The sequence below is a fragment of the Schistocerca nitens genome, chromosome 5 (assembly GCF_023898315.1).
Source record: "Schistocerca nitens isolate TAMUIC-IGC-003100 chromosome 5, iqSchNite1.1, whole genome shotgun sequence".
Taxonomy (NCBI): Eukaryota; Metazoa; Arthropoda; class Insecta; order Orthoptera; family Acrididae; genus Schistocerca; species Schistocerca nitens.
Genome location: NC_064618.1, coordinates 526330914 through 526475092, shown reverse-complemented (window position 1 = coordinate 526475092; position 144179 = coordinate 526330914). Strand labels below are relative to the sequence as shown.

General features: G+C 41.7%; 1 protein-coding gene across 1 annotated transcript; it reads right to left on the bottom strand.

Moving 5' to 3' along the window:
- Window positions 1-25608: 25608 nt before the first annotated feature.
- LOC126260565 (G-protein coupled receptor 52-like) lies at window positions 25609-133087 on the bottom strand. Its single transcript, XM_049957899.1, has 3 exons — window positions 133081-133087; window positions 127073-127396; window positions 25609-26687 (listed from the first exon to the last, which is right to left on the bottom strand). The coding sequence occupies exons 1-3, from the start codon at window positions 133085-133087 to the stop codon at window positions 25852-25854; spliced, it is 1167 nt and encodes a 388-aa protein (XP_049813856.1). The 3' UTR covers window positions 25609-25851.
- Window positions 133088-144179: the final 11092 nt, after the last annotated feature.

Here is a 144179-nt window from a genome sequence, read left to right as displayed (position 1 = left end):
CATTCATCTTTGGACTCTAAGCATTATCTTTGGCTGTTCTGCCATGTGCAATTCAGTTCTTTGTGATCCTTGTATGTGTTAAGGTTAATAAATGAACTACTGCTAAAGGGGTGTGATTATTGGTGCAACCAACCCAAACACACTCCTCACTGGTGACCCCGAGTTGTAACATCTTCTGTTTTCACCGTTTTACTGTGTCTGCGACCTCCACGTCGGTTATTTTTGCGTGTATTACATCAACACAGCATTTGGGCAATGACTTTGGCCCAGTGCCTAATGCCAGATTTTGTGATCGACATGCATCGTGTTGCGGGCAATGTACACCCTCCAGGACTGCAACACGATGCCTCTCACTCGATGATTCTGCCGATTTCCCTGGACGTTTTCGAGCCTGCAACAATAAGTGAGGTTAGGAGTGCGCATGACTCCGGCTATCAAACGCCTTTGTTCCTGTCACATGTGCCTTCCCTCATCGACTGTGCAGTTACCTCTTACAAATCTCCGTGCAGTGCGGGACCAAAGCCGATTTCTGCAACTGCTTCGTTGATCAACCTACTACCGGCAGGACAACGATTTGCCATGCCAAAATCCATGCAGTACCACACGGATACCTGCCACGTGGTCGGAACTGCTTCGTTCACAGGTCAACCTCCTCAGCATCCGACCACGTGTGCGCCTGCCTCGGTTCAGCATCAGCACATGCCTTCCTACTTCGATACCTCGGCCTGCAACAGGAACAATAACTTGTTATTGTGCCTGACCTCCACCTCCATCCCACTGTTATGCCTCAGTGTTTTGTGCCATGACATTCACCTTATCCGCACACTGTTTTGAGTGGAGTGACTATGAACAGTGAACATTCACACATTCCGTCCCACGTTCGACATCATTTCCCACACTGTGCTTCTGGACAGCCCACACCTCCACAGCCTCCCTGCAACACAGGTGGCCCTGGCTCTGGTCATACGTCGAGCTTTCTGCGGACTAACATGCGTTTTCAAACTTGGAACTTTTTCTCACCTGTCGCCCCCATGCCGGCTCCAGTTGAGCTTCCGCTACCATTCTTGGCACATCTCGGTGCTTCATCCACGTCAGCCTTCCGCGACAGGTCAATCCAAACACACCCTCAACGTGTTGAGCATCCGCAACCGCAATCGACACATTATGGTGTCTCACCCGCATCGGCCTTCCACATCGTAACGGATCACGCTCAACCACAACGTGTCACCTTCACGCTGCGACCTGAACCGCCGTCGTTGCCACATCCCCTGGAGGCACACTCTCTTGGAATACTAGAGCAACAACAGCTCGATTCAGGCAGTTCCCTGACGAACTCAACTCAACCTGTTCTTCCGAACATTCTACAATGCTTACTGACGCTGCCGCCGTTTAATCCCTACACAGCTACAACCTGGTTCAAAATTGTGGATGAAGTGTTCGACCATTACAAACTCGACAAGTCAACCAGGTTTCTGTGCCTCATCACCCACCTGCGCGACCAGGAGGACTTGATTACTGACCTGGTCGACGCCCTGGACTCATCTACCCGGTACACTCTAGCCAAAAAGACCGTTCTACGTCGGCTTTCACGCTCATCTGAGGCAGCAATACGGCAAGTGCTCCACGTCAAGCAACTAGGCAATGACAAACCTTCCCAGCTCTGGAGACGGCTACGTGCCCTGGTCAGCGCCGATCTACTCTCTGACACGGCTCTCCTCGCCATCTGGTCAGATAAACTATCTCCTCACATCCGCTTTGCTCTGTCTCAAAGGTCTCCCGAACCTGTTGAGCAAAGAATGACAATTGCTGACAAGCTACACGATGCATCACTGATCTATTTCGCCAGCCACTGCCTACCTGACAAGTCTCAGGTTCAGGCTCATCGTCCTGCGGCCGGACGTGGCCAGGGCCGTACTGTGCCGACCGTTCCTTTCACTCCGGTCATGCCCCCTCCTGTAACCGAACCTGCTGCGGCCACCACCACTGGCAACGAATGTTCCACAGGAAATGCAACCCCACTACCTATACTGTTACTTCCACACACAGTTTGGTGAGGCGGCACGGAACTGCAGACCACTCTGCTACTTCCCAAACGCCAATTGCAGGTAGGACCGGGTGCCGCCTCCTGCGCACAACATGACAGGCACCTCCCAGTGCTCCATTCTGATCGGGAATGGCCAGATAATTGCGGACGACTTTACATTAAAGACATTTCGTCGGGATACCTTTTCCTAGTGGACACAGGCGCTGGTGTTTCGCTGCTGCCTACGTCCTTAGCGTCGTCGAACATCCGCCCTCATCATACTTCACTGCAAGCTGTGAATTCAACTAAACGACAATGCTCGGGTTCAACTTCCCACGTCGTCTCATTCTCCGCAAACTGCAAACTCGAGTGGACTTTTTTAGTGTGCGAAATTGACGAACCTATACTAGGCATTGACTTCTTGTGACACCACAAACTTTCACTGGACTTAGTGCGAAACACCGTGTTTCATCATCCGTCCAACAAGACTCACTTCCCCTGTGCTCCATCAAGCAAACTCCCCCCCCCCCCCCCCCTCCCCGTGACACATCAGTCTGGGCTCATCTCATCCGTACATGCTCATCTCTGTCGACGATCCATGCACAAGTGCCTTGTCGAGATTGAAGACTTCGCTCGCCTACACAAGGAAAACCACGAACTCTCCCTCCGGCTCCTAGAAACACAGCTCCAGCTCTCAGATGCAACAAAGGAATTACAGACACTACAGCAAGGACAAAGCAAGGTCAGTAAGTTTGCTGAATCTGCTTGCAGTCCCAGCAGTCGAGCCTCCGTGTGTTATCTCTCGCTACCCCTCACAACTGTTCTATCAAGACTGCCATAACATTTACCGACAGTTCCGCAGGGCCTCACCCTCCTAACACGGCAGCATTTGGCAGTCGGCCGGACACAAGTGCGCATGCGCGACGAGCGTCACGTGTTCCCGAACTGACGGCTCCTACCACGCCCCTTGTGGACAGCACCTCAAACTATGCAACTTCGGCTCCTGCGCGCCGCCGTGTGACTGCCACTGACAACACAAATAGTGTACTCATGCCAATCGTTTTGCCCGCAACAGTGCTGCCACAGGCCATGCCCTTGGACAATGGACTCACTAACGGCTCAAGAGCTCTACCGAGCTCACCTGACCACGGTGCCACTGCTTCGGGCCGGCGGCCATCTTGTCGCCTTGACTCCTGGGACGCTTTGCTGCTTTGGCTCCCATCGGATCCGCCGAGTGGCTCTGAACACCACGACCACGACTAGCCTGCCCCGCCCTTCACACATTGTAAACAAACCACCTCCCGTACCACCAGCAACATTTCCGTCGTTACCAACGGCACGGTTCACAAGCTTCGCGTCACGCCAGGTCCTCCAATCTCCAGTAAACCACGTCGACTTTGTGCCGAGCACCTCTCCGACCTTAAAAATCAGATTTCTGATCCACTAAGCTCCAGCGTCATTGAACCCTCTGCTAGTAGCTGGTCTATGCCCATACATATCACACCCAAGAAAGACGGGTCCTGGTGCATGTGCGGAGACTACCGTCGACTAAATGCACGAACAATTATGGACATCTACCCCATACCCAACATTGCCGACTTTACCAGTTCCCTCGCAGGTGCAACCACGTTCAAACGGGCCTACCACCAGATCCCCATGGCACCTGAAGACATCGAGAAGACAGCAATCACCACCCCGATCAGGTTATTTCAGTTTCAATTCATGCCCTTCGGTCTGAAAAACGCAACCCAGACCTGGCAACGCTTCATCAATGAAGTGCTATTCGACCTAAAATTCTGCTTTGCATATCTTGATGACATTCTTGTGTTCAGCTCCTCCATCGAGGACAAAATTCGACATGTGCAAACTGTTATGAACACTCTCGCGGCAGCAGGCATCGAGACGAACCAGGACAAATTGCAGCTACATCAACCCGCTGTCACTTTTCTTGGTTTTCGGGTCTCTGCCGACGGCAGAGATTCAGGCTCCACTGACGGACGCCTTGGCAGGCATCAACACTTCTGGATCTTGGCCGTTCCATGGACCCCTGCTATGACTGACTCTTACACTGCCCTCAAAAATCTTCTTGCCGAGGCCTGCACCATCGCGCATCCTCATCCCAATATGCAGCTTTTCATTGCCACACACGCGAGTGATACTGCCATAGGCGCTGTCCTTAGCCAGACAATCGACGGCCAAACTTCGCCTCTGCAGTTCTTCTCACGCAAGCTCACCAATGCACAACGGAAATATTCTGCATTTGACAGAGAGTTGCTCGCGGTCTACGAAGCGATCAACCATTTTAAGACTGACATTGAGGGACGCCCTTTATATGTTTTAACGGACCACAAACCTCTGGCTGCGCCCATTACAAACCCGCCAGCTGACCCGCCTCCTCGCCACTTCAGGTACATGGACTTCATATCTCAGTTCACCACCGACGTCAGACACATAAAGAGTGCTGACAATGTAGTTGCTGATTTCGTTTCATGAGTCAACGCCATCCATTCGCTGTTAGACCTCTCTGAACTACCCAACCTCCAACCCGCCGACGAGGAAACACAAAACATGATTTAAGACTCTTCGTGCGCACCACCCTCCCTGGCATTTCTGGTGAGATCTGGTGCGCCAACAGTATGGGCACATTATGCCCCCTCATCCCAACCACGCTCCGTCGAGCTGTCTTCAACGCATTGCATAATTCAGCCCATCCCAGTATTCGTGCGTCCGCCTGCCTCGTAGCAGAGCGCTTTGTGTGGAGAAATGTCAACAAGGACTGCCAGCAATGGGCACGCTCCTGCGTCACATGCCAATGCTGCAAAGTACACAAGCACACTTCAGCCCCCCCCCCCCCCCCCCTCGGTGCCTTTTCGATCCCTCCTGGGTGTTTCCAGCATATTCATATTGACACTGTTGGCTCTCTCTCCCCCTCTAATGGCTTTCGTTATGTTCTCCCGTCTATCGACCAAACAACTCGCTGGGTCGAGGCTGTCCCCCTCCCCAATATTATGGCAGAAACTGTTGCTCAAGTTATGGGTATCGCATTTCGGATGTCCAACTATCATTACGACTGACCAGGGCAAACAATTTGAGTCGGCCCTGTTCAATGGGATTTGTAACATTTACGGCATCCGGTGCGTCCATACCACAGCATATCACTCGCAAAGTAACGGGCTAGTCGAGCACTGGCACCGCACTTTCAAGGTGGCTCTTCAATGGCACAACTCTCTATGGACGGAGGCCCTTCCCCTTGTGCTACTCGGCATTCGTGCGATCTATAAGGAAGACCTCAAAGGCACAATAGCCGAGTTCGTATACGGCCAGAACATTGTTCTTCCTGCCGAACTTGTGAACCCTTCCGCTTCTCTCCCTCAGTCTGACTTACCTTCCTTCATGGACCGCGTCAGACACCACTTCATCAACCTCCATATCCCTCCGCATGCCAGCCATTCCTGCCCTAAGGTTCATGTCCCAAATTCTCTGGACAATTGCGAGTACATCATGCTCCGAGATGACACTGTCCGTGCTCCCCTCCAACCTCCATATACCGGCCCGTACGTAATTCTCTGGCGTTCAGCCAACGACTATGATATCCAGATGAAAGATTCAGCTGTTACAATCTCTCTCAACAGACTTAAGCTTGCTCATGTCAAGCCTTCTTCTACCCCCTTCAGGCCACAACCATGCCACTCACTGTCGTGGCTCACGACACTCCAACTACTCCCTTCATGTCAGACTTACACACTCGATAAAGTGACTTCCAGCTCCAGTCATCGAGTTCTCCTCTGACCTCACCCTCTACACCGGTCTCACACACTCCATCGAGTGACTTCCAGCTCCAATCGTTGAGCTCTCCTCCGACCTCGCCCTCTACTCCAGTCTCATGCACTCCATCAAGTGACCACATGCTCCCCATGTCGAGCTTACCTAGGATCACACCCTCGCTGCCCGCCCCTTCGCTGGTCCCTTCGACCTCTCCACTGTCGCCTGCCTCGCCCTATCGAGCTCTCTCACGCCCCCATCTTGAACGTGCCCTCGCTCGAGGTGTTTGTGCCTGTCCCCCCAGACATAATCCATGACATCTCAAAAATACTGTGCGATTATACACTGTTCGTCACGTGTTTCTCTTCATCCAGTGCTCATGACACAACCTCCGCCATTCCCTGCCACCTGGTGAAATGTGTTCCCCTCCCGCCTGACGTCAACCTGGACGTGCTTCATGTGTTCGCCATGCCCTCTGGAGACATCATCGTAGTCACTCCATTCCACCCGCAAACCGCCGGCCTACCTGTCGCCGCATGACCAGCGCGCCCAGTACAGTGCCTGGCTCACTTCAATGACTTCCAGGTTCGGTGGCCGAACCTCCCTTACTACGTCTACCCACACACCTCCCCGACGACACTGTCGAGCTGACCGTGGTCCGGCTCACACGGACCACCCCTGTCGATGCCATAGTCACGCCCCCCCTCCCGGCCTCTCAAGAGTAGTCCGTACTGCGGTGGGGAGGGGCCTATGTGGCGCCGATGAAATCGACACCAACATCGATATGCATTTATCTTTGGACTCTAAGCGTTATCTTTGGCTGTTCCGCCATGTGCAGTTCAGTTCTTTGTGATCCTTGTATGTGTTAAGCTAATAAATGAACTACTGCTAAAGGGGTGTGATTATTGGTGCCACCAACCCGAACACACTCCGCAGATGTAAGCACAAAAGTCTAGCAGTCTGATAGTTGTCGGCAGTTCAGACACACAGCAAATAGGTTTTAGATTAGATGATACACCATCCAGTCCAGATATTAATAACTGTAGGAGACTCTAGAGTATTGGTGTAAAAGTCAAAGAAATACCTTTCAAAGACAGAACTATTAAAATATTACTGATCAACTGCTGAAGCATTTGCAACAAAGCATCAGAGTTTGAAGCCCTCCTCAAAATCAGAGGAGTTCAGACAAAACTGGGAACAGATAGCTGTCTATAACCCAAAATTTACAGCAGTGAGATGTTTTGGATAAATGTAAATGTGTATTGAAAGTATAAGTTAATGGGAAATGGAAGTGGCGTGGTGCACACTTAGCAGTAGACAAGATACTCAGTTCCACTGAGATAGAACATGAAGCTGCATGCAAGATTGTTTTGGTAAGACTCAGTATCAAGGCTGACCATAACTGTGAGATGGGATCTATCTACTGAACACCAGACTCTCTCCAAATGTAACTAAAACATCTGAGTAAGCCACAACTCACTACTACATGTGTTCTCCCAAACATACTGCTATTGTTGGAGGAGGCTTTAATTATCTAGCTATCTACTGGCATAATTAAAGTTTTGTATGTAGTAGATGTGGCCAGACAACCTGCAAAAGTATACTTTCTCAGAAAACTACTTCAAACAGATATTTTGGAAGCCCACTCATGATAGAAAGGTAATATTACAATGGCAACAATAATAGGTCTCATCTATTTGAGGATGACTACATAGAAACTGGTATGAGCGACTTTGGGGAATTTTTAGCAACTGTGGTTAAGTTACTAAAATACAAAAGGCATCTAAAAGAAATGGGTAGATTTATATGTTCACTGAACTAGATAAAGAGGCAGCAGTATTACTTCTCAAGGAGGATTTTGAACCACTTTGGTGTGGATGTTCAGGGACTGTGGCCCAAGTTTAGAAGAATAGTTGGCCTAGCACTGGATAGATATATATCAAGTAGAACAGTTTGTGATGTAGGGACATTTCTTAATGCGCAGTCTCTCTGCAGAAACTTCTAAAGAAACAGGGACTACTGCAATACATGAAGCCTTCAGTGACTACCATAGCAGATTATCAGAAAACCTCTCACACAAATGAAAGAAACTGAGGCCTTTGGTGAAAAAATCAACTAAGCTGATTTTGGGTAAAAGTGAGTCAAGGTATACATCATTTTTAGTAATTGATTCTGCATGTTTTGGTATAGGAATAAACCTTGTGTGAATTTATTTATAGAAGATATGACTATTTGTTAACATGTATATACTTGTCAGTAGGGCAGAACACAGACAGTCCAACAGATCTAGCAAACTGACTGGCACTGGTTGTCAAAAAAGGGTACTGTTGGCATTGACCAACTTGACTCATAGCAGTGCCTCATTGTCACCTCTGTTCTTCATTAACATTGAGGTTCCATGGCTCCATTTAATGTGAACTGTTCAGCAAACTGCAGTTATAATGTCTAGTCCTTTCTATCATTAATAACTGTCTGTAATTTTGCTTTTAATTTTGTTTCATTATGTTGTATGATAAATCAAACTTTGATATTGGTGAAAGACAGCAAAAATATAAAGCAAAGAAGAGAAATTGTGATCCAGTTCATTGGAAAAGAAATGAAGAGAAACTGAAAAGAATTTGGGGTGATTCGTATGCCACACGTCAGGTGATTTTTTATGTATGCTGTATGTGTGTCCATGTTGACTTCAGTATTACATTTGGAAGGCCAAAATGTCACACCTGTGAAAAGTGTGATTATTTGTCATTGTTTATTTTGGATTCTTATAGCAGGAAAATTATGTCAGAATTTAAATACCTTAGAGGTAAAGGGGACCACTTACTGAAAAGCAGAAGCATTGAGTCATCAACAGGCACACACACTGAAAAAAAAAAAAACACCTTTAAGCTACTTCTGTACCATTCCACTCTCGAACAGCAGAAAGAACACTTAAATCTTTCCATGTGAGTTCTGGTTTCTCTTATTTTAGAATGATAATTGTTTCTGCCTATGTAGGTGGTCACCTACAAAATATTTTCTCACACCGAGAAGAAAATTGGTGATTGAAATATCAAGAGAAGGTCCTGTCGCAAAGAAAAATTCCTTTCCTTTAATGACAGCCACCCCAGTTTGTGTATCATATTTGTAGCACTCTCACCCATATTTTGTAATAATACAAAATGAGCTGCCCTTCTTTGAACTTGTTCGATGTCCTCCATCAATCCTATAATATTATCTGATGAGGATGCCACAAGACACAGCAGCGCTCCAGAAGAGGGCAGACAAGCATAGTGTAAACATTCTCTTTAATAGGCTTGTTACATTTTCTAAGTGTTATGCCAATAAATGACAGTCTTTGGTTTGATTTCCTCACAACATTATCTATCAGACCTTTCCAATTTAAATTATTCGTAACTGTAATCCCTAGGTATTTAGGTGAGTTTACAGACTTTAACTTTGTGTGATTTATCATGTAACTGAAATTCAGTGGATTCTTTTTAGTGCTCATGTGGAAGACTCCACACTTTCGATGATTTAGTCAGTTTCCACTTTTAGCATCGTATGGACATATTATCTAAATCATTTTGCAATTTGTTTTGATCATCTGATGAATTCATATGATTGTAAATGACAGCATCATCTGTAAACAGAAGACTGCTCAGATTGTCTCCTAAATCATCCCTGTAGATAAGGAACAACAGAGGGCTAATAACACTTCCTCAAAAACCGATAATACTTCTGCTTTACTCAATGGTTTTCCATCAGTTAATATGAAGTGTGACCTTTCTTACAGAAAATCACGAATACAGTCACATGGCTGAGATGATACTCCATAGGCACGCAATTTAATTAAAAGTTGCTTAGGAAGAACAGTGTCAAAAGCCTTCTGGAAATCTAAAAATATGGAATGAATTTGAAATCCCTTGTTGATGGCATTTATTACTTCACGAGATTAAATAATTAGTAGTCTTTCATAAGAATGATATTCATATTGTCTATCTGTCAATAAATCATTTTCTTCAAGGTGATTCATAATGTTAGAGCACAGTACATGTTCCAAAATCATACTGCAAATTGATGTTAGTGATATGTGTCTGTAATTCGTCAGATTACTCCTATTTCCTTTCTTGGGTATTGGTGTGACCTGTGCAACTTTCCAATCTTTGCTTACAAATCTTTCAGTGAGTGTGGCTGATTCTTGAGGGTGGTGGGAAGATTAGGGGTGTGTGAGGATATGGTATGGTGGCTAGTGAGATCTACAGCATACTGGGCAAGTAAGTTCACATCAATGAAAATACACCTTCCCAAGATGGCCAGGCTGTATGTAAGGTATAGAAGGGGTGACAGAGCTGTGGATGGAGCCTTTACAGAGGTGGAAGTCAACATCCAAGAAGGTGACATGTTGGTTTGAGGAGTACCAGGTGAAGCAGATGGGAGAGAACTTGTTGAGGCTATGAATGAATGAGGATAGGGTATCTTGGCCTTGAGTCAAATTGTTGAAACCATTTCACTACAGCTGAACAAGACATCAGATTTAGCCCATATACCACCAGAATTTCATGGAGAATCTGTGTGTAATGTAAAAAGTTTGGCCCAGAAGACTCATATTGATCTGCATACTTAAACTTTGGAGTAAGTTCCAGCTTCTGAGCCATCTCAGTCACACAGTGAGGTGCACCTGTTATCTGTAGGGCAGCAGAACTGTCTCTCCAGAACAGAACGTTGTCTTCTGATTGCCCCACTCTTTTCTGCAATTGTTTCAGTCTGGGACGACGTGAGTGACTTACTCTCTGATGTCACTAAATGCAAATTGTGGATTTAACAAAATTGTGGGTGTATTAAATAGAGTGGTTACACAGCAACAAGTTTTAGGTAGAGCAAGTGTTAGATTTATGATCATTGGTAGCACACAGGGAAAAAGCAGTCGGTCTGTAGAGGAGATCTCTTACAAAATAATTTGACTTATCCTAGAATAGTGTTCAAGTGTATGGGATCCAATTCATACCAAATGCAGCTAACACAGGATACTGAATGTGTACAAAGAAGGACTGCAGGAATAGTCATAATGCTGTTTGACACTTGGGAAAGCTTATGGATATGCTGAAAAAATCAGAACTGACAGTTTCCTTTGAGATAGATGCTAACTACCCCTGAAATCACCAGAATTAAATGAATAATGCAGGAATATAATACAGTCCTCTATGTATCACTCCAGTAAGTGTTTTGGATACAAGATTAGACTAAATACAGTGCTTACAGAGGCATGTAAGCAGTCATTCTTCCCCTGTTTGTAAGATACCGTAATATGTGGTACCATGGGAAGTATCTTCTGCCAAACACTTTACAACATTTAGCAGAATACAGATGTAGTCATAGATGCAGATTGTAAGTCTGTCTACTTGTAACTATTGATGAACTGTGGTGGAAACATCAATAGCAGAGTGGGCATTAACTATGATGTTACATATGATATCAGTAGGCAATTAGTCTCTTGTTTTTTGAAACAGAAATGATAGATTCAACATCAAAATCATTAAAAGGATAAATAATGTTATCTGAAAACTTCATTGTTATTTCTTGATTGGCAACATGGAATTAATGGGAGGACAGCAAATTTAATAATGTAATTTCACTGGTATTTAAGTCACATCTTCTCAGGATATCATAAGAGGTGACAAATAACTGAACAGAAAATGTGATATACTACTGTACCAGCCAATGTAAAATACATTTCACTCATGCTAAATGACTGTCTCTAAGCAGCAACAGATCCGAGTTTAAAGTACATGAATCATTAAACAACAGAAAATCTGGGAGACAGTAGAGCCGATATGTGATATATATCTGTGTGTGTGTGTGTGTGTGTGTGTGTGTGTGTGTGTGTGTGTGTGTGTGCGCGTGCATGCGTGTTTCCAGTTATGATAAAAAACTTTGTCCAAAAGATTAATAATATCCAACAGTCAACTTTTAAATGTGCTTTTCTGCCCCTCAGTGGTTGCTGCCATATGTGTGTTGAGTAGCAGTCTTCCCTAATTTGTGTGTATCATTAACATTATTTACAGGAAAAAATAGTATTGAGGAAAGAATATGTACAACCAGAAAGCATTTCATACAACACACACACACACACACACACACACACACACACAGAGAGAGAGAGAGAGAGAGAGAGAGAGAGAGAGAGAGAGAGAGAGAGAAATAGCCCGTAATTGTCATAGGCAGCTAGGGACTTGGTTGAGAACCTAGGATAAAATTTATAGTGTCTGTAAATTCTAATAGTGCTGGTGGGTTTAATGAGTATATTATTAGAAAAGTAGAAGAAGCTGTAGACAGGATTGGAGATTTGGAAATTTAGCCTACAAGTATTTTAATGCACAACAACATTTTGTAATACGAATACATGGAAGAAGGTGTCTAATGAGTATGTAAAGATAAAACTGTTTAAAGCCTTCATTGCTTCTTGATACTTACAGTATGCTGTGTGGTTACATTATGCTGTGTGGAGTCTGGTAGCAAACCATTTTTTAAATTTGGATGACCAGTTACAGCATCAAGAAACAAATACTTCTCATTTTCAGCATTTCCACAGTTTTTAAAACTAGCTTGCACAGTTTACAAAAACAAGTTTTGTGGATGAAGTGTTGGGCCACATGAGAAGTGTCAGGCCACATGCTAATGACAATAATTTAACCTTTTAAATAAAAAATGAGACTACGAATTACTTCAGAATGACATCATATTTCACAATGTAATATGGATTTTAGGAAGAGAGATAGGCTTAAACAGCAGAGTTTGATCTGCTAAGGAAGATCATGCAAGCCTATGAAGAGAAGTACAACCTTAGCAACATTTATGAAATGCTACAGTATTGGTGGTGGTACTCCAGAAATTTTACAATATAACTTATAAAAGAGAATTCTGTTCGTCTAAAGATTTATATTAGATTAGAGATTAGATTAGTTTTCGTTCCATAGATCCGTACTGAGGAGATCCTCGTGGATGTGGAACATGTCAATTTCTTTCTTTTATTTTTTTTATTTTTTTTATTATTTTTTTTTAAAACTGAAATTACAATACTAATAATATGAATATGTACAATACATCATTTGTTTCTATTAAAAAATTTGTCAATGGAGTAGAAGGAGTTGGCCACTAGTAAGTCTTTCAGGCTCCTTTTAAACTGATCTTTATTTGTAACTAAATTTTTTATGTTTACTGGCAAATTATTGAAGATGAGTGTTCCTGAGTAGTGGACCCCTTTTTGAACTAAAGTAAGTGCTTTTAAGTCCTTGTGCAGATCATTTTTGTTCCTGGTATTGTATGTATGAACTGAGCTGTTTGTTGGAAAAAGAGATATATTATTTAGGACAAATTTCATTAATGAGTAAATATACTGAGATGTGATGAACAGAATGTGGAGTATGGAATGACTCAAGGATCCATACTTGGGCCTCTGCATTCCTAATACCAGTATTTTAAAGTTATGTACTGTTTGCATACGATACAAATATTTCGTTTAATATAAAGATCTTACTCCCTTATTCAGGCACCTCATGAAGCAGCTATACTATTCTGTATCATCAAGAAATAATTGACAGTAGATAAAATGAAGATCTTCCTGTTTTCTTTTCATTAACATTTCCTCATTGTAACTGTGGCTGGACTCCCTTCCTGTTGCTGCAGGTATACAAAATGAAGATAAAATACTCAGATAATATGCTGTGTTGATGACACTGCATTTTTTGACAAAGTGGGCACTGAAATGTTTCTTGATTTCATTACTGATAAAAAGATTGCCTGGAAAGGAACCATTGCACACATGTGTTTAGAAAACCTTCATGTGGGTTATATTTGTTAACAAAATTATAATACATAACACCCCAACATTTTGTAAAAATACACTGTACATATCAGTTATATATTGTAGTAATGAGCCATATCAGTTGTCTATTATAGTATTGAGGCTGCTCAACAGGTTGTAGAAATATCCTAATACACCACAAGAAAGCATTTTGAATTTTAGCATCAAAGTAAGGAACTGGACTGTTGCAGATCTCTGATCATCCAGTTATGAGAAATGCAGCTTTTGCAGTATACCTTCAACAGGATCTGTTATGGGCAAGAAAAACATTTATTAAGAGATATGAAATCCACAATTACAGAACTTGTAAGGAAGGAAACATAAACATTATGAGCTGTTATTACTCCAAAACATGGAACACATCCCTGTATTGGGAATGAACATTTTTAATGTGTGCCAGCTGAAGTGTTTGCCATTATAAATATTGATGGCAAAAATTGTAACACTTCTGCATTCAGTTTATTAATTTTTTGGTATTGATGTCCCAGAATGGATGTGTGAAACTACTAGTATGCCTAATCAAAAAAGGAACAGCTGTTAAACTAGGGTTGTTGCAAGTATTTTTTAATTGAACAGGCTACCACTTTTAATGAGATATTAAACTCTTTATGTGTCAGATATTAAACTCTTATGTGTCTCATTATTAAACCATATACTAAGCCCACAATTTTTTAATAATTTATTTTTCTTTTATTGCCTGTGTAGTCATAATTGTATGTATTCCAGATATTGTAAAATTGACGCAGTGTAGCCAGTCTTGATCGGGGAACGTTGAAGATTTGGTAATAAATGTTAATGGGAGGAATCTGTAATATGTGGTAAAATAAAATGAAATTTATCTTCTGCCATGCACTTGTAGTAACATATATCGCATAGATATATCTCCCCTCTCTGGTGCGTGAAGCCAACACATGGAGCAGTGTTGTGTAATATGAACTCAGTTCAGTAGAAGACTCAATGAGAATGGGAACCATCTCAGCATTCTTTTTGGAGTTATATGGTGTAACTAGAGTACTCTATAAATAACAAGGTGATGAGAAATTTACTTATAGCTAATGTTTTGATTAATACAAGTTTTATTTGTACGTAAGATATGAGCTTCATACATTTTAAAGAGAAAGATGTTATTAAGGTCACATGCAGCAAGCTCTTTCAGTTGTTTTGACTTAATAAAATTTAATACTGATTTTGCTGATAACACTATTTGTACAATTTATTGCAGCACAGAAGAAACATTTTTTTACAAAACATATATTTCAACCATAATCTATTTCTAAAAACAGTTAGCTCCATTATACACACACATTATTTACATAAATTCAGCCAGCAACTGCGTTGCTTCAAGCTTATTCAATTTCCATGAGTGATTGCAGCGCCATTGTGACGTCTTAATACTAACTGTATAAGGCCTTGTGTTTGTTATTTAGTTTAAATTATCAAATTTTACATCAAATTTTGTAACTAAAATACAGTTATTAAAGAAACAATATTTTAAAAATAACATCAAGAAGTAGATTTTCAGTTGCAATCTTCATAAAAAAGACTTAGTTACTAATTTTACAGTATAAAGAGTTAATGATTATACTTTTCTTCAGACTTCAATGTAAATAAGATAATCGATGTTTGCACAAACAACATAACTTACAAAGAGTTTCAGAAATTTCCCTTCTTTGGTTACCAGACAGAACCATCTCCAATGCAAAGTACTTATCTTAATATTATTGTAACCATAAATGGAACAACTACGAAAGACTCACAGGTCATCAGTTATTTGAGCCATCATTTTTAGTTTCTTTAAATATCACAGCTAAAATGTATATATCAGTTTTGATGATTGATAAACTGTCTTCCTAACAGTAACAAACAATTTGTAGAGCCATTGTATCTATCAAATGACATCACAAATCTCTTACACTGGCAGCAATGGCATAGTGCTAAAGGCATGACACTGAATAATGAGGTGTTAAAGGTATATCTGTTATTTTTGTGCTAAAAAGTGCATCATCATAATACATAAAAATAATGCACAACGAATACCTGAAGTGTGAGTGTGGTTTGAGACATGTCACTAAGTGAACATTTCTGCAACAAGAAACATTCCAGGTTGGAGAAAAGTCCCTTTGCTATCACATGTACTTACACATCACATGTCAATCTTCTGGAGGTGAGTGGATCTTTTTTTTTAAATTTCAGATGTAAATTTATATCTGGCTGCTACTCCATGCTTTAAAGGCTGCAGACAAATAAAGAGAAGTGATAAAAATCAATAAAGTATGTACTAAATTAACTTAATCAGATCAGACCCTTTTGATTCTGAAATACCCAATATGTTGTTGAATCTGAAACTCGATGTGAACTGGAGAAGTTGAAAACAGGTTGTTTTATGTGTGGAGATAATAGGCTGACTGAAGTTACAGAAGTGGAAATTGTATAGACTGTTACTAAACTGTGAACTCGGTGAAAAAACTGTAACACAGGAGACGTGTCAGGGTAACACAAACAAGGTGTGTGGATGGTGAAGAAAGAACTACAGTGATAAAAAATATTGTTTAAATACAAAAATGTTACAATAAAAACATGTGGTTATATAATAAGAGTGAAAAGAGGCTACATAAAGAAGTTGGTTAACTGAGGTAGGTGATGAAAAATTTATGAAAATTAAAGCCAATTACAAAGTTCATTGACATTTTCTTTGTAAATATTCACTTTTAAAGGAAGTTGTTCATGACTACTCCTGTGTTTGTAATCCTATTTTAGCAGTATCCATAATCTCTCTTCCCTTTTATACGCTCTGTTCACACACTTCACAGGCTGGAGTCTAGTCTACTTACACTGATGTGTTCTTTACACATTACAGATAACTTTATCGGTGTTCTCAAAAACTATTATTTCTCTTTCCATGGGAGGAAAAATTGTTAAGGGTTAATGTTCCATTAACAACGATGTCACTAGAAGTGGTCTTATTGCTTCTCATGCCAACAAGTTAGGAAGGGGAAGAAAATGCGTTTCTCGATTACTCCTTTCACCTTTTGTCAGAAAATCTGGTTATAAAACTATTAAGTACTATTCTTTCTTCTTTATCTATTTTGATTGCATCTGTAACATGAGTTTTGAATTTCTGGTTTTCTTAAATTGTATGTTTTATACTATTATTTTTCAACTTGTTGAATTTAATATGGCATTCCAAGAAAAGTAGCTGTAACAGCTACAAAAACAAGACTAAAAGCAATATGATTATAGTTCATACTTTATGGACTTTACTGATGTATTTATTAAAACCGACTGAACATGATGAATTACCTATTCCTCATAACAGCTGAATGTTGGGCATTTAAGACATACAAATTATATTCAGAGCTCCATCTATACAGATTGTCTTGTGAAATTCATAACAGTTTTAAACTCAATGTTTGTTTTCCGAACTCTCAAATCTCATTACAATAATATGTTAGTGATGTAGTATTATCACTCGGTGTGATACAGTCATAATATAGAAGTTCTTGAAAAGTTTTCATGTCCAACCTTCACATTTACATGCCATGTTTTTGAAGTTCTTGCAAGTCTAACAATAAGTTATTATACGCTCTACTCACAACTGCATGTTAAGACTTCCTAAACTTCTTTTGTTACCCAGGCTGTACAGTAAATTAGGGGCAGCTGACAGTTTTAGGCAGATTTGCAAACTTGCAACTTTTCAATGTGGTGAATTTCTATCTCCAGTAAATTGTTGATAGACATGTATTAAACCCTTTGTCAACCTCTGAGTTGCAGCACCAAAACATTAATTGTTTTACAAATGATTGGTAATATGATTCCTTCATGTAGCTGCCATAAATTAATATCAAACCACGAATATGTATATCCTTGAGTAAAAATTTACAGACATTACCAAAATTTCTGAGCTTATCTGCTATTACTAGAATGCATTTTTTTCCTGGAGGTTACTAATAACTGACTTTCAGTTGCAGGTGAATCGATTGTCATTTTAGAGTATACATATTACTACAGTCATACATATAAATTAAGTTTGAGCTACTCGTTCTGGCAGCAGAGAATCAGTTCCAGATTTCCATTGCAGTCCTGCTGATATAATGTAGAAGTTATCTTATGCCACTGACATCTGATATTACCTCTTTTCAGTCACCTGCTTGGATTACTCATGTTAGTGATTTTAGGAAGGAAATAACTGTTGTTATACTTTTATAAAATATTTTTGCAGAACAAATGTATTAAATCATTTACAGAAAAACAGGGAAATGTATCAACAGTGCAGTTGTTACCAGAATTTTGCTGACATTTGTGTGTTTTGGAAATTACCGGAAACCAAAATAAGGCGTAGGTACAAAAATTTGAATCTGAGCCTCACAAATGGAAATACAGTGCCTTAAATATTGCACACCACTTGGTGGAGGTTCAGAGTAGAATACTTATGGTGAATTTTCTTTTGTATTCACTAAATGTTCTATGTATGAATGAGTTGTAAGTAAATCCAATTTTCATGCAACGAACAGAAGTTTTGAACATTACCATAATCTTAAGGTCTTCAGATACATACTGCCAGTAGAGGTCCAGGAAGGATTCAGTTATACAAGAAAGAAATCTACTATTTTGTGGAATGTCTACTGTGTTGACATTGTGACATTTTTAAAAATGTGTGCTGGACTTCAACTTAACCCTGGATACATGATTTGGAGTGAAGCCTGTGACAGGTGTAAATTTTGTGTCTTCTCTAAGGCATTAGTGCAACAAAATAGCTCAAGATAGGTAAGTGTCTGTGTTTGTGTTATAGTCTGGGATACAGTTTCCAGTTATCACCTCCAATAGTCTGCTATATTCTCTCTTTTTTGAGATAAGAGGTGTATAAGAACAACTTGAAGGATGAAGACATATAAAAGCCTAAATATACAATTATTCAAATTTTATTGTTGTTATTAGCATATGAATTAACAGGGTTTGAGCTCAGATATGGAAGTGTATCTTTTGAATATTTAAACAGATGAACAACATGTTCTCTTGTCTTTCTACAAAAAATCTATCAAACTATTTTCAAATGCATAAAATATATCTAAACTTCTCTGTTTACTTTGATGCTACCACATGCTGATTCTAGTGAAACTAATTTCCTTTCTCTGAAAACTGCCTGTCATAAAATGGTACTGAGTGTCTTTAGAAACATGGAAGCAGACAAACTATATATATATTTTTTTGATTCTCATTAAACCTTATTTTCAGAGGTATAATTAAATCTCCCTTTTGTAAATCAGAGTAGTAGAAATTGTTGGTGCTAATTTTTTAACTAAATTGTCAGTTATGTAGGCACCTATATCATTTTCCAAGAATTCCAGGAATTTAAGAGCCTGAGCTACAGGAAAAGAGGCATTTTCTACATTATTTTAACACCTTCAATGCAACTTCTTCGCAAAAAATTGATAGTTATTTTATATATTTAATTGCAGCCGAGCACTAATACTTGTGTAAGAAATAAGGCATTTTCTGTCACACTAGTGTGAGCTAAAAGGATTTGTGAAATGTTATTTCTAGAGCCCTGCAAGTGAAACATTTTTCATATGCAATAGGTTTTCTGTAACAATATATGTGACTTCTTTTAACTATGAGATTTGGTTGTAGCAAGTAGCCAGACATTTAAATTATGTAATTTTTTGCTTCAAGGGCATGTAAGCTGACTGAGAATTTCTTGTTGTTACTTCCACAAAAATCTATGAAAATTCTTGGATTATGATCTTGATAATCAGAAATGCCTATTTTTATATAGACATAACAATATGTTTGACATCTTAAAAATTGTACACACTGTTAGTGGGAAATTGCTTTTCTTGCACAATTTACAGTATTATACCAGTTTGTCATCTCTAATATCTCTTTCAGGATGTCTTGAGATGGAAAGCCACATGTGTAAATGCCTTCTTGCTCATCTGCCTACCAATCTTACAGTAAATACAGTTGTGTTTATGAAGTTGCTGTAGGGAGGACATCCAAATATTGTAATTTAGTAGTAGAATAACTAGTAATTGTGAATGATCTAAAAAGGTCACTAGGTAAACTTCAGTATGAACCTTACATACTCAGCTTGTAACCATAGGGAAAGATAAGTAGCCAGGCAGTGTATCACCAATGTTTATGTAAATGACTTAAGATGAATGCTAGATATATTTCTGTAAATTATAATAAAGCAGACATTATTGTACCAGTTCTACCAGTCATTGTGTTGTTGATAACTACATATTTATCAGATGATTAAAAATTGATTTAAAGGAATTTGAAAAATTTGGGGCTTTATATTTTAAAATAAGAATGATAAAAGAAAATATTGCAATAGACATACTTTGGTTGGTGTGCATTGTGTTCCCTCTAGGCTTTTGACTTCTTGTCAAGACATACAAGAATTTAGTTTCCTTAATTTAACAAATTTTTTATTGAATTGTTATGTTAATTGATAAATAGCATAGATGCTTGAAAGGGATTCTAGACCTGTTGCTCCTGCACAATTATGTAGAGAACTGTAGAGAACCTTAATTTTCAGTAAGTGTAGAAAAGTTTGTAATCCCTATGTGATGGTCACTCTGTTATAAGGGACAGACTGTTTAACAGGAAGAAGGATGGATGGCAATGGAAACAGGAGAAAGGGTCAAGTATTAACATTGTGAGCCCTGTTTTGTGAACTTCTGAAAAATTTAAACCATGGAGAAAAAAAAATTATTTAGCTCAAAGCAACAAACATTCAAAGATGACAAAGTCAACATAGTTTCTGTTAGTATCCCTATTTATGTGTACCCATTTAACTTATACCCTTGAGGATTAATAATAATAATAATAATAAAATAATAATAATAATAATAATAATAATAATAATAACTTTATTCAACACCAAATGATGCAATGATTATACAGTTCTCTTCAGAGAACATGCAAAGTTCTGGACTGACTGAACTAAGACGTCAACCATGAAGGCTGTGTGTGCGATCAAAGCGTTACGAAAATGTATGTAATTGAAGAACTTAACTAAAACATTCTTATGATTTGTGAGTGTTATATTTCTGTTATCCTTATATTTATCAATTTATTATAAATAAAACCAAAACTAATTTCTAACTTTATTATGGAAGCTTTTTCAAATAAACACTCATTTGGGATCCCCATTTTAAAAACTGAATTCTGGTTGTTTGGCAGGCTAGTTTCAAAGCTGTGTGCATCAGTATTGTAGTACATGTTTTCATAACAAAAAAGTGACAAAGAAGCTTAGTTTATGAGACAGAAGAGTGTGTAGTTACCAACAGGTAAGAGTGGTGCAAATCTGAGAAATTCGAATTGTGCCTAATACTTTACAAATGACATCTTTCCTCTATTGTTTTTTGTCTCCCCCTCCTTTTCACCTAAAATTTCCTGCAAAGATATGATGTTCCTTAAGTTCAATATACTACTTTTTTTTCTCTGTTTGTGAGTATGTGAGCCCTGCTATTACAGTTCCTAGCTCAATAGTCGGTAAACAGATGTTTTGCTTCCAAATCATTTTAGTGTTAGATATTTTACAGGATAATAGAAGGGTGAATTTTCTCATTGAAACCATTCTAAAGCCAAGATTGCATAAATGTTTTGTTATTTAAGACAACCAATTTTGACAGACTTCACAGTCACCTTCAGGTCTTAAAAAATCTTTTTGTTATGAAATGTCTTCAATTTAAGTTGAATTACACATCAAGTTGTCATGTGGATAAAAACAACATTATAAAAGGTTTGTTCATAAATAAAATATGTAAAAATATAAAGTCCCTCATGTAAATGGCCAGGACTGAAGACCACAACAACAACAATCCATATATATACCATTCACAGACAATTGTTACATAAAAAAAAAAAACCACTGTACACAGTAGCCCAGCAACTTACATAAGCTTATACTCTGTTTAAGGTGAATTTTCAATGTTCAGAATATGTCTAGCTTATCTAAACAGATGTGCTATTGTGTACTGTGTTTTTGTGATTTAACAATGATCTGTGAGTGGTTTATATATAGACATGGCCATTTGTGCAAGTGCTTCATGTTTTGAAATATTTTAGTTGTGACAAACCTTTTATAATGTGCTATTTTTTGTCCAACTTAAAATGAACACATTTAACAACAAAAAAATTTTTAAGTTCTGAATATGACCATAAAGTCTGCCAAAATCAGTTGTTTTAGTAAACAAATATTTATGCTATCTTGGCTTTAGAATGGTTTTTGCAAGTAGAACAGATTGCTCCTTTTGTCTTCTCAAAATGAGAAAATTTAAGAAAATTTTACTCTTGTGAATTTGATGCCTGCCCTCACTAGTATATACCAAATGCTAGTGTCCTTTCTCTCCTTATTTTCCTAGTTGTCTTTCAACCTCACCAGAACTCTAAATGAAAGATTGGAAGTAAATTATTCATGGATTTTAAATCCATAGTAAGATTGCATTATTATGGTGTTCAGCATTTTAAGGGGTGGAGTGTAGGTGACGGCTATTGCATCTTTATACTACATATGATACTATCATAGGTAAATACCATTTTACAACTGATGTCATCTAAAGTGTGTAACATTTCATGAAGTTCTGCTATTCTTGTAAATCTTAAGACAAAATACATTACATCTCTTTGTGTCACTTTTTAGACTCCTCATCTGATGAGGAAATATGTATACCTGTAAAAGCCTGTTAATATTTTTTGTTTGCCAGGAACATTAGAAAGTAGTTTTAGTAGCCACTGTTTTTTAAGTACCAACAATGAATCTATGAAAGTTCTGTCTGGTACCACTCATCAAAAGAACATACATTGATGTGTAGAGTTTAAGCATGCACACACAGATAGTAATGTTAATATCTATCAACAACACTAACATCTTTTATACCAATCTTAATGTGGCAGTCAGCAAAAAACATTTTCCTTAATCATTTACATATCAAAAAGCTGTTCTCATATTTGAACTACGATTCAAAGTGAATAAGTTTTGATTGTGGGAAGTAACAAAGTTCACCAAATATTCCCATAAATAATTATACAATTTTTTTTAATATTTTGTAATTTAAATCTAAAGAAAAATGGTACACACAGTCTTTTTCTATAACACATAAATTATGAATCTTTATCCACAACATTGCCAAATTATCAACTGTTCATTTAGCACAGAAAAAATTTGTAGCTATTAAAAAAGTTGAGTCTTGCATAGAAACTAATGCACATAATGACAAAACAACAGTTATAAAGTGTAAGTTGATTACACACAGTGACAGGCAGTTTCATTATTCAACTAAATGACTGCAGTTCTACATAGGTACCTATATAAGCACCGACTACACCCATTACACGATTTGTTGTCCATCATCCCTGTCATTCCATACACTTTCCTATTCATGAACCACATCATTCAAGAATACAGGGTGAAGCACAAAAGAAATTGAGTTTTTACAGGGAAATTACAGTCACAGTTGTGGTTTTTTTTAAAAAAAAAAGTTGTGGTGTTTTCAGATTTAACTGTGTAGGACACTTCTGTTTCCATTCTTATATTTTAGAAATTAGTTCTTGGAACTCAGATGGCACTTCCCACTAAATAAAATAACTTCCCAATAAGCCTACTTTTTGCGTCTATTCAAATTAAGGCACATTATTTATGAAGGACATGTTGCAGACACCTACTTTTGTATTTATGTCAAAAAATCAGGTTCCAGTACATAGGTTGGAAATACATTTTAACAGGTTAACAATTTCAATATATCAACAACTTGTATGAAAATACAGCTACAAATTGAACTATTTCTAATGCATGTTTCCTATATTTCAGGTTTGTATCATCAGCAAAATAAAAGTGCAAGAATACATGTTATGCATATAAATTAAAGAGTTGGGCACATTTATATAAAATTTTCTAACATGGGTTTTACATCATGTCAGGAATCAGCCTTCACGGACTTAAGAGATATTGACATCAAGTTTGCCCACTAGAAAACTTGTTTTTTTTTTTTTTTACTACATTATTGTAAACTCAAACATATCTTACAACCATTTTTAGAACATATTTTTTGAACACTAGTACTGAATTTAATTTTATTTTAATTGTCATTTACAGAAGATATTTTACTTATCTGTGTGATGTGAGGAAAACATGTTATCATTTGTCATAATGAGAGACAAATGAAACCTGATTTGCATGTGTTAAAGGAAAACAGCAGACTATGGCTGGTGTTTTGATGGAATCTGCATTTACAGTAATATAACACAAATAATAGTTTCATGGAAATCCCCAAGAAATTGCATTTTGCTCAAAACATTATTGTCGACATTGAACTGAACACAGTGTTTCAGTTGCAATAAGGAAACCTTGTTTCAGCACAGTAGAAGTGATTAATGAATACAAACAGATAACTGATTTACTGGAAGAAGTTACTTATCTCATGCGGTAGTAATGTTTTATATACTAGGTATGTCCCAAAAATTGTTCTGCAGGAACTGCTATCGCAGGTGTGTGAAATGGTGAATTTTACTGGGGCTTCTGTTTCAGGCATTATTGATTGTATTAGGACACACATGGCAAGTCACAAGCAGAAAGTTACTTCTGTCACAAATATTTTGATTTAAATACTACTTTGATCAGAAACAGAACTGGTGGAAGGAAAAGTCAGCATTTGTGAATTAACTACCCAATGTAGTTTCTGGCGAAAACAGTTGAGCAAGAGCCTACACAAAACTAACATTTTCTTAATGATCTGAATATGTATCCCCTCATGTGAATAAACAGTTTTCATGAAAGGAATAACTAATGAAACAACCTTTTCACTTACAGTTTCAGTATCAGGGAAGTAGGTGAATCTTCCATGAGCTTTTCTGCAAAGCAATTTAAATAATAAATGTTTCAATTTTTGTGGCAGCACAAGCTTGTGTGGTGTTTAAAGCCAACAATATAGGAAGTAACAGGAATGATTTTATAAGTTTACAGGTTGTAAGAGTCTGCTTTGAGTAACTATTTCAGTCTAAAAAGTATGTAAATACCATGAGCTCCTAATAGGACTCTTTTACAGAAAAGGTTTTTGTAATAGATTTAATCATACTTTAGAGTGTGAAAACCTGACCTATTTTCTTGTTTATTTGTTGGTGTTTTACTGTATAATGGAAAGTACTTACAAGACAATTGGAAAATTAAAAATGACATGGTTTTTGAATAGCAAGATTAATTATAAACTTCTTTTATTGTAGATCTACATACATATTGTGCCTGTATGTTTCTGCTTGTTGCTACCATATGGATTTTAGGATACTAGATATTGTAAACATCTGTTACAAAACTTTGAATTGAGCAGTTAGCATAGTATTTAAAATCCCCCATTAATTAAAACTGCAGTTGGAGTTTTTCTTTGATGGAACTAGCTGGAAGCATTTTACTATCTCGTGGTGGTGTACTTTGATAATCTCATAGATGTGTCTATGTGGTTATTAGTAAGAGCATTCATCAAGTTTAATTTTCCACATGTATTCTTTAGAATACATTCACTTTAAAACAGTTGATTTTGTATCAGAAATATTATTTGTTGTTACCACAAACAGGATCAGAGTAAGAAGTTTCGGTTGCATTCATGAAAGAGAAAATCATGATTTATAGCACATGGTAAGGCCAGAGAGGCAGTTCCATTCGGCTAAGATGAGTTAGAAATAGATTTACCTTTCTGTAAATACATAGTCATCCTACAGAGGTAAACAGCATGTGTTAAATTTCGGAATGTCCGATTCCAGTTTAATAATTGTATCATGGTGAGTGAAACAGGTTCATCAGAAAATGATCTGTTTGAATGTCTTGAAATAAACCTGAGAATACCTGCTTTTCTGGACATTATTTTTGTAATTCTAGTGTTCAAAAAACAATTTTTACATGAATTATACATTATTTATTCCTCTGAACAGAAAATCACACAATTCATAAAACAATACATTTGTAGAAATACTACAACAAGGGGAATATATTAATCGCAAGACTTTTTCTGAAAAAAGAGACATTTAGAATGTTGTTGCATCAAGATGTAAGAAATGAAAGTTAGCTTCCATCTCTCAAACAGCTGTGAGCCATTTCAGAATAGAACATAGCTACAGAGATGTATATATTATAATGCATTCCCTGAGACACCTGCACAACACCTGATTCCTGTCAGACACAACTGCAGAGCAAGAAGGTAGTCATTTCACCACTAAGCAACAAATAGTCTTAATCATCATCATCCATGTCAATCAACTCGCCCTGCAGTCTGCCTTTGTAGCGACAACAGAGTCTGATACAGAAGACACGCACTGCTAATCGAAACTGTGGGCTCAGAGCGACGAGGATCACTATTTTCCAGAAAGAGTTCAGAATACCTATCCACACAATTACAAAGTGTAGATATGGCACCTGATACCTGCTGTTTGTGAAGTACTCATAGAACTTGACTGTTGCATACGGTGTCCATGAAATCCAAAATGTCAGCACAAGCACGAAAGACATTATGTGACTTGGGTTAGACAAGTTTTCAGTCAGAGCAGATGCATATTCTTTATCATGTATTGGGACACCACTTCGCACCATTCTCATCATGGAAAATATGTAGTAGTATGTGTAGACAATTGTGATGAGACTGGGGCCTAGCACCAGTATGGCAACTGTTATAGAGTAGGCAGCCATATTTCCCCAGTCCAACATGCAGACAAAAGCATCACGGTCGAAATGTGGCTTATTGACTCCCAGCAGTGGAGGGCAACACAACATTGCAGCAGAGACCCATGTGAACACCATCCAACATTGACAGTGGGTACGCTTTTGCACTGTATCATACCGAAGCGGCCTTTGCACTGCCAGATACCGATCGACACTTATCCACATGAAGGTGAAGACATTAACACTCCAGAGCGTTACTTCAAGATACCCCATCAAGCGGCACACCAAATCTCCGTACATCCAGTTTTGTAGCCAGGCTGAATACACTGAGAGTGGAACTACGAATAAGCCACAGAGAAGGTCTGCTACTGCTAGAGACAGGAGATAGATGTTGATCATCTCTGATGGACCTGAAACAAATAAAAGAAGTCTGTAAAATGGTGTTGATACTTGATTTAATACAATTTTTAGTAAAGGTAGTATGTAATGTTCAATAGATACATTTTGTTTCATGTGTTAGTATTAACAAAATTTAGTTTCTCTTGTACTTAAAATTTACGTTACTGCCAATTTCAGAAACATATCACAACCTGCATCAATTTTTAACTTTTTGATGGAAGATATATTTCTTTCTTTTTTTATGGTCACAAGATGTCTAGAAGTATTGGTCACTACGTTATATTACGAGTTACCACTGCAATATTTGTGATAGTGGTTGAGATGAGGAAAGGAGGAATCACAGTGACACATTTCGAGCAAACTAAAGAACTATCTCATCCCGTTTGGAGAATTTGAAGGGGCAGGTTTCTGTTCAGTGAATGTATTCCACCCTATAAGTAAGTTCTTTTCATTAATGTATAAAAAGGAAAATTCAGTTAAGAAAATTATGAAATTGTGAGACAGAATGGTTTGCTTGCTTTAGGGGTTAAAATTTTTAGCATTCATCTGCAAGTAACTATTTAAAAAGTCTGTTTTGTAAACACAGAAAGATTTCATATTAATGCAGCAGATAGGGTACACAAATTTCCTTGGGGAATGGGGAAGAAGGGGAAGGCGTGGTGACAGGGCATCTGGCCACTCTCTACCAGTAAAATAGCCAAATTCAAAAATAATAAAAAAAAATGGTTCAAATGGCTCTGAGCACTATGGGACTGAACATCTGAGGTCATCAGTTCCCTAGAACTTAGAACTACTTAAACCTCACTAACCTAAGGACATCACACACACCCATGCCCGTGGCAGGATTCGAACCTGCGACCATAGCCAAAAATAACATGCTGACACTGTGAAGAAATGGGATGAGGCCAGGGAGGAGGAGTGTGATGGAGGACATGAATAGAAATCATCTATACCAAGGAATAAAACAAGCCAGTGGGCTTACAAATAGTGGGGCAGGTTATGCCATCTTTTGTGACTACATAATTAAGTCTTATTGAAATGGCTCTCAAAACTGAAAAGACGATGTGGACAGCAGAGGTATTACAGGGAAATCATAAGTTGCTGTGAATTAGGTAAGAAGCTATTTCCAGACCTAAATATTTTTGCAAAGCAAAGTGTAAGATTTGAAGTTGTTGACTGAAAGCTTACATTACAAACATCACCATTAATAGCTTTTCATGGCCAAGAATAATGTATTCTATGCAAATAAACAAAACAAAACAACAGCTACTGTAACGAATATAATTGATAACAGTCACCAAAGGGCAATGGCAGATCACACTCAGAGCACAAAATTTTTGATACTAGTAGATAAATCCCCTGACAACAGTTACGTGAAAACACGTTGCCCTGTCTGTTACTTAGACAATGACAAGGGCAGAGTTGTAGGTGTGTATGACACTGGCCCTTGAGTTGTTTAAAAAGGAGAAGCAGCACAGCATCTATTTGTGAAAACAGTCAATAAGTTTATAGAAAGCTAACATTTCATTGCCTATCGTAACTGCAAGAATGTGAGTTTGCTATAACATAATGATAGCCAGCAAGAATTCTATCATTAGTCCTGAACAGTAATAATTAGACACATGTGTCACTCCCCACGCCTTTGCTTTGAAATGTGGACTTCACAGAGAATGGACAAAAATGTCCTAACAACCTTGCTGAAACCAGTTGTGGATCGATGAGGGGTGAGGGATCCTGGAGGGTATGAAGCCCTCCTCCCCCTCCCCCCCCCCCCCCAAACAAAAAAGTTTTATTAAAACTGTTTTCATTTCTACCTGTTATTTTCAGATTTCTCAGCTAGTATTTGTAGAATGAAGTAGTGTGAAACCTAAATTTCATGAAAATGGCAATGAATTCTAGAGAATTACTAGCTGTGTTTTATGAAGGATATTTTTCACTTCCTTGTCCAGAAGGATGGACTTGCTGCCTGAGTGGTTGTAGAAAACATTCCAGCTACATAAAGGTGCATGACAGCAATAAATCCAACACAGTTCATGAGCTTACATGTAGAACTGCGAAACCACAAGAAATGGAATAAAGCTAGGCGGAAAGGGAAAGTCCATCACAAAGAAAATTCTAACAAAAATACTGACTACTGGAAAAATAAGTAGAAACAACTGAAATAAAAGTCAGTTCCTCATTTACGTTCACGGAGCCACAGTCTGCAGAAATATGTTTACAACCTTGGTAATAACTGCAATACTGACAGTGGTGAGTGAAAACTTTGATTTTGTATCGTGTACAGTATAATGTTGTCAAAATTCTGAAAGTTTGTTTCTATTATAGTTATTAAATTAGTTTCATGATTCATATGCTTCTCAAATTAGAGGAACGGTTCTCAAATGATGTATTTCTCTTAACAGCACTTTCTTGGGAGTGATGTTAAAATGATGTACTAAGCACTGATGTAAGTAAATTACCATATTGTTTTTATTGGTATACCAGCTAACACAGCAATTCTTCACAACTGCTAAATTTGTATGGGGATTGGGTATACACCCTAAATTCCTCCTCCTCCCCCCCCCCCCTTTTCTCTGCCTATCTCCTCAACTTCCCTCTCTTTCTCCATCTTCTGCTCCTTCCTTTCCTCTCTCTCTGCATCATCTCTTCCCCTCTCCCTCATTCCATCTCTTCTCCCAGCCCTTCTCTCCGCCTATGCCTGTCTTCCCCCTTCTGTGTCCATTTCTCTCTCTCCCTCACCGGCCGTCATATCGTCTCCCCTCTCTGAGTTTGAGCTTTGTTTATTTTTAGTGTGAACGAAATATTGATTAGGAATGGAAGTCGCTTAAATGCATGGGCACATGAAACTATACGGGATTAAAGAGACAGGCTTCCTTCAACTGCTACATCTGTGAGGATAGTAGCGTCAATGGCAGTATTTTGCTTAGTGTTAAGTCTGAATATATAGGATTACAAAGTTTCGAACGATGAGCATTCTAATCATAAACTGATGAGCCACAAATACACATTCCCTGTTTTCTGTAAAATCGAAGGCAAGGAAGAAAACAAAACATTGTACATTGTTGCGTGTACATTTTTTTTATTGAAATATTCAATTGGAAAGAATACACCGTGGGAAGCAATTTGTCTAATGGCTTACATGCCTTCCTATCGTAGTTGGAACTGACGGGGAGAAAGAAAACAAAACCGAACATTTTCACAGGACACCACAGCATTTTCTTCCTCACAGCCATTTTCAACAGAAACTTTTGCATAACTGTCTGAAGAAAGGTATATATTTGTATGTTTAATTTTGTATTATGTCAAAATTTGAAATATTTGATAATAAAGTTTCCGCTTTATGCAGGGTGGGTCAAATAAAAGTGACCCGGACGAATCAACGAGCATTTGTGGCAGCATTAAAGGAGGAGGAAAAGACATACAGCTACCCTTTCCACACGAGAAGTTGACGATTGGCGCACTTGCTGTCAGGTACGGCCGTGTCAATGGATTATGGCATAGAGTAAATATCTCTGGAACGAGCATTGCGTTCTGCGCACTTTGTCAACATTAAACCAGGATTGTCACGTGTTTTCGGGAATTAGCTGTGTGTGTGTGTGTGTGTGTGTGTGTGTGTGTGTGTGTGTGTGCTTTCTGAAGCGTTTGAAGTTTATAATTTGAAGTTTATAATATCAAGAGTTTTTGCTGTGTTTCACCGTTTGTTGATATTGTAATAGCGATGGTGAATTACTGTTGTTGCTACGGATGCAAAGAAAAATATACGTAGGAGGGATAGTAACATTTCATGGATACATACCATGTAGCTCTAATTATAGTTATAATATTAGTAAGAGACACTGTATATGTTTAAGAATTTCGAGACGCATTATAATTAAGGCTTGATTCTGTAGACCTATTTTTCTATGATTTTATGACTATATAATAGATATTACGGCTCGTACAAAAGCTTACAAACTATCGCTTCCTCTCGTAAATTTGCTAGTGGAACAGGAAGGAAGTTGTTTCAGCAAATACTATCCTCCATGCATTTATCAGTGACTTATCGATTATGTATATAGATTACTCGGTCTACTATTTATTTAATAAACTGGGAGCAAGTACGTAAAATGCGTTAAATAAATACTTCAAGGTGTCACCAGTAAGAAAAATTGTGCTTTAGGTAGCAAAAACGAGAAAATAAATACGCAGAAATAACAGAAAAAAGGACGAATTAGCAGGGATATAATCGCTAATGTGTGGCAAATTCCGTGTTTTTCGGACATTTGCAAAAGTAATAACGTACTGTCAAGTCGTTTTGCAAGACTATCACTGCAAAAATGTACTATGTAATACTATAAAGTGCCGTATCATACCGAAAGCTACCAAAAATCGAGTGCATCTGAACTGTGACACCTATGGCAAAGAAGAAGGGTGTAATATCACTTGTCCTTAAAAGTTACGTAGCTGGTTTATTCCCGGTATCAAATGGATACTGTTAAAATGTCTGTGCAATATATATAAATAATCCACGACACTTACGAAAAGAATCCGCCTGTACTAGGGATGTAATGACATTCTAAATATACAGGGCTCTATACGGACAAACACACGACGTCCCGAAAACACGTGACCAGGCCGGCAATGTATGTTGACAACACAAAATCTGTTCTGCGCATGTGAATGCTCACTCCAGAGATATTTACTCTATGGATTATGGCTGCGGTGAGGAGAGGAGCGGTAAGGGGAAGGCAATGACGGCTGCTTGCAGCATTAATAGCACCACTACCCATGTTTTGTGCATAATATGAACTCGGAGGCAGCACTCAACGGAAATATTGCCAGCTTAAGCAACACTTTCGTCAGACAGGAAATCATGTAATTTGTTGACATATTCATGCTTGAGAGTTTTACCTATAATTTATGTACTATTTACTTATTGAAAACAATGAAAATGAAAGTAAATGAATGTAGAACTTACGACGCTATGAAATGGAAGTCAGTAACTAAATTTTGGAACCTTTTTGCACACTGCATTTATTAAATGCAGTACAGCAGTAATGTGTAAAAAGTGTAAGCCTAAGTAATTGCACCCAAAAGAACTGTCAAAATGATGTTCATTAAAGATCTATGTCATTTGTGTTTGATTCAAGATGATGGTGATGGTCATCGTCATCGCATGAGGGCGTGGTACTGAGGATAACGTCATCGACGGTCATTTCTGTTATCCAATCTCGTCTCCAGTACCCTTGGTCCAGCTACTGAAAATTCCCGCAATAAGCTCGCCAGTCCTGTGGAGTAACTAAAAGGAAAGCGGCACTAACAATATTCTGCAATCTTGCCTTCGACAACCTATGCCAATTCTATCTGATTTAGATCGCAGTTTTAGGGCGGTAAACGCACAACTTTGTGGCCTGTGCTCTCAGCGATTTCCTCCACGATGTACACTTTTACGACTGGTTTGTTTTCCTTTATTGTAGATGACAGTTCAGCCTTCCTCATTGAGTTGTTGCATTTCATCTGCCCATCTTACAACCACTCTAACATCGTAATCCTGAAATCATATTTATTAGGCATTGCGTCGAACTCCCTGTTTTGGTAGGAGCATTATCCACACTATCACAGAATTGTGTGGAGTTAACCCATTAACGACCAAGCATAAAAAAAAATATTTTTTTTTGAAAATAATGTTTATTTCATCTAATTGTGCACTAATATAGACACAAATATACAAAAAAGAAATATACAGGTCCTAATTAAAGTACAGCAAAATGTTTCGTTTACGCAACTGTGGGACTATAAGGAGTCTTATTTCGCTCTCTTATGAAATGTTTGAAAACAGTTTGAATTAAGATGCACATTACAGCTATTGCGTTTGTAAATTATTATACTTTTACATAACCTACGTTTTCTTCTTGCTTTGTTTTCCTCTATTATTATGTTGCCTACATCATCACAGGGTATTTCTTTCGGAAGAGAGAATTTAGACGGACGTCCGTAATTACATTTTTCTGTGTCCTGTGGGCTTGCAGTTTCTCTGTTTTCTTCATTCTCGACTGCAGTATCTTCTGATTTCATTAGGGTCATGCATAAGAATGATCGAAATTCAAGATGACGTATTTTATTCATTTGCAAGATTGTATATTTTCTATGAATTCACAGTTACACTGTCTATCGAGTTAGTAAAGAGAGGCCTCCACCATTTCTTGCCTCTTATTAGAATTCTGTAATTGGCAATAGCATTATCGTGTAAATTAATACCACCCACACGTTGATTGTACTGAGCTATTACCCTGGGTTGGAGCAGAGTAATACTTTTCTTTTCGACTGTACCTTTTTGCATTCGCTAAAGGCTGAATGGTGCCGCTGTTGGTAACTACTGTCACAGTGGGATTGTCATTCCACTTTACCATCATGACTTAAGCTTTGTTGTCAAACACAAAGTCAAACACACCCTTGCCTTTTTTCTTTATGTCTGAGGTGGATTCCGAAGGGCACTTTGCAGTGCGGTTCTCCCGAATAGCGCCAGTGGCAAACAATCCCTTTTGTTTTAAAAAACAAGATAAAGAATAAGAGGAAAAGAAATTATCAAAATATATACAATGACGAGACTGGTCTTCAACAACTGAAAGCAAATTCAAAACCATTTGTTCACCCATATTTTAAGAAAATTCAGATGTTTCACATCCTGCCATCTTCCCACCATAAGAAAAGAATTTGTACAAGTAGCCATTTGAACTGCATAAACACCACAATTTGAAGCCAAATCTGACATATTTTCCTGTGATGAACATCTTTCAGGAACGTCTCCCAAAATAAGGGACCACGTCCTCGTCAATAGACAAATTATATGAAAAAATTCCAAATTGAAAATATTTTTCTTTGATTATATCAAATATTGGTCTCATTTTAGAAAACTTGACATTTTTATCCAGTGTGTCATTATCACACAAGTGGATGTTTTATTTGATTGACAAGAATTTATTACGACTCATGCAACAATTGGTAATCGTTTGTCTTCATGTTTCGACCAGTACGGTTTCATTGCAGGCAATGTGTGATATCCTGAAAGAATCATTATTCCTATAAATTTCTTCAGGAATGGAACAGTTATTTGAAATGAATGGCGATTATTATCTTGTGCATATTTATTTGCGTATTCAATAATTTTTGGAAACACTTCTGAGTCAAAGTAAAGTGAAAAAATTTCATAAGGCGATAGATTCTCTACTCTATTATTTATGTCTTCTGTCTTGGTGATCTCCTCCGTTATTGGCGAAGAAGTTTAAGTTGGTTGAATTTCTTCCAGTTCGGAACATCTTCATTTCTTTTCGTTACATTCACACCAATTCGTTTTCTTTTCTTAACAGGTGCGCAGGATTCTGACACTACAGTTGAATTCACTTTGTCTTGCTCACTGTGTGCATGTATTTCAAACGCGCGAGCGTTATCAGTTGCGTCCTCTTCTTCAACAAGAAGATCTGTCCGGAACCGCGCGACTGCTACGGTCGCAGGTTCGAATCCTGCCTCGGGCATGGATGTGTGTGATGTCCTTAGGTTAGTTAGGTTTAAGTAGTTCTAAGTTCTAGGGGACTGATGACCACAGCTGTTAAGTCCCATAGTGCTCAGAGCCATTTGAACCATTTTTTTTTCAACAAGAAGATCTTTATCAATTTCTTGTTCATCTGTGATCTGATCAATATCTAGTGGAATGTACGTGCAATTGATGCTGTCTGCAACCTCAACTTCTTCATCTTCATTCAATATGGCCCTAAGTTCCGCAGTATGTAGGGGTTTCGTGTCATAATCAGACATTCCTAAACAAGCAGAAATCCCTGTATTTACTGTCGGCATTCATTCACAGCAGAACTGTGGTAAATTATGATTCAATTCGTAATACGCAAAAGTAAATAAAATGTAAAAGATCAGTAAAACTGACGTACTGGTAGCGAATATTAGATCAGAGTTATTGTTCCACCTCTAAACACACTGAAACTGCAACCAAACTGAAAGAATATTTTTTAAACAAGGGCTAACATTAATAAACTGTTCGGTCAACAATGGACTACTGATTTATTATTATGGTAGAACGAAGCAGCCGTGTTTCACAAATATACTCGGAGGTCCCAGAGTTGCGTAAACGCAACATTATTGTAAACAGCAAAAACAAAAAAAAAAAAAGATCGAATTCTAACTGACGTCTCTAAACAGTAATGTAGTATGATAACAGAAGTTTGAAAGAAGTTCACTGTATAAAATTCGTTTAAAAATCATGACGTGCTAATTAGGAAAGAAAGTGAAAACTTTCGCAATGAAATACGCAAATTTATCAGGAAGTTTGAAAATTCACGGTGGTCCACATTACGGTCAGTGATCTAATAAAATGCCTAAATTAGTTTTCTTCAGATGTTCTCTTAACCCCTTACCGCATAACGTGCCAGATATGGCACATACCACTTTTCTCTTTGTCAATCTCATATCTGAGAATATATTTCCAAACTGCACGTTGGGACAGATATGGCACACAGTCAAGAGCAGCTGTGCAAGTAGTGTATGCCATCTGTTGGGAGAGTAAGGAATTACGTGTTATGAATCTATGCTTTGTGTTGCTAGCTGTTTACATCCAAGTTTGGTCACACAAACAGTTGCAATCAGGTACAGTAAACGATTGATTTCAGTGTTTATATTATTTGCAGAGGAAAATGGACATCTGTGGACAGTTCTAAAGAGGTAAGTTTATATATTTGTTCATTAGAATACATATAATACTGAAAAATAGGTCTGTGACGGATATGGCACAACATGCAGTCCGGTCCAATCAAGTACGTGGTTGCATTTTACCTAAGGAGGCAGCAATGAAGAAGAATGGTCAAGGCAGCATGGAGGAAAAGATAGCAACAGTAGATGGTGTGCAACTGTCAGTAGTCTCCTGGTTTGATAATAAGTAGTCACCACTTTGTCAACTTACGTTGGATGCAAACCAGAAGGCGAGATCAAGAGGCTTTTCAGGGAGGAAAAAGAATACAAAATGGTACCTTGTCCACACTCTACAATGACTACATGGGGGGTGTCGACCTATTAGATTCTATGCTAGGATATTATAGAATTCAAATCAGATCAAAGAAATGGTACTTGAAGATATTCTTTCATCTAGTTGACTTGGCTTGTGTGAACAGCTGGCTGTTATGGAGAAGAAGAAATACGGACTACATGCCCCTTGTTGATTTCAAGGTTGCAGTTGCAGAGGCCCTCTGTAAAACTGGGAAATCCTTATCCAAGAATCGTGGTAGGCCAAGCAATGAAATACAAAAACAGCTTGACTGCAAGAAGAAGAGAGGCCCTACAGCAGATCTTCCACAGCGTCAGGTGCGACTGGATTGGATACATCACATGCCTATCTGGCTGGAAAACAGTGGTCGTTGCAAGTATCCAGAATGCAAGGGAAAATCCTATATAGCGTGTATGAAGTGCAGTACAACATTGTGCTTGAATAAGGAGAGAAATTGCTTCATCAAGTTTCATAATGAATAGACAAAAATGGAAACAGAATGTGTGTTATTGTCCCAAAATATGTGTATTGTAATGAATAGAAAGTGTAATTGTTTTACATAAATGCAGTTCTGCTAGTTCATGTACGTAACTTATTGTGTATTTTCCACATTGTGCATCATCAATCCCAAAACTGGTATCACATGGTATTAGTCGTTACTGCATGCTGTCCCATATATGGCACAAACCCTTAATTCTAAAATAACCGCCCGTACATAAGATTTAGAATTTTTTAAGCATTTTTTATGAAATCAGAACATCGAACATAACATGTAACATTTTTTTCAGAAAAATAAAAAAAATCATGCAGTAAGGGGTTAATGTTGTAATAAGAAAATTCGAAATTTGTGCAACTCATTTTATATAAAGAAAATTACGAATTAAATGTTGCGTTAGCGCAACTTTGGGCCTTAATGGGTTAACGAACCGCCATATCTACAGTCCACCTCCCCCCTCCTTTCAGTCAACGTCCCATAGTTTCGTCAACTTCAAGAACTTCGCAGGTTGCTTGAAACTTCATGACAGATTAAAACTTTGTGCCAGATCGAGTTCCCAGGTTCGAGTCTTGGTCCGGCACACAGTTCTAATTTGTCAGAATGTTTGAGATCAAGGCACACTCCGCTGCAGAGTTAAAATTCGTTCTAGTTTCTTGCATCTTGCTGCGAGTACCTGCTCATTTTGTCTTTTCGGAAGTTCTCCTCGTGTGTGTTTAGTACCGGTGTGAAAATATCACTGTGAAAAGGAGAACGATACAAAGACTGATGGGCCGAAACAAAAGTACCGTTGGAACCCCGAAAAACAAATAATTGCCACCATCAACCAAGGAACTGTGAAATGTGTTTACCACTCAATTTGTTTGACCAGAATGGAAAATAGAGTGGCAGTACAAGCGTCTTTAAATTTTAGCTGCTTTTGCAATGTTACCATTGAAAGCAGTAAATACTGCCTGCAAAAATCGATGAGTAATTAAAACGCAGTCTCTTGGTGAGATATCGCGAAGCATTTTTGTTTCCTGTTACCGAATATTTGATAATACAATAAACAGAGAGAGATGTTCGAAATTTGCGTACACACTCTCAAAATTTTTAAACACGTGAAGTCCTTTGATTTTAGTTAATTGAATTATGTTTTTTGTAGCATAAATATGTACTCCTTTAATATTTTTTCTATTTTTGTGTTTTGTCACGATTTTTACTCATGCAACCAAACTGAAACATCCAACAACAGTGGCGACTGCTTTGGTTTTTAAGAATAACTGCACTTTTACAACAAGTACTTGCGGCGAGTTCCTGAAATAAATTTGCCCCAGTGGCTTGAAGCAGTAAACATGGGTAAGTTTTTGTTCTACTGTAAACACATCCGTAAGTGCTTATAAAAGTTGCTTGCTAGTGGGCGCAAACCTTTTGTAATACTTCACGTCTAGTGGCAGCTTGACGTTGGCAGCGCTCGGAGACAAATGAATATCTTTCAAGCAGCGCTGATTTTTTGCGCTTCTGGCTTCGGGTTATCGTGGCCGAACAGTACTTCCAACAGGATGGAGCACACTGCCTTACGAATCTTGGAGCAAATTTATGCGACAATCTTCACAAAGTTGTTGGCAGAAGTCGTGGCCCTAGCTGGTGACGCTGGTCACCTTATCCGTCAATGTGCCATTACTCTATGTGGGTAGCCCTCAAGTATAAAGTGTATCGCAACTATCCTCATAGTTTTCAACAACTGCAGCAGAACATTTCGGATGAGACTGCAGCAGTCCAGTTTCGGTCCGCCTTCAGCAACTTGCTGCCCAAAGCCCAAAAGTGCCATCTGCTATAGTCAAGTCAGTATTGTATTTCCTTTCCTCTGCTGTGTTTCTTTGTACACTGGAACTCTGTTCTCTGGGCCACTTTTATTTGCCCCGCCCTGTATATTATATATGAATTTTTATATTATATATCATATACATTAAAATATGTAGCCTATATCATCTGAAAGTTCATTACTGCATCGTGTAAAATTTGAAGTACATCAGTCAACAGCTTTTCGAAATTTTTGCTAATAACATTGAGCCCTTCATACTATGCATACTTATATACCGTATGTATATAAAAACAATAGCCCAACTCTGTCCAAACGTTAGTGGAGTATCGTTTAAAAATTTGAAAAAAATGCTTAAGAACTTGTTGAGTTTTTTTCTAACAATGTGTCCCATGTATATATTATTTTCAAACTTATATATCATGTTTATCAAAAAGTATGTAGCCAAAGTCCATCCGAATGTTTATTAGAGTATTTGAAGTAAATCGGTGAAGAACTTGAGATTTTTTTCTTACGACGTTTCCTATATAAACATTTGTACGGAATTGGTCTACATAATTTTTGATATTATAAGGGTGTCTCACCAAACTCTGCCACCTCAAATATCTCTGGAACAACAATAGATATTCAAAAACGGTTCTCACCAGCATGAACGTACGGCAGGGGCTTAGGAAACCAAATACTATGCGAAATTTTAAAACGTAAACAAATACTATTTTCAACACAAACTTGTATATTTTTAAATGGACACTCTATTATTTCGTATGCAATCAATAGCAAGAAAAATCATAAAAAATGGCGTTGGTTGCATGTCAATAAGTCAATTACATCCCGAGAAATTGCGAAGCGAAGTTGACGCTTGAAATAAATGAAGCGCACAGCTAGCGCACGTCCTGAGACTGAAGTGTGCACCTCACGCTGCCGGTCATCGTGATGTGATTGACTTACTACGTCAGTGGAGTGTTAATGTATGGTGTGGTATTGTATGACAACACATCATTGGCCCATATTTCATTGATGGCACTCCTAAAGGGGGATAGTGCTGTGCCTTACTTGAACCGGTCCACCTCTTATAATGTGTCAAATAATGCGGTATCAGAATGATGGATGTCCTGTGCATAATGTTTATTGTTGCAAAAGGTACAATTAGTAGTAACACACTTGGTTTCACGTTTCTAAACCTCACAAGTTCTGAAATATGTGGCTTGTAAAGGATAGCAACGGCGTCACAGTTTCTGACGTAATGCATCGCATTTAATACTGTGCTCAGAGCAGGGGTTGCTAGCACTGGCGCTTGTATCCTGCCGTAAATATACCAATATCACCACGGCACGCTCCACCTTAATTGTACAACTGTCTCCTAATCTGGTCTGCTGAACTGCTCTCATACAGTAACGTAATTCACATATGGTGCCACATTATAAATTGTTTTCTTGTGGCTTGTTACATTTGCCGTCATCTAGTCGATATGTCGGCCTTCACTAACGAAGAAAAACTAGATATTATTTTTATTTATGGCGAATGTCACAGAAATGCAACCGCAGCTGTGACATTGTATGCTGAACGCTACCCAGATCGGCGGTGTCCGTCACGTTGAACCATTGGCAACATCTGCAAGACACTCACGGAAACAGGAAGCTGGGCTCCCACAAAACGTCGACGTACAACGCCAGCGACTGGCAATGAAAACGAAATTGCTGTTCTGGCTGCTGTAGCGCAAAATCCTCAGGTGGGTGTTCGAGAAATTGCACGAGGTGTAGGAATAAGCCACAATAGCGTGTGCAGAATCTTGGGTCGCCATCGGTTTCATCCGTTCCATATCTCACTGCACCAAGAATTGAACGGGAATGACTTTGGATCCCGCATTGCATTCTATCGTTTTGCACTTCAGCAGTTGCAAGGTAATCCAGTATTCCTAAGCAATACGTTGTTTACGGACGAGGCTTCATTTACAAATCATGGTAATGTGAATCTGCGGAACATGCACTACTGGTCCGTGCAAAATAGCCACTGGAATCGCCAAGTTGCTCATCAGCGACAGTGGAGTGTCAATGTTTGGTGTGGTATCATTACTAACTGTATCGTAGGTCCCCATTTTTACCGTGGAACATTGTGGACAGCGATATGCATCATTTCGTCAACACATACTAGCGCTCCTCATGGAGGATCTAGGATTGGAAATTCGTCGATCAATTTGGTTCCAACATGATGGATGTCCCGCACACAATGAAAAAGTTGCCAGAGATGTTCTAGATGCGACGTTTCCTAATAGGTAGATGGGGCGGGGAGGTACTGTGCAATGGCCAGCACGGTCCCCCGACTGACGCCATTAGACTTCTTTCTCTGGGGCATAGTGAGAGACAGAGTGTATCAAGAACCCCAGAGACAGTAGAGGATATGCAACATCGTATTACTGCGGCGTGTGCAGCAATATCTGTAGAAACTCTACAATCTGTGCAACACTCTCTCGTTACCCGTCTGCAAACGTGTATTGATGCAAACGGAGGGCACTTCGAGCATATGTTGACTTGACACAGTTTCAGTGGTCAGGATGTGGGCGTATTTTTTATGCTGGATGTAATGCACATCAATACAGTTTCTGTGGGCGACAGGGCACTAGTAAATGTGTTTAGCAAAGTGAATTCAAGTGTGTTATCTCTAATTGTAGTTCTAGTTGCCATTTCACTAGAATAAACATAAGTTTACAATTTGAAAAACGTAACTTTACGTTGGACGTGTTACTTGTTTATTTTTTTGTATTGTGCATACCTTCCAATTGTGTGAGCTCCTGACACAGGCAGCGTGAGGTGCACGCTTGAGTCTCGGGACGTGCTCTAGTTGTGCGTTTCATTTACTTCAAGCATCAACTTCGGTTCGCAATTTCTCGGGATGTAATTGACGTATTGCAATGTAACCAACGGCATTATTTTTGTGATTTTTCATGCTATTGATTGCATACGAAATAATGGAGGGCTCCATGAGGAGCGCTAGTATATGTTGAAAATAGTATTTGCTTACGTTTTAAAATTTCGCATAGTATTTGGTTTCCTAAGCCCCTGCCGTACGTTCATGCTGGTGAAAACCGTTTTTGAATATCTATTGTTGATCCAGAGATATTTGAGGTGGCAGAGTTAGGTGAGACGCCCTGTACACACACACACACACACACACACACACAAACACTATACCAGATATAAAGACTCATCGGTCCGAACGTTTATTAGAGTATTGTGTAAAAATTGGAAGTAAATCGGTCAAGAACTCTTCGAGATTTTTGGTAACAACGTTAAGTATCGACTTGTCTTCATAAAATACTACAGTTTTTAAATACATATTTACACACCACGATTGTTAAAAAATATGTGAAGTAACTCTGTCAAAACCTCATCAAGAGTTGTGCTTATAACATTGTCGCTTTATACACTTAATGTACTTGCATACCACGTATGTTAAATAAGAAATGTAGTCTATGTCATTTGAACGTTTATTAGACTATCGTGTAAAAATCTGAAGAAAGTTGGTGAATTACTCTGGGATATTTTTGGTAACAACGTAAAACAACGACTTCTCTTTATATGATAGTATAGAAGTATTTATTAAAATAATCAACAAGCAGTTGCACAAAATAAATTTTATTTCCTTAACCGGTTTCATTCACTTAGTGCCCTTCTTTTTCTCCGTAAAAGAGCTGCAGCGACACTAGCGGTCCAGTAATATCAACTGTAGTGTAAGACATATAGACGTTATAGAAACGTAGATTAAAACTTTTATAATTTTTAATCGTGTTGTTATTAAAATCCTATGCATCTGTGGCACGTTGTAAGTTGGGGAGGTAGGGCAGTAAATTATATTTTAGAGTGCTGTGAGACAGTAATAAACAACCTCTCTCGTGATTTTGTCCCTACGAACAGTAACGGAAAATGTTGTGCTCTGATAAAAAGTGTCAAGGGGAAGAGGAAGCGAAACTTGACTGGTTGAGAGTGTACCACATCTGATGTTATTTCTTTGATGACGTAATCGGGTCAAATTCATAAAGAATTTGGCAGTATGAGCTGAGTTATCAGTATGATATCGCACCCCTTCTGGCGTGGATACATACGCTGATCCCGTTGGGAAGGATATTATGGAGCAAGTTGGCCCAGAACTGTTATAACCGGCACTTGATATCTAAGATACTGGGCACTGGGACAGTGTTGCTGTCCGAGCTGATCCCATACACTTTCCGTCGGGAACAGATCTAGGAATCTTGCTGACTACAGAATTTCCTCAACCTGAAGCAGTTATAGAGACAAGCGCTATGTGTGGACAAACAATGTCTTGTTGAAAATCGGCGCTACGATATTGTCACACGAGAGATAATACGTGTGGACGCAGGATGTTCGTGACGTACTCCACATCATGACACAATGAGTAACGCCACTGTCTCTCTCCAAAACATTGGAAGAATGGGACCTCCCCAGGTCGCCGCCACAGTAGCTGACGGCGGTGAGCTAGGGTAGTGCAGAACTATCATTCGTCGTTGAAAATAATGCGATGCCATTCATCAGCAGTCGATGTACACTGTAATAATTCAGTATAGATAATGATACAACGGTGTGACTTACATCGGAAAGTTAGATGTATGTTACAAAAAATCATTGCAATTGATTCCTGAGTCGATTGTGGAGCAGCGTATTTCACTAAAGGCGTGTAAAGCGTCTTGTCTTGCATTTTCTTATCAACCTCTTGGGCAATGATTTTACTTTCACGCCTGAGAACAATTTTCTAACGTCTTTTTTATAGCTGCGATGTTATACAGGGTGGTCCATTGATCGTGACCGGGCCAAATATCTCACGAAATAAGCGTCAAACGAAAAAACTACAAAGAACGAAACTTGTCTAGCTTGAAGGGGAAACCAGATGGTGCTATGGTTGGCCCGCTACATGGCACTGCCGTAGGTCAAACGGTTATCAACTGCGTTGTTTTAAATAGGAACCCCCATTTTTTTATTACATGTTCGTATAGTATGTAAAGAAATAATGAATGTTTTAGTTGGACCACTTTTTACTCTTTGTGATAGATGGCGCTGTAATAGTCACAAACATATGGCTCACAATTTTAGACGAACAGTTGGTAACAGGTAGGTATTTTAAATTAAAATACAGAACGTAGGTACGTTTGAACATTTTATTTCGGTTGTTCCAATGTGATACATGCACCTTTGTGAACTCATCATTTCTGAGAACGCGTGCTGTTACAGCGTCATTACCTGTAAATACCACATTAGTGCAATAAATGCTCAAAATGATGTCCGTCAACCTCAATGAATTTGGCAATACGTGTAACGACATTCCTCTCAACAGCGAGTAGTTCGCATTCCGTAATGTTCGCACATGCATTGACAATGCGCTGGCGCATGTTGTCAGGCGTTGTCGGTGGATCACGATAGCAAATATCCTTCAACTTTCCCCACAGAAAGAAATCCGGGGACGTCAGATCCGGTGAACGTGTGGGCCATGGTATGGTGCTTCGGCGACCAGTCCACCTGTCATGAAATATGCTATTCACTACCGCTTCCACCTCACGCGAGCTATGTGCCGGAGATCCATCATGTTGGAAGTACATCGCCATTCTGTCATGCAGTGAAACATCTTGTAGTAACATTGGTAGAACATTACGTAGGAAATCAGCATACATTGCACCATTTAGATTGCCATCGATAAAATGGGGACCAATTATCCTTCCTCCCATAATGCCGCACCATATTATAAGGTCGCTGATGTTCCACTTGTTGCAGCCATCGTGGATTTTCCGTTGCCCAATAGTGCATATTATGCCGGTTTACGTTACCGCTGTTGGTGAATGACGCTTCGTCGCTAAATAGAACGCGTGCAAAAAATCTGTCATCGTCCCGTAATTTCTCTTGTGCCCACTGGCAGAACTGTACACAACGTTCAAAGTCGTCGCCATGGAATTCCTGGTGTATAGAAATATGGTACGGGTGCAATCGATGTTGATGTAGCATTCTCAACAGCGACGTTTTTGAGATTCCCGATTCTCGCGCAGTTTGTGTGCTACTGATGTGCGGATTAGCCGCGACAGCAGCTAAAACACCTACTTGCGTATCATCATTTGTTGCAGGTCGTGGTTGACGTTTCACATGTGGCTGAACGCTTCCTGTTGCCTTAAATAACGTAACTATCCGGCGAACGGTCCGGACACTTGGATGAGGTCGTCCAGGATACCGAGCAGCATACATAGCACACGCCCGTTGGGTATTTTGATCACAATAGCCATACATCAACACGATATCGACCTTTTCCGCAATTGGTAAACGGACCATTTTAACACGGGTAATGTATCACGAAGTAAATACCGTCCGCAATGGCGGAATGTTACGTGATACCACGTACTTATACGTTTGTGACTATTACAACGCCATCTATTACAAAGTGAAAAAAAGTGGTCCAACTAAAACATTCATATCTTTTTACGTACTACACGAATATGTAATAAGAAATCAGGGTTCCTATTTAAAAAAACGCAGTTGATATCCGTTTGACCTATGGCAGCGCCATCTAGCGGCCCAACCCTAGCGCCATCTGGTTTCCCCCTTCAAGCTAGACGAGTTCCGTTCTTTGTAGTTTTTTCGTTTGATGCTTATTTCGTGAGATATTTGGCTCGGTCACTGTCAGTGGACCACCCTGTATATATTATTTCTTGGCCGTGTCGTCTAGAATTTGAAATAATGAACTTTTCTTCTGAGCATTGCTTAATGAGAAGGCTCAAAATTACTTTTCTTTCATTTGCAACTGCATACCTGCTATAAGTACAGATAAGACTCCATCTACGAACACATCTTTAATGAGTAAGTCTCTACAATGTCATTTAAAGTAATAGATTATTTCCATAACTATTCTTAGACGTGCAACATTTATGTTCAACTTACAGCAATTTTTTTTATTCTATACAGGTTAAAATATTCTTATTTGGTTTTGTTTCTTATTCGGGACTTTTTAGCATCAGACAACCTACAGTAAACGTTGTGTATTTAAACGATAAATTATACATGCTTCCTGGTAACAGCACTACGCCAAGTACAGCCTTCTATGTTAACGGGAGTCTGCGCATGGGACCGTTAATTCCCTAATCTAAATGCTGTTAGTATCCGATCAACTGCGTGAGATGATAACAAATATTGCAGGGAGTCAGTTACGTGTTCTCGGGTGGCAGACATACACGTAATTGGCAATGGGCACAAAACTGCGATCCTCTCTTGACGTGGCAGCCGTGCCCGTACATAGACTTGACAATGGGCATTCTTGCCCTCACTTTACCATGCAGTCCAGCATCGGGCCACTGCCACTACAAGACGGACAAACGGAGACCCACAATGACGCCCCTTTCAAGCTCGGTCAGGTGCTGAGCACGTGGCATTTCCGTATCTGTCAATTTCCTCACTCAACATCAGACACTGTCCAGGTACCAGTTGCAACGTAGGGGCAACAAAAATTCGATTTTCGATATTTCGCATAATTATTGGCCGGATTTGAAAATTTAAAATGCTGCCACAATCTACTGATTAAGGGGTATAATCTTATGTTAGAAGTTTAACACAAGCCGTGTATTTGTCTTGGGGCAGCGTACTTGACGGCGCGCAAATGCACGGATTTAATTCATCCAGTAGTTGAGAATGAGGGCAATTACCGACTTCCAACAAAAATTACACATAATTTAAACCTTCGCGAAGCTTTTTCTCCCTGACACACCCAAAAACTGATGAAAGGAAAAAATTTAATACGTTGCTACATCTTCGCTGTTCGTTTAGAGAAGTTGTAGCATTACCCTATTACTTCTTCACTACTAAGTCTATTCGCAACACACGTTGCATACAATGTCTACATATAAACACTGAGGTGGCAGAAGTCATAGGATACCTCCTAATATCCTGTCGGTTCTTCTTTTGATCGAAGTAGTACAGCAACTCGACGTGACATGGACTGAACAAGTCGTTGGAAATCCTCTGCAGAAATATTCAGCCATGCTGCCTGTACAGCCGCACAAAATTGCGAAAGTGTTGACGGTGCAGGATTTTGTGCACGAACCGACCTCACGAGAGGTCACACAAATGTTCGATGGGACTCATGTCGGGTAATCTGGGTGGCCAAATTATTCACTCGAATTGTTCAGAATGTTCTTCAAACCAATCACGAACAATTTCGGTCCGATGACATGGCGCATCGTCATCTATAAAAATTCCATCGTTGTGAGGGATCGTGAAGTCCATGAAAGACTGCAAATAGGCTCCAAGTAGCCGAACATAATCATTTCCAGTCAATGATCGGTTCGGTCGGACCACAGGACGTAGTCCATCACATGTAAACACAGCCCGTACCATTAGGGGTCCACCATCATCTTGCACAGTGTCCTGTTGACAACTTGGGTCCCTGGCTTCGTGCGGTCTCCACCACACTCAAACCCTACCATCAGCTCTGCAATCAGAACGCATCTGACCAGGCAACAGTTTTCCAGGTTGCTAGGGTTCAACCCATATAGCATCAGCCCACGAGAAGCGCTGCAGGCGATGTGCTGTTAGCAAAGGCACTCGCGTCGATTGTCTGCTGCCATAGCCAATGAACGCAAAATTTCGACTCACTGTACTAACAGATACATCCGTCGTACGTTCCACACTGATTTCTATGGTAATTTCACGCAGTGTTGCTTGTCTGTTGGCACTGGCAGTTCTACGTTAACGCTTCTGATCTCAGCCGGCAAGTGAAGGCCGCCGGCTACTCCGTTGTCCATGGTGAGAGATAACGTCTCAGGATTGCCACACGTTTTGGAAATCAGGGAATGTCAAACGTGTCATCGAAATCAGGGAAATTTGAAAAAAAAAAAATTGGAAAAATCCCATTTACGTCTCAGTAGATGAAATGGTTTGTTTACCGAGATGTGATGCACCGTTGCTGGCAGGGCACTGCTGAGTGTGTGCGCTGCTTCCCTACTGCCTCATTCTTACTGTTATCTCCCCTTTCTACCACTCCCCTCGGCTTGCAGTCAGTGCTGCCACCACTTCTTGCCACTATTTATCCTAGCAGCTGTCGAAGAGAGGCATGCAGGTGTGAGGAGTGGTTTGTTTGTTTATCAGATTCTCAGAGACTGTTGACGCAGCAGCTGGAGATGGCAGTCATGTGTGCACGAGTTGTCTGAGTGATTGTGTGAATGTGTACGTGCTCTAGTTTTCTAACAAACGCTATGGCCAAAAATTTAGTTGTGAGAGTGCGATTGTCTTTTCGGTGTGCATGTCCCCAGGCTGAGCGATCATCTTTATAGTGAGTTGCTACCTATCTTCACTAATATTGATTCTGAGAGTATTCGCGCAAGTTATCTGTTGCATGGATTGATAACCGCGGTCTCATTTCATTAACTTCGTGTCTGTGACATGTGGATACCTGGCCCCACGAATGGACTTCAAGACGAGCCAAAACCGCAGACTTATTTTGTGGGTGTCTCTAATGGATCAGGCCTGCCAATCTGAAGCCCATCGTTTCCCACTAATGTGCAGGCCCTGCCCATCCGATCTAGACTTCAAAACGAGCCAAAACCGCAGACTTTTTTTGTGGGTGTCTCTAATGGATCAGGCCTGCCAATCTGAAGCCCATCGTTTCCCACTAATGTGCAGGCGCTGCCCATCCGATCTAGACTTCAAGACGAGCCAAAACCGCAGACTTTTTGTGGGTGTCTCTAATGGATCAGGCCTGCCAATCTGAAGCCCATCGTTTCCCACTAATGTGCAGGCCCTGCCCATCCGATCTAGACTTTAAGACGAGCCAAAACCGCAGAATTTTTTTGTGGGTGTCTCTAATGGATCAGGCCTGCCAATCTGAAGCCCATCATTTCCCACTAATGTGCAGGCCCTGCCCATCCGATCTAGACTTCAAGACGAGCCAAAACCGCAGACTTATTTTGTGGGTGTCTCTAATGGATCAGGCCTGCCAATCTGAAGCCCATCGTTTCCCACTAATGTGCAGGCCCTGCCCATCCGATCTAGACTTCAAGACGAGCCAAAACCGCAGACTTTTTTTGTGGGTGTCTCTAATGGATCAGGCCTGCCAATCTGAAGCCCATCGTTTCCCACTAATGTGCAGGCCCTGCCCATCCGATCTAGACTTCAAGACGAGCCAAAACCGCAGACTTTTTTTGTGGGTGTCTCCAATGGATCAGGCCTGCCAATCTGAAGCCCATCGTTTCCCACTAATGTGCAGGCCCTGCCCATCCGATCTAGACTTCAAGACGAGCCAAAACCGCAGACTTTTTTTGTGGGTGTCTCTAATGGATCAGGCCTGCCAATCTGAAGCCCATCGTTTCCCACTAATGTGCAGGCCCTGCCCATCCGATCTAGACTTCAAGACGAGCCAAAACCGCAGACTTTTTTTGTGTGTGTCTCTAATGGATCAGGCCTGCCAATCTGAAGCCCATCGTTTCCCACTAATGTGCAGGCCCTGCCCGTCTGATCTAGACTTCAAGACGAGCCAAAACCGCAGACTTTTTTTGTGGGTGTCTCTAATGGATCAGGCCTGCCAATCTGAAGCCCATCGTTTCCCACTAATGTGCAGGCCCTGCCCAATCGATCTAGACTGGGTCTGTTTGTGTTTGGCGTAATGCGACAGATTTTCGTGGTTTTTCCATGGACCCAAGATTGTGGTGCTCCTCGGCAGGCCAGAGGTCATGGGCGATGGATTTCAGGAATTGCGATTACACTGTACAGTGCGGTGTTTTAGACATTTTGTTTATTCTAGTACATTTTGACACTTCGAATGTAGTTTATATATAAGAATGTATGGACGAAAAGAAGAAGAAAATTTTCAGCAGTCGCTGGCAGTTTGTACAGTATGTAATCATGTATTTCTTAATAAAAAAATCACACAATACCTGTAAAATAATAGACGTAACACAATGAGTAATAAACGACAATAACAAACATAGTAAACCAGCATTTTATTTGCGGTCATCTATAGTGTTGATTTACGCAAGTCTTCCCCGTCTTAAACACTTGTTTCAAGAGGCTTACTTTTTACTGAGATTATTTCTGAAATTAGTGAAGGTTTCTTAAATCTGTCTTGCGACTCCAAGGAAATGCGTATTTTTGTCACCAAGTGTGTTTTGTTTTATTGAAATAAAATATCAGTGGTGTTAATGAGACATATATACCATTTGGCTTGCTTTCTCCATCTAAACAGTTCATTACAAAAGATGTTGATGTTTGTACTTAAAATTTTTGCTCACACGTTTAGAAGTATAGAAGTCCTTATATTTTTTGTCAACTTATGTCTTTATTTAATCTTGAGATCTCAAAATTTGTCAGTGAGAAATGCTAATACTTGTGTGGAATTCTGTTGCGAAAACATTCTGAGAAATGATCACGATAAAGTAAATCAGGGCTCGCACAGAAAAATTTAAGTGCTCGTTTTTCCCGCGTGCTGTTCGAGAGTGGAACGGTAGAGAGACAGCTTGAAGGTGGTTCATTGAACCCTCTGCCAGGCACTTTATTGTGAATAGCAGAGTAATCAGGTAGATGTAGATGTAGAGGGAATTCCACTTGGAGAAACTTGTGGCAACCCTGCGTCTGTAATTTGGTATTCTGGGCACACTCTGGACACTGTGGATCTCGAAATATGGAATTCCCTAACGATTTTCGAAATGGAATGTACCGTGCGTGTAGCTCCCACTACTATTCCGCGTTCGCAGTATGTTAATTCCCATCGTGCAGTCATAATCCCGTCGGGAACCTTTTCACATGAGTACAAATGACAAGTCCGCCAATGCACTGCTCTTTTGTATCTTGTTTACGTAATAATACTGACATCTGTATATGTGCATATCGCTATCCCACGACTGGTCACCTGAGTGTACATAAAAGTGTTTTTCAGTTTAAACTGAGAAGTAGGCGTCCCTGCGCATTTAATGAGTAGCTACGTGTTTAGTTCGTTTGTAATTTTTATCATCAGTGGGGACATTTCTGAGCAGGCAGTGATTACGTTGCTCAATATGCGTCTACAGCAGGGCCGGCCAGAAATTCTGCACGCGTGCGGTGCTCTTGCACATGTGCAACTTCCGGGTCACAGCGTGCACGCCGCAGCCGTCAGCGTTCATGTAGTGCATGTTTCTACGCACAGATGTCGCTCCTCTGTTACACAAAGTGCGTTATCGACACCTCGTATGTATATCACAACCTGGGCTGTAACTGTAACATCTGTTGCTTCATCGAGCGCAACAGAGAAAGCAACAAATTAGCTGCCTGTGCAGATCGCCGGCCATAGCACTGATACGTCTTGTCACTGTTTGTTTGGATAGGCTGATTTCTTGAAACCTGATAACGTTCGAGGGACACAAAAGTTCTGCAGCATCAATCAGACACCCTTTCACAAACTCCCCTTCGGAAAAGGGTTTCCCAGATTGTGCAATTCTTATTGCGATTTTAAAACTTGCTCGCAGCGAAGATTTAGTGTGGTTGTCATTCTGGAAAATTGAAAACAGTACATTGTACAGCGTACAGTAAAACAGACATAAATGTAACACAAGAAACTAAGAGTTCAAGAAGTATCAGTTACTCTGACGTACAGTAAAATCGAGCTGATGTGTCTCAACCATTTTCTGAAGGACATTTAATTTTGCTTGCCGTTCTTCACTGTTGAGTACACTACACTCGTCTTTGTGATATGTATTGTCTTTCAATTGAAAACTTATGCTGGACGCCTATTATTCGGCGGCACAGCAAACACTGTGAGTTTTCACCAACGGCTACAAAAAAGAATTGCAGTTCCCAGTAATTTTTTAAACGACTGAGAACATAGAACTCCCGTCCTTTGCTTTTTCACAGTACTTGCCATTTCCCAGTACTTCTCTGTTAAGCTTACGGTGACCAGGAGTAAACGAGACTGAATATGTTGCGCTCTTGCTTGTACCACAGGGAAGTGGAGCCGCCGCCGTTCATTTAGGACACATGTCTAATGACAGATGTCGCTGTCGCTCGCTGTCGCACACGTGCGCACATGTGCAGCACTTCCGCACGTCTGCACACTGTGCAGCGTTTGGCCGGTCCTGGTCTACAGTGTTTGCAGCAACCGATTTTACGAATTACACGTACTTAATGATGTGGCTTATACAGTTCCTAATTTATCGGTTTTGTTCTGCATCGGGTGGCGTTGTTCTTCACAACAAAGCATAAGACAAATAAAGCAGATTCAATTTTCTGATCGCCGTGTCAAAGTATGGATCACACTAAGGTTTTGAAATGTTCAACAGAACCGTCAACAGTCTGCATCCGTTTTGAAACAGTGCACTTTGTTGTTCTTCAGAAATCTGGAACATTCGATGTAATAGGCTGAAGTGGGTCAAGGGCGCCCATACACCCGGGCAAGGGGGATGCCCCCCCCCCTCCCCACGTCTCCCCTGTAGTTCACACGGAAAGGAAAAAACATGGTGTAGTCAGGTGTTTTTCTTTCAACAAAATGATTTAAAGTCGATACTATAGAGGTTTCAAACAGAGTCGGAACTGGGACTTTTTTTATGGCTACTTCTAGGTCGGCATTCGTCTTCCAGAACATTAAAAATACTCAACATCCCTAGATCTAGCCCTCCCCTCCGCCCCACGCCCCTCCTAGAAACCATCGTATGGGCGCCCTTGAGGTGGATGAAAGAGAGGGCATTATTTTCTTTTGCGTGCTAGTGACGCATTGTGGGAATCCTGTTGTATTTAGAGAAGAAACAAAGTAAGTGAATCTTTGCCCGCCACTTTCAGGTAGCTGCAGTTAGACTTCTATGTGGGTTGAAAAACGAAACGTCATATCGTAAATCAGTCTGTCAGAAGAAAACTGAATTAAGCAAAAACATGCGTAAGCCCAGCCATGCGAGATACATTCAATGAATTCGAAAGCAACACTTTACCTGAAGAATTGTCGAAAAATCCTAAAAAATTAATCTAACTGTAGCCTGTCATGACGATGGCACTGAGACGGAAGATGGTGAAATAATGACTGAAAAACTAAGTCCTCTGTCTAAAAACTGCTGCACAGAAGAAAATCACAACACATTTCTCACTTAATACCGCCACATCGATGAGAAAATGGCTGATACACAAGTAACGCCACGTGCAACTGCAAATCAGTTAAAAGCGATCGACAGAGAAAAGATCACTGCTCCTGACTGTGTCCACTTCACATTCTACACTGATCACCTAGAACATTAGGCCCACCGACCTACTATCCATATAAAATCGTCCAGGCGGTAGCAGCGCCGCTTGGCGAGGAATAACTGCTAGTCAGACAAACGCAAGGCGCGTGTACTATCAGTGAGCGTGCTGTCCGTGTGTAGAATGGGAAGGGGGCGTGATCTATCTGAGTTTGACCGATGGCAGATTGTGATGGCCTCCATGCTCGCCACGTGTACATCGGAAAGTGCACGACTTCCCGGGTGTTCGAAGAGCGTGGCGAAACCACGTCTGGACATCGCGGGGTTGGGCAGCCACCTCTCATTACAGAAGCCGGACATCGTAGGCTGCGCAGTCTGGTAAAACAGGACAGGCGGCGAACTGTGGCGGAACTAACATCAGACTATAATGCTGGGCGGAGTGCAAGTGTGCCAGAACGCAAAATGCACCGACTGCTCGCAAGAATGGGCTCCCGCAGCCGACGACCCGTGTATGTGTCAATGTAAATACAACGATATTGGCAACTACGACAGAAATGGGCACATGACCGAGAGTGGCGCGTTTCGTCACATGGTTATTTGGTAAGCGTGATAGCGTTACGGAGATGTTTAGCGGGCTCAAAAAAAAAAAAAAAAAAAAGGTTCAAATGGCTCTGAGCACTATGGGACTTAACAGCTATGCTCATCAGTACCCTAGAACTTAGAACTACTTAAACCTAACTAACCTAAGGACATCACACAACACCCTGCCATCACGAGGCAGAGAAAATCCCTGACCCCGCCGGGAATCGAACCCGGGAACCCGGGCGTGGGAAGCGAGAACGCTACCGCACGACCACGAGATGCGGGCTTAGCGGGCTCGAGTGGCGGACTCTGCAAGAGAGGCGCTCTGCATCGCGGCGTAGTTTGCTGTCAAGATTTCGAGAGGGTGCGTTACTGGATGAAGTATCGAAAATATTGATTCCCCTTACTTATACCTCCCTAGGAAATCACGAATGTAAAATTAGAGAGATTCGAGCGCGCACGGAGACTTTCTGGCAGTCGTTCTTCCCGCGAACCATACGCGACTGGAACAGGAAAGGGAGGTAATGACAGTGGCACATAAGGTGCCCTCCGCCATACACCGTTGGGTGGCTTGCAGAGTATAAATGTACATGTAGATGTAGACCATCGACACTGGACGTTGGTGCAGTGGCAGAGCGTTGCATGGTCTGATGACTACCGATCATGCTGATGGGAGGGTGCGAATCCACCGTCTTCCAGCGGAACAGCACCTTAACATCTATAGTGAGGGACAGAGACAAGCTGGCAGCAGATCCCAACATGCTCTTGGGAATATTCAAGTGGGCATTCATGGTTCCAGTGGAGCTCGTGCACGGCACCATGATGGCCAAGGAGTATCGTATTCTGGTTACAGACCTGTATACCCCTTCATAACAATCATGTTTCCCGACAGCAGCGGCATTTTCAACAGGATAATGCGCCATGTCACAAGGCCAGGAGTGTGATGGAACATTCGAGGAACACAGTGGCGAGTTCCAGTTGATGTGCTGCTCCGCCCCTCCCCCCACCAACCTGCCAGATGTGAACCCGATCGAACACATATGGAGTGTAATTGAACGTGGCGTCAGAACGTATCGCCCCAATCCCCAGAAGCTATGGGAATTGGTGGCTGTATGTGCAGATGTACCATCTCCCTCCAGCGACTTACCACAGGCTCATTGCTTCCATGCCAGGACGCGTTGTTGCTAATATCCGTGCCAAAGATGAACGGACCGACTGTTAGGTAGTTGGTCAAATGTCCTGGCTGATCAGTGTGTATTGATACGTGGATGGACTGGATTCACGTCTAGCAACAGTATATGTTAGTTGGCTACAATCATGAAACGTTCCACGGTCAGAGACGTACCGAGGTGATCCTTCGCCTCTGCCTGAACTGCAAAAGTTGCCGCCCCCTCCCCCATGGCACCAGAAAAAAACCGTATCTGAAATCTTTTTCTGTATATGCTTAGGAAATTTGGTAATTTGTAAGGCAAGTTTATTACGGAAAGTTTGTAATTTCTAAGCCAAGTTATTATAGATGAAGCGATAGTGAAAAATGTTTCTTAAATGAGCTATATAGATGAAAATGTTGCACACAACATATTATATTATCATTGTAGCATGGAACAAAAATTGATTATGTCACTGAAATCAAATTTATCATCTGTATCTATGAGAGGTGGCATGAGCCCCCTCTCATGTTTCTATCTTACGATTTTCTTCTCTAATTGCATGCGGTGAAAAGTCGCTATTCCTTCACACGCAGACTTCCCACGCAGCGTCTCTCGTCACCCGGGTGGTTCGGTGACAGGCGGGCATTGCTGATATTGAAAGGGTTTAGCCGACAGGTGTGAGGGAGTCGAGTGAATGCTTTCCAGACGCCGACATTGTCAAAAGACACGCTCGAAGGGGCCTGAAGTAGCGGCTGGGCAAGAGGTTTCGTTACTTCGCAGAAACTTAGCGAAAACACTTTCTGGCGGGCTACCAGCGAGGCGTGGGAATGACTTGTGTACCCAGGCAGTTGTGGCGGGAAAATTCCCGCGCTTTCTGCAAAATAGTAACTGTGATTGGCTTGCTCAGGGCATAGCTCCGTGATGTAGCAAAATCAGCACAGAAATTGGCGCCAAGAATCTCCATTGGTGGAATGGTAGTGCTCCGGCAATAGAGTGGAATTTTCCGCCGGTTTTCGAGTTGCTGATTGGAACGTTTAACCACAGCCACTGTCGTGGGGGCAGGAATGTTCTGTGTTCGGCCTGTACGGGTGCTCTTGAGGTAGTCGGCTCTCGCCTTTCGGTTGGAGTAGGTTACAAGACTGAGCTCTTGCTGCTCTGGACACCCTGCCTTCTGTTGGCTGTCTAATATACTTTTATTTAATTGTAACTGTTTGACGAAGTTGCTGAAGTTTCGACTTCAACGTAACTTTTCGAGTACAGTTGGCGATTGAGCGTTCTGCGTACAAGCGGCCTATGTTGTCTGTCTTGAGCAGTTTTGGCTAAAGTTGACTGTATCGGAGTTACAGTGTGACTTCGCTTGTTAAAATCAATCACTGTACCGTCAGTGATTGTGTGGTGAGCCTTCTTCGTCTCCCTCAGAGGCGCATTTGTATTGCTAGGAACTCTTTAGTCTGGAACAACCAAACCAGGATAATTTGTTTCGGGCTATACTCGCGACATTATCATCACCACGACGGGACGTCGAAGCAACCAGCCATCGCCTCCGGTACGCCAGATCATGTTCTGGCAGTTAAGAAGACAGTTTGGTAATGTATGTCCGCAGCACCGGCAGATAGGGATTTTCCTAGGTGATAATCAGAGCTCAGCAGAGCAAGCCTGTTCGTCTTTTTCTAACTTTGTTCTGTCTTGGGTAGCAGCAATTAATGTTGGGTTGGCTGTATGTTTTCTCTTAAGATTTGAGTTGCAAGGAATTGGCTCCACATACCACTTCGTCATAAATGTCACAATCTAGTTTAGGGACAACTTCACCTTCACAGCATTTATTTGAGTATCCAATTTGAGCCAATTTGATGTATTGTAAAATGTTTCATGTGTTTTGTTTATTATTTTGAGTTTAGTCATAATAATTCATATTGTTATTTTGGACAGAACTTTCATTCTGTTAATCGGTAGAGCAACCCTTTCATTTCTCACTACTTTACTGAAACTTTCCTTTATTTAATTAATGTCTATCAAACTAAATTATTGCAGGTGCCAAACTCTTTTCTACTCCACTTGCAGGGTCGATTACAGTCAGTTCGCGTTTCTTTTTAATCCATGTGCAACAGCAAAAGTCGGAGTTAGAATAGGGGGGGCTTAGAGCATCATTTATAAATGAAGATTCTCGAAGACTTTAGTGATGAATACACTGGTAGCCCCGGCACCTCGCATAAAATGGCGACCCTTAGCCTCGGATCTTTTCTGTGAATCACTGATAAGCTAACAGTATTCTTAGTAGGAACATTCAAATTCTTTTTCTCTATTTTTTTTAATAATTAATACCCAAGTTCTTTTTCTTGTAGTTCTGCAATTAGTTTTTAAGGAGCGGCGCATGATTACAGTTTTTGTTTTCAGTGTATATATTTTTTTTGTTCATTGTTTTTTGTGTTTCGTTGATGTGGTGTCCGTACCACATCGCACTTTGTCGGATTTGTGTGCGGTTTCTGTGCCACATCAAATTGTGCTTGTAATTACAGCGTTGGAACAGCGTTGTTGAAATTTTATGTCTATGTGTAAAAATACAGGGAGTACATTATTTTTACTGTGTATTTTAGATAAATTTTGTTTCTCATGAATGATCACTAGAAGTAAGGCACGACTATTAATGAGCGAAGCTAAAACAAAAAGTGGATACTATAATGGATAAGGGGCACGTTACTGACGGGGATAGGTTCGGAGATGAGATGGGCACATTTTTAGCAGGACAGGACGACAGGGTCATTGATGAGGACGGTGATTTGGACGCGATCTTAGAGCAACGTCGCGACCGTGATTATGATAGTTACAGGATGAAACAGAGACAGGCACACAGGTCGAGACGGCAGCAGAAGTTTATAATCAAACGAACGAGAGCAGACAGGGGCCAGCTCGGTCACGTCAGAACTCTAGCGCCCAGGTGTCCAGAGTTATATCACCCATGTGTGACGAGGATCAAAATGATGACATTAACCCAATACTGAGCTTCCTACGATCAATGAAAGAAGAAGCTGACGAACAACGTAAGAAGGGGTAGGAAGAAGATGAGAAACAACGTAAGAAGGAGAAGGAAGAAGATGAGAAACAACGTAAGAAGGAGAAGGAAGAAGATGAGAAACAACGTAAGAAGGAGAAAGAAGAAGCTGACGAACAGTGTAAGAAGGAGAAGGAAGAAGCTGCCGAACAGCGTAAGAAGGACACTCAGGCAATAATTTCGCATATAGGAGAAATTCGAGGGGAATTACTAACAATAAAGAAAGAATGTGGAGAAGTAAAACATATGTCAATGGCTGCACAAAAAGTAGCAGGCCTGGCCAAAACGGCAGCAACAGGGGCAATGAAAATCGCAAAAGTAACTTCTCAACTTGCAGGTCGCTTGCGACGTGCGACACAAGCCCACGCAAAATCCCTAGCGTTCTTAAAAACTCAAGGTAATATTGCGGTTACGAACATCACGAAACGAATGAAAGAAGTAGAGAGTCGGATAGCAAAACTAGAGCGAAACGGGCACACGAGCACTGCGCGTTCGGATACCAATGATGGAGTACACAGAATTGTGTCTCCGAGGAAAAGCCCGTCGTGCTCTAGCCCAGCGACAGAGTGCAGAACTAACAAGGCACACGCAGAAACACCTAGTAATAGCTCCAATAATTGTAGCCCACTTAGGAGAGTGAATTCGGAGTGCCACTTCCACTGTGATACAGATGTAGCACATCACAGTTATCAGCAAGATAGATCAGGACACTCAGCAGACGTGCAAGTATCGGAAACGAGTGGCAACACCAGTGCGACGATCGGACAGGATTTTGATCCGAATCACTTCCTGTCGATACTAAAATTCCAGAAGTTCAAAGATAATGGAGGGTCGATGCGTCCGAAGAGCTGGGTGACGCAGTTTACAAATTCATTACCGTCGTCATGGCCAACCCAGGCAAAATTAGAATTCATGTGTGGACACATCGAAGGCCAAACCGCGGAAAAGATGCGGGGTGTGGCAGCGACGTGTCGGACTTATGAGGAATTTGTTGGTGCATTCCTGCGGACCTACTGGTCAAAGGAAACGCAAGACAGGATTAAAGAGGAAATAATATTTTGTCCAGAACTGGAAGTGTCCGGGCATAGGAGCGCAACCAAATCATTTGTTGATTTACTCAAGAAGAATCAGTTTTTAGATAGTCCATATAGCAATGGAGAAATCATCAGATTTTGCTTTTCCAAATTGCCAGTTAGGTATCAACGGACACTTGTCGGGAAGTGTGGATCTGACATAGAAGCATTCAAAGAGTCTATTGCGCGAACTCGAAGTAGTCTTTGATAAACAAGACGCAAAGGACAGGAAGAAGGCACAAAATAACAAATACCACTGGCCAGCAAGGGAAGACGACAAGAGATCGCATAATCGCACTGGTCAGTTAGGAAACCAGGGTTACGGAAATCAAGGTTACGCTATTCAAGGTTATGGAAACCAGAGACACGGAAACCAGAACGTCAGGAAACAGGGTCAATCTAGACAAGGAATCTGGGACAGGAGGAATAACGAACGGCAAAGCGACCGTAATTGGAGAGAGCGAAACCAAGGACAACAGGAGATCCAGGAGATTCAAATTAGGCCTGCAAATCCTAATGCACGTCAGAGGAGGGGGAGTTGACAAGGGATTGGCGCTAGTCCATAGGACTCCACCACATCTCTCACACAAAGAAGTTCGTGGAATAATAGTAGTTTAAGTGGTGTACGTAGTATTATAGGCAAATATATGAACCTTTCCACGGGGACCAATAATCGTTGCATTAATAGATTAAGATTGTTAAAGTATTAACACGCTGCGTTTTCTCGCATAAGAATTTACTGCTGCTAACATTTCTTTTGTTTATGTTCGCGATCTGCACTGTCGATGCGATAAGAGGCACTACCTTTCCATGAGCAATGTTTTTGTCCTTTCCTATCTGGTGTCCATGTTAAAGGATAGTGATGAGTGACGAGATATCGTACAAACGGGCGCATACAAGAACGTGCTCTTAGAAGCGTTCTGAGAAGTCGTGATATGCTCCATAGCGGCCACAACCAGTTCGTGAGACGTTCATACCAATGCTTGCAGGCACGCGTCAGTGCACTGCAAGATTGTGGTATATTGCGTGATTTCGAGGATGAATATGGGCAGTATAGTTTTTAGAGTGATGCGCCAGCATCGTTGTCTTGCAAGTCGGGGTGAACCTGTGAGCGTTTGACTCCAATGATGCCCTGGACGGTAGAAATGCGGGCATAAAGCCTACCATGCCAATGTGCTGGTTGGGGATTTAGCGTGCTGCTTGTGACTGTCACAGATGAATAACCAAGGAATTATACTTGGAGATTGGTGACTTACTGTGTAGCTGGACGTTCTCGCTTCCCGTGCCCGGGTTCCCGGGTTCGATTCCCGGCGGAGTCAGGGATTTTCTCTGCCTCGTGATGACTGGGTGTTGCGTGATGTCCTTAGGTTAGTTAGGTTTAAGTAGTTCTACGTTCTAGGGGACTGATGACCATAGATGTTAAGTCCCATAGTGCTCAGAGCCATTTGAACCATTTTTGTGTAGCTGGTGTGTGGTGGGCGACGGAATCCTCAACAGGAACCAGTTCTGGCTTGGTCATATTACATTGCCTCTGGAAAGGGGCGCTTTGATCGCGAAAACCGCATCACATAGAAAAAGAAGTTGCAACTATAAATTTATTGTACAGCCATGGCTAACCCAGTCTCTGGAGTTTCCGTGAGGCGTAATGAAAACTCGGAGGTCATGTCGTACGGCGCGCAGATCACTGTCGTCAATAGCGGCGAGCAGCGAGACATCTCAACGTAACAGGAATTATGTAAGAGTATTGTATAAGGTAAACAAAAAATAAATAAATAAATAAATAAAAATAGAAAAAAGGAGAGTACTAGATACTAGGTAAGTTAAACTTTAGGATTTAACAATAGCTAGATCCATAATATTGTGGGGGTTTTCTACCATAAGTGTTTGGCGCACGCGTGTTGGGAAGCTATTTTTCAGGTCACCAAACCACAGACCCCAAGTGGAGGGACGACGGGCAAGCGAATGTAGAATAGTTGCATGTTCTTTATAATTCAGTAAAACTTCGACCTGCCTAACAACATAATTTAATCAAAAGACATAGAATGAAGGTCGTTGGCAAATGGTAGTTAATTCTTGAGCATGTCTACTATCGATCTATATAATTAATAGTAATATTAGTGCGGGCCCGCACATTTAGTTGTTCATCCAATACATAGCATCAGTTGTCACACACCATATACAATAGTGAGATCGGTCTCTACACAAATATCAAGATAAATTATTTCCATGTCTAAATTAGATACACCAAGATTGTTTTATAATGATAGCAATAGATTAATAACTATAAAAGTAAAATAAGAGTGTCTGAAATGACAGACCATCAATGTGTCGTTATGTAAATTTATTATAAGATAGAAGGTCATGGGAAAAAGTTAGGCATAAGATTTTTGTCAGAATTGTGCAGATGACGGGTATCGTGGCAATGCAGAGGCCAGCCAGCGCAAAAAAAAGAGGTCTTCGGCTACCTGCAAGAAGGGGAGCGTCAGCACGCCACCTAACAAGAAGGGCGCGGGAGCTTCTGGTCCTGCAAGCTGACAGTCACCGGGCCGTATACCTGAGGGATTAGGCGGGATCCTCGCCGGGCCACAAGCGAAAGTGAGGCTGGCCATTGAGACTGACACGCGACCCACACGCAACAGCCTGCTAGCTCTCCGGACGCGGCAGCCGTTTGGAGGGATTCCCTGCGGCAGACCACGTTGTCGTGAGTACACGAAGAAGATCACATATCGTGTCAGAACCTGTGCCTCATGTGCCTCAGGACAGAAAGGGACGCTATATACTCACTTGTTTGGGTTTTTACAACTCACTAGCATTGGCCGAGCTGCATACACAAAGCAGTATCGTGCCACACACTCTAACAAATGAATGCTCTCATTTCTAACTTCTCCTCTTTATTAGAGAGCAGTTGTAGCAATCGTCGCTCCTAGTTCGATCCTGTATGGATGACCTCACACACTTGTGGAGTCACTCCACGTGCCATCATCCCTCGTCGAACTGCAATATTGGGAAACTTAAAGTACTGTCCAGCGAGAGAAGAGACCTAGACTAGTGATGTATCCCAACAAGTAGACCTCAGAGACAATTAATCGACGTGAGGATAGCCTATCACTGTGTCTTCCTACCGTACTGCCGTAATAATATGCGTGGGTCTTCCTGCAATCTCAACAGAGTACTGCAGATGCTCCAGCACACCCTATTGCTGTTGCAACAACGTAGCAACAACACCCGACGTTTAGCCCTATGTGATGTCAGTACTGTGGCCCCATCCCAAAAGCCCCCCTCCGATGCTCAAGACATGGAACCACGTGCATCAATGCATGTGACTCAACATACCAACCCCCTGAGAGAAACTAACAAATTTGTGTAGTGCTTCGAATATTTCTAACAATGTGATTTAGTGCCTCATTCTCAGCACGGTCGTTAACATTGTGCAATGTGCAAGCACAACATGACGCCCCATGAACCTTGTTTTTTTTCTTAAATTTCTTTCTCTAATGTTGTTTTTGTAATGTATGTCATACCTTGTATGTGTTTGTGTTTTACACTGTAATTCTTATGTAAGTGATAGAGTAGGGCACACAAAATACAAATTACTGTATTGTTCTCCACACCATGTTGTTTTTTTTTGTATTTTGTATTTATTGTTGTGTGTATGCAAACAATGTGCCTGAAGTCCCCATAAACTGAAGCAGATACCACCACTGTCATTGTGAATGGACCATCAGTTCAGGGAATATTTTGTAAAGGTTATTCTTGCTGCAGGGAGACAGAATGAATCGAAGGTTGTAATTAGATTCTGAAAGCTCACAAAAAGAGATTGTTAACTTAAATAGTATCATGTGTGAGTGAGTTCAGGTTAGTTTAATGATTCAAATTGTTGTAACATCTTGGGCATTTAATTGCGGAGCACTCCAACTCTGATTGTAAAGAATAAACTGCTCCATATTTGGCTCACATGCCCGGGCCATATTTAGAGCGTGAATGTCTGTGTGAATCAGTGTTTGGAAGGGGCTCCCTGGGTATGGATGTGTGATGTGAGTGTTAGTGTTTATTAAGAAGGTGAAGTTGGCTAATTCATAAATAATCCTCCCTCTATGAGCTGCATTTTTCAGTTGCAGTGATTTTCTTTATAGAGTGCGGCATGTGGAGTCAGTTTGCAAGATTGTTCTTGGGCAATTGACTCACTACCTTGCTCCTAAGTGAGCCAACCGCTCACCAATTACAATCTAAAATGGCGTAGGGGCTATGAGAGGTGGCATGAGCCCCCTCTCATATTTCTATCTTATGATTTTCCTCTCTAATTGCATGCGGTGAAAAGTCGCTATTCCTTCACACGCGGACTTCCCACGCAGCGTCTCTCGTCACGTGGGTGGTCCGGTGACAGGCGGGCATTGCTGATCTTGAAAGGGTTTAGCCGACGGGTGTGATGGAGTCGAGTGAATGCTTTCCAGATGCCGATATTGTCAAAAGACACGCCCGCAGGGGCCTGAAGTAGCGGCTGGGCTAGAGGTTTCGTTGCTTCACAGAAACTTAGCGAAAACACTTTCTGGCGGGCTACCAGCGAGGCGTGGGAATGACTTGTGTACCCAGGCAGTTGTGGCGGGAAAATTCCCGCGCTTTCTGCAAGATAGTAACTGTGATTGGCTTGCTCAGGGCATAGCTCCGTGATGTAGCAAAATCAGCACAGAAATTGGCGCCAAGAATCTCCATTGGTGGAATGGTAGTGCTCCGGCAATAGAGTGGAATTTTCCGCCGGTTTTCGAGTTGCTGATTGGAACGTTTAACCACGGCCACTGTCGTGGGGGCAGGAATGTTCTGTGTTCGGCCTGTACGGGTGCTCTTGAGGTAGTCGGCTCTCGCCTTTCGGTTGGAGTAGGTTACAAGACTGAGCTCTTGCTGCTCTGGACACCCTGCCTTCCGTTGGCTGTCTAATATACTTTTATTTAATTGTAACTGTTTGACGAAGTTGCTAGAGTTTCGACTTCAACGTAAGTTTTCGAGTACAGTTGGCGATTGAGCGTTCTGCGTACAAGTGGCCTATGTTGTCTGTCTTGAGCAGTTTTGGCTAAAGTTGACTGTATCGGAGTTACAGTGTGACTTCGCTTGTTAAAATCAATCACTGTACCGTCAGTGATTGTGTGGTGAGCCTTCTTTGTCTCCCACAGAGGCGCATTTGTATTGCTAGGAACTCTTTAGTCTGGAACAACCAAACCAGGATAATTTGTTTCGGGCTATACTCGCGACATTATCATCACCACGACGGGATGTCGAAGCAACCAGCCATCGCCTCCAGTACGCCAGATCATGTTCTGGCAGTTAAGAAGACAGTTTAGTAATGTATGTCCGCAGCACCGGCAGATAGGGATTTTCCTAGGTGATAATCAGAGCTCAGCAGAGCAAGCCTGTTCGTCTTTTTCTAACTTTGTTCTGTCTTGGGTAGCAGCAATTAATGTTGGGTTGGCTGTGTGTTTTCTCTTAAGATTTGAGTTGCAAGGAATTGGCTCCACATACCACTTCGTCATAAATGTCACAATCTAGTTTAGGGACAACTTCACCTTCACAGCATTTATTTGAGTATCCAATTTGAGCCAATTTGATGTATTGTAAAATGTTTCATGTGTTTTGTTTATTATTTTGAGTTTAGTCATAATAAATCATATTGTTATTTTGGACAGAACTTTCATTCTGTTAATCGGTAGAGCAACCCTTTCATTTCTCACTACTTTACTGAAACTTTCCTTTATTTAATTAATGTCTATCAAACTAAATTATTGCAGGTGCCAAACTCTTTTCTACTCCACTTGCAGGGTCGATTACAGTCAGTTCGCGTTTCTTTTTAATCCATGTGCAACAGCAAAAGTTGGAGTTAGAATAGGGGGGGCTTAGAGCATCATTTATAAATGAAGATTCTCGAAGAATTTAGTGTTGAATACGCTGGTAGCCCTGGCACCTCGCATCTATTCTGTTGACAAGATAATGAATTTGAGAGTCCGCTGAGGCTGTACTCAAACTTATGGGAACTGGATGTCATGAGGGCCCAAAGAATGACATTTTTAACGTAATAAAATTCTGTGATTCTTCCTGATTTGAAAATATATGTTTTATGTATAGTTCCTCATCATTTTCATGTTTAAATGCCTTTTAAAGCAAATGCGGCTCGTGGATGCCTAGCTGTCACACTCTTGTCAAACACAAAACCTTGCTTACAATATCTCTCAATTTAGCATTGACGCCGCTGTTTCCATAGCAACTCGTCTGTATAATATTTATGAAGAAAATATCGACTGCACTATGAGCAGCGATTCATTGCAATCGATCTTTCTGTCTACACAATTGCACTACTTGAGTTTACGTTCTGGCGCTGCAGTCCGGAACCGCGGGACTGCTACGGTCGCAGGTTCGAATCCTGCCTCGGGCATGGGTGTGTGTGATGTCCTTAGGTTAGTTAGGTTTAAGTAGTTCTAAGTTCTAGGGGACTTATGACCTAAGATGTTGAGTCCCATAGTGCTCAGAGCCATTTTTGAGTTTACGTATGTTTTTCGCATGCTTTCACGTTGTAAACTGTTTTTGTTGGCGTGTCAGGTTTTCAGATTAGTTTGATGGACGTCATAGTACGTTTAGTAACAAGCGGATTAAAAACCATGAGCAGACTAGGCATTAAAACTGGGACGATATGAAATATGGGCTGCTTCGAGAGGACAGGCAACGTGTCGGTGAAACTGAAGAAGGCAGAATGCAAGGAAACGACGCCAGAATAACAAGTAAAGAAAAGGAATTCAGAATCAGCTAGATTATGGAGCTGAAATGTTTTGGCATGCCATCACTGAGATTAAAATAACATGCAGATGTTTAGTTTCTGTTTCCCGGAATCAATGTTTTTGCATACTTAGGTGTCATTATCTCATCCAATATTAAAACTATAAAAACAAAATATTTCATGATTAATAATGTAGTGTATGCCTTCACAATGAATCACATCATCCAACTATGTATTAAATGTTTTAAGCTGGAGCATGTCATATGTTTTTAAATTATTAGGAGAAAAAAACTGACTTCTAAGCAACGTTTTTTAAAAATACACAAAACAATAAATTGGTGAATATTCCTGGTTTAATATTTCAATAAGATAATAATCAAAAGAATTATATTCGTTTTGGCGTTTTATTTTCTATAGTACGGAAGTACAGTGTACCTAAAATAAAAAGTGCATGTGATCAGTACGTAAGGAAAAAATCAATATTCACCCCACTATGTATCCCACTGCTTTCAAATTTTTCGCATAGAGGTTAAGATATACTAATTATTTGGTTAAAGCACCATTCTAATATCTGTTAAAGTTTTTAAGTTATTAAATTTCGAAATGCTAGTGAAAACTAGAGGCCCTGACGTCCAGGTCACTTAAGAAGTTTTTTATCATCTTCAGTATGCTGAAACGGCGTTGAGAAGACGCTGCTGTTATGGAACTGTCATAAACATCCAGAAAGCTGTTTCGATGTTTGGACAAGCATCTCGTAACCATTGCATTGTGGAAAATGAACTTCAGAAAATCCAAATGGAAAGCTGCTCTTCTACTGCTCTTTCTTACTGGAATATGAAAGTTGCTATTGTGTTAACTATCTCAGCAGATTGATATTTCTGTTATAATTGGCACGAAAATCAGCCATCTATTTCTCAAAATAAGATAAAGAGCTCTCATTTAAGGCATTCCTGACAGGAACTTGAAGTGAGACGAAAAGGTGCGTTATAGGGGAGTCCATTTTCCCATTTCACTATCTGTTGTAAGAAATACACATTACTCTAAGGAACAAGCTATTTTTCTCTTAATGAAAAGTCATAAAGACCTCAAGGTGTGCGAGAAACGTAATGAGGCTGATTTCTTGTGTACCAAAGTTTTTATTTTTTTTTCAAAGTAGATCCCTTCGGCACCTGTACACTGTCGGGGTCGTTGTTCCCTGTCTTGGTAGCAGCACTGAAAGGCTTCAACCGGTATGGCCTTTAACATGTCGGTCACATTCTTTTGAATGTTCTCCAGAGACCCAAAATGACGTCCTTTTAAGGCATTTTTTTGTTTCAGGAAAAGAAAAAAATCACAGGGAGTCACATCAGGTGAACGGAGGGGGAGGGACTGTGGAAAAGTAGGAAGGCCTTTGGAGGTAAAATATTCCGTGATGGAAGCGGCCCTCTTGCAGTTTGTCCTGGAGGAACAACCTCACAAGAGTATGTACACGTTGGATGTTTCGTTGGTTTTTACAGCTGAAGGGGACCCTGAGCGAGGTTCATCTTCAACGTGTCCTCATTTCCAGAAATGATTTACGCCAGTGAATATCATGTACGCTTGATAAGAAATGTTCCCCATAGGCAGTGGCGGCTCATGAGTATACATTCTGGGTGTTCACAAACTTTTAGCTTCAGATAAATCTGAGTGTGCGAAATTAATAACATCTTCTGTACAACAGTTATGCTTATCAACAAATTTATACAAATATAGCCATTGCCAATAATAATAACAACAATAATAACAATAACAATAATAAGATGCATAACTTATCTGACGAAACAAAGAATTGTTTTTGTGGAATTTTGTTGTTTGGACGTAATTAAGTACAGTTTAGGGCAATAACGAAGTAATGTGTAAGCTTTCGCAAGATGCATAACTTATCTGACGAAACAAAGAATTGTTTTTGTGGAATTTTGTTGTTTGGACGTAATTAAGTACAGTTTAGGGCAATAACGAAGTAATGTGTAAGCTTTCGCAACTCTCCGTTTCGCGTTTTTATGCAAGTGGAAGTTTTCTTGCTTTTCCATTTTTTTCGGGCGAATGTACAAGATCCCTCAGATATGTGTAAGTTCACAAGTTTACTCCTGGGCTGAAAATCAGATATTATTATACTGCACCCACACAGCAACTTGTGCTAACTGCACACTTTCCTTATTCGCCTGTTGTCACGCTTATATGATTTCGTCATACTCTCAATCAAAGGATGTGTTCCCGGAGGTCATAGTTCCTTTGAGACTAACTTTTCCTGGTAATTTACTTTTCTGTTCCCACAATGAAATTTGCACTCTGGAGCTAGGTGCGCGCTGATATGAAACTTCCTGGGAGAATAAAGCTGTGTGCTGGACCGAGATGCGAACTCGGGACTTTTGTCTTTCGCAGCCAAGTGCTCTACCGACTGAGCCACACAAGTGCGACCCACGACCCGTCTTCACAGCTTTACTTTTCTGATAGCACTTAAAATAGATTCAACATAGTTCATGTTTACACTGCACACGAAAGCCGATTCTCGCACAGTACACAACCAACTCCAAACACAAAGTGCCGTTTGTGGAAATGATTAAAACGTAGTAATGTCTACCAACATGGTCACTTGACTAGAATACAAATGAGGCGCTGAGATCCATAAGGGCCTAAAGCACACCGCCGCCGATTCCACATTTAAGTGAATATCGGAGAAATCAGTGATGCAGCTTTCCGTTAATTTTCATACATGCAATGTGGGCCTACAGTACAGATAAACGTGACTCATCATAAGATCAACAGATTTAAAAAGCATGAATGAATGCTACAATCTTACAGTCAATGGTTATTTACTTTAGGCCCTTATGATTCACACAAGGGAAACTTCCCATCGCCCCCCCCCACCCCCCATCCCGCTCCTAAGATTTACTGGTAAGATGGCTCTGTGGATAGTCCGTCAAAAACTGAACCCAAATCAAGCATGAAAAAAAAATAGTAAGAGTGAACGGTCCAAGTGCTAAATTGAGCGAAACTAAACAGCAGCGACGTCGTGGTTAGCCAGCACGTTAGCTCAGCGTGTTTGGTGAGAGGGCTGGTTGTCCTCTGCAATAAAAAAACTGAGTAAAGGAATCAACGATCAACTTGAGCGGATGATATATGACCTCCGCCCATACCAAACGCAACGAACAATACCGAAAATAATGAAGAATGAAGAAAAAAAAATGTGTTCACGGTGCTAGACTGTCAGGCGTGCGAGCCGTGTTCAATACTCCCTTGTAACACTTAATTTCATTTTTTTTTTCACAAAATTGTGAGCTGTCCGTCCGGTCACTGGAATGTTTGCTCTCTTTTAGTAGTCTTGGCAGTTATCATACTATACATTGGTAATGGAATATGAGCCATATGATAAGAACACGTAACCGTCGCAAGTAAACGTGATGAATTGTGAGAGCAGGCGAGATACCACATAGACGTCTTACTGAAATGAAAACAGCAAATAAATGGATGTGACCTATGTTACAACAAAGGGATTCAAGAGTCAAGATTTCCAAAACGGAACGCAACTTCAAAAACGTTAAAAACATATTTTGACAGAGCACAGACATACTGTGTGACTGTGAATTTTCGTTCATTTGTTGCAGCTTATGCGACAAACTATTGTGTATTCATCATTTTCTTGGGACTCGTCACATTCAGATTCATACGGACACATACACTGGGCAAGGAGGCATATCTCACCCACTTACCAAACGTACAAATTAGATTCGTGTCATATGACGCACGTACTGTCACTAATGCTGTGTATGACATACCAGACGTATTTTCTGGTGGAGGATTCGGTTGACTGGTCGCCTTGTCATCAAACGTTTGCGGTTCCCTTTTGAAAGCCGCATACTTTCGGCTGCTAATAGAGTAGTTGTGCAGAACCATCTGTCATTGTAGGTCCCTTCGTTACACCTCGCTGTTGCAAACGAGCGTTACACCACGACACAGGCACAAATTTGAATACCGCGAAAAAAGAAAAGAAATGATTGGCACGACGGAGTTTCGAACACAAATCGCGCACTTTGTAGTCCAACACTGTAACCACTTAACCACGACGCCATTGCTCTGTTCAGCGCTCTGTACTGCACTTCGTGTCCGTGGACTGGTCACTGTTTCTATTTTGCTTTTTTTCTACAGTTCAGTAAATTTTCTTCTTTTTCATGCTTTATCTGTGTTCAGTTTTTGACGGGATGTTCACTGGGTTCCCTTACAACTAAATCTGAGGAGTGTGCTTTGAGGAGTTTCCCTTGTCAGCGCCTCAAATGGATTACTGTACGATAAAATACGTAACTTAATATACTAAAACTCCTTTAGAAACCCAGAAACAGGTTTACTGCCGGCACAACTTTACCATATACTGACGTTCGATAATTTTACTACAGTATATAGTGAGTGAATTGCCCCTCCAGGTTAGCCGCGAGCGATAATGCGTTGCTTCCTGGACTCGGGTAGGCGCGCCGGCCCCCGATGGATTAACGACGAAGGCCGGTGTGCCGGCCAGCTTGGATGTGGTTTTTAGGCGGTTTTCCACATCCCTCACGGTGAACACCAGGCTGGTCCCCACGTCCCGCCTCAGTTACATGGCTCGCAGACATCTGAACACATTCGCAATGTTTCGTGGATTACACTAGACGCAGACACGTGGGGTAATTCCGTCCTGAGAGCTATGGGGTGGCGGCAGGAAGGGCATCTGGCCACCCCTTAACTCACCTCGCCAAACCATGCCGACCCTGCGTGACTGCAGGAAACAGGCACAAGCGAAAGAAAGAAAGAATAGTCAGTGAATTTGCATATCTGAGAAGTGTGCGATCATCTAGCAGGATTTTTGCCAAGAGAATGGGGATAAAAGTCTGCTGCAGTGTGCTACCACTTGGTGGCACTGACGTAAACTTCTAGTTGAGTGGCAAAGGCAAGCTGTGCACATCGTGAACGGTGCATGCTCTTTACCAAATCTGTATGTATTTGGCCCATAAGGCAAGTCTCGCTCGGATTACACATATGGTTCACATGCCGCCAGTGTGGCACGACGACACGTCTATTTCCACAGCTAAGCCATTGATCGGATTTTATAAAACGATCGAAGATTTTCCTTCGTTGACAAATGTCAGAAATAATTCCGTAATAAACATATCACTTGTACTGAAGCTGTTTCACGACATCTAAGAGTTACTAATTTGTCGTGTAACTGAAATCCCAAACATTTTTAAATGACGCTTACATGAAAACTCAAATTAAAATGAAATTCTTTCATTAATTTATACTGCACAAATGAAATTACATTTTTCCTAATACTTCATCTATGGCCATGGCTGCCATTTCCTGTAGTAATACAGATATTTTTGTTTTTATTTTCTTCAGCTTTTGCTATGTACAAATGCGTATTTGCACTATTTGTGAACTTCTTACTCCCGTCTCGTGTTTATCCAGATTGAACGCGACTTTTGCGTTGCGTAACGCAATGGGATAGTGAAATAAGCTCGTCGTATAGAGTCCGCCATTAACGCAGTTGGCTGCAGTCAATCAGAATGGAGTATATGTGTTTCCGTGAAGTATTTAAGCGACCGCTACATGGTCAATAATATTGTACAATACTGTACGACTCTATTGACGTTTTCCCTAGACTGTTCAGAGATACTATCGATAATATTCTGCAATAATATTGTGGCTTGGAATGATAACAACGAAGATACTGCTGAGATAATTGCCGTACTTTGTTGCAAGCAGAAAAGAAGGTGGATGAAACAGTGGATCAAAAAGCGTCTAAGATCACACACAAAAACTTGTCGAGAGCATTAAAGATGAACGAAAAAAGGAATATTATCATAACTTCTTATGTGTTGATGGCCCAACATCTGATACCTTACCGGAAATTGTTGTCAACATAAGTAGACATTCCCATACATAGGCAGTTGCATCCTCCCCCCCCCCCCCCCCCCCACTGTGGAATTTTGAGTACGGTGGTTTTATTCATTATAAAATTCTTATACACTTCTACAGTAGTAGGGAGTTGAGGCTCTGGGTGCAATTTTGATATCAGAAATCACCCCTGCTTATCTCCGACCACTCCCATCCGCTGGAGACATCACTTGTTTTTCTCAGCCTGAACGTGGGCCCCAGCCCCGTCCTCCTCTTCTCCCTCCCCACCCTCCCCCTCCACCAACCTACCGTACTGACAGGAATTTCGAATTTTGGCGGGAATTTCGAATTTTGGTGTGAATTTCTTTGTCTCAGGGCTGTGCCAACATCCCACCCCAACCCCCCACCCAGGAATTGGCAGGAAATTAAAATTGGCAGTGACCTTTTCGGGGCTCGAACCCTGATTCTACTGGATAGAAAGTTTCAATGCACGCCACCGACACATGGAAACTGACCAGATGCGGGAGAGGAAAGTTAGTTTACTATGCTTTATTTATTTTGATAGGGAAATTGAAGCAAAGATCGGTCCTAATTAGATAATTAATCACAAATATTGGGGCTAATTGCACAACTACATGCATAGCGCTGCACAAGGACAACATAAAATCGCAATAGAATTCAAAAACTGATGATGCCATTGTAAGGGGTCCGTAGGCCCTTACTATAAATTTGCACTCGGCACAGGTCGACAGGGCGAACAATCGATTTTGTCGTGTTGCGAGAGCGAGTGTGGAGTTGAGCGAGTGCCATGTTGCGGGTAGAGGTGTGTGGAGGTGCTTGTTGAAATACAAGGCTTTAACGGAGAAAGGAGTCGCCATCGCCGTGGTTAGACCCCTTTGTACTAGAATAATACCGGGAAGGTGAAGAAGTATTATTACGAAAGTGATCAGTGACATTTCTAGGGCCGATATTTGATTTCGCGTCTACCGCGTGGCATCACCTTGGATTGCAGTGTTGGATGCAGTGATGGATTAGCGTGTGAAGATAATGGAAATGAAGAAGCCTGTGCTGAGATTAGCCGTAATTAGATACGTATGATGAAGGCAGTGGCTGTCTCCTTTTTTTGTGTTTTTGAGATGAATATAGGTTCGTAATTAGTGAAACTGTGTTGGTGTTTTTCTTGTTACCAGACATTTCATTAGCACAGTATTGAACAGGACGAACTGGAAAGTAACAACTACCGTAGCAGTCAATTCCGATTACCAGCCCCATTAGGTACACGGTCATATTAATAATAAATATTGGGCTGTTATTCGATCAGATCGGGTCGGGACCCAGCGGAGGTGTTACACCTTGGCTTACCGTGAAAGGACAAGTGCAATCTTCGGACGAATAGTAAGAACAATAGGTAATTTTATATTGCTTAACGCGAGAAAAATTTTCCAATTTCGGTTCAAAATGGTTCAAATCGCTCTGAGCACTATGGGACTCAACATCTTAGGTCATAATTCTCCTAGAACTTAGAACTACTTAAACCTAACTAACCTAAGGACATCACAAACACCCATGCCCAAGGCAGGATGCGAACCTGCGACTGTAGCAGCCCCACGGTTCCGGACTGCAGCGCCAGAACCGCACGGCCACCGCGGCCGGCTCCAATTTCGGATGAAGACAGAGTATAAACTTTAAAATCGCAACAAGAAACAGTGCATTTTGAACAATATGAAGTAATAGCATCTTACGATTATGAATAAACTGTTTTTCCGCCATATTAGATGAGAGTAGTAGTGTCGATAAACTGGGTTATAATGTACAAACGCGTAAATCCGCACGAAAAACGGTGAAAAGTGAACGCTAAAGGAAGACACGTGTGAACATTACCACAACAAAACGAGCCAAGAATTCGTCACGGAAGCTTTTAAAGAAGTGTTTAGTAGTAATGTTATGATCGAAATTGCTTTTTGAATAATGAAAATTGAGCAACTTCAATTGGACCCATAAACTGTTATGCGGGCGACAATTTATGTGGCGACGCAATTGTTGAATGACGTCACGCAAACCCATGCAGCAGCTGCGCCAAAGAGCTTCGATCAGCGAGGTGATTTCACACGTCATCCCAACTACCTGTGCAAGGAGTAGGTCAGACGCAGACGCACTACACTGGACAGCGATCAGCGCGACTTCGAGACACCGAGCGCCAACCCGGCATCTAGCGGCCGAACTACAAACTACGCCCGCCTGCAGCGCCACGGAGCGGCCGACTGAGAACTATGACGACTCGCCGCAGATTTTCAGCGCGACTTCACGCGGCTCCAGCGGCAGTACAGCGCCACACCCACTTCAAACGTCAAAACATCTTGACTCGTGGTAACGTCAGTTGGTGAGTGAAGACAACTGGTTAGCATAACATTAAATTGCAGTATACTGTCTTCACGATAAATAAACAGTTTTAAACTGTGTTTTACCCTAGGACAAGTCCCCAATTACAGTAATTTCCGAAAAGTTTGTGAAACATACTCTGAAATATAGCATACTTATTTATGCATACTGCGCTGTCTAAATGGTGATTATACAGATATGCTCATTGTTTTTGGACATTTTACATTTATAGATTTAATGAATGGTGTGATTTGTCATATTTAAAACATTTTACATAAGCTGTGTATGTGAAAATTGATATTTGAAATTATTAGGTTTTGAGAGTCGTTATGTTCAGTACTCATACGTATTGTATCAATTTTGGGATTAACTGAAGATAGTACAGTTACTGTTTGATTAATTTAGCGGTAATTAGGAGTGTTTTGGGTTACTAGAGGTTATTTTATATTACTTGCCTGTGCATTAAAAATAAACCAAACATGTCTACTGAAGATAAGCAGGTTTGTGAGGCAGTAGTTGAAAGGAAAGGGATAGGACAGGAAGACAGAGATGATTCAGGAATCAGTGATTATGGATTGTCATTAGAAAGCCCATTAGCACATTCAACTAGTTACCCCGAGACACCGGGACAAACGATGAGAGATAAGCCAGTTTCAGAGGGTGCAGATATACGGTCAATGTTAGCAGACTTGCTAAAGGAAACCAAGGCAACAATAAAGGAAAGTTTACAAGAAGCTATAGAAAGGGAAGAAATATTCCGCAAATCATTAGAGGAAGGTTTACAAGAAACTAAAGAAAGGGAAGAAATATTCCACAAATCATTAAAGGAAGATTTACAAGAAACCAAAGAAAGCTTAGAAAAATCATTTAAGGAAACTCTAGCACAAGAGATCAAATATCGCAAATGAAGATAGAATATAATCTGAAGAAGGAAATGCAGGAGTTACAAGAACGACTGAAGATGGACATCAACGAGAGAGAGTAAGCTACAGAAGAGCATAGACCAAGTCCAGGGAGATGTGGACAAGATGGAAGGAAAGTTAACAAAAAGGATAGAAGACGATGTTGAAGAAACTAAAGCCGAATTGGGAGAAAGGAACACCGAAGTGGAAACAAATTGCAATCATCGAATCGCCAAGGTGACGCAGATGCAGAAACAATGCAATGATTCGGTTAAGGGGATAGGAGATAGGCAAAACCAACTGGCTGTCAATCTGAGAAATGCTATAGCCGTGCAACGAGAAGAGGATAACAAGAGGGTTGCAATGGAGGTCAGGCAATTACAACAGGGAGTGCAACAACTGGAGAGCAAGACAGAAGAAATTGATAAACGAATTAGCAATGCCACTTTAACCGTTGGGGAAGGTAGAGTCGTTACCTTGATGAGCAGTGATAATCGGTACGTCCAAAATAATACAGGGCAGAAATTTAAACTGAAAGGAGGGTTGCACCCAATGATATTTATGAAATGGTTAAAAGGAGTTTTCCCAGCACATTTCAAAGACGCAGACAAGATTCAATTTGCAATAGATAGGATGGAAGATGAGGCCTTCACTTGGGGAGTCAGGAAGAAGGAAGGGACTACTAGTTATGATCAGTTTGAAGGGGAATTCTTGAAGAAATACTGGTCCAAAAGTCATCAGTGTGCAGCACTTGAGGACCTACTACATCGCAAGTCACTTAATACATGGAGAGGAACGTTGAGAGAGTTTGCCGAACATTTGTGGGAATTGAACGAGACCTTGGAACAACCCCTGAGTGATGACATAATGATATCAGCGATAAAAAGAAGATTGAGCCGGAGAATGCAAGAAACTGTATCCGGGAGCCTAATTAAAGATAGGGAGGCCTTGATGGAGATACTGGAACAGTTGGAATCTGTTCGATCACAGAAACACAATCAAGCTAATGATCAAAGCCGAGAGGGAAGTAGTGACCAAAGGAATCATTTTAATAATTCGTCTAATTATAGAGGAAGAGGTGGTGGCCATAGGTATAGGAACCATGGTGGTGAACGGCAATGGAGAAATGATTGGAGAAGGAGTGAAGAACCAAGAGATCATGAGAGAGGAAGGGATAGGCGAATGAATGACACAGTGCATATAGAAGAGGCGGAGAGACCGGAAAACTGAATGACACTCCAGATGAGGTCCGGTCAGGAGTGAGAGCTACAAGGACCAGAATAAACCTACTAAGACACGACAATGGTGGAGATCTAAGAGGAGATCTAAGAGGAGATCTACTGGAGGAAAGAAGTAGGATTCCCAAAGAACCCATACTACCCATGATAGGGATCAAGCTATGTCGACTGAATATTGAGGCATTAGTTGATACAGGAAGTGAAGCATGTGCAATATCCAAGAGGTTATATGAACTAGTACTGAAAGCAAACATTAGCTTGCCTAGTTTCCCGGTGAGTGGAGTGAGAATTGTGAATGCGTTGGGTGCAAGGAGTAAACCTATTAAAGAACAAGTGTTGATTACCTTCGAGATAGAGGGAGAAGAATACGAAGCAACATTTTTGGTGGTCGCTGGACTGAACACATCAATTATTTTAGGAATAGATTGGTTGAATGACGTTGATGCAGTAGTGAGTTTTGATGAAGGTACTATCAAGGTCAAAGGAAGAAAGGGAGAAGAGAAGAGGTTGAAGTTTGCTGAGGGTAGTGCAATCGGAGAAGAGGAAGAATTTAAAAGGATAAGTTTGTGTTATAAAGAGGAACCCACAGTGGGATATGGGGAAGAGGAACTAGAAGAAGTGTTGATGTACTTTGAGGGATTAGCACGAGAGGATCGACGTAAAGAGGATAAGATCAGTAAAAAGTTGGAGGAAATGACACACCTAGATGGGGAGATTAAGAGGAAATTAGCCACAGTATTATACAGGCGTCATAAGGTATTTTCTCAACGGCCAGGACATTTGAAAAAGGGGAATGTTTATTTGCATTGTATTTTCTGATGTATTATAACTAGAACTTCATATTTCATATCGACGATTACCTGAGAATGGGTGTAAAACTTGTAACAACTAATTTGTAATATAATAACTCATATGTCATGTGTTCACGTAATAATTTTTGATTGTATGTTGTGTGTTACATTCAATATGGACTATAGAGGATTATTGCTGCTTGATAAAAAAATTGTGATTTGGACAATGCCATGTTTGTGAGATGTAATAACCTTTTGTAGAATATTATTGTGGAGGCAGCCCACTACCGGAGTCGAGGGATTATTTGGTGAATTGTAATTTCATTAATTATTTACACTGTGTGTTTTGTTCAGATGTAATGATATCTAATTTCCTTGCCGATTCTTTTACGCCAGAGGCTCCAAAAAAGTTTTCGAGGGCGGGGATGTAAGGGGTCCGTAGGCCCTTACTATAAATTTGCACTCGGCACAGGTCGATAGGGCGAACAATCGATTGTGTCGTGTTGCGAGAGCGAGTGTGGAGTTGAGCGAGTGCCATGTTGCGGGTAGAGGTGTGTGGAGGTGCTTGTTGAAATACAAGGCTTTAACGGAGAAAGGAGTCGCCATCGCCGTGGTTAGACCCCTTTGTACTAGAATAATACCGGGAAGGTGAAGAAGTATTATTACGAAAGTGATCAGTGACATTTCTAGGGCCGATATTTGATTTCGCGTCTACCGCGCCGGCATCACCTTGGATTGCAGTGTTGGATTGCAGTGTTGGATGCAGTGATGGATTAGCGTGTGAAGATAGTGGAAAATGAAGAAGCCAGTGCTGAGATTAGCCGTAATTAGATATGTATGACGAAGGCAGTGGCTGTCTCCTTTTTTTGTGTTTTTGAGACGAATATAGGTTCGTAATTAGTGAAACTGTGTTGGTGTTTTTCTTGTTACCAGACATTTCATTAGCACAGTATTGAACAGGACGAACTGAAAAGTAACAACTTCCGTAGCAGTCAATTCCGATTACCAGCCCCATTAGGTACACGGTCATATTAATAATAAATATTGGGCTGTTATTCGATCAGATCGGGTCGGGACCCAGCGGAGGTGTTACACCATACAACTGATGTAATCCTGCTGGGAAAAAACTTTGCAGTACCATTCAAAACTCTACCCTACACCTACAAACTGGTATGAAAAAGGCAGGGATGTATGGTCCTATCTTCATTCTTTTTGTGGGGAAATATGTTCATCTGATGACATGCTGGTGTTGGAAAGAGAGGAGTTTAAAAAGTGGATTACCTGTAAGCATACAGTATCTATTGCTGTTTGACATCAGAGTTTGCTACCATCCTGCAGCCCAGATAATCGAAGCCAGTACACGCTGTCACAACTAATGGAGCAGACTGGGTCACAGTTCTAATTGCACTTCGAAATTGTCATGGAAAAACCTACACTCGTAAAGAACAGGTAATAATGCATTACATGTACTGCGGAAAATCGTCGTCTTAAAAGACTGCAAAGGGGGCGGTAGTAGAACGTGCGTTCTCCTTGAGGTACAAACTGCCAAAAACTGAGACCCTCTCCCTTCCTTTCCTTCCCTTCCGCCCTCCCTCCCCCCGCCTCCCTCCATCTACCGATGGGGAGGACACATGCTTCTTCAAATGGCCAGTTGGTCCACAGAGCGTCTCACGCCCCCACTACCACTCCTCTACAGCTGCTGGCTGCACCAGGCATTCCACTACCCTCCACAGTTGCTCGCGACAGACTGCTTGCCTTGAGGCGGCGCCCTTTAGCACAGAAGGGAAATTTATCAGCATAACCCTGCCAGATGGCCAGCAGCTCTCAGTTTTCCACCATCTGGCCGCTACCTTAAGGCTACGCTCCTACGCCAATGCAACAGTGAGTATACAAAACTAAACAATAGGGGATAAAAGGACAGTGTCTCAAGTGCAATTTGTTGGTCTAAAGTAGAGTGACACAGCCGCCCCTAATGGTTAGGAGGTGGCGACCTGACACAGACTAGAGAGGTCCCAAACGCCTTAATAGGCCTCTCGTTCTGCGATGAGAAACACTTCTATTTAACATCAACAATTCTTTACTGCAATCTGTTAAAAAAAGGATAACACAATTGCGACAATAATAAATGTCCTATTTCCATGAAAATAGGGAAAGTCCATTTTCATTTAGTTTTATGAGCAAAATCTGTATAGTTTTTACATCCAACTGCAGTGTACAATTCGAATCTCATTATTTTGTGACGTCTAACAAAGTGTACCGTCACCGATCACAAATGATCAGCAGAGACATGTCCACCATGTGCAAAATCAGGACAAAAAAACTTCGAATAAATGGTTCAAATGGCTCTGAGCACTATGGGACTTAACATCTGCGGTCATCAGTCCCCTAGAACTTAGAACTAATTAAACCTAAGTAACCTAAGGACATCACACACATCCATGCCCGAGGCATGATTCGAACCTGCGACCGTAGCAGTCGCGCGGCTCCGGACTGAGCGCCTAGAACCGCGAGACCACCGCGGCCGGCAACTTCGAATATTTTGCTGTGAAAATTACCGATCACTACAGAATGTCATCGTTATCACGAAACAGTCATCGGAGTAAAGAAAAAGCGAGAATTTAAACTCTAAAGAAAAAAAATCTATGTTAAGCAATTTCTTTCAGCTTGTTGAACAAATTACACGACTTGAGAGCGTCTCTTGCGTTCAGTGTCTGTAAATAAACTGTCATGACCGTCATGCTGCTGTGTATTACAAACATTTCAAACTACCTTTCACGCCATTGGCTCACATGTAGGAAAAAAAAAAATCATTTTACGTTTGACAACAAGAAGCTGTAATTCAAGAGAACGTAGCAGTATTGTACACTATTACGGATGCCCGTTTTACCATGCAATGCTATATTATACTAGCCTTTACGAAACAAATCATGAGAGGCTGTCTCGCCCTATGTAGAGATTGAAATTTAGTTAAAAGATATCGCTGCAACGAAAAAAAAAAGAAACTTCTGTCAAAAATCATTCTGTGTTGCACTAGCCAACTCCTCCAACCATCAGGCGTCTCGTCATTGATATCAATTTGATAGGCTAGGTAATTAAATTAATCATAAGAGTCAGTTTGCATGTCGAGGTAGGTCAAATGCGAATCCGTGGAGGGAAAACGATGTTCCTTTCAAGGAACGCTATTGAGAACCGCAGAAGGATGCTACAGCCAACACCATACATTTCACGTAAGAACTGCACTATTAAAAACACGATCGTAGCGGCTATGTTACCGCCCCCTGCATAAAAAGTGGTCATGTGTCTACAGGCGCATGCACGAGTCGTTGATAGTGTTACCCTTTCGGGTACAAATGCTGTCTGCGATTTGGAATCAAAGTCTGTCCATCCTACCACATACTTGCGTTGTATCTTGTAGAGATATCTTTTAATGATTACAGCCACTGGTGCATCATATTCTTGCCACTCTCATATCTCGAAACGAGTCACCTTTTCCGAACCTATCTGCTAAGGATCCCATACAGCAAAAACTCCAGCGCTGCATTTTAGACCGTCCCTTTGCATCTTGGTCATGCTCGAACTCGCTTCCACAGACCAGTGTAAAGTTTCATCACCTGTACTGCAGGATGACCATATCCAACAGATTATCAGTCACACAAGAGGGTTCCTGTATTGTTCCTTCCTAAGCAGTTTAATAAATTGTTTTTTCTTTTTTTCTGTTGTAACATACCCAATCAGTGTACGCCATGGCATACTTTTTTTTTTACACAGACATTAACACGTTTCAATACTCCGGCTCTCACAGAAGGCTGAACATTGCATGACATAAACTGTACAGCTACCACAACACAGGCTGGTAGAAGTAAAACACACAAAAAGTGGAGAGCATCGCAACATATGGAAACTGGAAGAGTTTGCGGTATTGTAGAGCGCTTGCAACAGCTAGTCGAAGGCGATGACCTGTACAGTTAATCTTATCTTCCCCATCGACAGCGTAGCAGATGCCTCAGAGTTCCATTTCGAAAAGCTTTGTCCTTCATTTTGCAGCCATGTACATGATTACTGTTCCCGTGTTGACCGTCGCCGGAAAGTTCACAACACGCATGGGGTAGTACAAATAAAGTGGTACTGTCACGATATTAGTGTAAAAAAAAAAAAACGTAGAGGGCATCACAGCATATGGAAATAAGACCAGTCTGTAGCATTGATGAACGCTACCAAACAACTGTATGGAGGTAATGTCGTCTATATTTAATCCCATGTTCCACAGTGACAAGAAGCAGATATCCGTGGTCTTCCAAGGCTCCCTCCAACTCAGCTGAGTGGTGTCAGTCGATAATTATGCGGTAATCGTCAGTGTACCCAGTGGAAGGTCAGGATGAGGTAGACACCGTTGATATGGAATGATGTACTCTAATACACACCGCAGTTGATAGCGAGATCAATTTTACTCAGAAGTCTGAGAGAACTATATCTACCACAATCTGCACCCCGTATTGAAACAGAGTGAGCTGCATTAATGCTACAGGGCCGTGTTCTGACCACTCAGTGGAAAAGGTAACGTTGTCCATAGCTCCGCCACCCGTGTGCGGTGTGTAAGGTTAGCGCCAAACGAAGCGTGCTCCTGCAACACGACTTAGTACAAAAGACAGTACGAACAGTAATGGTGTTGTTTCTTATCGGGAAAATGAGAAAGACTCAACATCATACAGGTACTGCAGTCCAAAGCAGATCTGTGTCCCTCAGGATCCATTCACGTCTATCACCCAAACATTCTATCATGGTTTTTGTGTACCATCATCAGAGCAAAGTTAGGAATTATAAAAGCTCCGCTAACTTCATCTGATAGATTTTTACCGCATCTCTCTCTTCCGACATATCGAAAACGAATACTGTCTACGTGCCAGCATCGAGCGTATGCGTCGATCCTATTAAATATACAGGTATTTATCCATTGGAGCAGGTGGACAGTGATCAACGACTCTTGCACAGACCGGTGTAAAGTTTCATCGCCTGTACTGTCGAGAACCATCTCCCACAGGTTATCTGTCACAGGAGAGGGCCCTGTTTTCTTGTTTGATACACTGCTTTTTATGCTGTAACACGCTTTGTACACTGCCATACATTTCATTTTTTTCCCGCCACGACTTCGACGTTGCGGTAGATTGTAAACTGACATTAACACGTTCTGGTCCATTGGCTCGCCCACAAAACTAGACATCATATGGTGTAAATCATGTTGGTGCTGCTGATCCCACAATACACCCACACACTGGGTGATTGAAATAAAAGACAGTCATACCACAAGAAAACTGGAAGAGTTTTGAGGCGTTGTGGAGCATTTCCAAACTGCTGTTCGAAGGTGGTTGACAGCCTTTACATTTAAACTCATCATACACAGTGACGGGATAGTTGATGGCGCTGTGTTTCGTTTGATTGATTCCTCATATTGCTGCCATGCATGCGATCACTGTGTCGGTGTGGGGCATCCATGGAAAGTGTTGCCTCCTCCACCAAGACTCTTTCTCCATCTCAAACAAGCGATGTCAATCATTATTGACCAACGCTCCCTGCAGCACTAGCACCGATTTAGTCTGCAACTGACCAGAAGTAGACCGCTACATTCCTCTTTCGTGTAGGAACAGTGCGAACCGAAGTTGTAACTGTTGTCCCACTCCCATCCAAGAGCGTAAGATTTCTCCAGACGCGCGAATGTCGAAGAGGTTAGCACCCCTTATCAGTGTATTTCAGATATGAATGTGCTGTGATGATATAACAGATGGTTAAGAACAAGAAACAGATGGTTTTTGTGCATGATGGAGCTCCAGAAGGACGGAGTTTGCTGCATTTTACGTAAATCAACGGCGTTATCAATTCTAAAGTATTGTTCTAGTGTCTGGGGTCATTACCAAGAAGGTATTGGTAAGAGAGAACATAAACACATTCATTCGTGACGCTACAAGATTCTGCACTTAAAACACACTATGATGTCAGATCGTTGTGTTTTCTGACCTATTAGTCGTATGGAATGCAACGCTGTTACTATCCCAATGTAAAAAAATACATTTCCAGGGCATGACATATTTTCACCATGCAGATTTCTCTACCATAAAATATGGTGATAAACTGTAAAATGAAAAAATAATTCCTTAAAACATCGAATCCTTGTGATACAAGTACAATATAACTTTCCAGAGGTGTATAGCCCCCACTATTCACATCCGATCACAGTTCGGAAATTATGCTATGCTCGCATCTGTCCTATATAAAGTGATCGTTAGTAACGGAGAATGTCTCTTACAAAGAAAGAGACAGACGCGTGTCAGCGGTGTTTGACATGTGTAATTACACGTCATGCCACCACTAACTCCGAAACAGGACATCTGTCAAGCAGATGAGTACACGGGAATTGTCGCTAACTTACAATAACCGCAGTTATGAAACTGAAAACTCGATTTTATGACCAAGATGCGGCAGAGGTATGGAGTACGTGACATAAATCTTCGTTCGTCTAGAGGAATGTGTCGAAGCAGGATGTAAGTCCTCTGATGACCGAGAGGTTTGCTGTTAACGATCGCAAGTAGACAGTGCTCTGAGTCACACGCAGAACATGCAGTTGTATGCGAATCGAACGCAGGTTAGGCCACACAACTGATGCATTCCGACAGAACAACGGAAAAAAATGGTCAAATGACCTACAGCGACATGTCCCTCTCTCTTTCTAGAATGCAACATCTGTGTACCATTAAATCCTACTTCGTTATAACTTCATCTCAACCGATCACTCCGTCCACTCTCTGCCTTTCTTTAACGCATACGCTAGTAAGTTTAGAGGCAGATGGTTCTCTTTTTTCCAAGAAAGCAGCAAAGACGGCAGTGAAATCGCGCGTGTCACTATTACCTCAACAGACATACAGTACAATGTTGCCTCGCCGAAAAATAAAAGATTGTTACCCGGTTCACGATGCTTCCATCTCAACGTTTTCCATATTCCTCTTCCTGTCGTATACTCGTTCCCATATACAAGAATTGTTCTTCACCAGTCAGAAGATATGCAAGTACTCCCTCAATTTCCCTGCATTTCGGCGTATTTTCCCTTAATGCATACGTATTTTCCGTCGTTTTATCGATTTTATGTCACTTCTGTCCATGCGATCACGACACCACCTCTCGTTCCGTGTTCTAAAATTGCTTGTAAATGTAGTGCAGCGGCCAACACCTAGCGGTAATGCACTATTTTTCTTGTCGGGCGGCATAAAAAAAATGGTTCAAATGGCTCTGAGCACTATGGGACTCAACTGCTGAGGTTATTAGTCCCCTAGAACTTAGAACTAGTTAAACCTAACTAACCTAAGGACATCACAAACATCCATGCCCGAGGCAGGATTCGAACCTGCGACCGTAGCGGTCTTGCTGTTCCAGACTGCAGCGCCTTTAACCGCACGGCCACTTCGACCGGCTCGGGCGGCATAGTATAGCACTGTACAAGAAAGCAACCAGACACCTCCAACTGCTTATTCTACAGTTGCAGCACGTTTTCTCTGTTTTCTGTATGTCTGTGTCTGTGCATGTTGGGCAGAAGGCTCGCAGGTCCCTCAGTAGACCCGAGTTAGCGTTCGAGTGTGGATCCCCCGAGCGTTATATCTGGAGCGACGTTGTGATGCGGATCGACAATATACCACATCTAGAATAGGATTTAAAGGTGGATCCGCCACGCGTTATACCGAGAGCGATACTGGGATGTGGATCCCCAATATACCATTCCGGAATAGGATCTGAATGTGGATTTCATGATTTCCTCAATTCGCACGGCGATTTTACGTAATTGGCTACCGATTCTGAACTATACAGCCTTGGAACAGTAACTTTTTGATCCCCTCTCATTTATAATGCTGTCGTCGCACTATTTTCAAAAGTGAAAGTCATAAATTTGGCAGTATATTACGAGGAATGGAGATGATATTTTTTAGAATTTGCATTAAAATGTTTTGGAATCTAGCATTAAAAACAACAGGTACAATTTGCTGCATAAAATAACGTAGTGTATGGACTCATGAGATGCAGACATCTGTAGACACAAATTCATAGTCCTCTAGGGATGCAGCTCCGATGAACTGTTAAGGCATCTGTTGCTGTTGTTGTGGTCTTCAGTCCTGAGACTGCTTTGACGCAGCTCTCCATGCTACTCAATCCTGTGCAAGCTTCTTCATCTATCAGTACTTACTGCAACCTACGTCCTTCTGAATCTGCTTAGTGTATTCATCTCTTGGTCTCCCTCTACGATTTTTACCCTCCACGCTGCCCTCCAATGCTAAATTTGTGATCCCTTGATGCCTCAGAACATGCCCTACCAACCGGTCCCTTCTTCTAGTCAAGTTGTGCCACAAACTTCTCTTCTCCCCAATCCTATTCAATACTTCCTCATTAGTTATGTGATCTACCCATCTAATCTTCAGCATTCTTCTGTAGCACCACATTTCGAAAGCTTCTATTATCTTCTTGTCCAAACTATTTATCGTCCATATTTCAATTCCATACATGGCTACACTCCATACAAATACTTTCAGAAACGACTTCCTGACACTTAAATCTATACTCGATGTTAACAAATACCTCTTCTTCAGAAACGCTTTCATTGCCATTGCCAGTATACATTTTATATCCTCTCTACTTCAACCATCATCATTTATTTTGCTCCCCAAATAGCAAAACTCCTTTACTACTTTAAGTGTCTCATTTCCTAATCTAATTCCCTCAACATCACCCGACTTAATTCGACTACATTCCATTATCCTCGTTTTGCTTTTGTTGATGTTCATCTTATATCCTCCTTTCAAGATACTGTCCATTCCGTTCAATTGCTCTTCCAAGTCCTTTGCTGTCTCTGACAGAATTACAATGTCATCGGCGAACCTTGAAGTTTTTATTTCTTCTCCATGGATTTTAATACCTACTCCGAATTTTTCTTTTGTTTCCTTTATTGCTTGCTCAATATACAGATTGAATAACATCGGGGAGAGGCTACAACCCTGTCTCACTCCCTTCCCAACCACTGCTTCCCTTTCATGCCCCTCGACTTTTATAACTGCCATCTGGTTTCTGTACAAAATTGTAAATAGCCTCTCGCTCCCTGTATTTTACCCCTGCCACCTTTCGAATTTGAAAGAGAGTATTCCAGTCAACATTGTCAAAAGCTTTCTCTAAGTCTACAAATGCGAGAAACGAAGGTTTGCCTTTCCTTAATCTTTCTTCTAAGATAAGGCGTAAGGTCAGTATTGCCTCACGTGTTCCAACATTTCTACGGAATCCAAACTGATCTTCCCCGAGGTCGGCTTCTACCAGTTTTTCCATTCGTGTGTAAAGAATTCGCGTTAGTACTTTGCAGCTGATAGTTCGGTAATTTTCACATTTGACAGCACCTGCTTTCTTTGGGATTGGAATTATTATATTCTTCTTGAAGTCTGAGGGTGTTTCGCCCGTCTCATACATCTTGCTCACCAGATGGTAGAGTTTTGTCATGACTGGCTCTCCCAAGGCCGTCAGTAGTCCTATGAAATGTTGTCTACTCCTGGGGCGTTGTTTCAACTCAGGTCTTTCAGTGCTCTGTCAAACTCTTCACGCAGTATCGTATCTCCAGTTTCATCTTCATCTACATCCTCTTCCATTTCCATAATATTGTCCTCAAGTACATCGCCCTTGTATAGACCCTCTATATACTGCTACTACCTTTCTGCTTTCCCCTCTTTGCTTAGAACTGGGTTTCCATCTGAGCTCTTGATATTCATACAAGTGGCTCTCTTTTCTCGAAAGGTCTCTTTAATTTTCCTGTAGGCAGTATCTATCTTACCCCTAGTGAAATAAGACTCTACATCCTTACTTTTGTCCTATAGCCATCCCTGCTTAGCAATTTTGCACTTCCTGTCAATCTCATTTTTGAGACGTTTGTATTCCTTTTTGCCTCCTTCCTTTACAGCATTTTTATACTTTCTCCTTTCATCAATTAAATTCAATATTTCTTCTGTTACCCAAGGATTTCTACCAGCTCTCGTCTTTTTACCTACTTGATCGTCTGCTGCCTTCACTACTTCATCCCTCAAAGCTACCCATTCTTCCTCTACTGTATTTCTTTCCCCCATTCTGGTCAATTTTTCCCTTATGCTCTCCCTGAAACTCCCTACAACCTCTGGTTTAGTCAGTTTATCCAGGTCTCGTCTCCTTAAATTCCCACCTTTTTGCAGTTTCTTCAGTTTTAATCTACAGTTCATGACCAATAGATTGTGGTCAGGGTCCACATCTGCCCCTGGAAATGTCTTTAAAAGCTGGTTCCTAAATCTCTGTCTTACCATTATATAATCTATCTGATACCTTTTAGTATCTCCAGGGTTCTTCCATGTATACAATCTTTTTTCATGAGTCTTGAACCAAATGTTAGCTACACTCCTGGAAATGGAAAAAAGAACACATTGACACCGGTGTGTCAGACCCACCATACTTGCTCCGGACACTGCGAGAGGGCTGTACAAGCAATGATCACACGCACGGCACAGCGGACACACCAGGAACCGCGGTGTTGGCCGTCGAATGGCGCTAGCTGCGCAGCATTTGTGCACCGCCGCCGTCAGTGTCAGCCAGTTTGCCGTGGCATACGGAGCTCCATCGCAGTCTTTAACACTGGTAGCATGCCCAGCGTGGACGTGAACCGTATGTGCAGTTGACGGACTTTGAGCGAGGGCGTATAGTGGGCATGCGGGAGGCCGGGTGGACGTACCGCCGAATTGCTCAACACGTGGGGCGTGAGGTCTCCACAGTACATCGATGTTGTCGCCAGTGGTCGGCGGAAGGTGCACGTGCCCGTCGACCTGGGACCGGACCGCAGCGACGCACGGATGCACGCCAAGACCGTAGGATCCTACGCAGTGCCGTAGGGGACCGCACCGCCACTTCCCAGCAAATTAGGGACACTGTTGCTCCTGGGGTATCGGCGAGGACCATTCGCAACCGTCTCCATGAAGCTGGGCTACGGTCCCGCACACCGTTAGGCCGTCTTCCGCTCACGCCCCAACATCGTGCAGCCCGCCTCCAGTGGCGTCGCGACAGGCGTGAATGGAGGGACGAATGGAGACGTGTCGTCTTCAGCGATGAGAGTCGCTTCTGCCTTGGTGCCAATGATGGTCGTATGCGTGTTTGGCGCCGTGCAGGTGAGCGCCACAATCAGGACTGCATACGACCGAGGCACACAGGGCCAACACCCGGCATCATGGTGTGGGGAGCGATCTCCTACACTGGCCGTACACCACTGGTGATCGTCGAGGGGACATTGAATAGTGCACGGTACATCCAAACCGTCATCGAACCCATCGTTCTACCATTCCTAGACCGGCAAGGGAACTTGCTGTTCCAACAGGACAATGCACGTCCGCATGTATCCCGTGCCACCCAACGTGCTCTAGAAGGTGTAAGTCAACTACCCTGGCCAGCAAGATCTCCGGATCTGTCCCCCATTGAGCATGTTTGGGACTGGATGAAGCGTCGTCTCACGCGGTCTGCACGTCCAGCACGAACGCTGGTCCAACTGAGGCGCCAGGTGGAAATGGCATGGCAAGCCGTTCCACAGGACTACATCCAGCATCTCTACGATCGTCTCTATGGGAGAATAGCAGCCTGCATTGCTGCGAAAGGTGGATATACACTGTACTAGTGCCGACATTGTGCATGCTCTGTTGCCTGTGTCTATGTGCCTGTGGTTCTGTCAGTGTGATCATGTGATGTATCTGACCCCAGGAATGTGTCAATAAAGTTTCCCGTTCCTGGGACAATGAATTCACGGTGTTCTTATTTCAATTTCCAGGAGTGTATGATTAATTGATGCTCTGTGCAAAATTCTACCAGACGGCTTCCTCTTTCATTTCTCATCCCCAATCCATATTCACCTACTATGTTTCCTTCTCTCCCTTTTCCTACTCTCGAATTCCAGTCACCCATGACTATTAAATTTTCGTCTCCCTTCACTACCTGAATAATTTCTTTTATCTCGTCATACATTTCATCAATTTCGTCATCATCTGCAGAGTTAGTTGGTATATAAACTTGTACTACTGTAGTAGGCGTGGGATTCGTGTCTATCTTGGCCACAATAATGCGTTCGCTATGCTGTTTGTAGTAGCTTACCCGCACTCCTATTTTTTATTCATTATTAAACCTACTCCTGCATTACCCCTATTTGATTTTGTATTTATAACCCTGTATTCACCTGACCAAAATTCTTGTTCTTCCTGCCACCGAACTTCACTAATTCCCACTATATCTAACTTCAACCTATCCATTTCCCTTTTTAAATTTTCTAATCTACCTGCCCGATTAAGGGATCTGACATTCCACGCTCCGATCCGTAGAACGCCAATTTTCTTTCTCCTGATAACGACGTCCTCTTGAGTAGTCCCCGCCCGGAGATCCGAATGGGGGACTATTCTGTCCCTCTTCAGGAACCGCACGTTTGTCTGGCCTCTCAACAGATACCCCTCCGTTGTGGTTGTACCTACGGTACGGCCATCTGTATCGCAGAGGCACGTAAGCCTCCCCACCAACGGCAAGGTCCATGGTTCATGCGGGGGGGGGGGGGGGGGCGGAGGCTTAAGGCATCTATGTATACATTATTTAAATGTGTATGATATGTATTATGTACGTTCCACATCCCATCCTACACCGATGGATCAATTTGGATCAAACTTTATACACACAGGTCACTTACTGTCTGTGGGAATAAGAACAACCTTCCTCTCAAATGGGTGGGGAAGGAGGTAAAAAAGGATCGTAGCTCACGACGCAGAAATAGTATTTGAGAATGAGAGGACTTGATGACTTACAGCAAACTTTGCACATAATTTCAAACCTTTAAGAGAATTTTTCTCACTGACGCCATCCGTAAAATAATGAAACGAAAAAAAAAAAACGTATAGTTTACTACACTGTTACGGTTCGAGCAGTAAAACTGCCGCATGAGGCTTGATGTTTTAATTTACTACTTCTTTATACTAACTCCATTCGCAACACCTTTGGCAGAGAGTATCCACATATACCATTGGGTGTACATACAAAAGAACTTCAAATCGGCAATTGGCCGTTACTGCAAATAAGGGGTTACGTGATTGAGAACTGTCTCTGATACCTTTCTGCTTGAGGTAACCATTGTTATGATCCTCGTGTAGTTGGTGCTTCCAAAAACTAAAACTCTCTACTGTTCTCCTTACATAGTGTTAATAGATATAGCGTACTGACTGATTGCTTACCTCCTTATTCAGGGTGTTACAAAAAGGTACGGCCAAACTTTCAGGAAACATTCCTCACACACAAAGAAAGAAAATATGTTATGTGGACATGTGTCCGGAAACGCTCACTTTCCATGTTAGAGCTCATTTTATTACTTCTCTTCAAATCACATTAATCATGGAATGGAAACACACAGCAACAGAACGTACCAGCGTGACTTCAAACATTTTGTTACAGGAAATGTTCAAAATGTCCTCCGTTAGCGAGGATACATGCATCCACCCTCCGTCGCATGGAATCCCTGATGCGATGATGCAGCCCTGGAGAATGGCGTATTGTATCACAGCCGTCCACAATACGAGCACGAAGAGTCTCTACATTTGGTACCGGGGTTGCGTAGTCAAGAGCTTTCAAATGCCCCCATAAATGAAAGTCACGAAGGTTGAGGTCAGGAGAGCGTGTAGGCCATGGAATTGGCCCGCCTCTACCAATCCATTGGTCACCGAATCTGTTGTTGAGAAGCGTACGAACACTTCTACTGAAATGTGCAGGTGCTCCATAGTGCATGAACCACATGTTGTGTCGTACTTGTAAAGTCACATGTTCTAGCAGCACAGGTAGAGTATCCCGTATGAAATCATGATAACGTGCTCCATTGAGCGTAGGTGGAAGAACATGGGGCCCAATCAAGACATCACCAACAATGCTTGCCCAAACGTTCACAGAAAATCTGTGTTGATGACGTAATTGCACAATTGCGTGCGGATTCTCGTCAGCCCACACATGTTGATTGTGAAAATTTACAATTTGATCACGTTGGAATGAAGCCTCATCCGTAAAGAGAACATTTGCACTGGAATGAGGATTGACACATTGTTGGATGAACTATTCGCAGAAGTGTACCCGTGGAGGCCAATCAGCTGCTGATAGTGCCTGCACACGCTGTACATGGTACGGAAACAACTGGTTCTCCCGTAGCACTCTCCACACAGTGACGTGGTCAACGTTACCTTGTACAGCAGCAACTTCTCTGACGCTGACATTAGGGTTATCGTCAACTGCACGAAGAATTGCCTCGTCCATTGCAGGTGTCCTCGTCGTTCTAGGTCTTCCCCAGTCGCGAGTCATAGGTTGGAATGTTCCGTGCTCCCTAAGACGCCGATCAATTGCTTCGAACGTTTTCCTGTCGGGACACCTTCGTTCTGGAAATCTGTCTCGATACAAACGTACTGCGCCACGGCTATTGCCCCGTGCTAATCCATACATCAAATGGGCATCTGCCAACTCCGCATTTGTAAACATTGCACTGACTGCAAAACCACGTTCGTGATGAACACTAATCTGTTGATGCTACGTACTGATGTGCTTGATGCTAGTACTGTAGATCGATGAGCCGCATGTCAACACAAGCACCGAAATCAACATTACCTTCCTTCAATTGGGCCAACTGGCAGTGACTCGAGGAAGTACAGTACATACTGACGAAGCTAAAATGAGCTCTAACATGGAAATTAAGCGTTTCATGACACATGTCCACATAACATATTTTCTTTATTTGTGTGTGAGGAATGTTTCCTGAAAGTTTGGCCGTACCTTTTTGTGACACCCTGTATAAAGGGCGGTTGGGCCGTTATTGGGACTATTTAGTACTGTTGCCTGTCTGTTGCATTGATTGCTTGAAGTGGCTTGTGTCACGTTTAAAGATCAGTCCTTTTTACGTTTTCAATACGTAAGTGAAAAGATTTGTCTTAACGATGGTTGTTTGTTCTGGAAGTTCTTTCTTCCTGTTCCTAAACGAGCCGCTGGCCGTCACAGTGGTTAACCGTTACTTGCGACACTTGTCTAGAACTTGAGTACCTCTTAACTGAATTTCTAAAAAAAAAAAAAAAATATTATTTTATTACTGTGATACATTTGATTGGGGCTATGGCAGCAGCAGTATGGCTGCGGTATGCCGATTTGTTTCTTGTACTAGCTTTTATCTGAATCATTGCAGCGGGAAACTACTTTAACTAATATCTCTGAAAAGGACACGGCCAGAATCGCGGATTTGGGGGGCGGGAGGGGGTGGGAGGGGATCTTGGTGCTCTGTTCCTATCTGAGCTAGAAACATTGGGTAGTCCGAACCAGCGGCCATTTGTATAGGCATTCGAATATTTCTCTTGCTGTAGCTATATTACAGTATACGCGGATAAGCCGAGCGTTATGATCACTGGCCACGGCGACGTTTGATGCCGCCTGATTGCGTTGAGGGTATGTGACGCGGTAAAAAAAGTATATAAGCGGAGCAGACACGGACGGGGGATCACCCCAGCGAGGATATGGGCTGCAAATGGGGAAATTCATTCAGATAAGCTACTCTGACAAAGGGCATATTGTAATTACGCAGAGCCTGTAAACGAGTATCTCGAAAACGGCGAAGTTGGTCGAATGATCAGTTGTTACTGTCGTGAGCATCTACGAAAAGAGGCAGAAGGGCAGTAAAACTACCACTAGGCGCTAAATGGTCGGACGTCCACGACTCTTCACAGAACGTGGGGTTCGGAAGCTTGTCTGCTCTGTAAAGTACGATAGATGGTGATCGCTGCCCAAAGAGCACAATTGCAGGTGCATGCACAAATAATCCACAACACACCGTTCATCTCACATTGTTGAACATGGAGATCCGCAGCAGACTACCCCTACGTGTTCACATGTTGACCCAACGACATCGTCAATTCCGATTGCACTGGGCACGGGATCACCGGAATTCGATCGTCGATCAAAGGAAACCTGTTCAGCCCTTCGGGTGAATCACATTGTTGGTACCCTAGGTCGCTGGTCTTCTCCACAAACGCCGTCATCCAGGTGAACGGCGGGTCGAAACGTGCAGCGCGCCACGGACACAGGCTGCTGGGAGCGGTATTATGCTATGGGAGACAGTTATCTGCGCTTCGTAGGACTTATGGTAGTAATCGAAGATACGCTGACAGCACAGAGCCTCTTGCATCTCTTCGTGCTAGATGGCTTCCCCAACGGCGATGTCATCTTTCAGCAGTATAATTGCCCGTATCTCGAAGCCAAACCGTGCTACAGTCATTTGAGGAGCATTAAAGTGAACTCACGTTGGCATCTCGACGACCAAATTCGCCTGATGTAATTTCTGTGGAATCCAACTGGGTCGCAACTGGGCGCCATCACCGCGTACGCTAGTGAATGGCCCCTTATTTACGCGACTTACATGACCTGTGCGTAGACATCTAACGCCACATACCTCTACAGACCTACCAATAAACTGTCGGATCCGTGATGCGCAGAATCAGTGGTGTACTTCGTTCCAAAGACGGACAAACAATCCATTAAACAGGTGGTCATAATATTTTGGCTCATCCGTATATTAATCAAGGTTGGAGCAATGAATGGGAGCTGGCGCCCACGTAAATTGTGCGAATCGATGAATGCTTTTGCTAAAGATTTTAATTGGAATGAAATTAATGCTCAGCTAATGGCACCATTTGTATATGCACCGTTCGGATTTCACGTGCAAAAACATGCAAAAAACACGTTTTTCTGGGAAGGTTTTGAAACGCTATTCCTATACTTTAAACAGAATACTTGTATACTTCATACTGAATCGGTTCAAACTTTGCACGAAGGTAAATAAAGGAATTAAGTAAAAATGAATTTTTTTGTCTAATAATCTTTAATCGTTGTCGAGATGCGATGGTTTAAATTAGAGCTAAATGCAACACCTAAAATTCATTCTTATGTGAACTGAATGTGCATAAAATTGAATCAAATTAAAAAACTGCATTCTTATGATAGAATTGAGAACGAGCTTTCCAAAATCCAGGTTAATTCGGATTTCAAATGAAAGAAATACGTTTCTTTGAGTTTTTTTTTCGCGAACAGCTTCTATATTTCAGACTTGTTGAATCAGTTTAAATTGTGTAAAAAGGTAGACAAATACATGTAATTAATGGTCGTCCTGAAGTTTTGCTAAAGCTTTATCAGTTGCCACAATATATGGAGCATGGTTCGAAAGACAAAACACCTATACCGGATCAGTCATCACCCAAGCCAACAAAAACCTACTCTGGGTTGCTCAATTATGGCAGTCTAATGTCAAAATTATCGCAGAATGAAAGTTAGTACCAGAATGAAAAATGCTCCTATCATGGCACAAGAAGGGTCGAGTATGTCCTGGGAAGAGGCAGGGTTGTGAAAGAAGAGAACTAGTGTTTCGACGTACCTGTCAGCTTCAGAGGCATTTGAATCGAAGCATCTTGACATAGTCGCGCTTTTTTACGAGTTAACACTACTTCCCCAGTGCAACTAGCTCTCATAGCGGTTAGGTGTTGCCACACCTGCATCTTGAAATTTATAATCTAAAGTCCCTGATTCTATACCCAAAATCTGGAAGATTCATTAGCCATGTTGGATGACATGATGGCACGTGTCATGTTATACGACATGTCATCAGGTATCATGTAACTTTGCTTGACGCGATTCATTATGTTAGGTGACATGGGTGCTGATAGTAACAAGTAAAAAAACGTGAATATGTCAAGGTGTTTTGGTTTAAACGTTCTTGAAGCTGCCAGACAAGTCAGAAAGGTAGTTCCTTTCTTTTTAAGGTCAATCAGTGTAGAGACAGGGTTGTATGGCCGTGAGTGTTGGAGAAAAATTGTTTCTAGAAGCTGTCCCTTAACATTCTAATTAACATTTTGGCTGATCAGTTATATAAATAATTGCTACCAGGGTATGAATATTGACACAGCTATATAGTAATTGTTTAAAATTTTCCAGCTGGATTAATCCTGTATTGTTCCAGCTCAAGTGCACTTTAATTAATGTTTTAATAAAGGGTGTTAATTATGTTTTTTGGATTTAATGTGCCCAGCACCGTACCAATTACCTCACCCTGTGCCTGCCAAAATGAAATCCCAGAAAAGTTCAAAACTATGAGAAGGTTCAGCATCATGTGGTATAGATGATGGCAGAATTAAAACTCATTACTAACTGTATTGTAAAATTCTAAGAAAAATCATTAAACCATCAATATACATGTATTTTAACCTCTTCCATTAACGAGAGAACTATTTAGAACATAATAAAAATAAGACAGTATAAACAAAGCAAGACAAATGAAAAATTTTCTGTGAAGTAATAATAAACTTGATATATATCTTCAAAATTGTAAACACTTTTATAACTTTTTCTATCTGTCACATATGCATAATTCAGGTTTGCACACTTCCTTAGTGTATAAGCTACAGGTTCGAAGGGCACTATTCTAAAAAGAAATCTATTGTATACATCTCCAAAAGAAGGTTTCTTTGATAAATATTTATATGAATATGATGGAATCAGTAATAGAGGAATAAAATTTTGAAAGCTGAACGTTGTGTTATATTGAGATACTTATGTAATTAATCTTTACATAGTGGAACTTAACCAGACAGACATAAAATGCCGTTGTCATCTACATTTATACGCTGCAAGCCACCAAACGGTGTGTGGCGGAGGGCACTTTACGTGCCACTGTCATTACCTTCTTTTCCTGTTCCAGTCGCGTATGGTTCGCGCGAAGAATGACTGCCGGAAAGCCTCCGTGCGCGCTCGAATCTCTCTAATTTTACATTCATGATCTCCTCGGGAGGTAGAAGTAGGGGGAAGCAATATATTCGATACCTCATCCAGAAACGCACCTTCTCGAAACCTGGACAGCAAGCTACACCGCGATGCAGAGCGCCTCTCTTGCAGAGTCTGCCACTTAAGTTTGCTTAACATCTCCGTAACGCTATCACGCTTACCAAATAACCCTGTGACGAAACGCGCCGATCTTCTTTGGATCTTCTCTATCTCCTCTGTCAACCCGACCTGGTACGGGTCCCACACTGATGAGCAATACTCAAGTATAGGTCGAACGAATGTTTTGTAAGCCACCTCCTATGTTGATGGAATGCATTTTCTAAGGACTCTCCCAATGAATCTCAACGTGGCACCGGCCTTATCAACAATTAATTTTATATGATCATTCCACTTCAAATCGTTCCGTACGCATACTCCCAGATATTTTACAGAAATAATTGCCACCAGTGTTTGTTCCTCTATCATATAATCATACAATAAAGGATCCTTCTTTTTATGTATTCGCAATATATTACATTTGTCTATGTTAAGTGTCAGTTGCCACTCCCTGCACCAAGTGCCTATCCGCTGCAGATCTTCCTGAATTTCGCTGCAATTTTCTAATGCTGCAGCTTCTCTGTATACTACAGCATCATTCGCGAAAAGCCGCATGGAACTTCCGACACTATCTACTAGGTCATTTATATATATTGTGAAAAGCAATGGTCCCATAACAATCACCTGTGGCACGCCAGAGGTTACTTTAACGTCTGTAGATGTCTCTCCATTGAGAACAACATGCTGTGTTCTGTTTGCTAAAAACTCTTCAATCCAGCCACACAGCTGGTCTGATATTCCGTAGGCTCTTATTTTGTTTATCAGACGACAGTGCGGAGCTGTATCGAACGGCTTCCGGAAGTCAAGGAAAATGGCATCTACCTGGGAGCCTGTATCTAATAATATCTGGGTCTCATGAACAAATAAAGCGACTTGGGCCTCACACGATTGCTGTTTCCGGAATCCATGTTGATTCCTACAGAGAAGACTCTGGGTTTCCAGGAATGACATGATACGCGAGCAAAAAACATGTTCTAAAATTCTACAACAGATCGATGTCAGAGATATAAGTCTATAGTTTTGCGCATCTGAACGACGACCCTTCTTGAAAACTGGGACTACCTGTGTTCTTTTGCAATCATTTGGAACGTTCCGTTCCTCTACAGACTTGCGGTACACGGTTGTTTGAAGGGGGGCAAGTTCTTTCGCGTACTCTGTGTAGAATCGAACTGGTATCCCGTCAGGTCCAGTGGACTTTCCTCTGTTGAGTGATTTCAGTTGCTTTTCTATTCCTTGGACACTTATTTCGATGTCAGCCATTTTTTCGTTTGTGCGAGGATTTAGAGAAAGAACTGTAGTGCGGTCTTCCTCTGTGAAACAGCTTTGGAAAAAGGTGTTTAGTATTTCAGCTTTACGCATGTCATCCTCTGTTCCATTGCCATCATCCCAGAGTGTCTGGATATGCTGTTTCGAGCCACTTACTGATTTAACGTAAGACCAGAACTTCCTAGGATTTTCTGTCAAGTCGGTACATAGAATTTTACTTTCGAATTCATTGAACGCATCACACATAGCCCTCCTTACGCTAACTTTGACATCGTTTAGGTTCTGTTTGTCTGAGAGGTTTTGGCTGCGTTTAAACTTGGAGTGAAGCTCTCTTTGCTTTCGCAGTAGTTTCCTAACTTTGTTGTTGAACCACGGTGGGTTTTTCCCGTCCCTCACAGTTTTACTCGACGCATACCTGTCTAGAACGCATTTTACGATTGCCTTGAACTTTTTCCATAAACACTCAACATTGTCAGTGTCGGAACAGAAATTTTCGTTTTGATCTGTTAGGTGGTCTGAAATCTGCCTTCTATTACTCTTGCTAAACAGATAAACCTTCCTCCCTTTTTTATATTCCTATTTACTTTCATATTCAGGGATACTGCAACGGCCTTATGATCACTGATTCCCTGTTCTGCGCGTACAGAGTCGAAAAGTTCGGGTCTGTTTGTTATCAGTAGGTCCAAGATGTTACCTCCACGAGTGAGTTCTCTGCTTAATTGCTCGATGTAATTTTCGGATAGTGCACTCAGTATAATGTCACTCGATGCTCTGTCCCTACCACCCGTCCTAAACATCTGAGTGTCCCAGTCTATATCTGGTAAATTGAAATCTCCACCTAAGACTATAACATGCTGAGAAAATTTATGTGAAATGTATTCCAGATTTTCTCTCCATTGTTCTGCCACTAATATCTTTAAAAAAAGATATAAAACATTAGTAAAGAATTAGCGCTCAGTCTCATTACTACCGACATTTTAAAATATCCTCGAGAACATATTCAGCACGTGCAGGTCTTATTACATTCGACGCCACATTGGGCGACCTGTGCGCCGGATGGGGATGAAACGATGATGAAGACAACACAACACCCTGTCCCTGAGTGGAGAAAATCTCCGACCCAGCCGGGAATCGAACCCGGGCCCGTAGGACGGAAAATAGTTCAGATTTCAAATGGATTTGACTGGACAATCTACATTTTCCTTAACAGCAGAAACACTAGTATCAGTATTCCAGAAATTATTATTATTTCTAATATTTTGCGTCGTCCTGGGGTTGTACTTAGTTGGCCTGCGTATACCAGGATGTCCGATTTTCGACATTTCTGAAAACATTTAAATGGAAGACTTCGTTTTCATTGTGTTTTGGCTGCGTGTCTTCGTAAGGGAATCACCAAGTATCTACGCCCGGACAACGTGTCTCGCGTAACAGATTTAAATTATAAACAAAAAGCTTCCTCGTGAATCAGTCTATCTTTTTGTGAAAGTCGTGTCAGAGCTTAGCCTTCACATACGGACAGAAAAACTTGGCGAGTAGTTTAGTACGAGGGGCGTTCAATAAGTAATGCAAAACATCTTTCTTTCTGAAAGCAAGTTGGTTTTTATTGAGGGCTCAAATACATCACATTATTACCCACTCTTTAGGCTACAAAACCCTATTTTTCAACATAATCTTCGTTCAATGCGACGGCCTTACGTCATCTTACTTGATGGAACTGTATGCCCACATGATACCACTTTACTCAAAAATGGTTCAAATGGCTCTAAGCACTATGGGACTTAATTTCTGAGGTCATCAGTCCCCTAGACGTAGAACTACTTAAACCTAACTAACCTAAGGACATCACACACATCCACGCCCCAGGCAGGATTCGAACCTGCGACCATAGCAGCAGCGCGGTTATGGACTGAAGCGCCTAAAACCGCTCAGCCACAGCGGCCGGCTACCACTCTAATGGTCGACGTCGGAGCCAACGTCTTCCTTTATAAATAGTCTCCCCATCATCCTGGTAACGCGCAAGCAATTCCGCACAGATGGTTCTTCGTTATCCTTTATGGCCTTCTGTTGGGCGGCAAGGAAGCCAGCGGGTACACATCTTTTGAGTACCCCAAGTGGTGTACGAGTGTGTCAGCACTACCAACAGAGACGTCCAGGTGTGCGGCGAGGTCTTTGATTGTGATCCGTCGATCATTTCGAATGAGAGTGTCAGGACGTTCCGACATTGCAGGAGTCACAACTGTGTGCGGTCGGCTGGCACGCGAGAGATCGCTCAGGTTTGCGCGACGTTGTTGCGATGATGACAGGCGCCTCGTCCAACGGCTCAACGTGCTTTTGTTCATTGCCAGGTCTCCATAGACATTTTGAAAGCACCTATAAATATCTGCGATGCTCTGGTTTTCCGCCAAAAGGCACTCAATGATGACTCCTTTACAGACGCCACTTTGAATGTTACGTTTAGAACCGCCCCCTATCGGAACTTCTTGGAAGTGTAGGGGTGAAGCGGGAATGTTCTACGATGACCCACAACAAATTCCGCATTTTTTTCAGCCGAAATTTGTCGAGAAAAAAGGTTACATTACTTACTGAACGCCCCTTTTAGTACGTAAACATAAGGAAAACGTGACTTTTTTTAGATAATTCATGTTCCTACGTAGGTGCTTGGACCATTATAAATAAACCTAAACGTCGACCTAAAAAATTCAACGAAATTAAGTAAGTCCCCTGTCATGAATTTGTTGTAATAGTCATATTTTCAATGAGTCTGCAACATTGTGTTTAACATATATGCACATATGCGATATGCGGCTTGTATAGACTAATATGGCGCGAGGCCGCATTCAGATATTCACTTTATTTATACGGAAAGATACGAAGTTTATTAACGACATTCGTAACGTTGCTAAGGACAGTCCAATTTTCAATGTGTCTCGTTGCTTGAGCGTCCTTTTTCTGTGGTACTCATAAACATAACACAGTGGGCGATATACTATGTTCTTACAGATCTGAAATGAGTATGTCTGTCATATACACTGTTTGGGCTAATATATCGCCCTCAAATATTAGACCCAGAGTGATTGCCAGTTGCGAGGAATCGAGGGCTGCTACCGTGGTTAGCACACTGGATTCACATTTGGGAGGACGACAGTTGAAACCGCCCCCGGCAATCCAGATTTAGGTTTCCCGTGATTTCCCTAAATCTCTCCAGGCGAATGCCGAGATGGTTCCTTTGAAAAGGGCACGGCCGATTTGTTTATCCACCCTTTCGTAATCCTAGCTTGAGCTCTGTCCTTAATGGCCTCACTGTCGACGGGTTGTTTACTCTAATCGTCCATCCTTTTCGAGGGCTTTTGCATCTGAACAACAATGTATACGATCGTTAGTCAGCCTCACAACATTTGAGCTATGGGAAAAATGTTCCTGCGCAGCGTAAAATCTTGCCGCTTCCATACTATAAAACAAGGGTCTATCGTGTCAAACTGTAAACACTCGTAACTGGATCAGAGTAAAATTGGAGGAGGAAAGGGAAATATTTAAGAGAGCTGTTATTCCAACAATTTCGAATTAAAAAGTTAACTGAAATAATTATCCATGTTTCTTCAGTGGCTCAAATTCAACGCGTAAGTTCCGTTGTCCATGCATTACGAAATATGCGACCGCTAATCACGACTCTGATCGCCGAATCAAACGAGGGTACAATTTCATGTTGACTGTCTGCAGTAATATGAGTTTTTAAAGCGACGCCAAACACATTTACTCATGTTGATACCATGCCTTGGTATAAGGTTACAGGTTTTGGAATAATGTTTAAGAATACTGTTTCCCGAGTGTAGCTTACCGGTTTCAAAAGTGTATAGTTTGCGTTTGAACAAACCTTATGAGATGGGTGCAGTTAGCAGTAGGTACATTTATTTTGAACATGTGACTGAAGAAAAGTGGATGGAACAGCTAAGCAGAAGTCGTTCATCGCTCAGCGTAGCGTAGCTCTGCGACAAGCATAGAAGTAATTGTAACGCGTATCACGTACAAGAATTTAACGAATATCACGTCAGCAAGACTTCTCTTCAGTGTTCGCAAGAACGTCCCGCTGACGATGAACCTCAACGATTGGACTGTAGTAGTTGAGTGATTGAATTGTTAATTGTGGACTTCTTTGTTCACGCTTGATGACGCAGGTGACGTCGGTAGTTTGAAGGAAAGGCAGTTACATCTGTGGAGATACGCTTTCAATATCACCTTGTATGAGAATTGCAATATCACCGTGTGTGAACACAGTATCTTGCAATACTAGAGTCTTTGCTTTGAGGATCGGCTTGTTAAATGTTTGAGTCTTTTTGGAAAGTTCTTGTATAGGCTACAAGTCCGTCCTTTTTTTTCCTTTTTGTTTTTGTTGTAGAGCGCTGACGAGCGCTTCCGCCAATGGCAGTGAAGGATTCACCATCGTGGTGTACAGTCATTTATTACGCTGAATACACGCATCGGACTTCAGTTTTATGAAGTACTGAACTGAGTGTTGTTTTCAGACTTAGGTCATTGCCTACAGGCGAAGATACACGAGATGCAATTGGAAAGTTTTAAGAATGGATCCGCTACTGCTTAGTGGTTTGGCGGGCAGATACACGGAGGGTGGGGAGCGAGTCATTGCCTTGTCCTTGAATGCCCTCTGATAGGGAACTGCGTTTCCTTTATTCAGTTCGTTGTGGCAGCTGGTTGGGTGTGGGTCTGTTAGGGCTTGTTGCCGGATTCTGTCTGCGTGAAAATGGACGTAAAAACAGAGCAACGAGTTTCTGTGAAATTTTGTTTTAAAACCGGGAATTCAGTTTCTGAGACTTACGAACTATTAAAAACAGCTTTTGGTGGTAATTGTATGAGCCAGTAAAGTGTTTTTGTCTAGTTCAACAGATTTAAAAATTGCCGCGAATCATTTGAAGATGAACCACGGTCCGGCTGTCCTTACACCTCAAAAACAAATAAAATATTGTGAAAGTTCGCGACTTGGTGTGCTCTGATCGTAGACTTACAATTAGGCAGATGGCTGATGAATTTAATTTAAGTTTCTACGCAGTTTAGTCAATTTTACTTGAAGATCTAAACATGCGTCGAGTGTCCGCAAAATTCATTCCAAAAGTGTTGTCAAGTGACCAGAGACAATAGCGACTTGGAGTGGGCCAAGATCTCATTAATCGGACTAAAAATGACCAAGATTTGTTAAATAGGGTAATTACAGGTGACGAATCGTGGGTATATGGATATGATCCTGAAACCAAAGAGCAGTCTTCGCAGTGGAAGACTCCAGTTTCACCACAACCGAAAAAAGCACGGGAAAGTCGGTCGAAGGTGAAGACAATGTTGGTGATTTTTTCGATTCTTCCGGTATTGTGCATCATGAATTTACCCTTGGAGGACAGAAAATTAACCAGGAACACTACAAATGTGTCCTTGAGCATTTGTGCGAAGACGTGCGGAAGAAAAGGCCTGCATTGTGGAAAGAAAGGAGTGGGTGCTACACTCCATCGTTGAATTTTTGACCAAATTCAAAATCCCTGTGCTTCCACAACCGCCATATTCCCCTTATTTGGCCCCTGCGGATTTCTACCTCTTTCCTAAACTAAATTGTCACCGAAATGGAAGCGATTTGACTCGATTGAAGACATCCAGGTAAATACGGAGAACGTCCAAACGTGGAAACACCGTTGAGGTCGGTGTGTTCAGTCAGAAGATGACTATGTTGAAGGAGGTGCATCACAGTAGCATGTAAGTACCAGTATTGTACAATTACAAGCCCATTCTTAACTTTTCAATCACAACTAGTATGAGTGATGTGAAGTGTGCGAGATAGAAGAAAAGTAATAAATTTATAAACACACGTTGGCAAACAGATGTAGTGCATTTATTTACAGAATGATAGTCAAGAGAGTAAACCGTTGAATATTTCGCAGGAGAGCTGTGTAGTTTGGTAGGTACGAGACGAGGTACTGGCGGAAGTAAAGTTAAGAGGAGGGATCGGGAGTCATGCTTGGGTAGCTCTCTTGGTAGAGAGCACTTGCCCCCGAAAGGCAAAGGTCCCGAATTCGAAAATTGGTCTGGTATACAGTTTTAATCTTCCAGGAAGTGACATATAAGAGCACATTCCTCTGCAGACAGGAAATTCATTCTGGATGTTGAACTTTGTTAGTGTCACGACAGCATAACGGAACAGCTTTACTTTTACGTTCACGTGGTGTGTTGTGGATATTTGAAATGATTTAGTAATGATTGTTTAGTGATAATTGTGCGGAATTGAAGTTATAAAATAGTTGTAAAAGTAAATCGTGATTAGTAATTGCATTTTTATTGCAATATTAAATAGTCAAAGACTTAAGAAAATCGTAATTGTAAAATCTGAACTCTTCCTAAGGATTAATCTTATTATTACGAAAAGAATTAGTATTCTGCCGAAGAAATGTGGAAGCAATTAGGCCTGAGGACGGTCAAGCTTCTATACTTGTCTTTCCGTTTCGGGAACGCATTTTCCACGTGGGAAAATGCACAGTAGGCTGACCCAGTTTACGGCTTCCAGATAGGCTTGCAGATAGGCCGTCAGGTTTCCGTGTTTTGGAAAGCCTTTTATGTCGAACGATGTATACCGCATGTAGGTAGCAGTAGTTGAGTAAAGTCATTCATTGGTGTTCTCGTCAAGATTTTAAATATTTTGTGCTAACATTGGTATAATTTATGGCAGAGATGGATAATTAGCACTTCTGCAATAATAGCCTCTGATAGTCCATCGAATTACGATAATCAAAACCAACAGCTGTGCTGTAATCCAACGTCGTTTATTCAAAACATGTTACCAATTTGTGCGGCATCTTGAAGCCTCTGTATATGGAAACACACATAGCATGATACAAGAGCGTGGGAGTACAAACAACATAAATCATAATTTGTGGTTAAAAAGGGGAAAAACAACATCGTAAAATTGCGTAATAAAAATACACTATTGTTATCCGTACTAAAGTAAATTCAGCATCTAATTTATATTCCTTAATTGTTTTTATATATACTTTAATCCAATAATAACATACCCCAATGGCATTATCCACCCCAAGGAACTCACATATATAATGAATTACATCAGCAAAGCAATTGAAGTCACATACATCTCTAACTGGAACACCTACGAATGTGGGATATACTAATAACAAAAGATGATACAAGCTAGTAACATAATACCAAATGGCTACAGTGAACAAATGCAAAAGAATCTAATGAATAAACGTTCAATGGGTAATACAGAACCACCGAAATAATAACATATACTCTAAGACCTCTAATACATAAACAATGTAAAACACGGTCTAAAACCTAGTATACAAATAAACACAAGCTCGACTGATATTACTCAACAGCAACCTAATCATATCTCCAACGTCCACGACACTAGCATACAAAAGTGTAACCTGTGTAAGTAAAAGACCCTAGATGCAATATCTCCAAAGTAACAACAGAACAAGTCATCAACGTTTCTAATAATTGCTGGAAATTTACTTGATGTAAAGCATTGTTTCCAACATCAGTATGTACCCACAGAGTTAAAAGAAACGTAAATGATACATGTCTACGAATTACTGCCGAAGAACATCTCAATAGCCATCGTCATTTCCAAGTGGCTGCTGAGGTAATTTGTAGTTTGTGTTAGCTGATTGTGTTACTTGCAAATTTTTCAATGTGTGGTATTGGAATGGTTGTGTTGACCATTCGGTCTGGATATTTAACGACCACTTCCTGTTTTTAAGGTGTGTGAACGTGTCGTTTGTTTGCCCTTTTACTACTTTGTGTATATGTATGTATGTATGTATGTGTGTGTGTGTGTGTGTGTGTGTGTGTGTGTGTGTGTGCAGTATTCGATGACTTTGTTCCGGGTGATGTTACGCTATTAATGAATGACTTCAACTGACACTTTTGTTTTTGTTTTAAGTGTGTGGTTGAATCTGGTTCACTAGTAACTAGGAGTGGGTTCAGTGTTGATTTTCTCTGTACATAGTGATTTTTGGGCGCACAGTTTAGTTTTACACTGGTGTTCCGCTATCGCAATGTAGTTTAGGTGTGCAGAGTTTTAAGATATGAATTATGCATTTCGACTATATTACTTCACGTAGACTGCGACTGGATATGGGACTCATGGCAACACATTTTGCTAGGTTAGCGAGAACATATAAGGATGTGCTCGGAGTTTGTCAGGGTTGTGTAAGTTATTGTCTGGGTTCCCCTTCTTATGGAATCATCAGAGTTCATTGTCTTGGTCTTGTATGTTAATACATGTGTTCTTGATTGTATTCTGCTGGATTCCCATACGGACGTTTCTAATTTCATGTTTCTGTGTGTGTATGTCCACTTACGTGGCTACTGGTTTTACTGATTGACTTCTACTAGATTACTTTGTAGGCTATTGTTGGATATGAATAGTGGATTTTCTACACGAGATGTTCTTTGGCAATTGTTAGTCGACATATATAATTTATGTTACTTTTAACCCTGTGGATGCATATTGACTGTGGATGTTACTAATTTGAGAAACTTGGTTTGACGTCAAGTAAGTTTCCTGGAATTAACAGAAACATTGGTGACATGTTTCGTTGTTACTTTGGAGATATTGCATCTAGGGTCATTTACTTAACAAGTGGCACATTTGTATGCCAGTGTCGTGGACCTCAGGGATTTGGGGTTGCTATAGAATAATATCAATGGAGCAACCCTATGGCTGGGTTTCTGTAGAGTACTATCAATCGTGCATGTGTTTATTTGTATGCTAGGTTTTAGACCGTGTTTCACATTGTCTATGTATTAGAGGTCATTAGAGCATATATTATTATTTCGGTGGGTTGAACGTTTATTCATTATGTTTTTTTGCATTTGTTCACTCCAGCCGTTTGGTATTACGTAATTAGTTTGTTTCGTTTTTTATTATTGGTATATCTCATAATCGTAGGCGTTCCAGTTACGGATATATATGGCTTCGATTGTTTTCCTGGTGTACTTCATTGTACACGTGGGTTCCCCTCGGGAACATTGCGTCATTGGTGTGTGTTATTATTGGATTAATGTGTACATAAAAAAGAATTAAGGAATATGAGTTAGATACTGAATTTACTTTTGCATGGATAACAAAGGTATATTTTTATTATGTGATTTTTTCCCTTTTTAACCACAAACTATGATTTCTGCATACTCCTCTGTCATGCTATGTGTGTTTCCATCTACTGAGGCATGAGACAATTAAACGTCTCGAAGACTACGCAACGTACGAACAAAATGTTCTGGGTGAAAGGATAAAGGGACACTCGTCTGTGCTACAATTGGCTACCTCCAGAACATCCCTTCTGCGTGAGCGAGGTCAAGTTTCTATTTTCAAACGGAAAGCCCTCCATTTTATTGCATATTACGATTCTACGACAAAAAGTACATACAGGTTACTCAAACCATTGTTTACCATTCGTGGGAGGTGACGCTGTAATTGGCAAATAACATGTGTGCTTGTTTTGGCAATTAAGAACCGACGCATTTTGTTCTAGATTTCATTTATGTTGTATACGTAGACGTTTATGTGCTAATGGTTGATATTTACATTAGAAATTGATCCTAGTGTTTCAAATTTAATTTTACGGCACAATATAGTCAGCCTTTTCATTGTCTCGTTATAATCTAGGTTTAACGCTATCCAGGAACAATGACGTGGATGTAATAGTTTTCTGTTCCAGTCGGGACGCTCGGTGTCTGTGACTTACCTTACCTTTCACCATTGGAATGCTTGATTTGGATGAGTCTTCTTGTCTCTCAACATTGCGGTTCTTGATTTCGGGAAGTCCCCTTGTCTCTCACCACTCGGGTGCTTCTTGCAGCTTTGCAGTAAATTAAAGGTCTTGCGATCTTCTCTGCAACAGATACAACACCCACTACGTCAGCTGTGCCAGAACAGCTTCCAGGGAGGTTTAGTGCCGAGACGTTCGGTGTTCGTCATAAAGGCCCCGGCGCTGCAGTGGGGCGTGGTACATGGTGGGGCGCTGAGCAATAGGGCGCCCACGTGAGTGTTTACACGATATGTGTGTATCCAAGGCAGCTGCACCTGTCACTACCACATCATGTACATTATACTTTATTACAATGGTTGGGGTTTATATTTCGCGGTAGCCGCGTAGCGGCCAGTGCAAGACGGGATGGAAATACGAAGTCCGCTTGCTTAGCTGGGTGGTAACGTGCTCGCCTCCCGTGCAAGCGCGCCTGGGTTCGATTTCCGGCTGGGTTGGGGATTTTCTCCAGTCGGGGACTGGGAGTTGTGTTGTCTTCATCATCATTTCATCCTCATCACCGGCGTGCAAGTCACCCAATGTGATGTCGACTGAAATAAGACTTGCACTTAGCGGCCGAATTTCCCCGGATGGGACATCCTGGTCAATGATGCCATACGCTCATTTCCATTTTCAACGCACGCTAAAACCAGACACCTTGATGGCGGTGTTCGAGGGTGGCCACTGAAATCAAGTATACGATGGTCTGGGGACTCATCATAATCAACCCCATAGGGAACAGAAAACTACGTTATCGTACAAGTAGCTTGTTTGCCAGAAATATCAATATCTAGTCAAATTATTTGTACTGTACAATCACATTTGTAACACTCAGGTAACGTTTGAATATCAATCTTTTCTTCTTCTTCTTGCTGGTGCCTTTATCCCACATTTTGCGCAGGTTCGGCATGGTTAATGTCGGATTTGGCATGGTTAATTTTAAGGGGTAGCCAGATGTCCTTCCTGTCACCACCCCATACCCCCCAAGACGGAATGAGTGTATCCCACCTGTCTGCGTCTAGTGTAAACCATGAAACTGTGCGAACGTTTTTCAAATGTCTGCAAGGCGTGTAACTGAGGCGGGATGTGGGGACCAGCCCAGTATTCACCTAGTGAGATGTGGAAAACCGCCTAAAAACCATATATAGGCTGGCTGGCACACTGGCCCTCGTCGTAATCCTCAGGACCGATTCGATCTGGAGCCAGCGCGCCTACCCGAGTCCAGGAAAATGCGCATTATCACTCTCAGCTAACCTCGTGGGTAACGTTTGAATATCAATATCAACTGTTAAACACAAAGGTTTACAGTTACATCGTAGATAAGACGTAGAATCAAATGCATCGTTTCTTAATTTTAAACACAGGTACACTTGATATTTGTCTATTATGGTGCCACCTGCCACGAATGGAGAACAGCAGTTTTAGAGAACCGTACGTAATTTTTGGCGTAGAATCAGAATATGCAATAAAATTGGAGGTTCCCATTTGAAACTACAAAGTTGTCCCGGCCACGCAAGAGGAGTGGTTAGGAGGTGGCCAGTTGTAGCGCAGGCATTTGTCCTCTACACTGATATTAACTTTTCACCTTCAACGTTTTTCTCGAATGATGCGTCGTTTTCGAGATATTTAGTTTTCTCAAGTTAAAACAAACTCCCTAAACGTTCTATTTCTTGTATTCGTATCGTTTATCATCCACGTTTCACTTTTCCTACAGGCCTACACTCCAAACAAAGACCTTCAAGAAAGAAGCGCTACAACATAAATTTACGAATGTCGTCGATGTTATCACATTTCTCTGGTTTTGAAACACCTTTCTCGCTATTTCCAGTATTCATTTTAAATTCAATCCAGTTCGGCTATCGTCAGTAACTTTAATGCGCAAATAGCGAAACTCATCTACCAACTGTATCGTCTTATTTCCTAATCTAATGTCGCCTGATGTGAATCGACAACATCCCATTAACTTTCTTTTGTTTTTGTTAATATTCATGTTATAACTTCTTTTCAAGAAACTGTCCTTTTCGTCGTTCAGTTTACCTTCAACTCATTTGGTCTGTGACAGAATTAGCTCATTAAATTTTTTTATTGTCTCCGAGAACTTTAATTCATTTTTAAATTTCTCTTTGGTTTCCATTACTGCTTTCTCGGTGTACAGATTAAATAACATCGGGGATAGCTTCACCCCCGTCTCACTCAATTTCAACAACTCCATCCCTTTCATGTCATTTGACTTTTATTATTGCACTCTGGTTTTCGTACATGTAGTAGATAACGTATTTTATCCCTGCTACCTTCAGAATTTCAAGATTGTATTCTACATCTACGTCTATATACTCTGAAAGCTCGCAATATATTCCAGAAAATACTGTCACAAGGGTTCTTTAAAGGTACAAATGCTTTAACTTCGGTTCGCCTTCCTTTAGTCTACCTTGTAAGATAAATTGTAAGGGCAGTATGGCCTCACATGTTCCTGCATTCCTTCAAAACTCAAAATGACCTTCCCCATGGTTTTCTCCTGTAAATCTTTGAATTCTTCTGTGAATAATGCGTGTTAGTAATTTTCAGCCATGATTTATCAGACTGATGGTTCGATAACATTCACACGTCATCACATGCCTTCCCTGTAATTGCAATAATTACATTCTTCTTGACGTCTGTTGGTATTTTTCCTGTCTCATGTACTTTGCCTATCAGGTGTAAAATTTTTTTAATACCATGCGTTCCCAAGGACCTAAAAAATGTTGGAAAGATACTTAGGTGCCTTGTTTCGAATTAAGCCTCACAGTGCTCTTTCAAATACTTCTCGCAGTGTTTTATCTCTCATCCCACCTTTATGTACTTCTCTTCCCTTTGAATGACACTCTCCTCCTTTTCTTTATACAGTTCTTCAGTGTGTAGCTTTCATCTTTCAGACTTACCTTCCTATAGGTGGCACCTATGTTACCTATTGTCACACAAGCTTCCAGCGCTTTTCATTTCACCTCTAGCATTTCCTGAATCTGACCCTTTCAACTTACTGTCAGTCTCATTTTTTAAACATCCGAGTACGTTCTTCAGATGGATCTGTCGGCTCTAGGTATAGCTACGATTTTGTTGCAGGGATAAGAAGGGGGTAAGAAGGTGGTTGTGTATGTCATGGGAGATTAAATGAACTAGAAAAAAGGTACTCCACTTAGGGGTTGGTAGCTTTAACAGCATCGTGTGGCATGGAGAAGTTTAGATATTATCTGGAACGTTGAAATTTCATCCTAGAGAGAGAAACCAAGCACTCAGGTGGATATCAGCCAGTTTCGAGAACTGTTTGTATTATCAGGTAGGCAATGAGAGTTCTAGCCTTTAAGTACGAGGTGCATAACATATGGGGCTTTGAGTCATATGAGTATGTTTGACTGCAGTGAGAATAACCAAGGAGATGATCAGCTCTGATTCGATAATGACTTCGATGTTGTCTCAGATTCCACATTTATTTCACAATATTGGAGAAATACTAGATAAAGACGAATGCATTCGTGAAATTAAAGAAGGGCTTCAGAAAGGTGAAACAACTAAACCCTCCGTTTTGAGAGAGAAAGTAGTGCATCGTCTGTCACTTGCAGATGATGAATTTAAGATAGTAGCTGCCAAGAAATTGGTTCAGTTGTTGTTCTGTGTTTTCACGAATCACCAGTAGGGAGGCATCTATGAGTGCACAAGACGCGTGATAAATGTAGCAGCAGCTTATATGCTCAGGTATGGATAAGGAAATTCCTAAAAGAGTATCAAATTGTAACATGTGTGCTTTTAGTTAACCGGCCCAAAATACCGAGGTAGGCTCTTTGGCCTCCAAGCCAGCGGAAACGGTCTTCCAGAGAACACATGTAGGTTTTAAGGGTCTGTTTCGTAGGTCAAACATAGGATCGGGTATACTTTGGTTTGTGTTAATGCATTTAAGTGTTTCCTCTGGTTATTACCCACCAAGGTGACGACTGCTAAGTTTTTATCCAAAATTTTCAGAGGATTTTCGGTACCTTTGGGCTTCCACAGACTTAAGTGACTGATTATGTGATCCCATTTACAGCTCATAGTTTTAAGCAGTTTTACTTTGGCAGGGGACTTTGCCATGTAACAACACCTCCTTACTATCGTAATCCATCTTACATGGCCCGCATTAACAGAAGTCTTAGGTTGGCCCAGATAGCTACTACAGCAATGATGAGAGTCGATTGAATCTATTGCTCACTTGGTTAACATGGCGTTTCACACTGAAAGTCATGAAAACCATCAGTCCACACGTGGTAGTTGGCTCCTTGGCTACTGTACAACAACTCTGCTGTGTGAATTGTGGTCTACTGATGACCTCTTGCCTGAAAAGAGAAATGCTCAACAAGTGGTTGCATAATGGAGCTTGGCCAAAAAAGAATTTTAAAGAGGGAACCTATGCGGTGTATGTAATGCGGAGCGATGGACAAATACATGTCAAGATGTCAAGAATATCTTTTTTATTAATTTTCAGGATTAGTAAGGCCTCTGGAATGTTGACCAAGAAGTTGTTGCCCAGATTTAAGGGTCCATTTGAGATTGAAAGGCTTCTCACCTCCTTATTGTTTTGTTAAGTGACCTACACATGGGCAAGGAAATCAAGGCTTCTCAGGTTGAGCTGGATTTTCCGGGCTGATGTGGTTACTAAAATGGGGGGCGGAGGGGTGGGGGGAGAGGGAGGTCTATGCATCAGTTGTAGCACTATTTTACCTAGTTTTCTGAGGTTGGCACTACTTCCTGTGATTTGCTGCTGGTTAGCGTGGCGCGACACTCTAGTGGAGGAAGTGTTTATTTAGCGATGCAGTAGGCTGAGAATAAGGACTGTGAATGGGGCCACGAGTGTTGGCAGTGCTGATCGCCCGCCGGTAGAAGATTGGCTACAGGTAGAGACTGGGCATCATTGTGTGAAATCCCCCATATGCAAGGCAGCTGTTGTGGCATTCTGAGCGGATCAGACTTGATGCACTGGAACCTCTGACTTATGGATATTGGTTGTAGTGATTCGGTGTTCCTTGTATCTCAGAAACACTAAGCTATACTATGTACATGATGTGCATGTAGCTAGCTGCCAAGCAACATCATTCACTGTACTCAGCAGGAAGTGTGATCCAGTGTTTTCTAAAACCGGCATCATGTGATACCTATCAACAGACAGTGCGTCGCTAGGCTGTGTTAATAACAGATGAGGAGTGGCGGCTGCTCAGTGTGTATTATATTGCTGTATAGGACACAGATTTAGTATAGATTGTATATCATTAGTTGGACAGACGGTTGCTAGATGCTTTTGTATGTTACGATTAACGATGCTGTTATCGTAATGATGTGCACCATGAGTAGCATGATAGAATGAGGTATGATTCTTTTCTGTTTCTAATACTGAACTGTTTCTGGTTATTTTCTGTGGTATTATTTTCCGCCTTGTCCATGCAGATGTGGGCTGAGGTTCGTGTATCAAGGTGCATGTTTATATCCGTTTTCAAATGGCAAACATCCATGGTCCTTCAAAAGGGAGGCTAACGTTCCTAATTTGTTAGTATTGATGATAAACATTTGATATTTTAGACTCAACAGATTTCTAAAGTTGCCTTACACCTGCTTCTTTTCTCATGCTATTGTTGATGATGCAAATTCATTTGAATTTTATTTAGTTTGAGTCTTTATTAATAATTTATTTCTGTGTCAATATTTGGTATTGGAAACATTCTGTATGTAAATGCTGTAGTTGTAGCCGTCTGGCCTGATCAGATAAAATCTGTATCTGTATGATACTGTTTATTCAGATTATCGATGTATGTATAAATATTGTACCTGTAACCCAAACTCAGTCAGCCGATTCTCCCCTTAATCCTAATGGCCCAACTATACATATCACATATACAAATACACTTTATCTCATACAAGGTTATCATTCGCTTGTTCCTGACTCTTTAATGAGTTATTACTCAAACAGCCCGTTCTGCATTTAGGGATAGGGAATGAAAAGTACCTTTTCCTTTCCTTCACACTCCCTCGGTATCAAGTACACGCTTGCGTGCACTACGGAGCACGAGTTTCATATCTCAAAGTAAGTTTACACACACATTCTTATTTCCATTGCCTCTTGTATATCTGGGACCCCATAATTTGAAATAAGGACTGGAATCGGTTTTTGCTCAAATATTTTGAGCTTATTCGTGTGAGGTTGTGTCCGGCAAAAGCGAATTTTCCTAGATTTCGATACTTCATATGATGCTTACCTTTTTGTACAGCGCTGGTAAACGATTCGAATAGGTTATTCCACATAACTACTCCCCAGGACTCTGAGGCTGTAACTGTCCTTCACAGGGCGCAACATCTCTTCGAGTTTCATATGCGGCCGAAAATCGATTTTGTCTTAGATTATCCAATTGTATTCGAATTTGCTCCACAAAACGAAAGTAACGTGGTGTGTTGATCTTGTCGTATTGCTTGAGAAGATTTGTATTTGCTGTTTCGGGAGACACCTGACATCAAAGAGATGGTGTAATCTATAACTCGGTAGAGCTCCGTCATGTTTCACTTTTGCTTCTCATTAATCACAGTTATCCCTCTCGTCCGTCTTTACCGTAGAGTACCTTCCAAAATATCAGAAGAAATTCAATTTGTAATGAACCCGACGAATCATGGATATTGCCATGTTGAAATAGGTTGTGTGCCTCAACGATACACATAGCCCAAACGTAGGTGCAACCACGTCGAAGCGTTATCTGAGTATGGGCTTTCAGAAGCTGTAGAAGATGATTGACTGACATGGTCTTGTAAGAAATGAAGTAGAGAAAAGGAATACGGATGTTTAAAAAATGAGACTGACAGTAAGTTGAAAGTGTCAGATTCAGGAATTGCTAGAGGTGAAATGAAAAGCGCTAGTAGCTTGTGTGACAATAGGTAACATAGGTGCCACCTATAGGAAGGTAAGTCTGAAAGATGAAAGCTACACACTGAAGAACTGTATAAAGAAAAGGAGGAGAGTGTCATTCAAAGGGAAGAGAAATACATAAAGGTGAGATGGGAGATAAGACACTGCGAGAAGTATTTGAAAGAGCATTGTGAGGCTTAATTCTAAACAAGGCACCTGAAGTATCTTTCCAAAATTTTTTAGGTCCTTGGGAACACATGGTATTAAAAAAATATTACACCTGATAGGCAAAGTACATGAGACAGGAAAAATACCAACAGACGTCAAGAAGAATGTAATTATTGCAATTACAGGGAAGGCAGGTGATGACGTGTGAATGTTATCGAACCATCAGTCTGATAAATCATGGCTGAAAAATACTAACACACATTATTCACAGAAGAATTCAAAGATTTACAGGAGAAAACCATGGGGAAGGTCATTTTGAGTTTTGAAGGAATGCAGGAACATGTGAGGCCATACTGCCCTTACAATTTATCTTACAAGGTAGACTAAAGGAAGGCAAACCGAAGTTAAAGCATTTGTACTTTTAAAGAACCCTTGTGACAGTATTTTCTGGAATATATTGCGAGTTTTCAGAGTATATAGACGTAGATGTAGAATACAATCTTGAAATTCTAAAGGTAGCAGGGATAAAAAACTAGATTGGGAACGTTATCTACTACATGTACGAAAACCAGAGTGCAATTATAAAAGTCAAATGACATGAAAGGGATGGAGTTGTTGAAATTGAGTGAGACAGGGGTGAAGCTATCCCCGATGTTATTTAATCTGTACACCGAGAAAGCAGTAAAGGAAACCAAAGAGAAATTTAAAAATGAATTAAAGTTCTCGGAGACAATAAAAAATTTAATGAGCTAATTCTGTCACAGACCAAATGAGTTGAAGGTAAACTGAACGACGAAAAGGACAGTTTCTTGAAAAGAAGTTATAACATGAATATTAACAAAAACAAAAGAAAGTTAATGGGATGTTGTCGATTCACATCAGGCGACATTAGATTAGGAAATAAGACGATACAGTTGGTAGATGAGTTTCGCTATTTGCGCATTAAAGTTACTGACGATAGCCGAACTGGATAGAATTTAAAATGAATACTGGAAATAGCGAGAAAGGCGTTTCAAAGCCAGAGAAATGTGATAACATCGACGACATTCGTAAAGTTATGTTGTAGCGCTTCTTTCTTGAAGGTCTTTGTGTGGAGTGTAGGCCTGTAGGAAAAGTGAAACGTGGATGATAAACAATACGGATACAAGAAGTAGAACGTTTAGGGAGTTTGTTTTAACTTGAAAAAACTAAATATCTCGAAAACGACGCATCATTCGAGAAAAACGTTGAAGGTGAAAAGTTAATATCAGTGTAGAGGACAAATGTCTGCGCTACAACTGGCCACCTCCTAACCACTCCTCTTGCGTGGCCGGCACAACTTTGTATTTTCAAATGGGAACCTCCAATTTTTATTGCATATTCTGATTCTACGCGAAAAATTACGTACGGTTCTCTAAAACTGCTGTTCTCCATTCGTGGCAGGTGGCACCATAATAGACAAATATCAAGTGTACCTGTGTTTAAAATTAAGAAACGATGCATTTGATTCTACGTCTTATCTACGATGTAACTGTAAACCTTTGTGTTTAACAGTTGATATTGATATTCAAACGTTACCCACGAGGTTAGCTGAGAGTGATAATGCGCATTTTCCTGGACTCGGGTAGGCGCGCTGGCTCCAGATCGAATCGGTCCTGAGGATTACGACGAGGGCCAGTGTGCCAGCCAGCCTATATATGGTTTTTAGGCGGTTTTCCACATCTCACTAGGTGAATACTGGGCTGGTCCCCACATCCCGCCTCAGTTACACGCCTTGCAGACATTTGAAAAACGTTCGCACTGTTTCATGGTTTACACTAGACGCAGACAGGTGGGATACACTCATTCCGTCTTGGGGGGTATGGGGTGGTGACAGGAAGGACATCTGGCTACCCCTTAAAATTAACCATGCCAAATCCGACATTAACCATGCCGAACCTGCGCAAAATGTGGGATAAAGGCACCAGCAAGAAGAAGAAGAAAAGATTGATATTCAAACGTTACCTGAGTGTTACAAATGTGATTGTACAGTACAAATAATTTGACTAGATATTGAAATTTCTGGCAAACAAGCTACTTGTACGATAACGTAGTTTCCTGTACCCTATGGGGTTGATTATGATGAGTCCCTAGACCATCGTATACTTGATTTCAGTGGCCACCCTCGAACACCGCCATCATGGTGTCTGGTTTTAGCGTGCGTTAAAAATGGAAATGAGCGTATGGCATCATTGACCAGGAGGTCCCATCCGGGGAAATTCGGCCGCCAAGTGCAAGTCTTATTTCAGTCGACATCACATTGGGTGACTTGCACGCCAGTGATGAGGATGAAATGATGATGAAGACAACACAACTCCCAGTCCCCGACTGGAGAAAATCCCCAACCCAGCCGGAAATCGAACCCAGGCCCGCTTGCACGGGAGGCGAGCACGTTACCAGCCAGCTAAGCAAGCGGACTTTGTATTTCCATCCCATCTTGCACTGGCCGCTACGCGGCTACCGCGAAATACAAACCCCAACCATTGTAATAAAGTAAAACGTACATGAAGTGGTAGTGACAGGTGCAGCTGCATTGGATACACACATATCGTGTAAACACTCACGTGGGCACCCTATTGCTCAGCGCCCCACCATGTACCACGCCCCACTGCAGCGCCGGGGCCTTTATGACGAACACCGAACGTCTCGGCACTAAACCTCCCTGGAAGCTGTTCTGGCACAGCTGACGTAGTGGGTGTTGTATCTGTTGCAGAGAAGATCGCAAGACCTTTAATTTACTGCAAAGCTGCAAGAAGCACCCGAGTGGTGAGAGACAAGGGGACTTCCCGAAATCAAGAACCGCAATGTTGAGAGACAAGAAGACTCATCCAAATCAAGCATTCCAATGGTGAAAGGTAAGGTAAGTCACCGACACCAAGCGTCCCGACTGGAACAGAAAACTATTACATCCACGTCATTGTTCCTGGATAGCGTTAAACCTAGTTTATAACGAGACATTGAAAAGGCTGACTATATTGTGCCGTAAAATTAAATTTGAAACACTAGGATCAATTTCTGATGTAAATATCAACCATTAGCACATAAACGTCTACGTATACAACATAAATGAAATCTAGAACAAAATGCGTCGGTTCTTAATTGCCAAAACAAGCACACATGTTATTTGCCAATTACAGCGTCACCTCCCACGAATGGTAAACAATAGTTTGAGTAACCTGTATGTACTTTTTGTCGTAGAATCGTAATATGCAATAAAATGGAGGGCTTTCCGTTTGAAAATAGAAACTTGACCTCGCTCACGCAGAAGGGATGTTCTGGAGGTAGCCAATTGTAGCACAGACAAGTGTCCCTTTATCCTTTCACCCAGAACATTTTGTTCGTACGTTGCGTAGTCTTCGAGATGTTTAATTGTCTCATGTTAAAACAAACAACATGTGTATGGTGTTGTGATGTGCAAGGCCATGTATGTACACGTTTGACGTGTGTGGTGTGAGAGGTAGTGTCTGTCCCCGCATAGCACGAAACCTGGTTTTAAATGTGACTCACATATCACCAACTCCATACATTGGGAAATGGCCAGAGGTCGAAACTGGCCAGTAATGTGATTCATATACAAACTGCAGTAAAGATATCTTGCTTAATAAAACTGACAACGTACGATCGATTTTAAATGGTTTCATCATTTAAAAATGTAGACACTAATCGCTTGATTCATGTCTGTAAGTAGGATCGAGTGCGATGCTTCCGTCTCCCCACGGAACGGAATATTTTTCTTTGGGTTCCATTTACTACTTCAGTGGTTCATAATCTGGAAGTAATTGCCCTCTGAGGAGTGAAAACAACAAGCGATCGATCATCGTTTAGTCAAGACTTTTTAAAAGAATGTCTAGCATTACTATTTCATTAGACTGCAATAGACATTAGATCATCGTCAGTCACCTGACATCCACGGCTGAACGAAGGCCTCTTCTTGATCCGTCCATGTACCGCAATATCCAGCTTTGCTATTACAGTCTGTTTTATAATGTCATTCACCCACACTCCAAAGATAGTCGTCTCTGTCTTTTCTTTGTTCTTGCAATTCATCATCTATCATCCATTCACCTACCTCCCCGTCTTCGTACGTTTCATTCTCATTAGAATCATAATTATGTTTTGCAGTCCAGTCTATTATGGCCGTGCTGGTCTAGCACTCTGTTCCCCAGTGGAGGTCCCGGGTTCTTTCCCTGATAAAAGTGGAGATTGTTCCTCGTTCGAGTTCGACCATGACGACCTCATGTACACTCAGCCTATCAAACCTATCATGAAATGAATTCGACATATTTGAAGCTTAGTTTTGAGAAATCTATTTAATTGACCAAAACCAGCATACGCCCTCTTCATTCTTGTGTTTAGTTCATTCATTGTTCATGAAGTCGTAGAATTCTGTCTTTTTTTTCAGAAGTAAAGAATTGTATTAGGAGCTATTTTCAGAATTTGTAAATTCAGCAAATAAATGCCTACTTCCAAACACAGTTAATAGCGAAATGAGGGAATATCTTCAGAGTGTGTAATCTAGGCCAAAGTTCATATTCTTAGACACGTCAAAGACAGCACACTGAAAAAAAGACTTCGAGAATACCTAAACGAGAACATTTTCGTTAAAGTTTGGTAGCGAATATCCATTATTATAGGGAAAAGTCGAAAAATATTGATTCAATTTTTTTAATCTGTGAAAGCGGCTTATCGGCTACTATAGCAATGACAGCAAAAGCAGTTATTATGCCTACATTTTGGAACATTAATTTTGAACTTCAATTGAACAACCCACAAGGAAAACTCGATGCTTTGGCAGTAATTACGTATGTTGATGATCTCCTGCTACTGGCCAAAGGTAACATCAGATTACAACTAGAAACAAACTTGGGAGGTCTGCTGGACACCTCCCAGGAGTGGTACAGGGTAAATTAACTTTTCATCGCACTGAAGACTAAGTTGCAGCCGAAAGACTATAATCAGAGTTAATTACATCATTATATGCCCACCGGTATGGAACTTGAGGAACACCTGTAAGAAAAAATTCTATGTTCACACCCCCGTAAATGCTGCATACTGAGCTGGTTTGACTATTATGAAGAAAATTTTTGACTTTACAGAAATAATCTTTTCATCTCTATTTATGAAAGAATCATATAATGTGTTACGATGCTAGCTAGCGTCTGGGTGCACGGACTGAGACTACTCACCGACAGAAAATGTCTGTGGTGAGGGTGCAGATACTCGGGACTCGTGTCAAGATAATCTCATCTCCATCAGAGAGCGTGTTATAGATTTATAGATTAGTTGCAAGAGGAATGTGACTCTTCTGCCACTGGAGGGTAGAAATATTGCTTTTCCACATGTCAGGGAAACGCTCCAAATGGCGGGACCTTCAACCAGCCGTTGGTCTTGTGCACTATCCGGCAGGACATTGTTTATACTGAGATTATTTACACAGGGCGCAAAGAAAATAGCAAACTGGTTGTTACTACGAAGCAAAAACCGCACCAGGCCACGTCTACTGGAATGTCCAGTTTATGAGTTCTCAGTGGCAGAAGGAGACTGCAACTCCATGGCAGCCTTGTCTACGAGGCGTTGCAAACTGAGCAAATATTTGGCTTCTGAAACGAAATAGCCTTAGTCGTATCACAGACAACAGAAAGAGAATACGCTGAAGAACAGGTGAGTGCTCAGGGCAGAAGGACATGACGGGCCATGGGGAAAGGGGACGGCTCGATACCAGGATCGAAAATGGTTCAAATGGCTCTGAGCACTATGGGACTTAACATCTGAGGTCATCAGTCCCCTAGGCTTAGAACTAATTAAACCTAACTAAACTAAGGACGTAACACACATCCATGCCCGAGGCAGGAATCGAACCTGCTACCGTAGCAGCAGCACGGTCCCGGACTGAAGCGCCTAGAACCGCTCGGCCACAGTGGCTGGCACCGGATTGAAATAAATGTAAACCGGTCTAGTGAAAGTAAGCTAGTTTTTGTTTCCGAGGCTGAATGAAGTTTGGAAGGAATCTCCAGGGTCTAACCTACCACATAGTTAGTAAATGTTCGACTTCGGTTTATTGGCAGAATTTTAATAAAGAGTGGTTCACCTGTAAACGAGACCGCATATAGGACGCTGATGCGACCTATTCATGAGTACTGCTCGAGTGTTTGGGATCCGTACGAGGTCGGATTGAAGGAAGACATCGAAACAATTCAGAGGGGGGTTCCAAATTAGCTACCGGTAGGTTGGAGCAACAGGTGTTACGGAGATGCTTTGGGAACTCAAATGGGATTTCCTGGTGGGAAGGCGACGTTCTTTTCGAGTAACACTATTGAGAACATTTAGAGAACCGACATTTGAAGCTGACTGCCGAACGATGCTACTGGCGCCAACACACATTGCGCGTAAGGACCACAGAGATAAGATGCGAGAAATTGGGGCTCATACAGAGGAATACAGACAGTCGTTTTTCTCTCGCTCTATCTGCGAGTCGACCAGGAAAGGAAATGACAAGCAGTGGACAGAGTACACTCGGCCACGCACCGAACGGTGGCTTGTGGAGTATGTATGTAGATGTAGATGTACGGGAAGACGAAACGGGAAGTGAATTTGCCCTGGACTTCCTTTCGGATCTACAAGATTTCCGAAGCTAGTGTGAAAAGAAAACCTGGGTAGAGTACCATAACAACTGAGATCGCATTAGATCACTAAAGAAACTGTCGTACAACCAGTCGCCTCCTTGACATATTGTTAGTGATGATGACAAAATTATTTCATGTTTTCTCTTCTCCTGTCTATTCTTCTTCCCATTTCCTCTCTCTCACTTTTATTACATATAATATTAGGGGCAAGGTAGTTTCAACAAGTAGTTCTAATGGAAAAATTAGTGAAGTTAACGTGTAGCCACTTCTTGAAAGAAACGAGTGCTGAGCAACGATTACTTGATGTGTTTTCTGTACAACTTGTTAAAAGATGTCGTACAAAGAGTCGGGTCCATTCAGTTACTTTTATGATGGACGACCGATAAAAAGAAATGTGAATGAGAAGGAAAACGAGGAACGGAATGGACTTAGAACATGATTTACCGTATACATTCGTTGACACAAATCGAATATAGCAAAGGTTGTGAGAAATAAACAGTACGCATCGCACCATTTACTCATTTTCATGGTTCAATAAATCATCTGCAAAAACACGTGAGTTTTATTTTTTTGATTTTTAAGTAAGTAGTTATCTTTACTTTTAAAAGGAACTGTTTTTTTATTGATAATCAAGTGATAAAATTTTTTAATCTTGAGATACATTCTAGGAGAAAGAAAACTGGCATTCTACGGATCGGAGCGTGGAATGTCAGATCCCTTAATCGGGCAGGTAGATTAGAAAATTTAAAAAGGGAAATGGATAGGTTAAAGTTAGATATAGTGGGAATTAGTGAAGTTCGGTGGCAGGAGGAACAAGACTTTTGGTCAGGTGATTACAGGGTTATAAATACAAAATCAAATAGGGGTAATGCAGGAGTAGGTTTAATAATGAATAAAAAAATAGGAGTGCGGGTTAGCTACTACAAACAGCATAGTGAACGCATTATTGTGGCCAAGATAGACACAAAGCCCATGCCTACTACAGTAGTACAAGTTTATATGCCAACTAGCTCTGCAGATGATGAAGAAATTGATGAAATGTATGACGAGATAAAAGAAATTATTCAGGTAGTGAAGGGAGACGAAAATTTAATAGTCATGGGTGACTGGAATTCGTCAGTAGGAAAAGGGAGAGAAGGAAACATAGTAGGTGAATATGGATTGGGTGGAAGAAATGAAAGAGGAAGCCGCCTTGTAGAATTTTGCACAGAGCATAACTTAATCATTGCTAACACTTGGTTCAAGAATCATAAAAGAAGGTTGTATACCTGGAAGAATCCTGGAGATACTAATAGGTATCAGATAGATTATATAATGGTAAGACAGAGATTTAGGAACCAGGTTTTAAATTGTAAGACATTTCCAGGGGCAGATGTGGATTCTGACCACAATCTATTGGTTATGAACTGCAGATTGAAACTGAAGAAACTGCAAAAAGGTGGGAATTTAAGGAGATGGGACCTGGATAAACTGAAAGAACCAGAGGTTGTAGAGAGTTTCAGGGAGAGCATAAGGGAACAATTGACAGGAATGGGAGAAAGAAATACAGTAGAAGAAGAATGGGTAGCTCTGAGGGATGAAGTAGTGAAGGCAGCAGAGGATCAAGTAGGTAAAAAGACGAGGGCTCATAGAAATCCTTGGGTAACAGAAGAAATATTGAATTTAATTGATGAAAGGAGAAAATATAAAAATGCAGTAAATGAAGCAGGCAAAAGGGAATACAAACGTCTCAAAAATTAGATCGACAGAAAGTGCAAAATGGCTAAGCAGGGATGGCTAGAGGACAAATGTAAGGATGTAGAGGCTTGTCTCACTAGGGGTAAGATAGATACTGCCTACAGGAAAATTAAAGAGACCTTTGGAGAGAAGAGAACCACTTGTATGAATATCAAGAGCTCAGATGGCAACCCAGTTCTAAGCAAAGAAGGGAAGGCAGAAAGGTGGAAGGAGTATATAGAGGGTTTATACAAGGGCGATGTACTTGAGGACAGTATTATGGCAATGGAAGAGGATGTAGATGAAGATGAAATGGGAGATAAGATACTGCGTGAAGAGTTTGACAGAGCACTGAAAGACCTGAGTCGAGACAAGGCCCCGGGAGTAGACAACATTCCATTAGAACTACTGATGGCCTTGGGAGAGCCAGTCATGACAAAACTCTACCATCTGGTGAGCAAGATGTATGAGACAGGCGAAATACCCACAGACTTCAAGAAGAATATAATAATTCCAATACCAAAGAAAGCAGGTGTTGACAGATGTGAAAATTACCGAACTATCAGTCTAATAAGTCACAGCTGCAAAATACTAACGCGAATTCTTTACAGACGAATGGAAAAACTGGTAGAAGCGGACCTCGGGGAAGATCAGTTTGGATTCCGTAGAAATGTTGGAACACGTGAGGCAATACTAACCTTACGACTTATCTTGGAAGAAAGATTAAGAAAAGGCAAACCTACGTTTCTAGCATTTGTAGACTTAGAGAAAGCTTTTGACAACGTTAACTGGAATACTCTCTTTCAAATTCTGAAGGTGGCACGGGTAAAATACAGGGAGCGAAAGGCTATTTACAACTTGTACAGAAACCAGATGGCAGTTATAAGAGTCGAGGGACATGAAAGGGAAGCAGTGGTTGGGAAAGGAGTGAGACAGGGTTGTAGCCTCTCCCCGATGTTATTCAATCTGTATATTGAGCAAGCAGTAAAGGAAACAAAAGAAAAATTCGGAGTAGGTATTAAAATTCATGGAGAAGAAGTAAAAACTTTGAGGTTCGCCGATGACATTGTAATTCTGTCAGAGACAGCAGAGGACTTGGAAGAGCAGTTGAACGGAATGGACAGTGTCTTGAAAGGAGGATATAAGATGAACATCAACAAAAACAAAACGAGGAGAATGGAATGTAGTCAAATTAAATCGGGTGATGCTAAGGGGATTAGATTAGGAAATGAGACACTTAAAGTAGTAAAGGAGTTTTGCTATTTAGGGAGTAAAATAACTGATGATGGTCGAAGTAGAGAGGATATAAAATGTAGACTGGCAATGGCAAGGAAAGCGTTTCTGAAGAAGAGAAATTTGTTAACATCGAGTATAGATTTAAGTGTCAGGAAGTCGTTTCTGAAAGTATTTGTATAGAGTGTAGCCATGTATGGAAGTGAAACATGGACGATAACCAGTTTGGACAAGAAGAGAATAGAAGCTTTCGAAATGTGGTGCTACAGAAGAATGCTGAAGATAAGGTGGGTAGATCACGTAACTAATGAGGAGGTATTGAATAGGATTGGGGAGAAGAGAAGTTTGTGGCACAACTTGACTAGAAGAAGGGATCGGTTGGTAGGACATGTTTTGAGGCATCAAGGGATCACAAATTTAGCATTGGAGGGCAGCGTGGAGGGTAAAAATCGTAGAGGGAGACCAAGAGATCAATACACTAAGCAGATTCAGAAGGATGTAGGTTGCAGTAGGTACTGGGAGATGAAGAAGCTTGCACAGGATAGAGTAGCATGGAGAGCTGCATCAAACCAGTCTAAGGACTGAAGACCACAACAACAACAACATACATTCTAGAGGTTGTATTGCATAGCTTCAGTAAACTTCAGAAATGGCATCATGTAACACCATAAGCTGTTGTTGAAAGTGTTATTTAATAAAACGACCAGTTTCCGATCGGAGACCATTTTGCAACACTGCTTGGGTTAGCAGCAAGAGTTACATTGGAATGAACTGACGTCAAAAAAGGGCACAATATTTAAAAAAAATTGAATGGAAACTGTAGTTACTATTTACTCGCTACACTGTTTCCAGTGGATTTGTGACACTGTGCTCCTTTTCTGATGTCATTTCATTCCAATGTAACTCTTGCTGTTAACCGAAATTGTGCCGGAAGAAAATCTTTAACCAAAACCGGTTGCGTATTAAAGAATACTTTTAACAGCAGCTTACCGCAGTCTGACATAATAGTCGCGACATATCGTCTCGTTTTTGTTTACCGAGCGAGGTTGCGCAGTGGTTACCACACCGGAATCCCATTAGGGAGAACGACGGTTCAAACCCGCGTACGGCCATCACGATTCATGTTTTCCGTGATTTCCCTACATCGCTTCAGGAAAATGCCGGGATGGTTCCTTTGAAATGGCACGGCCGACTTCCTTCCGCAACCCGATGGGATCGATGACCTCGCTGTTTGGTCCCTGCCCTCAAACAAAACAATCTCGTTTTTGTTACACCCAGCGACAGGAGCGCTCCAAGCGACCAGCAAGCAACACTTCCGAATACGATATGGTATGAGTGCGCATACTAACGTTTATACTGATTTTTAACTTAGTTTTTACAATAGAGAGTGTATGTAATAATCGACGATAACTAAAGAAATTACACCACATTGTGATTATTTACTTTCGGAAGGACCCTGGGAGGACCGAAACGCTGCATTACAGGACAGTTTAATAACGATTTTCTTTTAGTGTACAGACATTTCCTGAATAATGACGTTTTCCTTCAATAACAAAAAAATTGGTAGTAAACACCAGCAGGCCGTTGTGACCGAGCGGTTCTAGGCGCTTTAGTCCGGAATCGCGGTGCTGCTACAGTCGCAGGTTCGAATCCTGCCTCGGACATGGATGTGTGTGATGTCCTTAGGTTAGTTAGGTTTAAGTAGTTCTAAGTCTAGGGGACTGATGACCTGAGATGTTAAGTCCCATAGTGCTTAGAATCATTTGAACCATTTTAAAGTAAACACCAGAAGCGTTGACCATTTACAAAAAGACGTCGTATATCTATCCACTAAAGCAGACTCTTGCGTGCTACATTTTCAGCCAAACCAATGAATGTGGAACGTAGGAAACGAATATGGAATGTAATAGGTACATTATTTTATGTATCAAATAAGCCACGACAACTGCAACTTATAGGAAAACCACACAAATGTGATAATTGCCGCGCAGGGCTACTAGCCTCGTGGCCGGCCGCGGTGGTCTCACGGTTCTAGGCGCGCAGTCAGGAACCGTGCGACTGCTACGGTCGCAGGTTCGAATCCTGCCTCGGGCATGGATGTGTGTGATGTCCTTAGGTTAGTTAGGTTTAAGTAGTTCTAAGTTCTAGGGGACTAATGACCACAGCAGTTGAGTCCCATAGTGCTCAGAGCCATTTTTGTTAGCCTAGCGGTCTAGGGCGCTGCAGTCGTGGACTGTGCGGCTGGTCGCGGCGGAGGTTCGAGTCTTCCCTCGGGCATGGGTGTGTTTGTCCTTAGGATCATTTAGGTTACGTAGTGTGTAAGCTTAGGGACTAATGACCTTAGCAGTTAAGTCCCATAAGATTTCACACACATTTGAACATTTTTTTGTGATAATAAGTTGTCAAAAGCAATAACACTCTTTCCTACACTAGGGAAAGCAATTTCACTATTGTTGCTAGATCTGAGCCACAAACGGCAAGAATTTGCTTTTTGAGAAAAATTAATTACATTTACAAGAATATTCGTGTATTAGAAGAAAGTCGACTGAAGTGTAAGAAAGGGCGAATCACTGGACTCCATAAAAATTTTTTAAGTCCCGAGGAAAGTGCGTATGATGATAATAACAGACAACAACAGAAATGTGTGGTGCTTCTCATGCATGAAAAACGTTTATATTCTCTTGCTTTCAGCGGAATAAGCTGCATATGTAGACATATTCAAAATCATTTCTTCCTGAATAAGTTGTAGCTCATATTATTGAATCAGTGTGATTCGTCTGTTTGTACATGTATTTCACGATACTTCGTGTGTTTTGGTAATTTACTAAGGCATGGAACGCAGAAATATTACATCTATTCCGTTAATTAAGAAGAAAATAATTAAAAACAAACATCCTGACGGCGCGTGTGATCGTATTCTTTCTCACCGTTTGGAGCCCTAGTGTGGCGCTAGCTGTCAAACGATAACAACTTTCACACCAGAGTGTCGTGATTGTGTTTGTCAGACTGTGAGCTTACGGTGTTTTGTGACGTCGTTTCTAAATTTATATGGGAGTACTGCCTGATCCCTGTCTTCTTTCACGCGTATGTTGGTCTTCAGTCCTGAGACTCGTTTGACGCAGCTCTCCATGCTACTCTATCCTGTGCAAGCTGCTTCATCTCCCAGCCTACATCCTTCTGAATCTGCTTAGTGTATTCATCTCTTGGTCTCCCTCTACGATTTTTGCCCTCCACACTGCCCTCCAATACTAAATTGGTGATCCCTTGATGCCTCAGAATATGCCCTACCAACCCATCCCTTCTTCTAGTCAAGTTGTGCCACAAATTTCTCTTCTCTCCAATTCTATTCAATACTTCCTCGTTAGTTATGTGATCTACCCATCTAATCTTCAGCATTCTTCTGTAGCACCACATTTCGAAAGCTTCTATTCTCTTCTTATCCAAACTATTTGTCGTCCATGTTTCACTTCCATACATGGCTACACTCCGTACAAATACTTTCAGAAACGACTTCCTGACACTTAAATCTATACTCGATGTTAACAAATACCTCTTCTTCAGAAACGCTTTCCTTGCCATTGCCAGTCTACATTTTATATCCTCTCTACTTCGACCATCATCAGTTGTTTTGCTCCCCAAATAGCAAAACTCCTTTACTACTTTAAGTGTCTCATTTACTAGTCTCATTCCCTCAGCATCACCCGACTTAATTCGACTACATTCCATTATTTTCGTTTTGGTTTTGTTGATGTTCATCTTATATCCACCTTTCAAGACACTGTCCATTCCGTTCAACTGCTCTTCCAAGCCCTTTGCTGTTTCTGACAGAATTACAATGTCATCGGCGAACCTCAAGGTTTTTATTTCTTCTCCATGGATTTTAATACCTACTCCGAACTTGTCTTTTGTTTCCTTTACTGCTTGCTCAATATACAGATTGAGTAACATCGGGGATAGGCTACAACCCTGTCTCACTCCCTTCCCAACCGCTGCTTCCCTTTCATGTCCCTCGACTCTTATAACTGACATCTGGTTTCTGTACAAATTGTAAATAGCCTTTCGTTCCCTGTATTTTACCCGTGCCACCTTCAGAATTTGAAAGAGTATTCCAGTCAACATTGTCGAAAGCTTTCTCTAAGTCTACAAATGCTAGAAACGTAGGTTTGCCTTTTCTTAATCTAGCTTCGAAGATAAGTCGTAGGGTCAGTATTGTCTCACGTGTTTTCACGCGTAATGATCTCAGAAAGGTGTGTTAGAGGAACTAGCGGGCAGGTCATGTGTACCACCACAACACGAACACGGTTCTATTCCCGTTCGAGCACAAGAGAGTGAGACAGCAGCAGCAGCAGCGGAGCTGTGGGAGTGTACTCACCGCGGAAGGAGAGGTAGGTAGCGATGATGAGGATGTTGGCGAGGACGATGGCTACCCCCACGATGAGCATGATGCCGGCCTGCGTTATGGGCTCCAGCGTGGAGCGTGCGGCCGCTGCGTGCACAGGCACACGCACACGCGCACGCACTCGCTGACGCCTGCGCCTAGAGGGGCGGCGCCCCGCGCATGGCGCCTCCGCCTCCGCGTCCGCGTCACCGCCCCACCCGCGCCCTTCTCCTCCAGCGCCGCCGCCGCATCCAGCTGCAACACGGCACGGCGCACCACGTGCAGTCAGCCGCCGAGCTCCACACCACAGGCGCGTCTCTTTATTAAGCACAGTTTATATGTTAAAAAGAGCATTAAAATAGCGGGTGATCAAAAAGTCAGTATAAATTTGAAAACTGAATAAATCACGGAATAATGTAGATAGAGAGGTACAAATTGACGCACATGCTTGGAATGACATGGGGTTTTATTAGAACAAAAAAAAAAAAATACTAAAGTTCAAAAAATGTCCGGCAGATGGCGCTTCATCTGACCAGAATAGCAATAATTAGCAAAAAAAAGTAAGACAAAGCAAAGGTGATATTCTTTGCAGGAAATGCTCAATATGTCCACCATCATTCCTCAACAATAGCTGTAGTCGAGGAATAATGTTGTGAACAGCACTGTAAAGTGTTGTGTTGGCTGAAGAGCCAACACCGTGTTACAACTGGAGGCCGAAATGCACGCGTTTTACCTCACGCAGGCTGGCGTGATGAGGGAAGAACTATACTGACGTGAGGTCTGGAACATGACAAGGAATGAGAATTCAGAAAGCGGACGTAATTAGTTTCATACTTAACTTTAATCCATTAATGAAGAACGTCGCTCTTGACGGTACATGAGTCACGATATTATCTGTTCAGAAGACATATAGTAACTGAATAAGGCGCCTTGCTAGGTCGTAGCAAATTACGCAGCTGAAGGCTATGCTAAACCGTCGTCTCGGCAAATGAGAGCGTGTGTAGTCAGTGAACCATCGCTAACAAATTCGGCGGTACAACTGGGGCGAGTGCTAGGGAGTCTCTCTAGACTAGACCCGCCGTGTGGCGGCGCTCGGTCTGTAATCACTGATAGTGGCGACACGCGGGTCCGACTTATACTATCGGACCGCGGCCGATTTAAAGGCTACCACCTAGCAAGTGTGGTGTCTAGCGGTGACACCACATAAAGCATGTCCGGAGTTATGGTGAGGCATTGGCGTCGGATGTTGTCTTTCAGCATCCATAGAGATGTCGGTCGATCACGATACACTTGCAACTTCAGGTAACCCCAAAGCCAATAATCTTACGGACTTAGCTCTGGGGACCTGGGAGGCCAAGCATGACGAAAGTGGCGGCTGAGCACACGATCGTCACCAAACAACGCGCAAGAGATCTTGCACGCGTCTAGCAATATGGGGTGGAGCGCCATCCTGCATAAACATCGTACGTTCCAGTAGGTCTTTATCAGCCAGGATGGGGATGATGCGATTCTGTAACATTTCGGCGTACCTCTCACCCGTCACGGTAGCAGTTACAAAACCAGAATCACGCATTTCCTTGAAGAAAAAAGGCCCGATAACGTTAGATGTGGTAACTCCAACCCATACCGTGACTTTCTCGTCGTGCAATGGAGTTTCCACCACAGTTCTAGGATTTTCGGTAGCCCAAATTCCGCAGTTGTGGCCGCTGACAGGCCCTCGGAGCGTGAAATGAGCTTCGTCGGTCTACAACACGTTGCTCAACCAATCGTCATCTTCCGCCATCTTTTGAAACGCCCACACCTCTAATCCCCTCCGCTTCACTAAATCACCAGGTAACAGTTCATGATGCCGATGGATTTTGTACGGATAGCATCGGAGGGCACGCGTAAGTACCAACCAAACAATAGTGTATGGAATACCGGTGCGACGTGCGACTGCACGAGCGCTGACTTCCCCGTGCATAGACGAACCAGCTACAGTCTCCATTTCTTCCTGAACTGTCTCAGCAGCATTACGCCTTCTGCTCGGTCGGCCACTACAAGGTCTATCGTCTAAACAACCCGTGGCTTCGAACTTCGAAATCATTCTCGCCACAGCTGCATTTGTCAACGGACCTTTACCCGTTCGAAACTCCTTCCTATGACGATAGCACCGTAACGCTGAACTAGCACATTCCCCATTCTGATAACACAGCTTCACTAAAAGCGCCTTTTCAGGTAACGTCAACATGCTGTGACTGCTGGCGCATGTGATTCTCTCTCTCATTACAGCTCCTTTAATACACGATTGTCATGCGCAGTCACTGACGTTTTGCTGTCCAGCGCCATCTGTCGGACATTTTGAGAACTTTTTTTTGTTCTAATAAAACCCCATGTCGTTTCAAGCATGTGTGTCAATTTTTACCTTTCTATCTACACTATTCCGTGGCTTATTATGTTTTCAAATTTATACTGACTTTTTGATCACCCTGTATTACAACACAAAAACATACAATTCAACATTCTGAGATCTTATCTTCGTTGAGTCGCGCATTGCTATGAGGGGGAAAAAATTACTGAGCCTGACACACATTTCGCTTTGAATTGGTTGACCCAGTTACTTACGTGTTCTGTGTGTTGTGACTAGATGAAACTACAATCGTCCGGTGACAACTATGGATTCTGTGAATTTTCCGGCAGATGGTTCATTTCCACAAAAACAACTTTATTACATTAATGAGATTAATACACTTATTTAATATGTACTGGAGAAAGGTGCTATTACAAAAGCATGTTCACAAGCAAAGGTGATATTAGAATACTGCATTAGCTGCGAGTACTATTGATGAATCAGCTTATTTGACACCGCATAGAAAGTATATGAAAGAAAAGTGAACAAGAGGTTATAGCTGAAAATTTATTAGGCGGAGAACAGATAGGGTTTATAACGGGCAGATGGACGACAGATGCAGTATATATACACTATAGCCCATTAAAATTGCTACACCACGAAGATGACGTGCTACAGACGCGAAATTTAACCGACAGGAAGAAAATGCTATGATATGTAAATGATTAGCTTTCCAGAGCATTCACAGAAGGCTGGCGCCGGTGGCGACACCTACAACGTGCTGACATGAGGAAAGTTTCCAACCGATTTCTCATACAAAAACAGCAGTTGAACGGCGTTGCCTGGTGAAACGTTGTTGTGATGCCTCGTGTAAGGAGGAGTAATGCGTACCATCACGTTTCTCACTTTGATAAAGGTCAGACTGTAGCCTATTGCGATTGCGGTATATCATATCGCGACATTGCTGCTCGCGTTGGTCGAGATCCAATGACTGTTAGCAAAATGTGGAATCGGTGGGTTCAGGAGGGTAATACGGAACGCCGTGCTGGATCCCAACGACCTCGTATCACTAGCAGTCGAGATGACAGGCATCTTATCTGCATGGCTTTAACGGATCGTGCAGCCACGTCTCGATCCCTGAGTCAACAGATGGGCACGTTTGCAAACAACAACCATCTGCAGGAACAGTTCGACGACGTTTGCAGCAGCATGGACTATCAGGTCGGAGACCATGGCTGCGATTTCCCTTGACGCTGCATCACAGACAGGAGCCCCTGCGATGGTGTACTCAACCTCGAACGTGGGTGCACGAATGGCTAAACGTCATTTTTTCGGGTGAATCCAGGTTCTGTTGGCAGCATCATGATGGTCGCATCCGTGTTTGGCGACATCGCGGTGAACGCACATTGGAAGCGTGTATTCGTCATCGCCATACTTTCATATCACCTGGCGTGATGGTATGGGGTGCCATTGGTTGCACGTCTCGGTCACCTCTTGTTTGCGTTGACGGCACTTTGAACAGTGGACGTTACATTTCAGATGTGTTACGACCCGTGGCTCTACTCTACATTCGATCACTGCGTAACCCTACATTTCAGCAGGATAATGCACGACCGCATGTTGCAGGTCCTGTACGGGCCTTTCTGGATACAGAAAATGTTCGACTGCTGCCCTGGTCAGCACGATCTCCAGATCTCTCATCAATTGAAAACGTCTGGTCAGTGGTGGTCGAGCAAATTGCTCGTCACAATACGCCAGTCACTATTCTTGATGAACTGTGATATCGTGTTGAAGCTGCATGGGCAGCTGAACTGTACACGCCATCCAAGCTCTGTTTGACTCAATGCCCAGGCGTATCAAGGCCGTTATTGCGACCAGAGGTGGTTGTTCTGGGTACTGATTTCTCAGGATTTATGCACCCAAATTGTGTGAAAATGTAATCACATGTCAGTTCTAGTATAATATATTTGTCCAATGAATACCCGTTTATCACCTGCATTTCTTCTTGGTGTAGCAATTTTAATGGCCCGTAGTGTAATAAAACAAATAACCGAAAAACAGAGAGTATAATAGGGAAACCCATCTAGCGTTCATTGATTTTATTAAGGCATTCAATAATGTGGATAGACAGGAACTGTTGAGAATTGTGGGAAAGAGAATATACCCAACACACCTAACACGTGTTTTAAAAATTCTGTGCGAACATACGACTGCAATTTTAGATATAAATGGTACATTAACACAGCCTATAGCGACAAACAAACAAGGAAGACAAGGGTGCAGCCTTTCATCCACTCTTCGTAAAATTTATTGAATTGACCCAATTCGGAAATGGAAGGAGATTTTTAACGGGAGGATTAAGAGTAACAGGATTTCCCACTTGGATTGTCTTTTATATGCAGACGACGCCACACTGTTGGTGGATAATGAAGATGATCTACGAAGGGGAATACATTTACTAGGTAGGGCTTGTGAAGAGTACAGTTTGACGATTTCAGGAAAGAAGACAGTACAATGGTTCTCGAAGGGAAATAACCTGTATGGCCAAAAATTGTGAGTAATAATAGAACAATAGAAGAGGTCAAAAATTGTAGTCGCTTAGATTGGGGCGTCACATATGAATATGACGAAAACATAGAGAAGAAATCAGCAAAGTTTGGATGTATGTGTAGAATAATAAACAGATGTCTAAATTTATATAATGCAGCAATCAGTCGTCCTTTTTTAGATTTTATTAGGCAAATCCAGATTTCGGCTAGTGGCTAGCCAATCTCAATGCACTACTTTATATTCTCGACGCATGTAAGTCACTGTTATTCTGGCGTCAGTCACATTTCTTTGAATACTACTCACTAGTCCAGTGTGCTAACCACCGCGCCACCTCGCTCGGTAATAGTTATTTGACTCCATATGTTGTTCTGAAACATTGTGCAATTGCCTCCACTGATAACGTGTTTGAGGCAGCAGCAGTTTGCAGATGACAGCAGAAAATGCACGTCTGAACATTTGTGGGATGAGTTACGGTGTTGGTTACCAGCCACACCAAACCGCCACAAACCGGCTAATGAGGTTATGTTGCTAAGAGCTACGGAAGAAAATACCTACAGACGTACACTGAAGCTTAGTGCAAAGTCTTTGTACTGGTAATGGGAGGACATGTGTAAATGTTTCTGAAGATCGTCAGTATTTCGTCAAGACTCCTGACTTCCTCCAGTATTTCCAATCCCGTGGCAATTTCTTTATCGGCCCTAAGTAATCTGGTTTCAAATTCTTCTCTCATAGATTTACGCTATGATGCTGATTCTAATGTTAACGTATATCTAAATAACCTGCGTTTCGTACTGGCAATATTTTTTCGTAGATTTTTTTCTCGCCAATTATTTCTAACTCTTCATTTCGTAATTACTCTTCAGAGACGACAGGCTTAAATGCCGTGCGACATAACGAGGACATGATGTACGTTGCAGAAATTTTACAAAATGCTGAAAAAATAGCTACATATTGCATAGGACCAAACGTTCCGATTTTCCGCGTAAGAAAAGAGGTTTTGACTGAAATGTTTCGCAAAATATGTCCCTTTGAAATCGTAGTCCTCGGAAAAATGCTTTTCTTCCCGCGATGTGTTTTTTGGGACTGGAGGTGAAACTGTGCTCTGCTTTCTCTGAAGGCTTACCTTTCATACTGCCAATAATATTTTATCAGTAAGCAACACTCTTATTGCGCCCTTTTCCCTGAACAACTGTACTGAAATAATGGGGCAGTGCCAGTCCTGGCCCAGTCTGCATTACTGCCACATCTCTTCCCCTCCACCTCTACTCTGCACTTGCCCCCTCCTCCACCTCTCTAGGTCAAATTAGGTAGTTAAAGTGGCGGAAAATTAAAAAATGGGTGCTCCTATTGGTCAGGACAGACCCTACCCTTCCACGAGCAGCCATTAAGTAGAAATACCTTCATAAGTTGACATTTAACACACGTAATCAATTATGCTAAAAGAGGCTTATGGTTGTTTCCGACTCCCTTCATTTTCACTTAAACAATAAGTCATGGCTTCAGAATGAGTTTCAAGTTATGGCTTGTTTATATGCAGCAGATCTGATACTTTCCTCTCGAGGATGTGCTGTTCAACGAAACGTTCAAGGTAATTTCGGAATATCCTTTTGGTGTAATGTCACAAAAATGTTGGCTTTGTATCCCGTTCTTAAAGAGGCAGTCTCGTACTATGTACCTATACTTCTGTTACCTCTAAATGACTGGCGAGTTTAAGTGCAGTGTTTTCCAGGCTTTCTCTGAAGCGAATTACCACTTATAAACGTAGCATGCATGAAAAGGGAAAAATGACATCAGCGTGGGCGAGAAGTCTCCGATCCACCGAGTATAGAGTGAGGGGGAATTCTGCCTTGCTGCAACCACAAGCGTTCTACAAGGCCTCCTTCGTCAAGCTTAGGTATTGACCATGTCTCTACACTTGCAAAAAAAGGGCGTTTCACAGCCCCTTCAAAAAAGTACAGTACAAGCACATGTTGTGATGTAATCGCTACCTATATCATTACATGAGCTCTTTGGCTCGAACGACAATATTTCTAGGATGTGAGCTGAAATAAATCGCTCATTCATTTGAAAACATAATCTTGGCACGGTTTACTGTATTTTTAAATCGAGTTAACAAAGCATGGCACGCAAAACGTGCTTATTCCGGTCTGTATCCGAAACTCATTTAGGAAAGTCGTTCGAGGAAGTCTAACTTTAAGGTCTTTTTTTCATGTGATTTCGCATTGGTGTCTTCGGTATGCCGATTCTGCAGCACGTTAACATGTAGACTAAACAGGCGACTGTTTAGTTGAAGCAATGACTCCGACACATGTTTGTTCTCGCGTCTTCTTCCTTCCACTCCTTGGCCTGTCTAACGTTGCCAAAACACCTCTTTGTCAGTTCAGAAGTATTGCTTTCGCGGAGGAGCATTATTAAATCTTTCCTGGAATTCTCCTACAGTCTGTTTCGCCTCCCAATAGTGTAGCTACGTCTGCTGACATCTGCCATTTCTACAAATTAAAACTCGACCGCGATTACGAAAACATGTAAATATGAATTCCAACAACTCTTTGCAATAATTGGTAAAAAGTAACATAGCTATGAGGGTTGAATGAAAAGTAATGCCTACATCTTCGTTAATTGGGTTTGGATGGGAATATTTTAATAAATAAAACGCAGAAATAATCGTTAGAATGTGATCTTTAATTACCAATGTTCACTTTTCCACACAATCACCAGGCAGTTGGATACATTTCTGCCAACGACTAACAAGTTTTCTGAATTCGTCACGGAAGAAGTCGACAGTCTGTTTCCGCAACCACAGTCGCACAGTTCTCTCAACGTCTTCATCAGAAGCATAATGATGTCCCCATAGATCGTCTTTCATTATCGGGAACAGATGGAAGTCAGACAGTGCTAAATCTGCACTGTATGGAGGATGCCGCACGGTGGTGAGATTCAGTCCCTGAAGTTCTGCTGTGCTGGCACGTGAATTGTGTGGTTTGGCATTGTAATGCTGCAGGAAAACTTTTCCTTTTTCCTTTCGGACCCTTGTTAGCCGTCGTTTCAGAGTTCGCAGCCTTGTGATGTAACACTATGAATTTATTGTTGTTCCACGATCAAGGAAATCAACATGGATAACTCCATCTGCGTCCCAGAACACTGTGGCCATGATTTTTCCAGCTGAGGGCTGTGTCTTGAATTTCTTTTTCTGGGGCGAGTCTTTGTGTCGATATTCCATAGACTGACGTTTCGTCTCCAGGTCATAATGGTGTACCCACGTTTCGTCTCCTGTCACAATTGAATGGAGAAAGGCGTCATCTTCATTCTCGTAAAGCGAGAGGAGTTCCTGGCAAATTTCAAGTCTCTGCGCTTTCATTCCAGGAGTCAGTATCCGGAGTACCCATCGTGCACAGATCTTCCGATAGCCAAGAAAAGCAATAATGTGACCCACAGGTTCTTGTGAAATGCCAATTGTGCTTGCAATTTCTCTCTGAGTGATACGACTATCGTCCTGAATCAATCTGTCAACATTTTGCTCGTGAAATTCGATGGTTGCTGTCACAGGCCGTCCAACTCTTTGTCACGGAGGTCAGATGTTCCCGCCTCAACATCTTTAAACTTACTCGCCCAACGACACACAGTACTCACATCAACACAATCACCATAAAATGCTTTCATTCTCTGATGAATCTCCTTTGGGTTAACGCATTCTGCTGTCAAGAATTGAATGACTGCACGTTGATTAAATCGCATTGACCGACCGTCTGCGCAGGGTTCCATACTTTACACTGTAACACACAACCTTTCAATGCTAAGGCATCCCGCCAACTGGAGCAGTAGAGAAGAGGCTACGGAACAAGCCAGTACCTGCCGCATACCAATGCTGCCAACTGTTGAAGAGTTACGAAGATGGAGGCATAACGTTTCAGTCAACTCTCGTACCATTCTACATAAAAACATTTGATACTAATCTGGGGTTACATGGGAACAGGGACTTCTTACCCATCTGGTACATTTGAATATTTTAATTTATTTTTTTCCGCTAATGCACTAAAATATATCTGTGTTTTTCTGTATGTTAAAGATTAAATATTAATGTCGCTTTTCAATAGCTATACTTCTCACTCAGACGAATTTTTATCTAGGAATTACTAGTCTGCAGGGTGATTAGAAACAGTCTGAAATTTTGTAAGGATGTTGCAGGATAGCTTGTGCTGAGAAACAATGTTCAGAAAAAAAAAATTCGATATACTGCGCCGCTTCCGAATTAATTAGGATTGAAGTCAGCTACTCAGGCTGTTGCGCGCTCAGATTCAAGCGGTCCGCTAGATACAATTAGTGTCAGTTGTTTTCATAGCGCAAACGAGACTGCTCAGTCTTTGGCTCGGATTAAATCCTTACTATTGTCCCATGGCCAATTTTTCTGCCACTTTCTTGTAAGGGCTCTGGAATTTGCACGTGCAACAAGCTGATCGGCTAACTCCAATGCCAATTGACTTGGCAACAGTTCAACGTATCGAATTTTTTTGTTAACCATTATTCCTCAGGACAACTAACGCTGCGACACCCTTACAAGCTTATCACAGTGTTTGTGACCTTTCTGCCCAAAAATAAAAAAGAACCTAGTATTTAAATAATGTTGCCTGAGCAGAACTGAAAAATAACGCGTCCATCAATGTTTAAATCAAGTGTACATATCCTACGAACTGCCTCAATCTACACCATTTCGATAAAAAAAATCATTCAAAGAATCTATGGAACATGTAACTAACTATCGTTATTTAAAATACACCCCTTACGTAATCAAGAGAGACTGCAATACCATTCCTGCGATGCTGTAACACAGAAATTTAATCTAATCAAAAAGCGAGATCCCTTTACTAGGAAACTGAACTCCCCGAATGAAATGTTTTATAGGATATGCTTGAAAAATATTCTTGATTAAAAATGAAAGCAAGCTGTGTGCAACAGAGCCACAGCATTCCCGGAAATTGCGAGCAAGATGCTGCAGCAGCCAGACTCGTTTTGGTACTGTTCCCGGGGTTCGCAAGGGTTGTGAATACGCGAGTTAAATTTCCGGGAAAGGCTGCCGCCCCCGCACTGGAAGAGGTGGCAGAGGGGGCGGGGTGGGGAAGGTGTGGGGGAGGGGTGGGGGGGGGGGGTAACAGCTGCCTCGGTGGTCAATTAGCCGCTTCCAGGAACCGGCAGCGCCCCTGGTTGTTGCCCGAACAGTTGCAGGCGGCGGCAGCGCTGCGTTACGCGGAACTCGACCGCCGGGATCGAAGAACGTTACTGCCACTTGTCGTCGCTTACGTGTGACGCCACAAACGTGTTCCGTAACTATGGCGTTATTGCCTGGTGCCGGAGTAATCAATATCCCAGCACCGAGGTCGCGTGATTAACCTTGAGAATTATTGATTAAGACTTGTTGCTGTCCGGAAGATAGTTTTCACAGGCTGCGCAGTACTGTCAGTGGCAGTCGATAACTGGCATGTTTCTTAACCTCTACGTGTCTGATGTTCTGTAAGCCGTCCTTGAGACACGCACACTCCAATTACAACAGAATTTTGTCAAAATTTCTCAAAGATTTGTATGCTTTACTTCCAAGGAGGGCATACGGTAATCGGATTTTTATAATTTTTTAAATTTATGGTACGTGAAGTAAGGACAACTTTTTTTTATCTTTCGACAAGTAGCGCGGCTATGTGGTAGAATGCTCACCTGCCGTGTAGGCGTCATAGTTTCGAATCATGGCCAATACGAAGTTTTAAACAGAGCTTCATATTCTACTAGCATTTCCGTGAAGCGAAATGTACATAAAGATGAAACAGTCCAGTAGACTGGAGACTAATAACCATCGGTTCTGGTCCCGTTTAGATTTTCCGTTCATCTCTAATATCTACGACATTTAAATATAAATATAAAAATACTCTACTGGCCATCGAAATTGCCACACCAAGAAGAAATACAGATGATAAACGGGTATTCATTGGACAAATACATTATACTAGAACTGACATATGATTAAATTTTCACACAATTTTGGTGCATAGATGCAGAGAAATCAGTACCCAGAACAACCACCTCTGGCCGTAATAACGGCCTTGATACGCCTGGGCATTGAGTCAAACAGAGCTTGGATGACGCGTACAGGTACAGCTTCAACACGATGCCACAGCTCATCAAGAGTAGTGACTGGCGTATTGTGACGAGCTAGTTGCTCGGCCACCATTGACCAGACGTTTTCAGTTTGTGAGGGATCTGGAGAATGTGCTGGCCTGGGCAGCAGTCGAACATTTTCTGTATCCAGAAAGACCCGTACAGGACCTGCAACATTCAGTCGTGCATTATCCTGCTTAAATGTAGGGTTTCGCAGGGATCGAATGAAGGATAGAGCCACGGGTCGTAACACATCTGTAATGTAGCGTCCACTGTTCAAAGTGCCGTCAATGCAAACAAGAGGTGACCGAGACGTGTAACCAATGGCACCCCACACCATCACGCCAGGTGATACGCCAGTATGACGATGACGAATACACGCTTCCAATGTGCGTTCACCGCGATGTCACCAAACACGAATGCGACCATCATGATTCTGTAAACAAAACCTGGATTCATCCGAAAAAATGACACTTTGCCATTAGTTCACCCAGGCTCGTCGTTGAGTACACCATCGCAGGCGCTCCTGTTTGTGATGCAGCGTCAAGGGTAACCGCAGGCGTGGTATCCGAGCTGATAGTCCATGCTGCTGCAAACGTCGTAGAGCTGTTCGTGCAGATGGTTGTTGTCTTGCAAACGTGCCCATCTGTTGACTCAGGGATCGAGATGTGGCTGCACGATCACTTACAGCCATGCGGATAAGATGCCTGTCATCTCGACTGCTAGTGATACGAGGCCGTTGGTATCCAACACGGCGTTCCGTATTACCCTCCTGAAGCCACCGATTCCATATTCTGCTTACACTCATTGGATCTCGACCAACGCGAGCAGCAATGTCGCGATACGATAAACCGCAATCGCGATAGGCTACAATCCGACCTTTATCAAAGTCGGAAACGTGATGGTACGCATTTCTCCTCCTTACACGAGGCATCACAACACCGTTTCACCAGGCAACGCCAGTCAACTGCTGTTTGTGTATGAGAAATCGGTTGCAAACTTTCCTCATGTCAGCACGTTGTAGGTGTCGCTACCGGCGCCAACCTTGTGTGAATGCTCTGAAAAGCTAATCATTTGCATATCACAGCATCTTCTTCCTGTCGGTTAATTTCGCGCCTGTAGCACGTCATCTTCGTGATGTAGCAATTTTAATGGCCAGTAGTGTATCTAATTGTGATTTTTATGAAGAATGCACATCTTATTATTTATAACTATACTGGGTTTCTGTTCTAAGAGTCGCCAGGGGCATTCGCTCTTGTATTTCGGTAGATATCTGCAGTTTCGTTTTCGCCACGTGAAGCTGGAGTCAGCCCGAAGAAATCATGCTTGTCATGTTTTCTATGCGACGGAAAGTAGATTTGTTTCCAGTAACAAACAAAATAATTTTTTAAGTGGAACTTTACGTGCCCATTCAACAGAGCAGTCCCAAATTAGTCTAGAGAGATTTTAGTTTTCGCGATGTGTATTAACAGCGGCAGTAAAACACGAGAAATAGCCATTACCGCATCAATGTCAATACCTCCTTGGTCGGCGATGACTGCTACCGCCACGCAGAAGAGCTGCTAAGTCGCTGCTGGAGTACTGGCTATTCTTCGAGTTTTACTGTTTCTGTTAATACGTATCGAAGAAACGTATCCAACAGGCACGTAAATTTCCGCTTTAATAATAATTTAGTTTGTAACTGTTAACAAACTGACGCTTTTCGTTGACGTTTGGCATCATATGAAAGATGTGGTCTGCAATATTTGTTTGGTTTAACTTCATTTACACGTCGCTAAAACGAAATTGCAAATATCTGCAGAAACACCAGACAAAATGAGTCTGACGACACATTGGAGAGACACGTGGTACATTGCACACAATAATCCAGTTTCCATTGCAAATATAGATTCTTAGTTACTGATATTTTATAAATGTTTGAGTTATGTAGTTTACCCCATCACGGAGGAGCGGAGCAGATTAATGTTTAACGTCCCGTTGACAACGGCGTCATTAGAGAGACGGAGCACAAGCTCGGGTTAGGGAAGGAAGGGGAAGGAAATCCTTCAAAAGGAACTATCCCAGAATTTTCCAGAAGCTATTTAGGGAAATCAGGGAAAATCTAAATCAAGATGGCCGGACGCGGGTTTGAACCTTCGTCCCCTCGAATGCGAATACAGTGTGCTGACCACTGCGCCACCTCGCTCTCTCCCTTCACGAAAACGTTCAGGAGCACGCGCTCTGGCTTAATATTTTACCATGGCTTGGAATCAAACCCGTGCCACCCACGTGGTGGGCGAACATTTTACCACACAGCCAAACGGTCCATCAACAACACAGTCTTGCTAATGGGTATTAAACTAAACTAAACTCTGCCCTAACAGGCCATGAAGGCTAAACAGTACCGACCGGCCGTTTTCTCAGTCAAGTAACTCCTGAGTTTGCCTCACGAGGGCTAAGTGCACCCCGCTTGCCATCAGCGCTCGGCAGACCGGATGGCCACCCATCCAAGTGCTAGCCCAGCCCGACAGCTTTTAACTTTGGTGATCTGATGGGAACCGGCGTTACCACTGCGGCTAGGCCGTTGGAAAAAATTCTATTAAAGACATTTGGAAAATTTGAAAGATGATTTTCTCGAGAAGTTTTGAGAGCCGTTTAGAAACGTTTTTGCTGATTAATATTTGAGTTTTAACTTCATGTGCCATAAATATAAAAAGATTCAAAAATCCGATTCATGTATGGTCTTCTTGTAAGATATAAATCTATAAAACTTAAAAGAAGTTGATACACTTTTACATTTTCGTGGTGACTGAGGGCATTTCGTAACAAGGAAACGAAAATGAGTAGAAAGAACAAATTTCCGTACATGAAATACAGTCTCAAGTGATGTCCAAACAGAAGGATCGAATTTAAATCTCAGTATGCGCACTCGTATGGACACTCTAATAGTCTTCATTAAGTCTACAGTGTTTTCCTGATCTAATTCAGTTTCAAGGTTCTGTAATTACTTCAAACTAATGTAGCCCATCTGATCAAAATCGTGTAGACACCTACTAGTGGCCATTAATATGAGGCGTGACCACCTTTCATCTTTGAGGTGACGTAAACTCTCCTGAGGACACTTTCAGTGAGATACGTGAGTGTATATGGAGGAGTGGCTGCCCATTCTTCCGCAAGAGTCGAATCCAGACTGGGTGCTGATCTTGGATGCTAGGGTCCGGAGCGAAGTCGAAGTTCTAGCTCATCCCAAAGCTGTTCCACTGGGTTCAGGTAGGAACTCTGGGCAGTCCAGTCCATTTCAGGAAGGTTATTTTTCACAAAGCTTTGCCTCATAGGTTCTACTTTATGAGAGGGCGCATTGTCATGCGGATACAGTCATCCTCTCCGAACTGTTTTCTACAGTGCGCAGTACACAGCGCTGTAAAATGTCTTCAGATCCTTTCGCATTTAGCGTTTTCTTACATGCGAAAAGGGGCAACACCCTAACAACGAAAAATATCTCCACGCCGTAACACTACCTCTTCTATATTTCACCGATGCGACTACATATGGTGGCAAAGAAGTTTTCTAGACATTCATCAAACCCAAATCCGTCCATTGTATTGCCACAGAGTATAGCATAATTAATCACTCTAAATCACTCTCTTCCAGTCATCCATTGTCCGGTGGCGTCAGTCTTTACACCTCCTGAAGCGTCGCGTAACATTGACTCCGAATGTGTGCGGCTTATGAGAAGTTGCTCGGCCATTTTGCACCACTATTTGTAACTCCTTAAGCGCAGCCGTCGTACTGGTTGGACTGCTGTTAGCAGTTTGGCACGAATGATTTCTTCCTCTGAACACATGAGATTTTTTACAACCACACTCCGCATTGCGAGGGCTTCTGTCCACAAATACATGAGGTCTGCTTGGTCTCAGTTTAGTTCTGGTTGTTCCTTAGCTTTTCTACTTAACTGTTCAACAGCAGACTAGTAATTAAGCGATGGCTAAAATGATGCTGAAAGCGACTGGGACGACGCTAAGTGGAGCACGCCTGTCGAGTACGCAACGATGGTGTAACCAATGTCATCATTCGGAAGAACCGAAGTACAAACAAGCACGGAGCTCATTGCCCCAGACTGTGCGAGAGAAAACATCAGGAACACGTGATGCAGGACTTAGACAACAGTTCAGAGCAGACACGAGACTTTTCTGCAACAGGGGTGCGCGTGGCAACTACACCATGCGTGCTGCAAACTTAGAATAAAGGAGCTCTCTGAAGTTCTGAAATTAAACACTGCGCCAGGCAAGAAAGCTGAGAGGCTTGGGAAACTGGTGGAGATTCGGTCACCGCCACTCCTGGGCTGTGTGCTGCGACTGCCGCCTGGGCTATTATCCGTGTCGCTGTTGCGTCTTCCACCCACACGCAATCTCGACAACTGACAGCTGGGGCATGCGCATTTCTGTGGCCTAAGCACAGCTACGAGGGGCGTTTGAACAGTCCGCGCAAAAATAAAAACTACTTACGTGTTGGAGGTAAACCTTTCTCATTTTTCGACAAAGTCTCCTTTTAGAGTTATATTCGTCTAACGCTGTTCTAATGTGTTGATCCCTTCCGAATAATAGAATTGTCCAAATCTGCAAAATAGCTATTAGTTGTTGCAATCACCTCCTCGTTTGAATAAAATCTTTGTCCCGCCAGCCATTTCTTCAAATTGGGGAACAAATAACAGTCCAAGGGAGCCAAGTCTGGAGAATAGGGGGGGGGGGGGGGTGTGTGAAAAGAGTTGGAATCCTATTTCCATTAATTTTGCGACCACAACTGCTGAGGTGTGTGCTGGTGCATTGTCGTGAGGGAAAAGGACATTTTTGCGCTCCAATCGTCGGCATTTTTCTTGCAGCTCGGTTTTCAAACGGTCCAGTAACGATGAATAAAATGCACCTGTAATAGTTTTACCCTTTTCCAGATAGTCGATGAGGATTATCCCTTGCAAATCCCATAAGACAGTCGCCATAACCTTTCTGGCCGAAGGAATGGTCTTCGCCTTTTTTTGGTGCAGATTCTCCCTTGGTAACCCATTGTTTAGATTGTTATTTGGTCTCAGGAGTATAGTAATGTATCCATGTTTCATACACAGTGACGAAACGACGCTTTAAGTCCTGCGGATTCTTCCTGAACAACTGCAAACCATCCTTGCAACACTTCACACGATTCCATTTTTGGTCAAGCGTGAGCAATCGCGGAACCCATCTTGCGGATAGCTTTCTCATGTCCAAATGTTTATGTAAAATATTGTGTACCCGTTCATTGGAGATGCCCACAGCACTAGCAATCTCACGCACCTTAACTCTTCTGTCATCCATCACCATATTATGGATTTTATCAATGATTTCTGGAGTCGTAACCTCAACAGGGCGTCCAGAACGTTCAGCGTCACTTGTGCCCATATGACCACTTCGAAAATTTTGAAACCACTCATAAACTGTTCTAATTGAAGGTGCAGAGTCAGTGTAATGTTTATCAAGTTTCTCTTTAGTCTCCTGAGGCGCTTTGTCTTTCATAAAGTTATGTTTAATCACCACACGAAATTCTTTTTCGTCCATTTTTTGACAATGACTCGACTTCCTTGATTCACACGAATGCCAAATACAAGGAAATAGACCAATTTGGCTGAAACTTGGTGTGCGTTCTTTCCAAAGATGCTACTAACTAAACATGACCTTGATACACGCTGATGGTGGCATCTCTCGGACTTTGCTCGGACTTTTCAAACGTCCCTCGTACAGTCAACGACAGCGCTGAGACTCCGATCGGCGTTCATAGCCACGCCAGGCTGCACAGATGCGCCATACCCTCCTACAACGGGGTCAAGGCACTGACCTCACGCAATGCCAGGAGCCGCACCAGCACATTCCTCGCCGGGTGCTGAGGCTCTATCCTGCATCTCCGTAGAAGGCGGACTCAGTACGGCCGCTGATAGGTCGCACTAGGAAGAAGACAGAGTGATTGTAAAACTCTCAGAAACGAATGACTTAATTGAATGATGTCTCGTTAACATGTCGGCGCACATAGGACTACACCTCCGAACATACGCTCGACTTACCTATATCAACTTTGGATGCC

What these genes read in the sequence shown, in the direction of transcription:
- LOC126260565 (XM_049957899.1), bottom strand. An exon ending in TACCTACCTCTCCTTCCGCG is followed by an intron (nt 26,688 to 127,072) that starts GTGAGTACACTC and finishes TATTTGTTTCAG; the next exon opens with GTCCATCAGAGATGATCAAC.